The sequence below is a fragment of the Plecotus auritus genome, assembly GCF_963455305.1.
Source record: "Plecotus auritus genome assembly, chromosome: 3".
NCBI lineage: Eukaryota > Metazoa > Chordata > Mammalia > Chiroptera > Vespertilionidae > Plecotus > Plecotus auritus.
In genome coordinates, this window is record NC_137772.1 from 169824002 (window position 1) to 169945897 (window position 121896).

General features: G+C 44.0%; 4 protein-coding genes across 15 annotated transcripts in view; 3 read left to right on the forward strand and 1 right to left on the reverse strand.

Moving 5' to 3' along the window:
- Positions 1-2958, forward strand: part of PTGES3 (prostaglandin E synthase 3) — a 21369-nt gene extending 18411 nt beyond the window's left edge. Inside the window, exons 6-8 of the mRNA XM_080662342.1 lie at positions 179-241; positions 1740-1764; positions 2044-2958. Coding sequence (XP_080518468.1) covers positions 179-241; positions 1740-1764; positions 2044-2063 — 108 coding nt within the window. The 3' untranslated portion in view covers positions 2064-2958. The remainder of the gene's footprint in view (positions 1-178; positions 242-1739; positions 1765-2043) is intronic.
- Positions 2959-13296: 10338 nt separating this feature from the next.
- On the forward strand, positions 13297-20078 carry ATP5F1B (ATP synthase F1 subunit beta). The gene is made up of 10 exons (XM_080662325.1): positions 13297-13888; positions 14367-14549; positions 14791-14965; positions 15648-15769; positions 16015-16199; positions 17028-17186; positions 17352-17474; positions 18370-18582; positions 19017-19218; positions 19827-20078. The coding sequence occupies exons 1-10, from the start codon at positions 13711-13713 to the stop codon at positions 19922-19924; spliced, it is 1638 nt and encodes a 545-aa protein (XP_080518451.1). The 5' UTR covers positions 13297-13710; the 3' UTR covers positions 19925-20078.
- Positions 20079-21805: 1727 nt separating this feature from the next.
- Positions 21806-58355, forward strand: BAZ2A (bromodomain adjacent to zinc finger domain 2A). 4 transcript variants are annotated; one of them, XM_080662659.1, is made up of 30 exons: positions 21806-21991; positions 26956-27040; positions 39223-39360; positions 40917-41510; positions 42363-42548; positions 43162-43380; positions 43857-44333; positions 44476-44536; positions 45607-45715; positions 46135-46236; positions 46405-46615; positions 48905-49005; positions 49308-49373; positions 49556-49783; positions 49914-50168; positions 50545-50759; positions 51041-51115; positions 51308-51488; positions 53364-53423; positions 53822-53966; positions 54470-55119; positions 55281-55503; positions 55617-55772; positions 55882-56033; positions 56207-56496; positions 56582-56714; positions 56822-56968; positions 57360-57577; positions 57692-57835; positions 57921-58355. In XM_080662659.1, the coding sequence occupies exons 3-30, from the start codon at positions 39225-39227 to the stop codon at positions 58084-58086; spliced, it is 5700 nt and encodes a 1899-aa protein (XP_080518785.1). In that variant the 5' UTR covers positions 21806-21991; positions 26956-27040; positions 39223-39224; the 3' UTR covers positions 58087-58355. The 4 variants fall into 4 exon arrangements, with proteins under 4 accessions (XP_080518785.1, XP_080518783.1, XP_080518786.1 ...); XM_080662657.1 differs by lacking the exon at positions 26956-27040 and having other exon boundaries at positions 21814-21991; XM_080662660.1 differs by lacking the exons at positions 21806-21991; positions 26956-27040 and adding an exon at positions 23255-23304.
- Positions 58356-60586: 2231 nt separating this feature from the next.
- RBMS2 (RNA binding motif single stranded interacting protein 2) lies at positions 60587-120930 on the reverse strand. Of its 9 annotated transcripts, none has more exons than XM_080662665.1 (17): positions 120565-120930; positions 93971-94137; positions 89279-89337; positions 87430-87521; positions 85847-86004; positions 77595-77674; positions 77350-77459; positions 74435-74481; positions 74171-74264; positions 68295-68372; positions 67871-67981; positions 66975-67055; positions 66458-66543; positions 64925-66360; positions 64299-64512; positions 62686-62782; positions 60587-61241 (listed from the first exon to the last, which is right to left on the reverse strand). In XM_080662665.1, exons 2-13 carry the CDS (start codon positions 94111-94113, stop codon positions 66463-66465), a joined length of 1134 nt encoding a protein of 377 aa, XP_080518791.1. In that variant the 5' UTR covers positions 94114-94137; positions 120565-120930; the 3' UTR covers positions 60587-61241; positions 62686-62782; positions 64299-64512; positions 64925-66360; positions 66458-66462. The 9 variants fall into 9 exon arrangements, with proteins under 9 accessions (XP_080518791.1, XP_080518789.1, XP_080518792.1 ...); XM_080662663.1 differs by lacking the exon at positions 120565-120930 and adding an exon at positions 119281-119659; XM_080662662.1 differs by lacking the exons at positions 60587-61241; positions 62686-62782; positions 64299-64512 and adding an exon at positions 71666-71767 and having other exon boundaries at positions 65775-66360; positions 120565-120848.
- Positions 120931-121896: the final 966 nt, after the last annotated feature.

Genomic DNA, 121896 nt, shown 5'->3' on the forward strand with positions numbered 1-121896 from the left:
AGGATTTTATATACAATTACCTATAATCTTTCCAGAAAAAAAAGTACTTAATTTTTTTTTTTTGCTTTTTTTGTTGGTGGAAATCTATGGCAGACTTAAGGTTTATTCTGGAGTGTGCCACCTAATAATTAGGGCTTAATTTAACATCATTTTTAAAACTAATTTTTACTTCAAATAGATGATGAACAACATGGGTGGTGATGAGGATGTAGATTTACCAGAAGTAGATGGAGCAGATGATGTAAGTCTATAAATTCTTTTCTTTGTTACTAAAATAGTAAGAAACAATGTATTTATAGGTTGTTTGATATATAATCAAGATTTTTTTTTTTTGCTACTTTTTGATGTTTGTTTGGTTTTAATATTTTTATTGATTTCAGAGAGGAAGGGAGAAGGAGAGAGATAGAAACATCAATGATGATAACCATTGATCGGCTGCCTCTGCACTCCCCGCACTGGGGATCGAGCCCAAAACCTGGGCATGTGCCCAGGGACCCTTCAGTCCGCAGGCCAACGCTTTATCCACTGAACAAACCCAGCTAGGGCTTTGTTGTTGTTTTTTTAATACATTTTATTTATTTTTTTAGAGAGGAAGGGAGAGGGATAGAGAGTTAGAAACATCGATGAGAGAGAAACATCAATCATCTGCCTCCTGCACACTTCCTACTGAGTATGTGCCTGCAACCAAGGTACATGCCCTCGACCAGAATCGAACCCGGGACCCTTGAGTCCGCAGGCTGACGCTCTATCCACTGAGCCAAACCGGCTAGGGCGGGCTTTGTTTGTTTTTAATATAGGGTAAAGCAGTTTTTAAAATGTGCCCGTTTTTGAGGGATAGTTACCTACTAGCAAACTGGTATCTAATGGGCCATTCTTTTTTTTTTTTTTCCTTTTTTTTTTTTTTTAATGGGCCATTCTTAAAGAGACCAGATTTCAAAAGAATCAATGCATGGAGACATCATATGCCTTATTCAATTAAGAGTTAGTCTAGGGATTATTTTTACAAAGTTAAACAAGTTTATAAAAGTGAATTGGCCCTGGCAGGTTTTGCTCAGTGGATAGAGCATCGGCCTGTGGACTAAATGGTCCCAGGTTCGATTCTGGTCAAGGGCATGTACCTTGGTTGCGGGCATATCCCCAGTAGGAGGTGTGCAGGAGGCAGCTGATCGATGTTTCTAACTCTCTATCCCTCTCCCTTCCTCTCTGTAAAAAATCAATAAAATATATTTTATTTTTAAAAAGTGAATTGGTCAGAGATTAAGTAAACATATGGACATTGTGAATCTATAAGAGGATATACTGGGTTACTCTTCTCAACATTCCCCTCTGGCATTCTGTTAACATCGTTAAAAAATTTGTTCAATGCATTTAGGAAAATACTTAGACAATTCACCAGCTACAATTAGACTTCTATCAGTCCAGTGGTCTTTATATTGAGCCATTTTCTTTCGTTGAATGTCAGGAGAGAAGAGAAACCATTTTATACCAAGATTAAGCCTGGTTGACAGGGATTGAAAGGATGAACTCAATTCCTACCAAAAGGCACCCATCTTCCTCAGCTGTCCATCTATAAACCCATTCTTAAATCAGTTGATTAAATTAATAAGCTTGATATAATCACCTATCTTTTGCTACGTGAATGAAAACTACAATGCTGCAGCTTTTTAAGGCAAAATGTTCAGTTAGCAGAGGAATGTTTGATCAACTTGGTAACTTTTTTCTTTATTTCTCCTCTGCAGGATTCACAAGACAGTGATGATGAAAGTAAGTGTCTTTGTAAAAATGTTTTGCACAGTAGTATTTCACATCAAAGACCACAACTCTCAAAATAAAGAAATTAACTTCTTTATAATCTTAGAAAAATATTTATTATTTCTTTATGGCCCCTAATAAATAGCCAAAGCAGAAATTTTAATGATTTGAGATTCAAATTCAAAAAGTAGGCAACTTATTTAATTCTCTCTGGCTGCTTTCTCTATAAGACTTTGACGTTGATGGATTACTTCCTTATACTTCATACTAATCTTGTTAAAATCCTTTCAGAAATGCCAGATCTGGAATAAAGAATGTTGTCGTCCCTGGATTTTGAGAAAGAAAAATAACTTCTCTGCAAGATTTCATAATTGAGAGAATTCCTGAGTTGATAGCTCTAAAGGCAGATGCTGCATTTGCCTCCTTTAACCCATTTTTCAACCTGTTTGTTTTCTTAAAGGCTTCACTAAGGGTTGATATGTACCATTGTATGGGGCAATTTTAAGTCAGCTAAGGCAATAACCTTATGCATGAACATTTCCCAGACTTCCATGATGCTGTTGAGGTCCTAGACAATTGATACAGCAGTTGTGATAAATAAAAACATTTCACCTAAGTCTCCTTTACTTCATAACATAGATACTGACATGATAGGAAGCTCTTGGATTATGGAAAGATAACTAAGTTTTAGATTTTAGAACATGGACTCAACCTGGCTGAAACAAATTGACACCTTAAACTGGTAACCTATTGTTCCTCTGGTATATTCTTCAGGATTGTTCCACTGAAGTTTTATTTTTCAAAAATTTTACTTCACATTGTACATAAGTGATCACTTGTCAGTGTTCCAAATGTATCTTAGCTAAAACTAGTGAATGCCCTAACTTAGATGGTTTTTGAAGCCTGTACATTTGGTATTGTTTGACCCTTAAACTTTTACATCTCTTAGCATGGAGGACAAAGAAAGGCTGTACATTGTTGCTTGAGAGTCTGTACATTTAGACCAAATTTGTATTTGCACTGTCAGTATGGCAAATGAGTGAAAAAATGTTATTAATACACTATTGGAATTTTTATTTCTTTTTTCTTTTTTTTTTTCTTTTTTTGATCCAGCTTGTACCAGGGCTGAAAACCTCAATTTATGTTCATGACAGTGGGGATTTTTTTAAATGTCTACATTCTTTCTAATAAACTGTTGGAAGACTTCTTGGCTGTCCTTTTAAGTGTCTGGTTTACTGTAATTTTATGTATTATCATTTACTGGAATGGAGTTACTTTTACTTGAGGAAGAATTTGGGGATATTTCTCTGTTTGGAAAAAAAAGTCTTGCTATAAATGTCACAGGAAACCTTTTAAAAGTGGATCTGTAATAGCAAATTGTAGATGCACTTTGCAGCAGTTGGAAAAGAAAGTGTTGTGATTTGATTGAAATAAAACTAAATGTGTTGTCCTCCTCTAAATCTTTGAGCTTCTGCATTTTGGCAGTTTTTTATTCCCTCCAGCTTCTGTGTATTTGTCATAGCATAAAAATGCTTCATATTTCAGCACTTGTTTGTGTCAGACCTGTGTTGCAGGAAATGTTAAGTCCTGGGGATAAAAGATTAATCTTTCACGTGATTGCTGTGTTCAGAGCTCACAGGCTAGGTCGGGGGACAAATACTGGACAAAAACTTGGTAGATTGCAAGTGCAGTAATAGATACAGATATGTCATAAAACAACCTTCTTTCCTTCCCCTGTTACAGCTCTTCAAAATGATACTCAACACCATATTTTTGAAAGGCTACACTGAGAAAATCTTCCTACTTTTTAGGAGCCCTTGACATTCAACTCTGATACATTACAGGAGTAACTTGGGTTCTGATTCTACTAAGGGATTGTAATTCCCTCAGAGCTAGCTATAGGTTTTTCTGAATTGGGAGGTATGTTTGAAATTCTATACTTTAAAAAAAATTCTAACATGGTTTTCTTACTTTGGAGCATGCCAACAGTATCTGTATAACTGATAAGTCATGCAGTTCTTAGCTTCAGGGGTGGGCGACTTTAAAAAAAAAACAACAAAATCCTATTTTTAGTTTGATTCTCTTGAAAAACTATTTTTGAGGGTTGGGGATCAAACCATTTTTTATTGGGCTTCAGGGAAAGATTTAAAGGCTAGGATGACAATGAGGTCCGACATCCTCAGCCAGCTGGGATCTCCCCAGTTTCTTTATAATTGCCAAAAATTGAAAAACTTTGTGTGTGTCAGACATGGAAGTTAAAGAGTTTCATTAAGGATTCATTTGGCTTACTGCCAGTCATAGGCTATACAGCATTAAAGTATAGCTTGATGGATTTCTGATTCCGTCTGTCTGAAGGTTCTTTAAAAAACTGTTCAAATGTTTGAGTGATTTAAGTTTGAATGTGCGATAACATATTTTTGTGCATTTTGATGTGCAGTGATAAAGGTGCTATATTCAGCTTCCTAAGCTATTAAGTTACCTCCAGGGAAGGGGGAAAGACGATTAGTTGCTACAGTAGCACAAAGATTTTATTTACCAACTTAGTTTTTGGGCTAGTTTTAATTTCTGTTTAGCAGGAATCCTTTTGACAAGAAACAAGTGATAATGAACTGATTTTATATGCCAAAATCAAACAAAGCTGTTACCCATGGCTCACCCAGCATTGGACCAAGCTTGAGATCATAGGCTGGGATGGAGAGAGGAGGCAGGTACCTTGTCTACTGTAACCCCTGAATTATTTTAAACTGCCAGTCTTTGCTTTTTTTCCCTTTCCTTTTTTTTTTTTTTTTCCAATTGATTTCAGAGAGGAAGGGGGAGAGAGAAACATCAATGATGAGAGAGTCATCAATTGGCTGCTGCCTCCTGCACACCCCATACTGAGGATTGAGCCTGCAACCTTGGGCATGTGTTCTGACCTGGTTCATAGGTCAGCGTTCAAACACTGAACCACACCAGCTGGGCTTGCTTTGCTCTTAATACTTCTTAACAGTCTTTTCCAAAGTGAAAAACAAATCATGTCATTTGCTTTTAAGTTACATTGTCAACCTGGATAACTTCATTGTTTATGTAAAGAACCTATCTAAAACTCTGGCCTAAATTTCTTAGCCTTAAATCAGTGACCTTTACTTGCATACTATATTTAGCAGCGCATCTCCTTGGCTGTATTAATGATGATCCTAAAGTCAGGAGTGAGATAACTATAAAGCTGCTTTCCCTGCAAATAACTTCCGTGAGGAGTATACCTGTCCCTCAACCATTGTTCTTAACTAATTAGCCTCTTAGCTCTGGTTCCTTCCCTATCTCTAGCTCTCTGCCTCATCTTGAACCCAGTGGTTCTCAAACTGCCGAAATCTGATAATGTGGATTCCTAGGTCTCAACACAGGCTTTTGTAGGTGCATGTGGGGCCCAGAAATTTGCAATTTAACTGATACTTGAGATCAGTGAAGTGTGATCACCAGACTAGCAGCATCAGTCCCACCTACAAATTGGTTAGAAATGTAAATTCTGGACCCCCAAACAGACCTTTCAATGAGAAACTTGAAAGGGTCAAGTCCAGTAAGCTATCTTAAGCTATCTTAAGCCTTCTAGGTGATTCTGATTCAAAGTTGACAATCACTGTTTTAGGTAACTCCATCTAGCTAGTGATTACCAGATGTAGGTAGTTCCTGGTCCACTCATGGGGAAATAGTTCATTAAATCCTTTCCTAAACATTTGATTTTTACTTAAGAGTCATTGATTTTTAGAGAGAGTGTGAGAAAAACATCGATGTGAGAGTAAAACGTTACTGCCTCCTGCATGCCACCTATAGGTGATCCAGTTGGCAACCTTTTGGTGTTCAGGATGATGCCCAACCATCTGAGCCACACTGGCCAGGGCTTTATTGATTTGAAAGAGAGAAACATCAATTTGTTCCACTTACCCATGCACCTGCGGTTGATTTTTTTTTTTTTTTTAATTGAGAGGGAGAAAGGGAGAGGGATAGAGAGAAACATCAGTGAGAGAGGAACATCATCAATTGGCTGCCTCCTGCATGGCCCCTACTGAGGATTTAGCTTGCAACTGAGGTACATGCCCTTGACCAGAATCGAACCTGGGACCTTTCAGTCCGCAGGCTGATGCTCTATCAGGACAACCTTCCAACCAACAGAGCTACCCAGCCAGGGCCTCATTAATCAAATTCTTACCTAATGATAGGGGGAAATCCTTCTAAGCATGATACAGAAAATCTAGAAGGTACAAATAAAAGTTAACAAATCTAGCCGAGACCGGTTTGGCTCAGTTGGTAGAGCGTCGGCCTGCGGACTGAAGGGTCCCGGGTTCGATTCCGGTTGGAGGCATGTACCTTGGTTGCGGGCACATCCCCAGTGGGAGGTGTGCAGGAGGCAGCTGATCGATGTTTCTCTCTCATCGATGTTTCTAGCTCTCTATCCCTCTCCCTTCCTCTCTGTGAAATATCAATAAAATATATTTTTTAAAAAAAAGTTAACAAATCTAACATTAAAAATTACATAGGTTGCCCTGGTCGAGTAGCTCAGTTGGTTAGAGCATTTACCTGATGCTCCAAAGTTGTGGGTTTAGTTCCTGGTCAGGACACATACAAGACTCAACCAATGGCCCTAACCGGTTTGGCTCAGTGGATAGAGCATTGGCCTGCGGACTGAAGGGTCCCAGGTTCGATTCAGGTCAAGGGCATGTACCTTGGTTGCGGGCACATCCCCAGTAGGGGGTGTGCAGGAGGCAGCTGATTGATTGATGTTTCTAACTCTTCCTTCTCCCTTCCTCTTTGTAAAAAACCAATAAAATATATTTTTAAAAAAAAGAATCAACCAATGAATGCATAAATAAGTGGAACAAAAAATCAGTGTTTCTAAAAATTAATTTTAAAAAACTACATAAGTCAGAGATACCATTAAGTTAGAAGATAAGTGATGCTAGAAGAAAATAAGACATTTAACAAAGCACTTGAAGATCACAATCACTATGACAACGTAATAGGGAAAAAATGGGAATTCACTGAAGAAATAAATGACCAATAAACATGAAAATTCCAGGAATTGGCAATTTAACTGATTTGAGTTCATTAACTTGTGGAAATGCAAGTATAATAGAAGTAACTTTATTTTTAAAAATTCCTCACTAAGCCCTGACCGGTTTGGCTCGGTGGATAGAGCGTCTGCCTGCGGACTAAAGGGTCCCAGGTTCAATTCTGGTCAAGGGCATGTACCTTGGTTGCGGGCACATCCCCAGTAGGGGTTATGCAGGAGGCAGCTGATCGATGTTTCTCTCTCATCGATGTTTCTAACTCTCTATCCCTCTCCCTTCCTCTCTGTAAAAAATCAATAAAATATATATATTTTTAAAAATTCCTCACCCCAGGATATGTTTATTGATTTTTAGAGAGAGAGGAAGGGAAAGATTGATGTTGAGAGAGACAGACACGCCGATCAGTTGCTTCCTGTTTGTGCCCTGACTGGGGATCAAACCCATATCCTTTTGGTGTATGGGTCGACACTACAACTGACTGAGTCACCTGGCCAGGGCGTAATTCCATTCATTTAACAATAGCCACATTTAAAAAAGTTTTGGCAAGGAATCTAGGGACCTAGTAAATTAGCAAGATGGTTTTAGGAGGCCATTTGGCAGAAACTAATTTAAACGAACATAATTTTAAGCCAGCATTTTATTTCTAGGAATCTATATTAAGTAGTAGATGGCCAAAAATGTCAAACTCATGGCCATTGGGCCACACGCGAGTTTGACATGCTTGGTGTACACAATGACATGTGCAAGCTCTCTTTTCATTCTGTATTATATGTAATAGCCAAATTGACACAATTCAAATGACCATTAATGGAGCAAATTAAGTTACACATTCTTATGGCCTAATGTGTACTCATGATCAATAAAGTAAATGTATTGACTCAAAAAGTTCTCCAAAACAAAAATCAGAAGACTTTGTAAGTTTTCTGTAGTGTGCTTCCATTGAGGTTTTTACAAAACAGGAATGTATACATTATGTGTATGGAATGGATAGAAAGTGAATGGGACATACGTACAATGTTTTTTTAGTAGTTACTTCTGGGAAAGGGGGTGAAATTTTAGGGGTAGCAGTGAAAGGACTTATTTTAATCTTTTATACCTAGAGCATGTTTATGTATTGTGTAAAAAATACTTTGGTCTGAGAATATTGGATTTCTGAGGAAGAACTTTTTAGAGTGACAAAACTTGGGAATGACTGGGGAGTAGGATACTTAAGTGAAATGTGAAACTAATTGGAATTGAAAAGATTAAAGAATTCTGAAGCTGAATGGATTATTTTCATGGAATTTGAAATCATCCAAGATGATTGTCAAGAAATGTAGTAAAAAAGAAAGAAAGGTGGTAGAGCCTGGCTGGGGTGATTCAGTGGTTGAGCATCAACCTATGAACCAGGAGGTCACTTCAATTCCCGGTCAGGGCACATGCTTGGGTTTCGGGCTCGATCCCCAGTGGGGGGTGTGCAGGAGTCAGCCAATTGATGATTCTCTCTCATCATTAATGTTTCTCCCCCTCTCTGAAATCAATAAAAATATATTAAAAATAAATATATATATATATTTTTTAAAAAAGAAATGTAAAAATAGAAGACATTCTACCAATTACCAGAGTACTGGAAGAATCTGGAGCGTGACCATAGTGGAATGACAATAAAGTAAAGAATTAGAAAATGCAATTTTTACCTTAAGATAAAATTGAAATGGTTTTCAGCCATAAATTATGGGGTCAGTCATTTGGAATTAACTTCAGGTAAGAAATCAGATTAGTTCTTTGTGGTTCCTATTGTCCCGTCTAAAGTAACTTGTATTTTACATAAAATATTACCTGATATCTGGGAATCAAGAAATGTGAAGTAGAACTCCAGATGATATTATTTGTCCAGAAGGACTGTTGCCCATTGGTTGACCAGGAGTTCGGTCACTGGTTCCATTCCCAGTCAGGGCACATGTTTCTATCTCTCCCTCTCCCTTCCTCTCTTTGAAATAAATAAATACATTAAAAAAAAAAAGTGAACCCATAAAAAACAAAAAGCCTATTAAGGCCCATCTCAACCCAAGCTAGTCAAGTGTATTTACTCCTTTTTCACACAGTATTACTTACAAATTTAGCAGGTAATCTGATTTCAGAAGAGGACAAGAGATTGCTGAGGGCAAACATTGACAGCAAAGGAATTAGAAAAATAAAAAGTTCACAAACGAGGAGTAATGGCTCTATACAGGGTGTCCCAAAAAATACATACAGCCCTGGCCGGTTTGGCTCAGTGGATGGAGCGTTGGCCTGCGGACTCAAGGGTCCCGGGTTCGATTCCGGTCAGGGGCATGTGCCTTGGTTGTGGGCGCATCCCCAGTGGGGGGTGTGCGGGAGGCGGCTGATGGATGTTTCTCTCTCATTGATGTTTCTGACTCTCTGTCCCTCTCCCTTCCTCTCTGTAAAGAATCAATAAAATATATTAAAAAAAATACATACACACTTGGAATAATTATTGATTCCAATGGGTTAAAACTGAAAAACAACAATTAAGCTATCAGCTCTAAAGGGTATATACATTTGGGGACAACCTATATATCTGCTTCAGTAACATTTAAGCATTTAGCTTTGCAATATGATATAAAGATTTAATAGCTCAAATGTCAAATAAAAGGTTTAAATTACTTTATAATCTGCTAAGAGAACAGAAATGTTAGATAACTTAAAAAAAGTGGTGTTTCAGCCTTGGCAGGTATTGCTTGGTTGGGCGTCATTCCATGTACCAAGGAGGCAGCCCATGGATGTTCTGCTCTCATGCCGTCGATGTTTCTCTCTCCCTCTCTCTTCCTTTCTAAAAGTATTTTTGCCCAGCCAGTGTGGCTCAGCAGTTGAGTGTCGACCCAGGAACCAAGAGGTCACATGGTTCAATTCCTGGTCAGGACACATGCCCAGGTTTCAGGCTTAGTCCCCAGTAGGGGTCATGCAGGATGCAGCCAATTGATGATGTTTCTCTTTCATCAATGTTTCTATCTATCTCTCCCTTGCTCTCTAAAGTGATGATTTTAAAGTGATGAGTTTCAGTTACCTGCGAATTTATGTGAAAATCTTTACTTTGACACCAGGATTAAGTGAAGTGTCAGTTTAACTGTTTGGTGGTTAATCAAATTTTGGCCAAGACCAAAGGATCTTACCACTAAATCAATAGTAAGTAAAAATACTAGCTGAGCCCTCACCGGTTTGGCTCAGTGGATAGAGCGTCCACCTGTGGACTGAAGGGTTCCGGGTTCGAGTCCAGTCAAAAGCATGTACCTTGGCCGAAACCGGTTTGGCTCAGTGGATAGAGCATCGGCCTGCGGACTGAAGGGTCCCGGGTTCGGTTCCGGTCAAGGGCATGTACCTTGGTTGCGGGCACATCCCCAGTGGGAGGTGTGCAGGAGGCAGCTGGTCGATGTTTCTCTCTCATCGATGTTTTTGGCTTTCTATCCTCTCCCTTCCTCTCTGCAGAATATCAATAAAATATATTAAAAAAAAAAGCATGTACCTTGGTTGCGGGCATTTCCCCAGTGGAGGGGGTGTACAGGAAGCAGCTGATCATTGTCTCTCTCTCATCGATGTTTCTAACTCTCTCTCCCTCTCCCTTCCTCTCTGTAAAATAATCAATAAAATTAAAAAAAAAATACTAGCTGACAAATAGCGCTGTGTGCCAGGCATTGTTCTAAATCAAGCATGTCAAACTCGGTGGCCCTCGGGCCACTTGTGGTCCACGACGAATATTTTTGCGGCCCAGCCAATATAACGGTACAGCCCTAACTGGTTTGACTCAGTGGATAGAGCGTAGGCCTGCGGATTAAAGAGTTCCAGGTTCGATTCCGGTCAAGGGCATGTACCTTGGTTGCAGGCACATCCCCAGTAGGGGGTGTGCAGGAGGCAGCTGATCTATGTTTCTCTCTAATCAATGTTTCTAACTCTACCCTTCTCCCTTCCTCTCTGTGAAAAATCAATAAAATATATTTATATAAAAAAAAGAAAAGTGCATTTAAAAAAAATATAACGGTATGTAAGAAATGTTTAATAAAAATTTTAACTTAATTTTTACAATATCCTGTTATACATAATTATTAATAACGAACTACAATGTTCGCTAATAACTGATTATTATAATGTTGCATTCATTTCCCTTATGCACAGGCACACCATTTCTCTCCACTAATACTAGCAGTGAATATTTTAGCAGCCGATTGCCACATCATTAGTCCTGGACTGACTTTGGTGTGCGCAACAGGAAGTATTTTGCTTTCAGAGAACAAGAAAAATAGGTTTATTTGCGTTACACTTATTTGTGCAGTTATTCAGTGTCTGGTAAGTTAATGTTCAAGAAAAAATATTAATTTTTATTAAAATGTTCTATTTATGTTAACAATGATTTATTTCAGCCCTTTGTATTCAGCATATCTCTATAGAAATAAACCTATGTTTCTATGAAAATTGAAACTTTTTTTTTTGTGGCCCACATAAACTTAAACCTTGTTTATTTGGCCCATGTTAGCCTTTGAGTTTGACATGCTTGTTCTAAATGCTTCTTTCATGTATTAATCTACATAATTCTCAAAACAACCCTATGAGATTATTCCCATTTTATTATCTCTTTTATAGATGAGGACAGTGATGTACAGAGTTCTCACGTTATTGAGAGGACATTTATTAAAGCTGGGACAGTGAAACAAGGAAGGGCTTAGGACAGAGAAAGCAACAGGAGCGAGCCCAGGCGGAGCTGCTTTGGCTCACTGGAACGTCAGAGACAAGGGGAAACTGGGGACAGGCCTAGGACGAGCTGCAGTTGCCCATTGTTCTGCTGGTTGCAAGTTTCTTGAGGACCCTTAGAGTTTAGGCCAGTGGTTGGCAAACTCATTAGTCAACAGAGCCAAATATCAACAGTACAACGATGGAAATTTCTTTTGAGAGCCGAAAACCGACTTCTGCGCATGGGCCACGAAGTTTCAATCGCACGTGGTATTTTGTGGAAGAGCCACACTCAAGGAGCCAAAGAGCCGCATGTGGTTCGCGAGCTGCAGTTTGCCGGCCGACCACTGGTTTAGGAGATACTCTCTTTTTTTTTTTTTTTTTAATAGATTTTTATTGATTTTTTACAGAAAGGAAGGGAGAGGGATAGAGAGAAACATCGATGAGAGAGAAACATTGATCAGCTGCCTCCTGCACACCCCCCACTGGGGATGTGCCCGCAACCAAGGTACATGCCCTTGATGGGAACCGAACCTGGGACCCTTCAGTCCGTAGGCTGATGCTCTATCCACTGAGCCAAACCAGTTAGGGCTCTCCTTAATATTCTTTCCTTGATTTTTAACACCAATGTCCTTGGTCCTCTTATTCCTCTGCTGCTTCTTTGTGTGTTCATTTTTCTCTGCCTGCTCCATACAGGTTGCTGTTTTCCTTGGGTTCTAGCCCTCTTACTAGGCAAGATTACCGCAAGCACTTCAAATTTAACATTCCCTTCCTGTTTTCTCCTTTAAATCCGTCAATAGCTATCCCTACACTGCCAAAGAGAAAACTTTTTCACTATATGCAGAAAAATGAGAACTAATGTGAGCTGGTGGGAGAAAGTTTGGGGAAGATAGCTCCATGTCGAACTACTCCATATGGTCATGTTTGTTCTAACAGATTAAGAGTCTCTCCCATCCTGCCCCCAAAAAGCTCTGAATAAAATCAATACTTCAGAAAAGATTGCTCTTATTCTATGATTTTCCATACTCATGGAACACTTCCACATATCTACCACTCCCTAGCCTCCACTCTCATCCAAAGCTGAGACCTGGCTCCTGTTTCTCTTTTTATACTCATCTCTCTTTTTCTTTTTTTTTTTTTTAAATATTTTATCGATATTTTACAGAGAGGAAGGGAGAGGGATAGAGAGCTAGAAACATCGATGAGAGAGAAACATCGATCAGCTGCCTCCTGCACACTCCCCACTGGGGATGTGCCCGCAACCCAAGGTACATGCCCTTGACCGGAATCAAACCCGGGACCCTGGAGTCCGCAGGCCGAGGCTCTATCCACTGAGCCAAACCGGTTTCGGCATATACTCATCTCTGCTACTCTTTTCCCCTTCCTCACCTGTATTTCCACAAAAGGAACATGCTATTTTATGCAAAAGTGTGCTTGTAATATTCCTCTTTTTTATTTACCTAAGGAATTTCTACTGTTTCCCAACTATCAGCCCTCTCCACTCTGAGGCAATTCCCTACATCTCTAGGTGACCCAAATTTATCCCCTCCTTCTTCGTGCACCCACTTAACCAGGACTCATCACATTTTACTGCATTGTTTGCTCCTATGTCTTTCTTAAAAGGGAGCTCCTAGGTCTTATTTGTATCTCTTTAATGCCTAGCACACATCTGTTAAATATCTCATTGTACAGCTTTATGTGGTATCTGTCGGCATTGCTGACCTGCTGAGCTGCCTGTAAGCTTCCAATCTCACTACTGCAAAAGAAAAGTCGTGTTTTGACTCTTAGGGAAGGCCATGACTTCGCCAAGGTCACCATCAGTGGTGCTGAACTAAGATATCACTTCCCGAACCCCCGCCCCTGAGACTGTGAACCAGCTCAAGGTCCTATCTGAGGAGAGAGCCCAAGGACAGCCCTATGGCCCACACGTGCTTCCCGACAGGAACTCGGCCCCTTTTCTAAACGTAGTTCCGCCAAGTACTGTCTCTAACTGACGTCCCTGTCGTCCAATTAAGTTTTGAGGCTCTGAGGGTTGCACCTAGCCTGACAATGTCCAGTAAAAAAAAAAGAAATCCAGATTAGCACCAATTTTGACCAATGATTGAGAAGATGAAAGATTATTAACCTATAGGAGCAGCGCTGATGATGATGAGCAGCAAACTCATCCAATGGGGGTGCCTACTGTAGAGTAGGCCTCGCCCCAATTGCCGGGATGTTGGCGGCCGCTACTGGTGCTGCGTTCAGTCTCCACCCGGACTCCGCCATGTTGGGTCTTGTGGGTCGTGTGGCCGCGGTCTCGGCCTCCGGGGCCTTGCGGGGACTCAGCCCTTCATCGCCGTTACCCCAAGCTCAGCTCTTACTGCGGGCCGCCCCGGCAGTGCTCCAGCCTGGTAAGTGCCTTTTTGTAGTAGCTGGGTTTGTTTCTGCAGCCCCATGACCTTGAGCCGGGGACAGTTGTCGCTCGAGCCTAAGGTATCCGGTGCTAGAAGAACGCCATGGCCGCTCCCTGCCCTCTTAACGGATGGAGAACAAGAACGGTTCATACAGGGGAGCTTTCTTCGATCTAATTCCGCCTTATTTTGGAAAAGGGAGGTGCAGTGTGACGGAAAAGTGAGGTCAGGTGCAATGACCTTCCCGTGGAATGGGGACACTGAGCTCTCGAATAATGGGGTTTTGTGTACGAAGATAGAAAATGTGCAGGAGTTTTTTGGGTTCCTGCACGGCCCTCCCACTGGACACGCCTTCCCTGCAAGCGGAAGGAGGTCGGGCTTGGGCCGAGTTCTCCAGTCCCAGTGGGTTACGTCCGGGCTTCCAATGACCTTTTAACTGCCCTGACCCCGGCTCCTTCCAATCTTTTTTGTCTGTTAGCCAGAGACTATGCTGCCCAAACGTCTCCTTCGCCAAAGGCAGGCGTCGCCACTGGGCGTATCGTGGCCGTCATCGGTGCGGTGGTGGACGTCCAGTTCGATGAGGGACTACCACCCATCCTAAATGCCCTGGAAGTGCAAGGCAGGGAGACCAGGCTGGTTTTGGAGGTGGCCCAGCATTTGGGTAAGTAGAATTGTCAGGAATAGTAGAGTTTGGCTCAAATATGCCCCAATCCAGGCTGTCTTCCTTCTATGATGATTTTATCAAAATGACTTTCGTTCTTCTGAGTTTGCTGAAGCCACCTTTAGGTACTGAGAAGGAGTCTTGGTTGACTTACGTCTTCCATGCCACCTACGCTACATTAAATACCATGAAGCCATCTTGGTTTTATGTATCACCCTGCAGCAGTGCCTTTACCTGACAGGTGAAAGCACTGTAAGGACCATTGCCATGGATGGTACAGAAGGCTTGGTGAGAGGCCAGAAAGTCTTGGATTCTGGTGCACCAATCAGAATTCCCGTTGGTCCTGAGACCTTGGGCAGAATTATGAATGTCATTGGAGAACCTATTGATGAGAGAGGCCCCATCAAAACCAAACAGTAAGTATGCTCTTGCTGCATCTATACACAAAGGAACTGCTTTTTCTTGCAGTTTTATACATTAGGTGACGCTTTTTCCTACGGCAGAATTTTTCTGTGGAGAATACTTAAAATGCTGTCATATTCGATTATTAAAGCTATACAATGCAATTTCTTCTGAAGAAAATAAAGGATGCAGAAATTCTGACTGTAAAAAAAAACCCTGCTTAGGACCCAAGTTGATTATTTAAATGAGTTTTAATGCCGATGGCTTATGATGTGGGATTTCCAGAACTTGCATGATTGGTATGTGAAGAAGTGCTGTTAGGTTAGGACTCAGTAAAAGAAAAATCTTTTTATTTGAGAGAGAGAAAAACATTAATGATGAGAGAGAATCATCGAAGGGCTGCCTCCTTGCATGCCCCACCCGGATCCAGCCTGCAACCCGGGCATGTGTCCTGACTGGGAATCGAACTGTGACCTCCTAGTTCATAGGTCAATGCTCAACCAATGAGCCACGCTAGCCAGGCAAAGGAAATTTTTGTGACAGTTAAAGTTGGCAGGTGAAGGGATTATTGTTTCCCAAGGTAATGAAATTCCCGTTGGTAAGAGGAGATGAGACTAAGTAAAGGGTTAACTTGAGAATTGAGAGGAACCTTTCAACAAGATGAATAGACACTGGTCTTCTCTTCTGCCTTTGTAGATTTGCTGCTATTCATGCGGAGGCTCCTGAGTTCATTGAGATGAGTGTTGAGCAGGAAATTTTGGTTACTGGTATCAAGGTTGTGGATCTCCTGGCTCCCTATGCCAAGGGTGGCAAAATTGGTATGTTAGTGGTGGGTACATATTTTCCAAACAGTGTGGGAAGAAAAAAATCCTACCATGTTATGAGTGGGTACTGAGGATCTATTCCTTGCTGATGAATAGCTTCTGACTTTCGTTCTTCTGAGTTTGCTGAAGCCAGATGCCATTTCTGAGAGGGAAAAAGATGGAAAGAACCTTTTTTTTTTTAATTTGCTTCTTTAGGAACATAGACCTCTTAACTATTCTTTTTTCTCAACCTCTCCCAGGGCTCTTTGGTGGTGCAGGAGTTGGCAAGACTGTACTGATCATGGAGTTAATCAACAACGTTGCCAAAGCCCATGGTGGTTATTCTGTGTTTGCTGGTGTTGGTGAGAGAACCCGAGAGGGCAATGACTTATACCATGAAATGATTGAGTCTGGTGTTATCAACTTAAAAGATGCTACCTCCAAGGTGAGCACTGAACTGATTAATGTTCACATAGTAGGTGTGCTAGAAAATTACTGCAGTTGACTGCATTGCTAGCTGAAGCCATGGTTTTTGTTTTCATTTTAGTGTCCCAGGACCTTCAAAGGAAATTCCTATCAGTGTTTTCCCCCCAATTTGTAATACACTAGTGCACACTTGATTACATTTCCAGACTTTTTATGGTAGATAGACCCAACGTTTGAAAGCTAACTTGGGGGAGAGTTTATTTCCTTCCTACTACCTCAGTAATTTCCAGATTTACCTCAGTGATACAAGAAATTATCTTTTGTGTTTTGAACTGCAACTCTAAAAGGGAAACAAAATTTGTGAATAAAAACATTAACACCTTGCCCTAACTGGTTTGGCTCAGTGGATAGAGCATCGGCCTGCGGACTCAAAGGACCCAGGTTCGATTCCGGTCAAGGGCATGTACCTTGGTTGCGGGCACATCCCCAATGGGAGGTGTGCAGGAGGCAGCTGATTGATGTTTCTCTCCACAATGTTTCTAACTTTCCCTATCCCTTCCTTTCTGTAAAAAATCATTAAAATATATTTAAAAAAAAAAAAAACATTAACACCTTTGCAGAAGGAGAGTTTTTTTGTAGTTTAACTGATTTGGGGACCTTGGATATATGGCTTCCATACTCCTCTGTTGGATTTTCTTTTTGCTAGGGAAGAGTGCTAACACAATCCCCCACTACCACTAATTATGCAGTCGAGTTTCCTATATTTTGATAAGTCTGCCTTTGGAGCCCGCATAAGTGATCCCTGAGCTCCACATTCAAGTTTTCTTATTGTGTATGATTATTGCAGGTAGCACTGGTGTACGGTCAAATGAATGAACCACCTGGTGCTCGTGCCCGGGTAGCTCTGACTGGACTAACTGTGGCTGAATACTTCAGAGACCAAGAAGGTCAAGATGTACTGCTGTTTATTGATAACATCTTTCGCTTCACCCAGGCTGGCTCAGAGGTAAGAGAGAAAGCTTTAAGAAGACCTAGTTCATTTAACCTTTCTATGGATTGATGCAAATGAGGCTAAAGATACCCAAGGGGGTTGGGTTTAGAAACAACTGCTGTTCTAAAACAAGATATCTAAGACCTTTCATTCTTAGTCCTTTTTTTTTTTTTTTTTTAGGTGTCTGCTTTATTGGGCAGAATCCCTTCTGCTGTAGGCTACCAGCCTACCCTGGCCACTGATATGGGTACCATGCAGGAAAGAATCACCACTACCAAGAAGGGATCTATCACTTCCGTACAGGTAAGAACAATTAAGTAAATGAAGGTCTAATTTGTATAAAGGAATGTACAGAGAGGCATCAAACTTAGTTACTTACATCTCAAGAGGCTTTTAACTTGGTTCATGTGCTCTCTGAAATTAAGGGTAAAATTTTGTATGTTTATGTGAAAAATGCTAAAAGGTTAAACATTAATCTGAAATAGTTGAATAAATGTAGATCACAAAGTAGTGGTTTCCAGCCTGAGGGGGAGTCGAACTACATGGAAATGGAGCAGTAAATGTGTATTGCATTAATTGTGTATTACAAATTTTTAAATGTTTATATATGGTGTTTATAGTAAAATTATATAAAACTGTGTCTAAGTTGTGTGGTAACTTCCATGATTCATTTTTCTAGTGAATTGTGGTTCAAAGTTTTTTGGTTTTAATTCAGAAAGTGGGTATGACTATAATAGAATTAAAATGTAGGGTGAAAAACAAAAGGAATGGCCCAGCCGGTGTGCTCAGTAGTTGGACATTGACCCATGAACCAAGTGGTCGCTGGTTTGATTCCCGGACAGGGCATATGCCTGGGTTGCAGACTTCATCCCCAGTATGGGATGTGCAGGAGGCAGCCAATCGATACTTCTCTCTCATTGATGTTTCTATATCTTGGTCATTCTCCCTTCCTCTCTCAAAAATCAATAAACATTTTTAAAAAAATGAATGACAATAGAAATTCTTTCATTACGGCTTAGAGGGACCAGATAATCTATAAACTTAGCAGATATTAGAGGTGGTAAGAAGGTTCTTTTGAGGTGGACTCTTGAATGCTAAGATGGAGTGAGAATGAGGACAGGTTAGAAAAGGGATGGCTTAAGTAGAATTAGTTAGCTTTGGCTTCTGTTGTTCCTCATGGCTTTTTGACTCACTTTAGGCTATCTATGTGCCTGCTGATGACTTGACTGACCCTGCCCCTGCCACTACTTTTGCCCATTTGGATGCTACCACAGTGTTGTCCCGTGCTATTGCTGAACTGGGCATCTACCCAGCTGTGGATCCTCTGGACTCCACCTCTCGCATCATGGATCCCAACATTGTTGGCAATGAGCATTATGATGTTGCCCGTGGGGTGCAAAAAATCCTACAGGTGAGTATTATTGCAAGTGAGATTAGTGTCCATAAAATCATACAGAGTGAATTAGGGGACTGTATTAGGATCAGATCTTTCCTGGTGACTTGTATGCTTGGCTTTAGAGCAAGGAAAAATGAGACAGGCAGTTTCTAGTGCATGTTAATGGGATCTCTTAGGTTTCCAGGTACTGGTCTTTGGAATCCAATTTTATCTAACTACTGCTTTAGGAGTAGAAAGAACGAGACACTGATCTTAGCTGAGGGCCCTCTCATGACCACTACGATATGTAACTTTTCTTCCACTAACTTATTTCACTTACAAAGTGAGATAAAGTGCTAAAATGCTTTGTACAAAGCTCAGTGTGAATGTAAGGTGATATTAACCCTTTGGTTTTTGTCCAAATTAAAGGAATGTGACTACTTATTCCGGGCTCTCTTGTTTTCTCATAGGACTACAAATCCCTCCAGGATATCATTGCCATTCTGGGTATGGATGAACTTTCTGAGGAAGACAAGCTGACTGTGTCCCGTGCACGGAAAATACAGCGTTTCTTGTCTCAGCCATTCCAGGTCGCTGAGGTCTTTACAGGTCACATGGGGAAGTTGGTACCCCTAAAGGAGACCATCAAAGGATTCCAGCAGATTTTGGCAGGTGAGACTTCAAGTATAAACCTGAACATAAGTGGCAGAGAAACTGAAATCTCTTGAATGCTTTGCTGTGTTACGTTCCGATTGCAGCAGCTATCAATGTATAAATATATTGTGCCTAATTACATAATTTTTAAAAATAAAAAACAAGCTATTTCCCATTAATTTTCTTTGGAAATACTATATTCTGAGAGTGAGACATGTATTACTTTTCTTATCAGCCAACACTGAGTGCATTCAATGTTAGCTACTCTTCTAAGTGAATTATAAGATCCTTATGAGGAAGGCATTATCTTGTTTTACAAATTAGGGGACTTATAACACAGAAAGGTTTAAAATAACCAGTCCCAATATTGCAGCCAATGTATAGAGCAAGAATTGAGCCCAGAATATGTGGCTCCAGATCATTTGTTCTTAATCCATATTGTATCATGTCTTGTAAATTGGATTTGTGAGGGAAGCTTGCTAAGAAAAGATTTCTAGATGAATTCATTACATTCTGACTGGTAGCCTCAAGTGGTGATGTATATACACACTCACACTGCAGAAAGTTGATATCCCTCCACTTCTCACCAGTTGGGATGTTTTGTTTTTGTGTGTTTTTCTGTACAGGTGAATATGACCATCTCCCAGAACAGGCCTTCTATATGGTGGGACCCATTGAAGAAGCTGTGGCAAAGGCTGATAAGCTGGCTGAAGAGCATTCTTGAGAGGATCCCAGCACTCTTCCTCCAAGCTGTCCCACTCCTTGACCTTAATCCCAAAATTTCAGTTTTCTCTGTTAAGCCACATGAGAGCCTTGATTGAAGACATTGTGTTCTGTCTGAAGAGTAAGGTTTCCAATAAAATGTACATCTCTCTGAATCTGTTTTTCTTGATCCCAACAACACAGCCAACACTGAAGTTTTTTTTTTTTTTAAGTTGAGCAGCTTTTTTACATTTTAGTTTTTTATTGATTTTTTACAGAGAGGAAGGGAGAGCGTTAGTTAGAAACATCGATCAGCTGCCTCCTGCAGACCCCCTACTGGGGATGTGCCTGCAAGCCAGGTACATGCCCTTGACCAGAATCAAACCTGGGACCTTTCAGTCTACAGGCTGACGCTCTATCCACTGAGCCAAACCGGTTAGGGCAACACTGAAGTTTTTAACAGTAATTTTAGAGTTGCCACACGAAACCTCACAAAGTAGGCCATATGTTTAAAATGGGTTCCCCGCACACAAAAACCAGTCTTGGACTAATGGACAACTGTGGGTCTTGTTAGAAGTGCACATTGGTAAAGGGGCTTGGGTTTAGAAACAACTGTTCTAAAACAAAGGCAAGGGTTAACGGATGAATTTAATTTTTAGGAAATGGTGGTGCATGTTCCGAAGGGTTAATACTGATCTGTATAAAAATTGACTCAAAAGGGCTTCTTCCTCTACTATACCTAGGCCTTCATTTTTTTCCCCCAGAAAGTATTCTGCTTCCTGATTTATATTTTGGGCAAGCTTTGACTTGTATGTGATTGTTTGAGGCAATGCAGGGTGTATGCCATGAGGCCTATCTGTAGCTCTGCAAAGATTCCTTACTAAAGTTGGGGAATGTGTGTTACAGGAGAATATTAGTTTTCAGGGTTCCTAGTCTTGGGCTTCTGAACTGTAATGGAATTAGATAATTTCCCACTAAAAGGTTCAGGGTTAGAAGGAGTACTCAAAAGTACAGGCATTTGAGTTTGAAACAGGTGCCTGTTTAGTGCAAGGTCGGATTTGGTGCCCCTGGTTTCCTGGCCCGGACCCATCTACTTCCCTCTGGTGGCAGGACTGGAGACTGCAAGAACTGATCTCACCATTTTGAAATACTTGAAGGCCATTTGCTGAGATGTGGTTCTTAGCTAATGACTGTTTACAAACCAGAGCTTCAGTCCTGAGGAGGAGTCTACATCCATAAGCTCCACCCCTGAGGCTTTCAAGTTGGCCAGAAGAAGGGCGGGGACAAACATCCCAATTCAGAGGCCCTTGGGGGCTGAAGGTTGGGGAGGGGCTTTGGGAGAGGCGCCAGGGGTGGGGTAGGGTCCTCTAAGTTTACTCCCATCTGTCTTATGACATCCTTGGCACCACTCTCTTCTGTGTCATGTTTTGGACGGAAGGTGGAGCCCCTGAGCCACCTGTGCCCAGTAGTTTGTTTCCAGAAAAACCTAGATTTGGGGAAATGCTGAGTTATGGAGGTGGGGGCACTAGGGCCTTACTCTGGAGTGGGTAAGAAGCTGGTTCAGAGGCCCAAGGGTATGGGTAAGCCCTTTCTGCTTTGCTTTCCCATGTTACCCAGATGCAGACCTGGGAACTGTGATTCTAAAGGTCATTTGTATCCCTCAACTCCCGCCCCTCAGACGTTCACGTTTCTCAGCATTCATCGTGAACCTTCTCCCTCTTTCTAGATGCAACTATTTCCGTCTCCCTTTACCACTCTCTTTTCCTACCAAGGCCCTGGAGAGTCAACACAGATCTAACCTCCCTCCATATTTCTCCTGGTTCTGCCCTGTCCTCGCCGCCTCCTCCCTCTCCACCCAGAGAAAGCCCCGCCCTTCCCTCCTCCCTCTCCACCCCAGTCTGTCACACAGGGACATCACCCTACAGCAGTTCAGGCTGTGGTTTGCAGGAAGCATACATTCATTGGCTTTTCGATTCGTGCCAGTTCCCAGCTCAGTTTGGGAGGATCGCCAGCTTTCACGTGAAGGGGGAATCAAGGACAGCGAGGAGCTTGGTGGTCCCAGCCCTGGAGCCCTGCCTGCCTGACATGGGTAAGTTTGAGGACCAGCCCCCCAGGAAGGCCTGAGGGATGCCTGCCTCCCTCCCTGGCTGACTCAGCAGGGGTGGGGCCTAACCTTTGCTCTTTTAGGGGGTGAAGGAGGAGAAAAGGGACTATAGGGGCACAGAGCTCAGCCGGTGAGGCTGCCGACCAAAGGCTCATGAGCATTGGCAAGCTCCAGGTTCAAGGAAGAGCCTGAGACTCTGTACCTAAGGTCGCGCGGCTTTCCCTACCTCAGCTCACCCCCTCCCCCGACCTCCTATCCCCCTCCGCCTTGCTCCTTCCCATTTAAGCTGTTGAGATTCAAGTAATATTTTACAGTACTCACTGCTGGCCACCCCCCGCAAAAGTAAAGCCCACTTTTGGTAGCGTTGGAGGGTTTTTAAGGGATCTTTCCTCCCCCTATTTTCTCCCAGGCCTTTTAAGTTTCTGTTTTCTCTCCTCCCCCACCCTGACCCATCACAAGGTGGGGGCTGCACTGAGCAGCTGTTTCCTGTTGCCCCAGAGGTTGCTGCAAGGGTGGTGTGGTGGTTGGGAGAAAACTGAACCTGAATAAAGCCGATTCTCACGGTCCCACATTAGCCTCACTAGGCTGCTATTGGCGGCTCCCCAGGCTCCAGTCACTGAGAACACTAAGAGGCAAGATTGTGGTTAAAAAAACCTAGGAGGTCTTTGCCCTCGTGGCTTCCTGATTCCACAGGCTTTTAAACCTTGGGCAGTGCCGAGGGAAGGAGACTGTCAGGCCCTTTCTACAGCCATAGAGATGGGGCCTTGGGGAGCCGAAACACAGGGAACCTGTTCACGGAGTAGGGCCTCTGTGCGTTACCTCCAGCAGGATAGGCCTTGAGTTCCCTCTCCGGCATCTCCCATTCCTTCCTGGAGTCGTGACTCTCACTGCCTTCCCCGCCCTGCTTTGTGAAAAGATCTTTGCCGGTGCCCCAGGAGCGCAGGCGGAGCCCTCCCAAGTCCTCCTGTTAGGACCCACCGCCATTCCCCACGTCACCGCAGAAGTTTCTCTCTTCTTCCTGGGATCTGTTCTCTTCCTCCATCTGGGATCCTTCCTGGTTCTGGCCCCTAGGAGACGCCACCCGCCTCCCCCTCCCCCAGCGGATTCTTCGCGACAGCCCTACCCAAGGGCTCGTCCTTCCCCCAGTAGCTCCGGCCCCTTTAAGTGCTATCCTCCGCCCCCCCCGCCCCGCGCGCCTCCGCCGCCGCCGCCGCCGGCCCAGGGCTGGGGGAGGAGGCGCCGCCGCCGCCCGGCTCCGCCACCTGCGCCGCCGCTGCCGCCACCGGGCCCTGCTCCAGGTGAGGCCCGGCACCCACGTCCGGCCCCGGAGTCCCTAGTCGGGCCTCCCCTGCGGTCCCTCACCCCGGGATCCCCAACGTCCGGGACTCGGGACCTGACCATCCCTCTACGGAGCTGCCCTTCCTCTCCCCGCGCTGTCTACTTGCCCAGCTCTCCCCTGTCCTCTGCGGCCGGAGTCCCGAGGCCTCTCGCGCCTCTCGCCCAGCCTCTCCTGGGCATCCCTCCTGTTCTGGACCCAGGATCTCCCCCTCCCCCGCGCCTTTCTCGCCAGAAAAATCTCCCGCGGTCTGGGTTTCGCCTCCTCTTCTCTGGAAGCAGCGCTTTCCCACGCCATCCTAACCTCCAATGGGAGGGGGAATAACCGCCACCCCAACTCCTCGCCTCCGTAGTAAGGGTGTTGGGGATTTAGCGTAGACTACAGTCACTTTCTGGCCCTGCTCCGCTTGGTCCTTCAAGTTCAATTAAGTCACATCTAAAGCTTTTCTGTAGTTGTCACTCCATCCCACCACTCCTGGAATTTGGGGGTCCGACCTCAGCACCCGCCAACCAGACCAGGTTGGGAAAGGCCCTCTTCTTGGGCCAGTCCAGCCTAGGAACACTCCCATCCCAGAGTCAGGGAATTGGCGGGGGGGTGGGGTAGGGTGTGGGGGGTGGAGGGGGGGCGTGGGGGCGAGGGAGGGGCTGGTACTAAATCTCTGAGGGTATTGGGGTGGTGGAAAAGGCGAGGGAAGCCCAGGCTTTTCTATTTAGATGCAAAGAGAGTCCCCACCCCTAAGGAAATTAGGGCTTTCTTCATCCTCTCCTGAGAACATCATGGAGAAGCTCATTGCTGTGTTTGAAACACGATTGTGCGTGAATCTTTGGGGGCATATACCAACTTGGAGAGAAGGGGTTATAGTTCTTTTGTTGTGTTATAGGAGAATATAGCCTCCCCAAAATATAGAGGGAGGGGAGACTGCTTTGCAGTAACTTGGAGAGGAAGGGGGCCAAGTTAAAATGGTTGCAGAGTTGAGGGCCATCTCCCTACTAAACCCTACCAACATTATGAACCATTCAGCCGGTGAGGACAAGGGAGAGCTTTAATAATTACCTACCTCCATTGGGGAATTCTCCGTACTTCCAAATCCAGCTGGTCCCCCAACTCTGCCCCTTTTCATACTTTCACCACCACCACCCCCTCCAGAAATGAGAGGACAAGATATCTGGATTTGCTTCAGACTCTTCTGAGTCTTGTTCCATGGGCTGGGAGTAAGCTGGGTGTAAGAAAGGGTGGTCCGAAGTCGTGTTTGGGATTAAATTCCAGGAGTAACTGGAGGCGGAGAGGGAGGAAGGTAGAGGGATGCAAACAGGGATGCAGACAAATCCCCTTCTCTCTTTCTCTCTTCTTCCTCCCAGCCCAGCCATCTGACTCCAGAGTGGAGCCAGACATGGTGGCAACTGACCCCAGTATCAGGGTGCTACCGCAGGAACGCCAGGAGGGTGAGAAAAGGGGAGCAGGTGCTAATTTCTCCCTCCCCATTTAATTACCCGCCTACTGGCCTGGTTTGAGAGAGGTTCCTAGTAATCCCTAGGTACCCTTCTCACAAGTTGCTGAGAAAAATGATCATTTACCCTCTCCCCTTTTTAAGTAGCTTCCTAGAGGGAAATGGGGTGGGTGATTGGCCACTTCTGATGGGATTGAGGAATGTTTGGGGACATATGGGGTCAGTCTGCCCTCTGTCGTCTGGATGTGGGGAGAAGCACAGCTGCTGCCTGGGTTGTCTTTTGGCAAGAAGTAAACACCCAGGTATTAGGCATACTGACATCTTTCCCTCATCCTTTCTCAAAGAGCAAGGAAGATCTCTGATTAGATGGGATGAGGAGGGGTCTTATTCAGGAAGGAAGGTGATTGTAATCTTCCTGCACTAGATGGGAAGAATGCATCTTGCCCCACTTTCGGTTCTAATCTCAGGCGGCCCTCTCCTATCCAACACTCCTCTTCCCAGTCGCTCCTGGCTGGGATAGTGCTAGGGGTTGTCTTGGAGACTAGGCCCGGGGCTCGGAAGGGGTGGGAGCAGTCAAGTGGGGCACAGGAGTAACCGGCTCTTCCGGTGCGGAGCGGAGCCAGCCGGTGGGTGTGTGTGGGTGTGTGGTGGTGAGGGAAGGGGCGTGGCTACGTCCGTCTGACTGGCACAGGCTCCTCCTCTGCCTCCTGTCTCCGACCGGCCTGCCCTACGATTGGGGCGGGAGGTAGGCAGATTCTTCCTCATCCACCCTGGGTAAGGGAAGAGAGAAAAAAAAGGATACAGGTCTCTCCCCTGGCCCTTTAAGAAGCCAGTTACATGTCCTGAGCTCTCTTCTTCACCTGCCTTTACTTATTTTTATTTTGGGGGTTGGGGGGAGGGGGAGCATTCCTTAGAAATTTGCTGGATCCTTGCTTTCTTCAGAAGGAAGGACTTCTCTCCCCTGAGTGTGGCCCCTATGTACTCAGGGACTTGAGGTCAGCAGGCTGTTGGAGGGTCTTTATTTTTTCTCCAAGGTGACCTATACATCTGTTGCTTAGGGAGAGAGAAGGGTTTCTGTTTCCTCCTGTCTCCTGCTTCCCTCTGGTAATCTGCTGTCTCAGGAGGAGAGGAACCTCCTAGTCCTCTTAGCCTTCTCTCTTTCTGGCCCACACACACTGAGACTTTGCTGAAGCTCCATTCCTTCTTAGCCTATCTGAGCCGTTTGTAGTGGGGAGTGGAGTCTGGGGGAGCCCACTCCTCTGTGGGTAAGGAAATCCAATCCAATCTAGACTGATGTATTTGGCCATGCCCTGTCCACCCAGTGTTCAGAGCTCCTTCTCAGACCCCAGAGGAAAAGGTATTTGTTGACCCCCACCCCGCAACCTGCCAGTGTTTCATCATCATCACAATATCTGTTCTTTTTCCAGAATATTCAGCCTCAGTTTTGCACAATTTAGGCAATTGCTTGTAGAACTGAATTGCATTGAATTGAAGCCTGCAAAGCCTGTTGAGTTGCAAGAAAAGGAAAGCTGGTTTCTAGTCACATTTTTATCTCTTTGACCTTGAACAAGTTGATGATCCTCTCTGGCCTTAATTTATTTATCTGCCAAACAAGAGAAGGCTGAACTAGAAATTCTTTAAATTCTAACTTCATATAGGACACTATTCCCCATCCTGGGGCCCTACAATAGACATTTTAGATGATAGCCCATACTCTCGTCCTCTGCTAGACTTTTCTATCCTCATTAGGTTTCACACAGTTATATAGCCCTATCAAAAAAAAAGTACTGGATGCCTAACCGGTTTGGCTCAGTGGATAGAGCATTGGCCTGCGCACTGAAGGGTCCCAGGTTCGATTTCGGTCAAGGGCATGTACCTTGGTTGTGGGCACATCCCCATTGGGTGGCGTGCAGGAGGCAGCTGATCGATGTTTTTTTCTCATCGATGTTTCTAACTCTCTATCCCTCTCCCTTCCTCTCTGTAAAAAACCAATAAAATATATTTAAAAAAAAGTACTGGAGCTATAGAATAGGTGGACATTTGGGACATCTTAATTGCTTGTCACTTTTCCTGATCATCCCCTCCTACTCTGACCAGGTGTAGGCTAAACTTAGGTAGGTCTTCCCTGTCTGGCTCCAGAGCCGACCTTCCTTTTCCTACGCACAGGAATCTTCCTGACCCGCAGGGCCCTGCAGATGTCGCTGGGAAAGTGATGATCCAGGCAGGACCGGGCTGCCCCCACAGGACAGAGGTGAGTGGGCAGCAGGCGCAGCAGGCTCTTGCCTTTCTCCACCCCTTTACCAGGGCTGGACTTTGCTGACTAACCTTTCCGCTTCTACACTTCCACTTTTCCACTACCCAGCCTGGGAAATGACTGCCTACGAAATGCTCTCAACCCCACCCCCCATAGGGAAGTGGCGCATGCCTTGGTCCAAGAAATTTGGTCTTTTAGGTTAACCTTGGGACCATGGCACGCCTTTCAGTTTGTTCAGTGTGAAGCGGGACTGCCGGCCACAACGAGACGGTGTAGACTAGGGAGCTGCCGGATAGGCTGGGGAGGTGCGCCGGCGCTAGGACCCAGATCCGGATCCGGAAGACAGCTCCCGGCGCTAGGACCCGGTGGCACGGAGGACGGCTCTCCGTCTACCGCAGCTTCCCCGCCCCCTCCGGCTTCGACTCACTCCTCCCCCGCCGGCCATGTTGGCTCCGCTGGGGCCCCGCGGTTGAGCCGCGTCCCCCTCCCCCCTCCTGGACCCCAGGCCCCCCTCCCCCCAAACCCCCTCCCCTTCTCGCGCCCGGAGCGCGGCCATGTGAACCGCTCGTCCCCCGGGGAGAGACAGGCCCCAAGTCCGGCTGGACGCCGCCACCTCAGGTCTGTGGGGTCTGTGGCCGGGGGCCTGAGGGGAGGGAGTCTAGCTTTCATCCGCGACTTCGCTCTGCCGACTGAGGCTGTGGAGCTGCCCAGAGCCTCGCCTGGGGCGAGAGCTGACGCCGACTATTTCCAGTAGGACCCAGCCCCGGGCGGGGGTCGCCCTGCCCGAGAGGCTGGGAGGCGAAGGGGCCTGGCGGGTCTGCTGAACACCCGGGATGGGGCGGTGGGGGCGGGAGAACTGGTGGAGGCTCCCGGCGGTGGCAGCGAAGGTGTCGGTCGTCGACGAAGCAGGGAAGCCGCCTGGCTGGTGGAAATGACTTCTTGTGGGGAACTCGGGGTGGAATCCCCGGGAGGGGCTCCACCTCCTCGGGTGGGGGTGGGAATTTGTCCGGGTGCGAAGGGTGGGTGAGGGGGTTCCCAGGCGGATTAACCACCGTTTGTTGGGATGGGCCGTTTTGTCAGCGGTGAGTGGAGGTAGATGGGGTCTCCAGGGGTCTCAGGGGGTCTCCCTAGGGGGCGGGTGTGTGTGCATGACCAGCAGAAGAGGGCCTTTCTGGAGTGGTGCTGTGCTTGCCTTGGGGCCCTCGAGTCCCGAGAGAATCCCCCACTCTGGGACCGGGGTTGAAAGGGCTGATGCCGAAGCATCTGGGTTTGAGCTATGCTTAGGGACCGAAGGGAAGAATAAAGAGGGATTCCTTTCCAAGGGGGATCCCTCACTCAGGGGATCCCCATTTCCGTGGCAGAAAAAGATAATCCCGCATCACCCCTTTCTTTCCTGATGCTTCCAGTTTTCAGGGGAAGGCAATGCCAATAGCAGTCATCCTTTGTAGGCTTTATTGGAGTGAGAGATTTGCATCCTTGTAGGGAGGAGGGTGGCGATGGGCGGGGGGGGGGGGGGGGAGCTTCCACCTCCATCTGTACACAAACTGCCCCTCCCCCAAGCCTCCCGCAGGATGTGGCCGGGAAATGGCAGCTGTGCATTTGCTGCTGCGTCTCTTGTTTTGAAATGTCCATTTTAATCAGATTTGGTTTCATTTTCTGAGGCCTTCTGGGCAAGCTTGGATCCTGCCAACCATGTGGTGAGAAAGTCCTTTCGTTTGACTTTTTTTTTTTTTTAAACTTAATTTGTCAACTGGGAAGTAGTCACTGCAGTTGATCCACTGATCCCAATACCCACTCCAGAACATCTCTGTCTCCCTGTTTTGATTTTTTCTCCTTGAGCTGGAGGTCATAGAGGAGCAAACTCAGTCATCCACCAGCAGGGCTACACTTTCAGCACGAGTGATGCAAATTCCCTCAGCATAGAGAACTGCCAGGAGCACCTGGGATCTTTTGTGGCATGAGAGGAGTGGCTTTTTGGAATTCTGCTTAATATATTAAGTATGATAATTTATGTATTGCAGAGCACCTGAGTGAGTGAGCTTCTGAGGTGAAGGGTAGATTCTGAGAGGTAGAAAAAGAGGAGGGAATGAGGAAGATCTAGCTGTGAGTGGGATTTGTGTGTTGGGATAGAGACTGATTTAGAGTGAGGATGGTGGGCTTCTTCCTCACCGGTGATTCTAGCCCAAGGATAGTCTCTGTGGGAAGCCTGTTAGTTGACCGGGTGTTGGAGAGTTTACCTTTTCCAGAATCAACTAATTAGGGGAGTTAGCTGTCATATGACTTAGTCTTCAGTTCATAAAAGACATCTTCCCTTTATTAACCCTTGGAGAGTGGTAAACTTTTCCTCTGTTTTTGTGCGAAGTCATGTGTCCAGATTTTTTCTTGCTCCCACTTGATAACTCCAGGAGATTTCTATTATATAGCATATACTGATGGACTGTGTGTACTATCTCCACAGGCACTTTATTAGACACTGGGTTTGATTAGAGATGAGTAGGCCACAGGATTTTATATTTTGAGAGATGAGGTGTTGATTGGGATCATTTGGACTATACTGAAAACTGCTTAAGCTTGGCATTTAATAAACTTTTAATTATTTTCAGTCACAAACTTCTCACCTGAATTGTAGATTCCTAGAATAAAGGTCCAGGATATGAACAGATAGGCATATGATTATGTGATAGCAGCAGCATCACTTTTAAGATAGCATCATGCTTTTTCCACTGGGGCTGTTGGGGTTGAAACAATAAAACAAGTCCCATGTCATTGTCCTTTTTCTTGCCTCTCTGCTTACTGGTTGGTTTGAGTTGCTTTCTGATAGGGTTGATTTGACACTGACTTTAAGTTCCCCTTTCTTCAACCTTTGTTTATTTAAATTGGGACCTGACAGAATAGTACATTGATTTTCCCTGTTGGGGGGTTAAAAGAGTGAGGGAGAGAGATCACTTCTTTCTTTGGACTCTAAAAGAAATAGAAGTTGATTTTGAGAAAGTAGATACTGAGTTCATTTGATACGTGATTGATCAGAAAGCTGAATGAAACAAACCTTTCATGACCCTCTTGTAAAATGGATGCATTTTTCTATCAGAAATATATTTCTTAATATTGACATTCTCTCCCCCCTCCACCCTTTTCTCTCTCTAAAGGAAAAAATTGAGGTATAGATAGAACTAAGTGGGCTGACCTCAGAGCCAGTCAGAAATCTAGAATGCCCTGCGAGGTTCATCTTGCAGTCGTGTGGTTCTGGAATCAGGTGTTGCCAAGAGAGAAGAAAAGCTTGTTAGGATTACTCTGTCTTGCTGCTGTTGACCTTTTCATCACTTCACCTCTGAAGCGGTCTGCTATATTCTTTTACTGTTAAAATAGTGTGGAAGTTAGTCCAATAACTGATGTGATGTTTGACCTTGTGTGAGATGTGTTCAGTATTCAAAGTTTTTATGTCCTAGGACAGTGGTTGGCACACTGCCACTTGCGAGCCACATGTGGCTCACGAGCCGCGGTTTGCCGCTCTGTTGACTAATGAGTTTGCCGACCACTGTCCTAGGACATAGAGTGAAGTATAAAACTCTTGAGGTATTTCCTGGGGTAAATAATGTTCCTGATTTGTTTCTTGGGAGTTGGATGTCCTCATATACCTCATAGCTCAAGAGTAATACTTTATCCACATTGTTACACATGGGTCAGGAGGACCATTTTTCACCAGCTTGTTAGTCTGCATAATTTTGAAATTTATAAAATTCTGCAAAACAAAAAGCTTTAAAGAGCTTTGGAGTTTGTCTTTGGATTGAGCCACTGGCAATAAAAGTAGAATTGTGTTATTGTGTTACTGAGTCTTTTGTTTTTCTAGTGATAAAAAATAATTAAGAGGGTATTTTACAGACTAAAAGGATAATAAAACCTTAGCAAAAACGGAGGGTTTTTAAGATTGGATTGGGCTCTTCCAAATGGACTCTTTAACCTGCATGCTCAGCTCAGGTTTTGGAGGGGGGGTAGGAGGGGGGAAGATTGTCTTGTAGGAAAGGTGGAGTTCTTCACTGTTTGAGCTGAATTTCCTAAAATCAATCAGCTGAAATAGAGAAATAACCTTGTTACAACCTGTGGAGTGTGATATTTAGTGTCCTGCAATTCCCAGGCATTTCTAGTCCTTTGACAGTGACAGAGCTGTGACAGGACACCTAGCCTAGATTGTTAAATGGTTCCTTTATCTAGTCAACAAATATTTAAAAACTTATCTGTGCCTTGAGTATTAAGTTAAATCAAGTAGAACATTTTACTAATTTAGAGCTTAAATTTATTGCCTTTCACACACTCAATATTTCTGTTTTCTTGCCTTATTTTCTACAGGGGACAGCTGTCTAAAATGTCAGGATTTGGGGCCTTTCTTCCTCTAGAAATTATTATCTTTATGAAGAATGAAGCTGAATTTATTGGTTCTATGAGAATAGTAGGAGCAAAAATCACAACCTTAATTGGATGAGTAAGCTGGCAGAAAAGATCTTTTTATTTGTTCAATCTGTGGGTTCGACAGATATGTATTTCCTTTAGTTCTTTTATGTACTTAGCACTAAATTAGGTGCTGGAGACACAATGGTAGGATTTAGTATCTGACGGGTGTTGTAGAAACTGCATCGTTTAGAAGAAATCAGGATAGAAAACAGTCATCTTTGTGTTCTCCTGAGCAGCCTGGACATGGCAGTTGTCTTGGAGTAGCCCGCCTTGGTAAAATCCTCTTTCATCATCTTCCTCCTGCCTTGCTAGCCTGAATTGAAAAGGGGGTTAAGGAAAGGACATTTTTTGAGGGAATGAGCCTCATACAGTACATGCTATAGTCTGAGTCAGAGTTTGAAGGGACTATTTTTAAAAATATATATTTTTTATTGATTTTTTACAGAGAGGAAGGAAGAGGGATAGAGAGTTAGAAACATCGATGAGAGAGAAACATTGATCAGCTGCCTCCTGCACACCTCCTATTGGGGATGTGCCCGCAACCAAGGTACATGTCCTTGACAGGAATCAAACCTGGGACCCTGGAGTCCGCAGGCCGACGCCCTATCCACTGAGCCAAACTGGTTAGGGCAGTGGTCAGCAAACTGCGGTTTGTCGCTCTGACTAATGAGTTTGCCGACCACTGGGATAGGGGCTTAATCACAAGGAACAACAACAGCCTGTAATTATTGGAATCGAGAGTCTAGGTCAGTGGTCGGCAAACTCAGTCAACAGAGCGGCAAAGCCACATGTGGCTTGCGAGCCGCAGTTTGCTGACCACTGGGTTAGGGCAAAGGGACTATTTTTTACCTGAGCTGTCAGAATGGGCTTTACCTGAGCTGTTTGAATGGGGAAGAAGGCTTGTCAGTTTTGTGGCTTGGCACTTCGAACTCAGTTAACTTGGTATTAACTCAGCTTAGCTAGGGATGAGTTTTATTTTTAAATGTATCTATATTATTGATATTCAGAGAGAGGAAGGGAAAGGGAGAGAGATAGAAACATCAATGATGAGAGAGAATCATTGATTGGCTGCCTCCTGCACGCCCCCTACTGGGGATCAAGACTGCAACCAGGCAGGTGCCCTTGACCAGAATTGAACCTGGGGCCATTCAGTCTGCAGGCCTCTATTATCCACTGAGCAAAACCGGCTAGGGTTAGGGAAGGGTTTTTAGATATAAAAGTAAAACCATCCTTATTTGCAGCATCAGGAACTGAGAATAGTGAAAACTTTTGAAACTTCCCCAGGAGTGGGGAATAGGACAGCTTTTATATTAGAGCAGGATTTTTCAGCATTGGCTCTATTGGTATCTTGGGCCAGATGATTCTTTGTTGTGGGCTGTCTTGTGTATTGGCAGGGTCATTAGAAGCACCCCTCGTTTCTACTTACTAGATGCCAGTAACATATACCTTTTGTCATTACTGAATGTCCCCTCGGGGCAAAGTCATCCCTGGTTGGAAACTGCTGTATCAGAGTATGGTGGATGAATCCAGAGAAGTGTAGAATCTTCCTCCTATATAATAAAAGGCTAATATGTAAATCAACTGAATGGTGGAACAATTGGTCGCTATGGTGTGCACTGACCACCAGGGGGCAGACACGCAATGCAGGAGCTGAGGGAGTGCTGCTCAGCCAGAAGCCAGGCTCACGGCTGGTGAGCACAGTGGTGGTGGCGGGAGCCTCTCCCATCTCCGCAGCAGCGCTAAGGACCCCTTGGGGGGTGTCTGCCTGCCGGCTTAGGCCCGCTCCACAGCAGGCAGACACCCCTCAAGGGGTCCCAGGCAGTGAGAGGGCACAGGACGAGCTGAGGGATCCCCCCTTCCAGTCCTCAAATGTCGTGCACCAGGCCTCTAGTTGAGAAATAATCTTCATAACATTCACAGTTACAAAGCTAAAACATACTGGTGTGAGTTACATACTTACTAAACAGCAAAATTTGCTTTTGCTGTTTAATGATAAACATTTGAAATCTCCACCCCTTAAAAAAAAAGAATTAGAAACCTATGTGTGAAATTTTGGTATACTATATGGGAAGAACAAACCAAAGAGCTTTAGGGATTGCCAAAGTGTCTAGCTGGGTGGTGGTAATGTGTCTTGCCTATCTGTGGGTAGCCTCAGAGGTCTGAGTGTTAGGATTGGTCAGGGCACCTGCAACAGTGTTGAAATCTGTAATATTTATTTCAACACTTTGTGCATTGTCAGCTTTTTTTTGTTTAAACCATGTCACAGGTCCACAGAGTAGTAATTTGTCAGTTGCAACTGAGAGAAAAGCAGCCTATTTGGCCTTGTGTCAAGGACTTGACTACCTCAAGCTTAAGGGGTACCATCCCTTAACTCATATAAATGAAGTCTAGAGGTTCTTAAGAGATCCATTTACATACTACTGGGACTGGGCTGGATACTGGCCTGATTGTACTTCCTGGTCATGAGAGCTGTCTGCTATTCTGGGGATTGGGCACTAATTTCTTTTTTCATTTGGCTAAAATCCTATTAGTTCAAAGGGAGACGTTCTCCTTTGCTTTACTGATGATGCCCTTACTAGTTCTAGATAGGAAGGCATAATTTATTTTCAGGTTTTATTGGAACAATCATCTTGGGTAGGAAGGTTAAAATGAAATAACCCAGAGTTGATTGCTGAAAGGAGCTGTCCACATTTTCTTTGCATTCCCATACTGTGATCCCATATTTAAGTGACATCTGAAATCAAGTGTCAAGATGCCTATAGGGAAGTCTGGCTGGGTAACGGTTTAAATTATATTTATACTAGAGGCCCAGTGCATGAATTCGTGCACGGGTGGGGTCTAGCTGGCCTGGCCCCAATTGGGGCGGATCTGGGCCAGGCCTGTCTGGAGGAGGAGATGGCGGGAGGTTGGCCCTGCCCCTGATCCCTCTGATCGGAGTGTGGGGGCCTATCGGGGGGCAGAGCTTGCTGGGGGGAGGGGCCACAGGCAGTTGGTCAGTCGGCCCTGCCCCTGATCGGGGTAGGGGGCCAATCTGGGGTGGGGTCAGGCAGGTGGTGGGGCTGCAGGAGGTTGGCCGGCTGCCCCCCCCCCCCCCCCCAGATTGGGCCGGTTCTCTGGCCGCAATGGGCGTCATAGTGATTGGTTGTTCTGGTTGTTACAGCGTTCCGGTTGCTGGCTTTTTACATATATAAGTTATATTTTGACCTTTTGGCCATGATTATATATATTTTTTATATTTTTTTTATTGATATCAGAGAGGAAGTGAGAGGGAGAGAGATATAGAAACACCAATGATGAGAGGGAATAATCGATCAGCTGCCTTCTGCACGCACCCCACTAGGGATGGAGCCCACAACTCAGGCATGTGCCTTTGACTGGAATTGAACCTGGGACCCTTCAGTCTGTAGGCCACTGCTCTGTCCACTGAGCCAAGCCAACTAGGGCCATGATTATTTTTTACTCTTTTTGTCTAATAATAACAGCTAATATTTATTGAGTACTTCCTGGGTGACAGTGTGCTAGGTCCTTTATATAGATTTTCTCAGTCTTTACAAGCTCTGGAGATGAGTACTAAAGTTCTTACTTATGATGAAATTGATGCTTAGTAACGTTAAGTGATTTGTCCAAGGCCACATAGTTAGTAGTAGTAGAGCTGGGATTTGAACCTAGAGCCCACTGTGTTGTGCAGATCTCACTGCACAGCACAACGATATTTTGTTTCTAGGAGGCCTCTTGTAAATGAAGTGAATGTGGTCCTGATGACCCTTCAGTAGAGGCTAGTGGGGAAACAGACCTCAGACACTAGATAACTTCCCATTTCATTTACTTACCTGATCTGTGAGCCATCCATGTATTCTTATTAGTATGTAATTTATGAGACAGGAAATGCTGTGCTTTCCCAGAGTAGCAGAGAGGAGAAGGTCACTCACCAGTTTCTTCATGGATTCAAAAAGAAAATGGAAAAATGAAATGTGGCCCATCATTGAGTGGGAGGATATAGTCCAGTGCACATAGGAAAGAAGGTGTGTGTGTCACAGAAACACACCAGGGGTTGTGTGGCTGTGCATAAAACTGGGGGAGGGGAATGGTGGGGGTCAGATGAGATTGGCTCTCCACACATAGCATTTCTAGGACTTCTGAAATGAATGTCCTCTTTGGTCTGTGATGTAAGCTTTGTGACCTAGAGAATTAGGGAGTGAACTTTCCTTCTTGCTGTCTTTCATTTCAAAGGGATCATTAATCTCATGATGTTTCTTTTTCAGATCCCTTACTACTGAGGAGTGGCCTTTAACTATAGGGAAACCCTGGGGTATCCTAAGGCCTTTCCCTATAGAGACCCAGTTCCTTTTTTCCTTTCCTTTTCCTTTCTTTTTCCTTTTCCCTTTCCTTTCCTTTTCCCCTCTCCTCTCCTCTCCTCTCCTCTCCTCTCCTCTCCTCTCCTCTCCTCTCCTCTCCTCTCCTCTCCTCTCCTCTCCTCTCCTCCCCTCCCCTCCCCTCCCCTCCCCTCCCCTCCCCTCCCCTCCCCTCCCCTCCCCTCCCCTCCCCTCCTTTTCTTTTCTTTTCTTTTAATATATTTATATTGATTTCAGTGAGGAAGGGAGAGGGAGAGAGAGAGAAAAAAAAACATCAATGATGAGAGAATCATTGATTGGCCACCTCCTGCACATTCCCTACCAGGGATCAAGCCAGCAACCTGGACATGTGCCCTTGACTGGAAATGAACCTGAGACCCTACAGTTTGCAGTCCCATGCTCTATCCACTAAGCCAAACCAGCTAAGGCTCTTTCTTTTTTTAATATATTTTTATTGATTTCAGAGAGAGGAAGGGAGAGGTAAACATCAATGATGAGATAGAATCAATGATCATCTGCCTCCTGCACACCCCCTACTGGGGATTGAGCCTGCAACCTGGGCCTGTGCCCTGGCCAGTAATTGAACCAGGGACCCCTCAGTCTGCAGGCGGACTCTATCCACTGAGTCAAACCAGCTAGGGCTTTGCTGCTGCTTATTTTAGAGTGAAGATGGGGAAATAAGTCAATCCTAAAAACTTTTCCCCCTTAAATCAACAAAATACAAATCGCTTTTATTTTTTGAAATTTCAGTTAAGCCCAGCCAGTGTGGCTCAGTGGTTGAGTGTCGATCCATGAACTAGGACAGTGGTCGGCAAACTCATTAGTCAACAGAGCCAAATATCAACAGTGCAACGATTGAAATTTCTTTTGAGAGCCAAATTTTTTAAACTTAAACTTCTTCTAATGCCACTTCTTCAAAATAGACTTGCCCAGGCCGTGGTATTTTGTGGAAGAGCCACACTCAAGGGGCCAAAGAGCCGCATGTGGCTCGCGAGCCTCAGTTTGCCGACTACGGAACTAGGAGATCAGGGTTTGATCCCCAGTATCCAGGTTTCAGGCTTGATCCCTAGTAGGGGCATGCAGGAGGCAGCTGATTGATGTTTCTCCTCAATGTTTCCTTTCTCCTCCATTCTTCTCTCTCTAAAATCAGTATTTTTAAAAATTGTAGTTAAAATTGATGAAAGTAGAGCTAATTATGGTATTTAGCCTGGAAAACCTTATAGCTATCATGCCGTATTCTATACAGGGTTAATATTTCATGCTCAGAATTATATTAAATTCACATATTACCTAATGGTGTCTAATTTGCATCATCTAGCATATTCAGGAACATAACTCTTGCAAACCTTGGGCAGTAGTCATATATACTCTTAGCCAATTTCTTCTTTTTTTTTTTAAGTTTTGCTTCTGTGTTTTTCCTTTTTATTTGTCTTTATTGTTGAAAGTATTGCAGATGCCTCCTTTCCCCCATTAATCCGCTCCTTTCAGCCCCCTCCCACTTCTGGTTCGTTATAAAGAGGTTATTTAAAACATCACCTAGATCATCTTATTGCCTCATCTTAGGAGTTTGATAAATTTTTCTACCTGAATTCTCCTGCCCTTTAAAAAAAAACACCATAGTAACCCAAGGAACTACTTTTTCAGTATCAAGACAGATCATATCTCACATATCGAATTAGAATGCACTACCAGTACATCATAAGTATCTGATTGTCTTGTCAGACTACCAATAATTCTGGCTTCTGCTTCCTATCTTTCTCTTCTCTTTGCTCTATCAAAGAAAGATTTATTCTGATCAAGGGCTTCACTAGTAGCATATCTCATATTCAGGAGAGAATGAAAAGCTTTTTTAACTACTGCCTCCCAATGCGCCACTGTACTTTACAAATATAAATATCTAGCTGTATCCTTTTACATGTAAGCCACAAAACCGGAAGGTTATGAACCATAGTAGATATAACAGTAATATTCCTTGAGGCACCCTCTTATTTAACCTCTGACACTTTTCTGAGCTGAATTCTTGGAGAGCATGGTATTTCCCATGGAAAAAAAGAAGTGTTGCTGGATGATTTGAATTTTGTCATTATGATCACCTTTCCAGAAATGTATTCTCCTTTTCAAATCCCTTTACTAAGGTAACAATATTATCTTCTTCAGATATCTAGGACTCTGGATAGGATAACGTGGAAATTGTTTAACTTGAGCCCAACTGGTGTGGCTCAGTGGTTGAGTGTTGACCTATGAACTGGGAGGTCATGGTTTGATTCCCCTTCAGGGCACATGCCTGGGTTTCAGGCTAGATCCCTTGTAGGGGGTGTGCAGGAGGCAGCCAGGCAGTCAATGATTCTCTCTCATCGTTGATGTTTCTATCTCCCCATCTCTGTTCCTCTCTGAAATCAAGAAAAAAAATATTGAAAAACTGCTTAGAGTAAAGACTATAATTATAACAACACAAAGGATATATATCAAATATACCTTTCAGCCAATACCCCCATTTCTGTGGCTTCCTATAAAAAAGGTAGGTGGCTTTGAGCATCAACCCATGAACCAGGAGGTCAGGGGGTTCGATTTCTAGTCAGGGAATGCCCAGGTTGCAGACTCAATCCCCAGTATGGGGTGTGCAGGAGGCAGCAGATCAATGATTCTCTCTCATCATTAATGTTTCTATCTCTCCCTCTCCTTTTCTCTCTCTGAAATCAATTTAAAAAATCAATTAAAATATACTATAAAAAAAAATGATGGCTTTGAGAACCTGTGGGACTCTGGCCTTGCTTTGAAGGGAAAAAACCCAAAAGGATGGAGAAAGTTAAATGTTATAATAGGGGGCTAATATCTAACATAGAAGGGTAACTTGGACTGGGACTGAAGAGGGTAGGCCTAGACTGGCCAGTGTGGCTCAGTGCTTGAGCATTGACCTATGAACTGGAGGTCATTCAGTTCCCAGTCAGGGCACATGCTGGGTTTGTGGGCTCCATCCCCAGTGGGGGACATGCGGGAGGCAGCTGATTGGTGATTCTCTGATCATTGATGTTTCTTTCTCTCCTCCTTCCTTCCTCTCTGAAATCAATAAAAAATGTATATATTTTTAAAAGGGTAGGGCTAACACAGGGGGAAGACTCCTGCAGACTTGTGTCTTTGTTTTCCTCAGTAACTTTTTATCTCTACAGGGCCGACTTAAAAAGACTATTTCTGCATGGTCAATGTCCAGGTTAGGAGTATGTTTCTTCCTCTTTTATCTTCAGTCTCTACCTTCCCACTAGTACTTAGGTAGGAGAAGGGTAAGTAGGTAGAAGTAAGGATGGCAGTCCCTTTAGAGGATTCCAAGTGACATAACTTTGTTTAACCACCAATATTTTTCCCCCTCTCTCTCTCCTCCTACAGAAATGGAGGCCAACGACCATTTTAACTTTACTGGCCTTCCCCCTGCACCTGCTGCCTCAGGACTGAAACCCTCCCCCTCCTCGGGGGAGGGCCTCTACACTAACGGGTCTCCCATGAACTTCCCCCAGCAAGGGAAAAGTGAGTGTGAGGGCCACATGGCCTGGAATGGGAATGGGCATCTTTCCTTTAGAGCAGGTTAATAGGACAAGATTTGGATCCCCTCTGGGCTGGCTACCTCAGCTCTGTGCCAGGGGGAGAGGGAGGGAGGGAGGGAGGGAATCCTCAGAACTCTAGCTGCTGGAAGGAAATCAAGCTTCTAAGGACAAGTTCTAGGGGGTAATGGAAGCAATATTTTTAGTCTTGACTAAAGGTTGGAAGGGATTGAAAAAGATACTGACTTTTTCATCTTAGCCTGCTCTTCCTTGTTCCCTGGCTATGCCAGAGATTGGTGAGGTGGCTAAGGCTTCTGATAATCAGGTGGGACCCATGAGAGAGGTAAGGGGCCCGCTTTCTGAGAAGCTCTATTTAGAGGTTGGAGAAGCCACCCTGAGGATTGGGTGGGGGGTAAGGGTGGGGTTGAAGGTTGGTATGTGTTTCCCTATTAATTTGTGCAACAGAAAAGAGGGCAGAATGCTTGTGCCACCTCCTGTCCTTGAGGATGGAAGATAGGGACAGGGAGAGTTTTAATGCTTACTTACCTAGTTCCCCAGAGAGAAACATCTAATTCCAGCTGGACTTGTTATAGCTAGGATCAGGCCTTTTCCTGGATTTGGCTTATCATTTGCTCTGAACCATGGCTCTGCCAAGTACCTCTCTATAATCTTGCCTGGGTTTCAGGTACTTTATGCTTGGAAGCAGAGAGAAGCCCAATGCTTCACTTCTTCCTTACAGCAAAAAAATACTACCATAGGCGTATACTTCCCACCCGTCCCTCCTACCCTTCCTAAGGTTGCAGGTAGATATAAGTTCCTTTATTTTACTTGGAGGACCCCCTTTGCTCCAGCTTCCTTACATCTTGGTTCCTTTTTATTTGATTGAGTGTAGAGGTTGCCATTAGTGTTGAGAATTGAAATCTGCAGTACTGGTCATGCAGAGATCCCCCTCCATTCCACCCCAGTACCTATGGGGAGGGGCCAATCCAAGTCTTCTGAGCTGGGATCTTGCTGCTGTGGTGACTGCAAATTCTATTCTTAGCCCAGCACAAAGTGCTGGATCTGCATGTGCCAGTGAGGTGAAGGCTGTCCCTTCTGGTCCCTCTGTGGGGCCAAATAGGCACTGGGGAAAAGAGGGGCCAGGAGAATTCAGTCATGCCACTCCAGGGGAAAATTCCTCTAGGGAGTGAGGATGGGAAAGAATGCAAGTCACTGTAGGGAATCTGCAAATAGCTTCATTTAAACAAAATAAAAAGCCCTGAGCGTCAGTAGCAGCCAGCTCTCTGCTGTTCACTCCTGTGGTAGACCAGGAGAGCTCCCCAGGCCCCTACTCAGTAGCCTCAGCAGCAGTTGCTAAGCTTATATACAGGAGCATCTGTGTTGGGTGTTCCCTGGAGACCAAAAAGATATAAATATAGCAGAGGGGGAATCCCCTCCCCTTCACCTTCCCTTTTTCTAGTCAGTGTTATTCTTTTGCTTAGAATTGGTAGAGTTACTTGCACACGTATCTGTAACTGACCCTTTTCCCCCCTTTTCTGCCAGGTTTGAATGGGGATGTGAATGTTAATGGCTTATCTACTGTATCTCACACTACTACTTCAGGGATTTTGAACTCTGCTCCCCACTCCTCCAGCACCTCACACCTCCATCACCCCAACGTGGCCTACGACTGTCTCTGGAACTACTCACAGTACCAACCCTCCAATCCTGGCAGCAACCTCAAGGACCCACCCCTTCTCTCCCAGTTCTCGGGGGGACAATACCCACTCAATGGTATCCTTGGAGGCAGCCGACAACCTTCATCCCCAAGTCACAACACTAACCTTCGGGCTGGGAGCCAAGAGTTCTGGGCCAACGGTACCCAGAGTCCCATGGGGCTTAACTTCGACTCACAGGAACTGTATGATTCCTTTCCTGACCAGAATTTTGAGGTGATGCCCAATGGACCCCCTAGTTTTTTCACCTCCCCACAGACTTCTCCCATGTTGGGCTCCAGCATCCAGACTTTTGCGCCCTCCCAGGAGGTAGGCAGTGGTATTCATCCTGATGAGGAGGCAGAAAAGGAGCTGACTTCAGTTGTGGCAGAGAATGGCACTGGCTTGGTAGGCAGCCTGGAGCTGGAAGAAGAGCAGCCAGGTATAACTATGGGCCTGGGAGCTTGGTTGGGAATAGGAAAATGGGGCTATGGCGGGGGGGGGGGGGCAGTGGCTTTTTGAGGTGAGGAAAACTTGTCTTTCCAGCTCTCTGCACTGGAGGCTGATTTGCATGTTGGTGGTTAGCAGAGCCAAGTGGCTGGTGTTTTTGTGGCAGCAGCACCAGCTCGTGAGTGGGAGTGCAAATTATTTCAAGCTCATGCAGAGCTGCTGGCCTGAAGAGGGCAGGTGGGCGAGCCTGAAACAGCCCCAACAGACTGTATCAGAGCTTCTTCCAAAATATAGGAAGGGGTTGGGGCATTAGCAGGGAGCATTGAGGTCAATTTGACTTGACTATGGTCGGGCTAGACTGGCTGCTAAAGTGGCCTGAGCCCTAGTAGTGATTGGTACTTGAAAGGAGGGAAGGAAGCAGGTAGAGCATACCATTGCTTGTCTGCTCACAGTTTCCTTCTTTTTTTGTTGTTGGCATTGATACATGTGATCTTCCCTCTCAACTTTGCCCTCTAAATAGGTAAATGCTTAGTTTGCTATTGATTCCAAGAATAAGGGTGAGCACCCTATGAAATCACCTGTTTCCACTGAATGGGGGAAATAGCTGCCAACATGATGGGAGTTTTGTCTCATACCCCATTCCTGCTATAGGATTTTAATAGTACTCAGTAAATATTCTGCTTACTGAGAATATCTTGATATGAAAGGTATCTGACATAGAACTCGCACCTATAAATGTTGAAAGAATGAATATCCCTCTAGTGAAGATTGACTGCTTGATATGGCTAAAGGAACCAGATGAAAGCACTATTTTTCCCTTTTGCTCTTTCCTGGTATTTCCTAGAATTGAAGATGTGTGGCTACAATGGCTCCATCCCTTCTGTGGAATCATTACACCAAGAAGTCTCAGTCTTGGTCCCTGACCCCACAGTGAGCTGCTTAGATGATCCTTCACATCTTCCTGATCAACTGGAAGACACTCCAATCCTCAGTGAAGTCTCTCTGGAGCCCTTTAACACCCTGGCACCAGGTACGCTTGGAGGCTGGCTCCCTTCAACTTAACCATGCAGAAGGTTAGCCAGCTTCTGTCACCTGGGATAGATAGTAAACCAGGGAAAGGATTTGGGAATCTGGGGCATTGAGACCTCCAGATACTCCTGTGGCAGACTACAGTCTCATGCCACTAGCCTGACAGGGCCAACTGCACTCTGAGCTGAATTGGTTCATTTCCCAGGTTCTCTCCCAATGTTCCTTTTGGCCATGAGCCCTGGGCTTTAATAATTCACTGGATAGAGACTTATTACCACACAGTTGGGCTGTTTGGGTTCCTACTAAGTAGACATTTTCCAGTGAACAATTACCTTTTGCCCCACTGAAATATAAGAAAGGCCTATTTTGTGATAGATGCTAGAATTTTTTGCATTGGTCTGTGGGTTGTTAGAGGGCCTGTGCTTTTCCCTTCATTTCCACTTCAAGCTTTTATGATCCCTATAGCCTGGTGACTTTACTCTTTCATAAAAGAGGGCTATAACATTTCCCTAATTTATTATTAGAAAGAACCTTTACACTGTGGGGACTAGAATTAGATATATTTAGACAAGTATTTCTTAAATCTTGCTTTCTGATTTTTTCGCCCACTGAAGAGCCAGTAAGTGGAGGACTCTATGGTATAGACGATACGGAGCTGATGGATGCAGAGGACAAGCTGCCTCTTGAGGACAGCCCTGTGATCTCTGCCCTTGATTGTCCTTCCCTCAATAATGCCACTGCCTTCAGTCTCCTGGCAGATGACAGTCAAACTTCAGCCTCTATTTTTGACAGCCCCACCTCTCCACCCGTCCTTGGGGAGTCTGTCCTACAAGGTAAGTAAGGAGAGGTAGGACAAAGAAAGTCCTTGACCTGGGAAAAAGTGAGAGAACACTGTTGTTCCATAGTTAGGACCTTAGAAGTGGGATATCTGTCAAAGCATCTTGCTGGGATCTGAGGGGGCTATGGGATAGTGTGTGGTGGGAATTAAAAAGGCACAGGCTGCTCCACTCTCACTTCTGTCCTGTGCCCAAAAGGACGTGTGAGGTTTGGAGTTTGCAGGAAAAAGGAGGCCAGAGGCTTTACTGGCTCCAGGTAAAAGGTAATTCTTCACACAGTGACAGCAGCGGCAGCTTTGCCTTTTAACCTTCATGAATGGGGAGGACAGCCAGAGGCTAATCCTCTTTTACCAACTCTCAGGACAAGCCCTTGAAGTATCCCTGTTTATCTTAGTCCAGGTTTGACTGAGTAGATTTTCTTGTTTTATATGACACCATTTTTCCTTTACCCATCCTTTCCCTTTGGATTCTAGATAATGGCTTTGACCTGAATAATGGTAGTGATGCAGAACAAGAAATGGAGACTCAGGCGGCTTCAGACTTCCCACCACCTCTGACCCAGCCAGCCTCTGACCATTCATCCACTATTCAGCTACATCCAACAACCTCACCAGCAGTCTCACCAACAGCCTCCCCAGCAATCTCCCTGGCAGTTTGTCCAACAGCCTCCCCAGATATTTCTCCAGAAGTCTCCCCAGCAGCCTCCCCGGAAATCTCCCCAGCAGCCTTCCCAACAGTCTCTCCAGCTTCCTCACCAGCCTTCCCACCAATCTCCTCAGAAGTTTCCTTGCCTGCCTCACCAGTGACCTCCCCGAAAGCATCCACCGAAGCTTCCCCTGCAGCTGTCTTCCCAACAGCCTCCCCAGCAAATAAGGATGTGAGCAGCTTCCCTGAAACCACTGCTGACTTGGAAGAGGTCCCTGGAGAAGGAGTCACTACTTCTGCTGGTGGTGAGTGTCCAGATTCTGTTCGATCCCTAGCTGGTTCCAGGAAAAGTTCCTGTTCATGGGGTATTTATATAGCCCTTCCCTGCTGTCCTGTTTCATTATTTTGCTGAATTCTTATTTCAGTATCCGCTATTTTTCTCCCAAGGTGATGTTCTAAGGAGACGAATTGCTACCCCAGAAGAAGTTCGTCTTCCCCTCCAACATGGGTAAATGCTCTAGTTTGCTGCATGTGTTGACTTTGACAAATTTAATGAATGATTCTAGGAAGAAGGGAAGGGAGCTCCTCATCTGAGATGGGGAGGAATGGGCTAGACAAGAGTGGATTAAAGTACAGTTATCTACAATGATAATGTTTCTCATGAGGTTCCTAGGCTTTCCTTTCTCCCTCAGGGTCTGCCTCCCCTCACTTATTCTTTCCTCATCTTATGGCCACTCAGTTTTTTATTCAGAGGGCTACAGTTACTATCATTTCCAAACCCAGGTGGTGACCCTAGGGCTCAGATATTCAAATTAACTGACTTGTCCTATATGCTTAGAGAATGGCTAGCAGTGAATGGTGTGTGGCTTAGTCCCAATGAATTGGCTTCTTTTTTAAATGTTCTTCAGAGAGGTAAGGGCAAGAACAGTACGTGACCAAAATGAATAAGTCATTTGACACCAAGGGCCTTGTAAGAATCAGTGCCTTCCTGATCTTCCCCACCCCTGCCCCTCTAGGCTACTCGTCACCAAGTCTTGAGTTCTGCTTAAAGTTTTGAGAGAAAGATAAGGCTTAGGCTTAGAATAATCTGTTGCTCAGAACACAGGGTTCTTTACTAAACCATAGCCTTCGGAGTCATTTCATGGAGTCAGCAGTGAGTTTACTCTTCCTCTTCCCGCCCCCCCCCCCCCCCCCCCACACACACACACATCCTCTGTCGTTTCTGCCTTTATTCCCTTAGGTCTTTATCCTCTTTATTGGAAACCCGGTAATTTCTCTGAATGGCATCAGTGATGGGGGGGTTTCTGGCTGCTCGTATCACTGGCTTTGTAAAAGGAGGAGTGGAGGCCTTTCTGGGCTTGTGCAGTTTGGCCTGTTACTTTCCCCTGAGGCCCTGAGGGGTTTGTAGCACTCAGGCCTGCCATCTAGCCAAACTTGTATCTCAGGCTGCATTTGCATCTACATGCAGTTCTAGTGAGAGAAGTGGGAGGATCATTGCTCAGTGGGCTTGACTCCTGGGTGGCTTGAGAGTGGATAGGGGTGTGACCTGGCGGCAGGGCCCGTGTGCTTCTCTGGCAGGTGGCGGAGAGAGGTGCGAATCAAGAAGGGCAGCCACAGATGGCAGGGGGAGACCTGGTATTATGGTCCCTGTGGGAAGAGGATGAAACAGTTCCCAGAAGTGATCAAGGTAATGTAGCTTTCATGGGCTTTTAAGGGAAGTACAGATTCCTTTCTTGGGTCCAGTGGCAACAGGCTGCCATTGTCTGCTTTGGGGACTATTCTTGTGCTATTGCTGGCCAAAATTTTGGTAGGGTATGACTTCATTAATGCCATTTTTGTTTGTTGTTTGTTTGTTTGTCTCATTACTTGTTTTCTTAGCTATATTTTTATTGCTTTCAGAGAGGGATAGAGAGAGATAGAAACATCAGTGATGAGAGAGAATCATTGATCGGCTGCCTCCTGCATTCCCCACACTGGGGATCAAGGCTGCAACCCGGCATGTGCCCTGACCGGGAATCGAATCGTGACCTCCTGTTTCATAGGTTGACGCTCAACCACAGAGCCACACTGGCCGGGCATTAATGCCACTTTATCTCTTCCTTCTAGTACCTGAACCGCAACGTGGTACACAGTGTCCGCCGTGAGCACTTCAGCTTCAGTCCCCGTATGCCTGTTGGAGATTTCTTTGAAGAGAGAGACACACCAGAGGTACAGACCCAAGCGTTAAATATACTTTTGTCCCTGAGAAAGGGTTGGTAGATAAGCTGCAGCTTTCTTTTTGTGGGGTTTGGAGGTTCCGGGGCATTGAATGTTTCACAGCACCAGGAGGCTGGCACTGACTCCCTCCCATTGTAAAAGTGTTCCTCATTATCTTAGGGTTTGCGGTGGATACAGCTGTCAGCAGAGGAGATCCCTTCTAGGATTCAGGCAATTACTGGGAAACGGGGCCGACCTCGGAACACTGAGAATGCCAAGACCAAGGAAGTTCCCAAGGTGAAACGGGGCCGAGGTCGGCCACCCAAGGTCAAAATCACTGAGCTATTGAATAAGACAGACAACCGCCTCCTAAAGAAACTGGAGCCCCAAGGTACAGTGCTATTTCTCTTTTTTCTTTTCCAATTACGGTTAACATTCTCTCTATATATAAATATATTTTAATATATTTTTATTGATTTCAGAGAGGAAAGAAGAGGGAGAGATAGAAACATCAATGATGAGAGAGAATCATTGATCGGCTGCTTCCTGCACACCCCACATTGGGGATCAAGCCCACAATCTGGGCATTTGCCCTTGACTGGAAATCAAACCCAGGACCCTTCACTCTGCAGGCCCATGCTCTATCCACTGAGCCAAACCAGCTAGGGCTCAATATTTTTTTTGTTAAGTTTTAGGTGTCCAGCATAGTGGTTAGACAATTATATAATTTATGAAATAATTCTCCTGATAATTCTAGTACCCACCTGGCATTGTACATAGTTATTACAATATTATTGACTGTATTTCCCATGCCAGTGATTTTCAACCTTTTTTATCTCTTGGCACACATAAACTAATTACTAAAATTCTGTGGCACACCAAAAAATATATTTTTGGCTGATCTGATGAAAAAATAAGTGTAATTTTGATTCATTCACATCAGACTGCTATTGTTGTATTGGCTGTTGTCATTTTTTAATTTGACAATCTTAGGGGAAAGAGGTCAGTGCCCCTGATTAAATAGTCAGGTATTGCATGCTTTAAAAATTCTTACAGCACACCAGTTTAAAAAAGCTGCTCTTTGCTATACTTTACGTCCAAGTGAATATTTGTAACTGTTAGTGGTGTTTCTTACTTTGAGATTCTGCTTGCTCTGTGAGGTTTCTGAAATCTTGATGAATTGCTAATGGCTGAGTTTCCCAGCATGACTAACATTGTCGGACAGAATGCATCTGAATCCCCCTCCTTCTCCCTGGAAAGCAGCATCAGGGTCCCAGCTCTTTTATGGTATTTTTTTAACGGCTAGTTTCTTCTTGAGTTGCTCTTACTAGTGGAGCCTTGTGCAGTCCCCAAATGTTATGAGGGAAGAGGGCTTTCCTGTCCTTTTTACCATCTTTTCAGCTTCTTGTTTATCTTACTGGTTTGAGTTATATACTCTTACTTTACTATTGCCGCCATCACGGAGGTTCAGAATTCGTATCTGAATCCAAAAGATAATTGGTACTGTTTTAGTGGGATAGACAGGTAGAAAATGTCTAATATTTTAATAAATATAACATTTACCCTGATATAGTATGAAAAATTTGGAGACTTCTGACTCCTAACTCAAAAGTTCCAGCTCTGCCAGTTTCTGACTGTGTGACCTAGAGCCAGTCACTTATATTTTAATAGATAGAAGCCTATAGTGGTTCATCTGCAGATAGTATCTGTCCAACCTACAGGATTGTTGTACAGATGTGGTAGTGTTTCTTTGCCAGAATAGAATAGGTACTATCATATCAGAAACATCCATTCTAAAACACTCTGTTGTTTGCAGAATCACATTTAATATTCAGTTTTCCAAAGGGGAAGAAGTTCAGATCTTTCTATGGAGCAAGACATAGGAACTGAGCATAAACAACAGCTCTGTCAATATTGATCTGATTGCACTGAGATGTCCGTTACTCGGGCCCTTCTTTCTTGGTTAATCGTTACTTCCAAGTCTGGAGACCACTGTCTTTCCCTGGCAATTTGATTTTCTGTTTCCATTCTCCACTCTAAAATCATAGTCTGTGGGTTGCTGCCCTTGTCACATAGTATGGGAGAAGGTTAGGCTCTGAGGCTGCTCTGCTGTCGTGGCCTTTAGGACCCCTTCTTAAGCAATGCAGTCTGTTCCAGAGGCTGGTGCTTCTGGGCCAAAGATACCATTTGAGTTCTTTGTTCTACTCCCATAGCAGGTGCCTCTTCTACATCGGCCCCCCAATCCCAACATTTTATTTTGTATACTTAAAACAACAACAACAAAAAGCCCTTACCAGTGTGCCTCGGTTGGTTGGTGCATTGCTTCATGCACCAAAAGATTGCCTGTTCAATTCCCGCTCTGTACATGCCTGGGTTGTGGCCTCCATCCCCAGTACGGGTGTGCAGGAGGCAGCCGATCAACGTTTTGCTCTCATATCAATGTTCCCCCTCTTTTTCCCCTCTCTCCCTTCCTCTCTCCCTAAAAATAAGTTTTTAAATATCTTAAAAATAAATAAAGAAATAAAATAAAATATATCTTAAAAAAACACACACACAACACAACTTCTAGATTCTCTAGGGAGTTGCTTGGGAAGCCAGCTTTGTGATATGCATATATTGCTCTGAATGCTGGAGATTGGTTTGCCTGCTTCACTCTTTATTTTTCTGTCTGTGCTCACAGAAGCACTGAATGAGGACGATAAAGCAAAGATGAATAAAATCAAGAAGAAGATGAAGCAGAAGGTACAACGTGGAGAGTGTCAGACTACTACCCAAGGGCAGGTGAGAGACAGAGATTACACAATGGGTTAACATTTCCTGTTAACCAGTTCTTTCCTACATCTGGCAACCTCCATGTAGCAAGCACACCTTGATTACGTGGAATTTTGAGGGGGCTTGACTTAGAGAATTGGGCTTGCTCAAGATTAATGTGGGCATCTCCAGGGTGAGAGAAAGAATCCATTGCCAACCCTTTATCCCATCTCTCACCTCTCCTCCCCAGCATCCTTGTCTTTTTGGAATCCTAGCCCAAGCAGAGATGCTTTCAGAGTTTGAGGAGAAATGACTTCCCTTATGGTTTACAGGCCAGAAACAAGCGGAAACAAGAGACCAAGAGCTTAAAGCAGAAGGAAGCTAAGAAGAAATCCAAGGTAGGTGCATGTACACACAAGTATCACTTTGAAGTCACCAAACTGATTTTGCAAGACATGTATATGAGTTGGTCTTTTTTATAGTTGTTTCTGAGTTCTGGGGTGGGAGGAAGGGGAATAGGGAAGGGTGGTGACTGGAATTTTTATGGCACTGTTGATTCCTCTCTCCTTTGTGTGGATAGGCTGAGAAGGTAAAGACAAAGCAGGAAAAGCTGAAGGAAAAGGTCAAGAGGGAGAAGAAGGAGAAGGTAAAAACGAAGGAAAAGGAGGAGGTGGCCAAAGCCAAGCCAGCCTGTAAGGCAGATAAAACACAGGTCATGCAGAGGTGCTTGGAGGAGCGGCAGAGGCAGCAGATGATCTTGGAGGAGATGAAGAAGCCCACAGAGGATATGTGTCTGACTGACCACCAGGTAGTGAGGGGTCCTGGGTCCTGGAGGGGCCAGTTGTGAAGACACTTCGATTAAAGGAAGGACCTCCTGGATACCCAAAATGTTGTCTTCCAATCTTTGACAGAACCCCCTACCACTTTTATCCTTACAGCCTCTGCCTGACTTCTCACACATCCCTGGTCTGATCCTGCCTAGTGAGGCCTTCTCAGACTGCTTGACCATTGTGGAGTTCCTGCACAGCTTCGGCAAGGTGCTGGGCTTTGACCCTGTCAAAGATGTACCTAGTTTAGGGGTCCTGCAAGAGGGACTCCTGTATCAAGGCGACAGCGTGGGCGAGGTGCAAGATCTGCTGGTGCGGCTCCTGAAGGCTGCACTCTACGATCCTGGCTTGCCCTCCCACTGTCAGGTGAGGTCCTTTCCAAGGCAGCTGGGAGGGCCTGGGATCCCGTGCTCTTTCTCAGTCTTGCTTTCTCTTTGAGTTAAACATACGAAAGCCCCTCCCTAAAGTGATCAGGACAAATGAAGAGAGATATAATTTGTTTTCCTTGTATTCTTGTCTTCTGTTTCATTTTCCTTCCTGACCTCCCTCTGCTTATTTTGTTCATTTTTCTTTTACTGCTTTTCTTTTGCACCTTTCCTTTGTCCTCTCTCGTCTTGTCCTAGCAACTTTCATTCTTTCCTATCTTAACCCCAGTTCTCTCCTGTATTTTTCTCTTCCAGATTCATGCAACTTGAGTTGTTCTCTTTCTCTCTTAACTTCCATTATGTTCTCATCCAAACAGTCCTTAAAGATCTTGGGGGAAAAGGTGTCAGAGATTCCACTGACGAGAGACAATGTATCTGAGATCCTGCGCTGCTTCCTCATGGCATATGGAGTGGAGCCAGTCCTCTGTGACAGCCTACGCACCCAGCCTTTTCAGGCCCAGCCACCCCAACAGAAAGCTGCTGTTCTGGCCTTCCTTGTACATGAGCTCAATGGCTCTACCCTCATCATCAAGTGAGGAGCTGGGGTGGGGACGGTTATTGTATGCCTGGGTCAGAAATGGACAGGGAGGGGTTCAGCCATCTAGAGTCCTAGGTGATGTGTATCCACTGCCAGGCTCTGGAGGTGCTGGAGTGGCCTGGGACTGAATCTTAGTGCCTTCCCCAGAGTACCTGAGCCTTCCTCTGCCATTTGTTCAATCCAGGCTTTAGGCTGCAGCCCCCTTTCCCTTGAGCTTCCCTTTTATGTGCGTGCTGCCAGTTTACCTCAAAATCCCATTCCCTTTTCTCCTGCAGTGAGATTGACAAGACTCTGGAGAGTATGTCCAACTACAGGAAAAACAAGTGGATTGTGGAAGGCCGGCTCCGGAGGTAGGGAAAGGACAGAGGGGAGGGTCCAGAGAGAGAAAGGGGGAAGCTTAGCCAGGACTTTTGCCCAGAATTTGATGCTTCTTAGTCCCTCCCCTGAGGTTGGAACCTTACCCCAAGACTCAGGATTCCAGGTATTCCTTTTGTGGTAATATCACATTCCTCACCATAGTTTCCCTTAATCTCTATTTCAAGACTGAAAACAGCTCTGGCCAAGCGAACTGGGCGTACTGAAGTAGAGATGCAGGGGCTAGAGGAAGGCCTAGGGCGGAGGCGCAGCTCTCGGATCATGGAGGAGACTAGTGGCATGGAAGAGGAAGAAGAGGAGGAGAGTACAGCAGCTGTCCATGGCCGTAGGGGTCGAAGAGATGGAGAGGTACTAACCTCAGACCAAGGAATATTGGAGTTGGGAAATGGAATAAGGTTGACTCTTAAACAACATGGGTTTGCATTGTGCGGTTCCACTTACACGCGGATTTGGCTTAGTGGATAGAGCATCAGCCAGTGGACCAAGGGGTCACGGTTTGATTCCGGTCAAGGGCACATACTGTGGTTGCAAGCTCCTCCCTGGCCCAGGCCCTGGTCAGGGCTCGTGCAGGAAGCAACCAATTGATGTGTTTCCCTCACATCAATGTTTCTCTTTTCCTCTCTCTTCCTCTCTCCCTAAAAATCAATAGAAAAATATCCTCAGGTGAGGAGTAACAACAATAATAAAATAAATAAATAAACATACAGTCAGCCCTCCATATACATGGGTTTTATATCTACGGATTCAACCAACTTTGTTTTTTTTTTTTTTTTCCCCTTTATATATATTTTTATTAAGGTATTATATGTGTACATATCTTACCATTGCCCCCCCCCCCACCCCACTCCCATACATGCCCTCACCCCCCAATGTTTTGCATCTGTTGGTTACTCTTATATGCATGCATACAAGTCCTTCGGTTGATCTCTTATTTCCCCCACCTCTCCCTAACCTTCCTGCTGTAATTTGACAGTCTGTTTGATGCTTTACTGCCTCTGTATCTATCTTTTGGTTCATCAGTTTATAATGTTTTTCATTATCCCCAAATGAGTGAGATCATGTGGTATTTTTCTTTCATTGACTGGCTTATTTCACTTAGCATAATGTTCTCTAATTCCATCCAGGTGCCTACAAATGGTAGTAATTCCTTCTTTTTTATGGCAGCATAGTATTCCATTGTGTAGATGTACCATAGTTTTCTGATCCAGTCATCTGCTGATGGGCACCTAGGTCAACCAACTTTGGATTGGAAACTACATATTTTCAGTCCGCGGTTGGGAGTCTGAGTGTATGCATTATTTTACATGAGAGACTTGAGCATCTGTGGATTTTGATATCTGTAGGGCATCCTGAAAACAATCCCCTGCAGATACCAAGGAACAATTGTAGTTTAGTTTTGGGGGAGTAAAAAATCGTATGTGAATTTTTTTACTCTGGGGTGGGAGGGTGTCAACATTTTTGTTGTTGTTGTTAATCCTCACCTGAGGATATTTTTCCATTGATTTTTAGAGAGAGTGGAAGGGACAAGGAGAGAGAGAGACACATCAATTGGTTGCCTCCCACACGAGCCCTGACAAGGGCCAGGTACATGCAACCGAGGTACATGCCCTTGACTGGAATTGAACCTGGGACTCTTCAGTCCGTGGGCCGATGCTCTTTCCTCTGAGCCAAACCGGCTAGGTCTGGGTGTCAGCATTTTTTTTTTAATTTTTTTTTTTTTTATTAAGGTATTATATGTGTACATATCTTACCATTGCCCCCCCCACCCCACTCCCATACATGCCCTCACCCCCCAATGTTTTGCATCCATTGGTTACTCTTATATGCATGCATATAAGTCCTTCAGTTGATCTCTTATTTCCCCCACCTCTCCCTAACCTTACCGCTGTAATTTGACAGTCTGTTTGATGCTTTACTGCCTCTGTATCTATCTTTTTGTTCATCAGTTTATAATGTTTTTTATTATCCCCAAATGAGTGAGATCATGTGGTATTTTTCTTTCATTGACTGGCTTATTTCACTTAGCATAATGTTCTCTTAATTCCATCCAGGTGCCTACAAATGGTAAGAATTCCTTCTTTTTTTATGGCAGCATAGTATTCCATTGTGTAGATGTACCATGGGTGTCAGCATTTTTAACCTGTCATTATTCAAGGGTCAAATGCATTTCTCTTTTTAAAATCTGATCATTCTTTTTTTCTTGTCCACTTGTTTCTTCTCCAGGTTGATGTCACAGCATCTAGCATCCCAGAGCTAGAACGCCAGATAGAAAAACTCAACAAGGTATTATGCTTCTAACTTCCCAGGAGCTGGAGATAGAGGCTGGGCGAGGATTGATCACCTTATGAGTTGGGCCCAGATCAGCCGTGGGCAAACTATGGCCCGTGGACCGGATCTGGCTGTTCTATCCGGTTCTCTTGCTCTCCCCTCCGCTCCTTTTCTTTGAATTTATATTAGTTCACACAAACACTCCATCCATGCTTTTGTTCCAGCCCTCCAGTCCAGTTTAAGAACCCATTGTGGCCCTCGAGTCAAAAAGTTTGCCCACCCCTGGCCCAGATGGTATCAATTTTATAGGGAAGCTGAGAACTAGTGCTCTTTTCCCATATACTGAATAAAATCACCACTGTCACTCTGGAAATATGTTTTTTATTTATATTCCTTTTCCATTGTCTACCCAGCGTCAGCTCTTCTTTCGAAAAAAGCTGCTTCACTCATCCCAGATGCTTCGGGCATTCTCCTTGGGTCAGGACCGTTACAGACGCAGCTACTGGGTGTTGCCCTATTTGGCTGGTATCTTTGTGGAAGGAACAGAGGGGAGCTTAGGTAGGTGTGTCATGGGAGCCTGAATTGAGACCTATTGAACAAAAGTTCAGTAATTCCTTTGCCTAGTCACTTAGGTGTCTTTCATTTTATGAGAATTGGTATTCCATAGTGGTTAAGAGCATAGGCTGTGGAGGAAGACCGCCTGTGTACCTGCTCTGCCATTTACCAGCTGTGTACTTTAGTTTCCTAATTTATCAAATGGAGGTGATAATAGTATATATATTTCATAGGAGTATTTAGAGGTTTAAAATGAGTTAATGTTCTTAGATTAGAGCTTGACACATAGTTGGTTCTTCATAAATGTTAGCTTACAATTATACTGCTGCTGATTACTTGGGAGAATAGTATTTCCTTCCCAGATACTATGTTTATTGGCATATAAGTTCCAGTAGAATCTCATTAAGACCAAGAGAAAAAGAAAGTGTATATCCTGCATCCATACACCCTCTTTCTTTCCTCTTATATATCAGTGTATGTCTTAAGCTCTTTACTTTTCTTTACAGTTCCTGAGGATATGATAAAGCAGGAAACGGACTCCTTAAAAGTGGCTTCCCACTCAGCGCCCAGCCCAGCCCCCTTTTCTCTGAAGAGGGAATTAACTGGCTCCAGCACTTCTGCCAGTTCTCCTGCCCGGGCCCGAGGCCGACCTCGGAAAACTAAGCCTGAGTCTATGCAACCTAGGCACCTTAAATCTGTCAGCTGTCAGGCTTCAGAAGAGCCCCAAGTCCAACTTCAGCCCGAGACTCAACCCTACCCTCCACTTCAGGCTTATGCCCAACCCCAGCTTCAGTCCCAGCCTCTAACCCATAATGGGTTCCTGGAGCCAGAAGGCTCCCTTTTGTCTCTGGGTCAGAGCCAGCATGACCTCAGCCAGTCAGCCTTCCTGTCTTGGCTGAGCCAGACTCAGAGCCACGGCTCCCTGCTGAGCAGCTCAGTCCTCACACCTGATAGCAGCCCTGGAAAACTGGATCTGACCACATCACAGCCTCTGGAGGAGCCAGAGTCTGAAGAGGCAGAATCCAGCCCTGATTCTCAAGCCCCCTGGTGTAACTTCTCAGCCCAAATGCTCTGCAATGCTGCCCCTACACCACCCCCTGCAGTTTCTGAAGACCAGTCCACTCCCTCCCCTCAGCTACCTATCTCCTCCAAGCCAGTAAGTAGCCAGAATTAGTGGTGTGCATTTGACTTCCTCTTGCCACAGGCTCCATTGCCTGGCTGTGGACTGTTGCTAAGATTGGGGGAAGGGATAGGTAGCCATTAGGGTCCTATAAACATGAAAAAACCCTCATCCCCTATATTTCATCTTATGCACAGGTGAATAGACCCAGTGCTGCCAGCCCCTGTTCTCCAGTGCAGCGCTCTTCCACCCCCTTGCCTGGGATGGCTCCTAAGAGGCGAACAGGAGACCCTGGCGAAACACCACAGAGTCCCAAAGGGCTGGGACAACCAAAACGGAGAGGGAGACCTCCCAGCAAGTTCTTCAAACAGGTGGAGCAGCGTTACCTAAACCAGCTGACAGCCCAGCCTGTTCCTCCTGGTGAGCAACCTTGGGGTGCAATGGGGGTAATAGTGCAGGCAGGAGTGGCGTCAGATGTGGGCTGTGTGATTCATGCTGGTTCCCACCCCAACCCACATACATTCTGTCCACAGAGATGTGCTCAGGCTGGTGGTGGATCCGAGATCCTGAGACATTGGATGCCACGCTCAAGGCCCTGCACCCACGAGGCATCCGGGAGAAGGCCCTTCACAAACACCTCAATAAGCACAGGGACTTCTTGAAGGAAGTCTGCCTGCGGCCCTTAACTGGTAAGATGCATGGACGACCCAGACTGAGCTTCAGAGCCCAGGGCAAATGCTAAGTTGCTGCTGCGGACAATGTCCTGGTGGCCTTTCACTCTGTCTTCTGTCTTCTCAGATTCCATCTTTGAGCCCAGTCAGTTATCTGCTTTTCAAGAAGGGATTATGAGCTGGTCCCCCAAAGAGAAGACGTATGAGACAGACTTGGCTGTGTTGCAGGGGGTAGAGGAGCTGGAACAGCGGGTCATCCTATCTGACCTGCAGATTCGGGTACACGGGCTGGCACTGGGCAGGGGGTTGTCGAAGGGAGGGTGTTACTCTCTTGGGGAGAATCCATGGGTCTCTCCTTCATAAGTGATCTCCCGTGACCTTAATGGGTCACGTTTTTTTTATGCTTAATTTTCTTTACAAGGAGGAGTTTTATCCCTCTCTCCAACCTGCAGGGCTGGACATGTCCTAGCCCAGACTCTGTTCGCGAAGACTTGGCCTACTGTGAGCATCTACCTGACTCCCAGGAGGATATCACCTGGAGAGGTCGAGGCAGGGAAGGACTCGCGCCCCAGCGTAAAACCACCAACCCTCTGGACCTGGCTGTGATGCGACTGGCCGCCCTGGAGCAGAATGTGGAGCGGCGGTACCTACGGGAGCCCCTCTGGCCAGCTCATGAGGTTGTGCTAGAGAAGGCCCTGCTCAGCACACCCAGTGCTGCCCCTCAGGGCACCGCTGCAGAGATGTGAGTTACCCCCACCCCATTCTTGGTCTTGGGAAGAAGTTTAATGGATTCTACTCATCCAAAGATCACCACTCTCTCCCTCCAGATCATATGAGATCACCCCTCGCATTCGGGCCTGGCGCCAGACACTTGAGCGGTGTCGCAGTGCTGCGCAGGTGTGCTTGTGCCTGGGCCAGCTGGAGAGGTCCATTGCCTGGGAGAAGTCCGTCAACAAAGTGGTAAGAGGCTGGGAGAGCCTGGGAACTCTGGGGAGCCAGTCAGCACAAGTGGGTGGGGTCACCGGCAGAAGGAGGGCTCACCCTGCCTTCTCACAACCTTGGTCTAGACCTGTCTGGTATGCCGGAAAGGTGACAATGATGAGTTTCTTCTGCTTTGTGACGGGTGTGACCGTGGCTGCCACATATACTGCCATCGGCCCAAGATGGAAACTGTTCCAGAGGGAGATTGGTTCTGTGCTGTCTGTTTGGCCCAGGTAAGCCTTCTGCTCTCTCATTCCCACTCCTAAGCAGAAGTCAGAGATCTTCTTTCTCATCCTATTGACTACCAACCCTACAAATACCACTTTTCCCCACGCCGCAGTCTGTCGTTGGAAAGATCTTCCGACTAAGTGCTCCGAGACCTTGGGTTCTTGAGTTCTGTTCCTCCTTTGGACAAGCCACGTAGATTTTATAGCCTCACTTGCTTTCTTCTGTAAAGTGGAAGTGATTATCTACTGTATTGGGTCGTGTGAATAAATTCCCATGCTGCCTTATGTGTGAAAGTATTGGAAAGCTTCTTGATCACACTTAGACATGTAGGTGAACTCTGGAGGGCAAGCGAGTACATCTTCAGATGTTGCTGATCTCATCTTTTTCTACTCGTAGCAGGTAGAAGGAGAATTCGCTCAGAAGCCTGGCTTCCCAAAACGAGGCCAGAAGCGGAAAAGTACTTACGTGCTGAACTTCCCGGAGGGTGATGGCCGCCAACGCCGTGTACTGTCGAGGGGCCGAGAAAGCCCAGCAGTGCCTCGGTACTCGGAGGAAGGCCTGTCACCATCGAAGCGGCGCCGGCGGAACCATCACAGTGATCTCACATTTTGCGAGTGAGTTGGGTGAATTCTGGGGACAATTGGCTCTACCTTTACCAGAGTAAAAGGCTGGGAGGGTCAGTGTATTTGCTTCCTGAGATGCAGCCATCACTGTCTCTTTAATGGTAGGATTATCTTGATGGAGATGGAGTCCCATGATGCAGCCTGGCCTTTTCTGGAGCCTGTGAACCCACGTTTGGTGAGTGGGTACCGGCGCATTATTAAAAACCCCATGGATTTTTCCACCATGCGGGAGCGGCTGCTCCGAGGAGGGTGAGTAGACATCAGCACCTCTCCTGATTCCTCTGTTACTGCTCTAACTCCTACCCAACTCACAGCTTGGCCTCCCCCTGCGCAGGTACACCAGCTCGGAGGAGTTTGCGGCTGATGCGCTTCTGGTTTTTGACAACTGCCAGACCTTCAATGAGGATGACTCTGAAGTGGGAAAGGCTGGGCACATCATGCGACGCTTCTTTGAGAGCCGCTGGGAGGAGTTTTATCAGGGAAAACAGGCCAATCTGTGAGGCAAAGGTGGTGGGGAGTCACCTGTGGCATCTCCCCGCGCCCTCCAAACAAAAAACCTGCCATTTTCACCTGCTGATGCTGCCCTGGGTCTCGATTCAAATCTGAGATATATATATATATATATATATATATATATATACATGTCTCTGATATTTGATTCTACCTTTGGCAGCACCCTACATCCTCTTACCCTGCACCCCTTCTCCCTTTCCTCCTCTTGCTCCTCAAATAAGAGGGGCAGAAATGAGGTCCTTCTGGACTGAAAGCCAAAAAAAGAAAGAAAAAAATAGTTTTTCCTTTCTGTTTTATTTCCTAATTAAAAATGAGGAGGAGGAAAGAAGTCCCTACTTCCTCCCCCCATCTCCCTCTCCTTCCCTGTACACGCCCCAGCATTCTGGGGCTATTTAACAATAGCAATAGTTCTAGTGAATGTGTGAAACCGAGAAACACTCTGTACTGTGTGTGGACCCGCAGTGACGGCCAGTAAAGTGGACTTAATTCCCAAGTGTGTCGAGCCGGACACCGGGCCCTGAACATGCTGCTTCCATGTTCAGTCCCTTCCTTGCTTCTCACTTTCTCTGTTTTTCACCTTCCCTCCCATACCCCCTTTCAGATTTTCTGTCATCCAATAATGTAAAACTATCGTGTACGGGTTCCTTCATTCTTTTCCAAATCTTTTTTCCCTTCAAAGGAAAAAAAAAGTTCAGAGGTCCCTGTCTTTCTGTCCTCATTTTCGGCCAATAGCTATCCCCTCTCTAATGTGTTGGATGCTCCTCACATGCCGAGTTTCTAGCCTCTTCTGAAACTCAGTAGCTGAGAGAGGACAGGGAGGCACCCTGGACCCTGGGCCTTGCAGCCTCCTACCCCACCTCTTACCCAAACCTCCCTCTTGGGAACTCCTCAGGGACAACTACTGCTGAGTTTGGGCGCACCCCAAGATGGAGGCCAGGTAGCTATCTACTGGCCTGAGGTTGTGTGTGTGTGTGTGTGAGTGTGTGTGTGTGTGTGAGTGTGTGTGTGAGAGAGAAAGAGAGAGAGAAAGAGAGGACACTGTTAATTGTGCCCCTGTATTGTTTGAAGGCATCCATTCAATTTCCTCAACTATCTGTTTTTATTCCCATCTTTACCATTGTTTCAAACCATCATATTTTTGTCTTTGGGAAACCACAGGAACAGTTTTTCTGGGTACAAGGCTGTGGCTCTTCTCTCTTTCCCAGTCATTTCTGTTCCAGCCTCTAAACTGTGCAATCTTTCAGCAGGAACTCCCTCTCCTTTCAGTAGCGATGAGACTTAAGCTTTTGCAGGGAGAGGGGTAGAACTGGATTTTTCCTAATCCCGTGAGCTTCTGGGGGTTTAGTTGTGCTTTCCTTCCCTTATCTACTCCCTACCCCAGGACCCTTCCCTGCAGCAGAGAACCTGGAGCACAAAGCGTAGGAGGAGGGGTTTGGGGTCCACCACTGCCCTCCATGTGACTATGTTCAAGTTAAGTCCCAATGTGTGAGAGGAAAGCTGCGAGCTCCCAGCTGTAGCCATGGGGCCCAGCCCCCTGCTTTCCTGCTCAGCAGAGCCCCTCCCATCAGAAATTACGGGTACTTGCACTGGGGAGGTGGCTGCTGGCTGGCCCAAGCAGAGAGCTAAGGCACCCAGGAAATGTTCCATTGGGAGAGGGTGCCAGGTGGGGTGGAGCATTCCTTGTACTTCTGGCAGCACTGAATAGCCACGGGTGGTGGGGGGAGGGGGCGGTGTAGGTCCCGGGGCAGCCCTTTCTTATTCCTTTATGCCCCTTCTCCCCCATAGCCTATTTCTAAAGTCGCCTTTTCTGTCAGATAAACCTCAAAACCTTTAATTTTATTCGAGATTTTTTTTTTTTTGCTTTTAAATAAGAGGTGGATTGAAGAATATTTGAATTGACTTTATATTATGCATAAATATTTATATTTTATCTAAATAACTGTGCTGTAACAAAACTTTGTGTTAGTCAAACGTTTGAAACTGTTATAGTTGGGGCTCTTCTTTTTTCCCCATAGCAGTTTTCCCCCGGTATAAAATGTACTAGAGCAGTGGTCGGCAAACTGCGGCTCCGAGCCGTGGTTTGCCGCTCTGTTGACTAATGAGTTTGCCGACCACTGTACTAGAGTAATCTTACTGTTGGAGGCAAGGTGGACAGGGGAGTGAAACCTCAATTGTTCCTACTTTGTGTTCCTCTCCCAGCTCCATCTCTTTCCCTAGGGACCAGGCACTCTTAAGGTGGGGTGGAGTCCCAGCCTCAGTTTGAAGTGTGGGGGCTGTGGGGGGGGGGGGTAGGACATGATCAAAGGGGCCATTTCTCACTTTTCTTTCCTCCTCTTCACTGCCCCTTGAGCTAGGTGGATTTTCTCTTGATAAATAAGAGTATTTGGTAGGGAAGGCAGGTTAAAAAAAAAAAACTCACTCCCTACTCCTGTGTTTCCCCTCCCCCTATCAGTCTGGTAACAGGAAGAAACCACACCATCAACATCAACAAGTTCCCACGTTCCTTTTATATCAAAAGGGACTTGACTTTTTATATAACCAAATGTGGTGTTTTAGTGACTTTTTGATAATGTACAGTTTTTTGTGAATTTAAATTTATTTCTTTCTATATTTTTAGGACCAACCTCATTTTTAATAAGGGTTAAAAAAGAAAAAAAGTCTAGAGGAAAAAAAACTCCTGTTTTTGCCATGTGATGTTCCACAAGTGCAGCTGTAGAAAAGTGCTTGTCAGTTGAATAAAAACCACATTTGATAGAGATTCAAAAGACTGTGTGTATTTATCTTCCCTTCAGCATAGGTTCTCACGTTTGCCTGAAGGGGAGCACAAGGTGTTATGGTGCGTATGGCTGGTTTGGTGTAGGAGACAGCAGGCAGGACAGCGGTGTGCTCTTACTCTTCCAAGGTTCATCCCAAACCTCCAGGCTTGGCCCTTCCTGTACAAGAGGTAATCTCAGAGCAGAATTTCCGCTTCCGCTCCTGTGGTCGGAACCGGATCCTAGTGCCTCTGGCCAAGGTGCTGGAGCAACATGGGATTGGGTGTGCCTGGCTCCTGCCTTGGGAGACGTGGCTTTGGCCTCCGAAGCTGCCACCTATATTCCCGCAGTAGCAAGTACGGGCCCATCACCAACTTCCCAGCTTCCTCCTGTGGATAAGACACCTGGAGGTAGATGTTTGCGTTTTATGTTTTATTTAAAAACAAAGGTTGAAATGAGACAAAACGAAGCTCTACCAAATTGTAGGGAAGGAACATGAATACCAAAGGTCAGAAAAGGAAGAATAAGCTAAATGGGTGGCACAGGCATAGACATGGGAAGAGTATAAAACTACAAGCCTCTAGATAAAGACAAGGTGTGTTTGAGTAGAAATGAAGCTTTTTTCCTGTCCAGGGTGCTAAGTGCATACAGGAGAGCACTCACCACCCAAAAAGTGTGTGTTGGGGGACAGGACACCAGTAGTGGGGAGAAGACTTGCTTTACTCGGGCTGGAAAACCTTACCACCCTCCAGGCTACAGGTTTTATTTTGGTGAACCCTCTAAACTACATGGAATAAGATGGAGAACAGTCTTTTCACAAATGCCCTCTTTGGTGCTTGTTTACCTTCTCAGCTACATGGCAGCCACTGGCCAAGGCACCCGAGTTCTAAGCTCTGCTCTATGCAATATGTTCCTGGGCCAGGCTGTCATTACACTTTCCCCCTGGCCTACCACAGCAAGACCGAAGGGAGCGTTCACACTGTTCTAGGGTGACCAGAAACAACCAAAAGAAGGTTTGCACTTGGATCATGAACCAGCTTCCTAACCCTCACGAAGGTAAGAACAGAGTAGAGGAAAGCAGGTATTATGTCTTGGTTCCTCCTAAGGAAGGGAGGGGGAAAGCTGAGTAAATGTGAGGGTTCTGTTAACACTTGGAAGGACCTAAAATGTAGGTAAGCACAGAAATGGAGTAGTTGGCTTAAGAGGGAATTGGGAAGAATCGGTATGACAAGGTGCAAGATTTGGGTTGGCTTTCGTAACACCCACCCTTTTGCTCTGAAGCTAGTTCATCAGAGCCGGGGGCAAGTTTAGACCTGATTTCCCCATCCAAGTTTATTGCTCTTGGAAAAGGTCAAAGTGCAATGCTGCTGCTCTCCCAGAGGTGGAGCACATGTGTGAGAGCAGCAGTGACTTACTTTTTCTAGAAAACTAGATCTCTGTCCAGGACCCCACAGCATTCCATTCCAGCAAGGCCTTACAGCACCTTGGTGCTGCAGAGTACCAACCCACAAGGAGGCCCCAAAGGGCTGACCCTGAAGCAGCAGGGAGTGAGCATTGCAGGCACCGAGGGGGTGAAAGAGTTCACTGATCCATAAGATAGAAAAGGAAGAGAAATGAAACTGGCCCCACCCAGGGATGGCCCGTGGCGCAGGAAGGTCTAGTTTTCACCCTCAGTGCAAATTAATGTCTTCCTACAACCCCCACTTACTACAGAAGCTATTCCTGCTTCAGAGCCACCAGGCTTTCAGGTCTGGGCAGCTCTTCAAATTCTTTGGTTAAAAAATAACATTTCTCCCCATCATCATTCCCACATCTTCCCTAATCTCTACTCACCCTCCAGAAGTCCATACTCAGCCTGGGGTCTGTATCATCTCAGCATAAGAGGGGCAGTACTAACACTGGCATGAGATGGGACAGGCAGGCTTTGAGCCTAGTAAAGAACAAGATCATTTGAGGAAGTGTCTTGAGAATGTTCTATTTGAAAACAAAAATACAAGGTGTTAAAATATTTTAAGAATGTTATGAGCATCTGTAATGTGGGGATGAGATGTGACATGCAGAGAAACTATTATCTGGGCTCTATGAAGACAATTCAGAATCACTAGGCAGTAGTGTTTAAAGAGCCCAGGCCTAGGTTGTGAATTTGAAGGCTCCCCTACAATTCCCCTGCCACCAGTACGCTATTTCACACGAAAAAGTATCCCTTATTCCTCCCCTCTCCTTTATGCAATCACTCAACTATGTTTGAACTGTTCGAAATGAATTAACAGCCCTAGCCAGTTTGGCTCAGTGGATAGAGCATCAGCCTCAGGACTGAAGAATCCCAGGTTCGATTCCAGCCAAGGGCATGTACCTTGGTTGCAGGCTCCTCCCCAGCCCAGACCCTGGTCGGGGCCTGTGCTGGAGGCAACCAATCGATGTGTTTCTCTCACATCGATGTTTCTGTCTTTCCCTCTTCCACTCTCTCTAAAAATAAATGGGTGTGGGGAGGGGATGAACTAACAACTAGAAAAAAATATGAGGTAACCCAAAAACACCAAAAAGAAATTCCCACCTAGCCGGTTTGGCTTAGTGGATAGAGCATCAGCCTGTGGACTGAAGGGTCCTGGGTTCGATTCTGATCAAGGGCACATGCCTGGGTTGCAGGCTCATCCTCAGGGGGCATGCAGGAGACAGCCGATTGATGATTCTCTCATCATTGATGTCTATCTTTCCCTCTCCCTTCCTCTCTGAAATCAATAAAAATATGTTTTTAAAAATTCCATAGTGCCACTAACAACTACAAAAATAACTTCAGGCTCTCCATACTTCCCATGCCCAACCAAACCTGCCCAAACCAGAAACACTCAACAATTCATTGAGTAGATTCACATGAGAACACACAAAAGGTAATTTCAGAATTTAAAACAAAGTCACAGACATTTAAACTTTTTTTTAAAATCCAGAGAAAGTAGAATCAGGAGTTCTGGGAGGCAGAGGAGGGGCAGTAGAGACAGCAACTGTTCCCATGTGTGAAAGGTCCCCACTGCACTGAACCTCAGTAAGGCTTCTCCAAGCCGCTATCAAATGAGCAGGAGTCCAGGGTTGTTTTCCCTTTCTTCAGGACCACAGACAAGAAATCTGTAGTGTGCTTTCCTTAAGTAGGAAATGCCCAGCTAAGCCCTTCTAAAAGGTTATTGAACTCAGGCTGTTTTACATTGGATCAGCCCTTCCTGAGGTTGGAGCACCCATGAGAAAGAATTACTGGCAGTTTTGTCCTTTACACTTTATATCCCACCCATTGCCCCCGCTCCCCCACTTACCCCCAGGATGTACAAAAGGACAATCTAAGGGTAGGGAACATTTGGACTCCCAATTCTGGGATGGGTGGGAGTGGAAGGAAAGCTGGGCCCAATACAGCTTCTTCCCGCACCCCTCCTCCCCCATCATATCCTTCCTCTCCTTACGGCCAGCCTAATGAACACTCTCCATTCTCCGTCATTTGGCCTTCAGTCGATTATCTGGTGGAAAGGCGCCTGACCTTGAAGTGAAGGAGAGCAGAGCTTTCCTTTCAGGGCATAAGGGAGGGACTGGGGGAAGATGGGCGCAGGATTGTACTTCCTGGATGTGTAAATGTTTTCTCCTGTTTCCATGTGCGTAGGGTGAGGACTTGCAGAGGAGCTGGAGTTCAAGAGAAAATACAGGCTTTTTTTAAATACTCGTAAAAAAATAACACTCCCAGTATTGTAAATGATGAGATGGTATTTACTGTCCTTTCTATCCTACCTCCCTGTAGCCTTTCCACAAAAAGGAAAATTACTGTTCCCTGGCAAAGGGTCCCAAACACACCAGGTTGCCCTGGCCAGTGACTGACAGCTTTGTCCTCTCCCACCCCTGCACGGCACACACACCCAACAGCCCCCACCTTGATCCCTCTGGATGTGTGTGTGCATAACAGCACGGCCTTTCAAGGGTATGCAGAACTGTCAAAGGTCAAAGCCCAAGGAAACGTCAAGGACCCCATTTGTTACTTTCCACTAGTTGCCTGAGTGTCAAAAGGCAATGTGCGTCCCGGGTTGGAGTGGGGACTTACCAAATGCTCTGATCAGGAGGCAGGACTACACTGTCCCCATCAAGGTTTCTCATCAACCTTGGCTCTACTGACGTCTGAGCCAGATCGTCCTTTGTTGGGGTGTTGAGGCTGTCCTGTGCACTGTAGAATGGTTAGCAGCATCCCTGTGTCTAGCCACTAGGTGCCAGTAAGCACACAACCTCTACCCCCAGGCTGGACAGTGAGAAATGTCTCCAGGGAAGGCCAAATGGTCTCCTTTAAAACCACCAGCCTGGAGTGAAGCGAGGAATCTTCCACAGGGGAAGGAGCCCAGGTGGATCCAGCCAGGTCACAACTACAACGGCCCCCAGCAACAGCAATGTGCAATGGGGAAGAAAGGGACCCCTGAGACGCAGAGGAGAGAAGAACCTCCAGGAAGCAGAAAAGCTGTCTCTAGAGAAGACACTTCTTCAGAGGGTGTTAGCCTGGCAGTGAGAAGAATTAGAAGTCAGTTGAGCCCACCCTTCTATAACTGCAAGGGACGACCTAGTCTTCATCCACATTTGGCTAAAGCATGACTTTCAAGGCTGTGGGACTGTCTCCTTAACGAGCCTAGGTCGAATCTCTGCTCCCTGAAGACAAAGTCTCGTATTTTCTCACAGGATGTGGCAGGACAACAGGAAGAAAAACCACTTCCATTGCATGCTTAGTGTTCTACCTTGTCCCTTGCCCAGTCCCCCAACAATTCAATATGAAAATTTCATTCAAAAAAGAAATTCACAAAATTAAAAACTGTAAAAAAGTGAAATAGACAAGCTCTGCTGTAAGGAAAAGAGAAGAAAAATCTGGACGAGAGAAGCAAAGCACAAAATGAGTGAAAGAAAGACAGGATGTGTGAGTTACGAGCTTTATAAAACAAAATTTAAAAACTGCGTATTTTCTTAGACCAAAATAAGTCCATAACTAAACTCAGCAAGAAGGGCCCACAGTAGGATTCCTTCAATGTTTTAGCACCACTCCTTTCTTCTTTTTTTTAAGAGAAAAAAAAATAACAAAAGAAAAATTTAAAAGCCTTCTCAAATAAGTTCAACACATCAAAAAGTGTTTTTCATAAAGATAAGAAGTTCCAGGCACCATGTCTCTTTGGGATAGGGGAATTGCATATTGCAGTTTAAAAAAACCAAAACAACACATAAAACTTTATTTGCAAAAGAAAGAAAAAAAAAAAAAGGCTTTTTTGATTTCTTTGAATGTAGCGCACACACAGAGTGCCGGTTCCCCGGTTCCCCGAGGCTCCATCAGGAATGGAGGAAGAGCAGAGGTCTTTCTCAGGCCCAGGCCTGTGGAAAACGATGGCCACGTGGTAGGTCTTAGCAGGGCCCCCAGATGATCTGTATTCCTGGTTAGCCCTCTGGAGTCTGGGAGCATCAGCATCTCCAAGAATTCATTTGTATTCAACAAAGATGGGGAGGGGAGTCCTAAAGCCAGAGGGTAGGGAGGGGGAATGACAAGCATGAGACCCTGTCTGACTTCAAGCTGCTCGGCACACCCTACCCCTCAGCATGTGATTCTTACCACTGTTACTTGTTGAACTGGAAAGAATAGACCCCATGGTCTGAGGGAGCATCCATAGTCACCTGACTTTGCTGGCCGCTGTTCTCCTGTAACCACAGCCAAAGCAGGAGAGTCACCTGTGCATCCTTACCTCCCCTGCCACTAAAGCAGCCTACATAAAATCCACCCAGAGGCGAGGGCCTTCCCCGACCTTCCCACTCCCATACCAGTGTTAGTGCGCACACGTATCACCCACCCAGCATTACTTCCCCAGCATTTAGAGCAGCCTGTTCCCAAGAAACACTAGTAAATACAAGCCAGCATCCTGGCATTTACTATCTGGCCAAATGTCAGGAACGGCCTCATTCAAGGACACAAATGAAGTCTTTCCTTCCTACATTCTTCACATACCTACCAGCTATTTGTGAACACAGAATCAGCTTCATTGTGAGAGGGAGATAGATCCTGAATGGGAAAATCTGCCTCTTTCATTTTCATTTTCTTATCCTCAATCCAAAGAGATTATAAACGCTCTCACCTCAACTGAAACGTTGGAAGAAGGCACAGGGGTGTACTGGGAGATGTAAGCGCCTTGCATAGCGGCAGCTGTTGGCATATACTAGAATGAAAAACACCAATAGGCTGAGCGATTCTTGGCTACATTGAAAGCACCTGGGAAGCTTTAGAAACTACTGATGCCTTCGTTCCATCCCCAGAGATATTAAGTTAATTGTCTGATTTGCTTTGTAAAAATATGTTTTTATTGATTTTTAGAGAGAGAGGAAGTGGGGGAGAGAGAGAGAGAGAAACATCAATGTGAGAGAGAAACATCCATTGGCTGCCTCAGGCATACACCCTGACTGGGACTGAGCCCACAACCTGGGCATGTGCCCTGATCGGGAATCGAACTGGCCACCTTTAGGTGCACAGGATGACACTCAACCGAGCCACACCAGTGAGGGCTAATTGTCAAATTCAATTGTGCTTTTTAAAAGCACTTCAAGTGCTACGCTGGCTTAGAGAGACTTATACACACATGACTCTTTTTCTCCCCTTTCCTGCTTTCTGCTTTACCTCTCTGCCTGTAAGCCCTCCTGGGCAAATCAGAAGGCAGCAGGCCTATAAGAAACCTAATGCGCTTCATCCATTCTTCTTGTTATTATTTTGATAAGGATTTCTAGGAAATGTGAATAAATTCCTAGATAAACTAGTATGTAGACAGAAACACCATTTGCTTAGTTTCATGAGTAGGAATCAGTTAAAAGGAGAATAGCTATCCTAGCTCATGATTATCTTTTAAATTTAACTCCTACTCTGAGTGTGCCCTCAATGGTACTGAAGCGATTCTCATCATCATAAGTATTTATCCTGAAAAGTATTACACAAGTATTCCTTCCTCAGGAGGAGTTTATCATCAGAAACATTCTGCTTTACCGCGCCCGTGGTGCTGAGGGAGAGGTGGCCCAGTTGCTGGGTAAGAGGTCCCATCATGGAGGCAGGCTGGAGAGAAAGGGGGTGATCCATCCCTGGTGTCAGAACTGAACCCTGGAGGCAGTGACAAAGGACAGGGTTAGTTGGCAGCATTCTGTGAGGCCGCCTGCAGCAGTGACCCATGGCTACTGGGACCATTTAAAATTCCTGGAAAACGAGAGGTGAGCAGCCACCCAGTTATGCAACAGGAATAGGCACTCTGCCCATTAGTCTGGATGGATCCCTGCCTAAGAATAACAAACTCACAAAACTGGGTTGCATAAGGGCTTGAGCCAGAACTCAAACCCACATCCCCTCTCCTCAAATCCCAGTGTTTTTCTTTACATCAAATTGCCTCTTTGGCATTTGCCCGCTTCTGAACACTCACTGAAGGCTGTATGAGGTATGACTGGTGGTGCATCCACGATGGGTTAGGTACTTGTAGAGGAGATGTCTGAGTTACTCTCTAATGCAAGCAAAAATAAACAAGCAAAAATGTTAATTATCTAGAAACCATTGTTTTGCCCAATGATCTGACAATGTTCAGACAATCCCCCAAAAGCTGGAGATCCCCATCAGAAATAGAAACATTAATACAGAGAACAGACTGACAGCTGGCAGAGGGGAGGGAGAGGGGGGCTGGGTGAAAAAGGTGAAGACACAGACAACAGTATGGTGATTACCAGAGGGAAAGGCGGGTGGGGGGAATAGGAGAGGGCAAAGGGGGGTATATGGTGATGGAAGGAGACTTGACTTGGGGTAGTAAGCACACAATACAATATATAGATGATATATTATAGAATTGTACCCTTAAAACCTATAATTTATTAACCAATGTCACCCCAATAAATTCAATTAAAGAATATATATACATATTGCTTTGGCCCTGGCCAGGTAGCTCAGTTGGTTAGAGCATAGTCCTGATACATCAAGGTTGCAGGCTCGATCTCTGGTCAGAGCACATCCAAGATCAACCAATAAATGCAAAAAATAAAAATAAATATATATGTGTGTGTGTGTATATATATATATATGTGTGTGTGTGTGTGTGTGTGTGTGTGTGTATTTATGCTTTAAACATATAATAGAAACATTATGAGTAAACTTGTTTTTATAAAATTAGCAATCTTTACACCACAACAAATAACCCAATTTAAAAATGGGCATCCCGGAGGCTGAAGCCCTAACAGCTTAACCTTTGTAGGGGTTCAGAATGAGTCACCCCAAGATGTGCCTCTGTGAGATACAGATTATTTTGAGCTAAAGGCAACTGAGACTCTACAAGAGAAACTTCTGCCCCCCTCTTCCTTTAACTACTTAGAAGAACTTGAATCGGGCACCTTGCCCATAGTGAAAAATTATCAGAGATAACCGTTTCTGTCTACCTATTGGGCAGGGCAAACTACCAATTATTGAACACCTGCTCTTCTTCTCATCCTCACCCTCAAAGTGCCTTACCCCATCCTTAGCTCAGAATGCCATATACACCTCATTTTAACTTTCCGTCCCTGATTCTTTCATGTCTGTGAAGGTTTGACACTGATGTTGATGCTTCACCAGGGAAATCAGAACATAACCAATACTACTGTATTTTTAAAAATCTATTTTTATTGATTTCAAAGAGGAAGGGAGAGGTAGAGAGAGATAGAAATATCAATGATGAGAGAGAATCATTGATCAGCTGCCTCCTGCATGCCTTCCTACTGGGATCGAGCCCGCAACCCAGGCATGTGCCCTGACCAGGAATCGAACCATGACCTCCTGGTTCATAGGTCAACACTCAACCCCTGAGCCACACCAGCTGGGCATACTACTGTATTCTTTTTAAATTAAAAAACAAATTAAATAAAATAGTGCTTGATTTTATATAAAATTGAAAAAAATAAGAATAAAAATGGGCAAAGGATTTAAATAAATATTTCTTTAAGAACATATACAAATGGCCAATAAGCACATGAAAGAGGCACAAAATCATTAACCACTAGGGAAATGCCAATAAAAAACACAACGAGATACCACTTCACATCCACTAGGATGACTATAATTAAAAGGACAAAATAGTGCTGGCCAGTATGGCTCAGTTGGTTGGAGTGGTGATCATGGCTCTCAGGTTCGATTCTGGGCCAGAGTACATACCCTGGTTCAATCCCCGATCGGGGCTCATACAAAAGGCAGCCAATCAATATTCCTCTCTCAAATCACTGTCCCTCTCTCTCCTTCACTCTCTCTAAAATCAATTAAGGCCCTGGCAGGAGTGGCTCAGTAGGCTGAACATCATTCCATGCACTGAAAGGTTGCAGGTTTAATTCCCGGTCAGGGCACATGCCCAGGTGACGGCTTGATGCCCAGTCTGGGGTGCTGACAGGAGGCAGTCGATCGATATTTCTCTTTCACACCGATGTTTTTCCCTCTCCCTTCCTCTCTCTTTAAAACCAATAAAATTAAAATCAATTTTTAGAAAAGGACAATAAAAAATTTAAAAAGGACAATAGCAAGTATTATGTACTGTAGGTGGGAACGTAAAATGGTTCTGCAACTTTGGAAAACGGCTGGCAGTTCCTCAGCAGTTACTGGGTAACCCAGAAATTCTACACTCAGGTATATACTCAAGAAAAAGGAAAGCAAAAGTTGTACACAAATATTCATGGCAGCATCATTCATAATAGCCCATAGGTAGAAACAACTCAAATGGCCACCAACTGATAAATTAATAACAAAGTGAGGTATTACCATACAGTGGAATATGATCCAGTCATAAAAAAGAATGAAGTCCTAATACATGCTACAACATGGACAAACTTTGAAAACATGCTAGCTGAAAGAAGCCAGACACAAGTATATTGTATGCTTCCATTTATATGAAAGTGTAGAACAGGCAACTCTACAGGCATAGGAAGAACATTTGTGGCTGCCAGGGGTTGGATGGGAGGAAGAATAGGGAATGACTACTAATGGGGACAGAGTTTCTTTCTGAGGGGATACAAATGTTCTGGAATTAGATATTGGTGATAGTTGTATAACTTTGTAAATATACTACACACTACTGATTTGTACACTTTTTAAGAGGGTGACTTTTATGGTATGTATTATTATGATGCATTTCTAACTTCTCATTGTTAATTTTTTTTCATTTTAAAATATATAATATAAATGTGAATTATATCTCAATTTTAAAATGAAAAAATTAGCAATGAGAAGTTAGAAATGCATCATAATAAACAAGTAGAGTTTATTTCATAAATATAAGGATTATTCAAGATCAGAAGCACATTCAGTCCCAATAGAAGAAAAAAGCCATAGAATAATACTAGGTGCTTGAAAAGGCATTTGATAAAATTCAGCAGCTATTTTTTTTTTAATCACAAATAAAATAGGGACTAGAAAGAAACTACTTACATATATTAAATGTCATTGCCAAAAACTAGCTGCTGACATTAACCTAAACAAGGTCATACTAAAACCACTGTAAATATAGTAACATATCTTATAGTAAGGTTACATAAATGCAATTAGATAAGAGCACAATTGGCATAAAATTGGAAAGGAAGAGAAACTGTTATTTTGCACTGATGATATAATTGTATACCTGGAAACCTAAGAGACTCAAGTAAAAAAAAATGCTAGTAGTAACAAGAAAATTTGATAAGTTAGTTGCATACTAAATAGATGAACATAGCCCTAACCGGTATGGCTCAGTGGATAGAGCGTCGGCCTGCGGACTGAAGGGTCCCAGGTTCGATTCCGGTCAAGGGCATGTACCTGGGTTTCGAGCACATCCCCAGTAGGGGGCGTGCAGGAAGCAGCTGATCGATGTCTCTCTCTCATCGATGTTTCTAACTGTCTATCCCTCTCTCTTCCTCTCTGTAAAAAATCAATAAAATAAAATAAAAATAGATTAACATAAATTAGTAAGTTTTTTTCAAGTGTATCTAGAAATGCTTATAAAAATGATAGAATACTTAGGAATATATTTAACAAGAAAAGCATAAGGCCTACATAAACAAAACTAAAATCTTATTTAAGGACACAAAAAGATTTAAAAACATGAAAAGAAATACCATATGTTGAGTGAAAAGGTTAGTACTTTTAAAAATGTCAATTCTCCTGCCTTAGCAGATTTGGCTCAGTGGATAGAGCACTGGCCTGCGGACTGAAGGGTCCTGGGTTCCATTCCGGTCAAGGGCGCGAACTTTGGTTGCAGGCTCCATTGGGGCCCTGGTTGAGGAGTGTGTGGGAGGCAACCAACCCACGTGTCTCTCCCCCACCCTTCCACTCTCTCTAAAAATCAATGGGAAAATATCCTCGAGTGAGGATTAACAAAAACAAAACAAAAAAATAAATCAACTATTTTAGAGAGAGAGATTTAATGTAACTCCAATTAAAGTCCTCACAGATTTTAAAAATTAGATAACAGGACCATAAACTTTATACAGAAGAATAAATGACAAAAAATAGCAAAGTATGAAAAAGAATGGAGAAGATTTTGTCTTATTAAATATTAGAACATATTATGAAAGCCACTGCGATCAAATCCATACATTATTGGAATAGGAATGGAAACAATGATCACTGGGAGAGAATAAATTCCACTATTTATTATATGACAAAGGTGACATTTCGATTCAGTGGAAAAAGAATGGATTATTTAATAATTTGATGCTAGGACAGCTGGTTAACATTTTGAAAGAAAATATAATAGGACCCCTATTTTCTACCATATACAAAAATAAATTCCTGATGATTACACATTTACATATAAAACAATGAAATAAATCTTGGAGACCATATTCACAATATAGGACTAGGAAGAGCTTTTGAATTAAGGCAAGAAACTCAAAAGTTACAAGTGAAAAAGCAGGCATATTTAACTATATACAATTTTTAAACTGCTGTGTGGCAAAAACTGGTGAGTCCCAACGTGTGGTCCTTGGACCAGCAGCAGCGGCAGCAGCAGCATCTGGGAACTTGTTAGGAATACAAATTCTCACCTCCCACCCAGACTTACTGAATCAGAAAGTGTTGTTTGTGCCCAGGAACCTAGGTTTAACAAGCTCTTCAGGTGATTCTGATGCACAGCTAAAGTTTGAGGACCACAAAGTCAACGGACAAAATTAAATTTGGAAAAAAAACATTTGTAACAAACATAACATTCAGAGGATCAATACTTATAATATACAAATAGTTGTTATATGTTGATGAGAAAGGAATAACTAATCAAACAGAAAAATGGGTTAAGCATATAAGAGAACAGCAAATCAAAATATGACAAACATTAAAAATGCTTAAACTCAGCTGCAGTCAGGGAAGCGCAAATTAAAGGTTAATGCACTTTCCATCAAGACAGGAAAATGTTTAAAAGAGCAATGGCTGGAGGGAAACAGGTACTCTCATTCATCGCGACTGGAAGCATGAATTGATACAGCCTGTGTGAAAAGCAATCTGGGGACATTTATGAAACTGAAAGTCCATAAATTCAAACTAGCAATCGTACTGCTCAGACTCCAGCCCCTAGAAATAAAGGTACTCATGGGTAAAGATAGAGCACAAGGGTGTTTATTCACAAGGATGTTTATCGAAGCATTACTTGTACAAAAAAACAAACATTGAAATCCAAGTGAATGACCTTCACTGGGGTATAGATGAAGAATTCTGGTGTATCTCCAGCATGAAATATAATGCAGCTATTAGAAAAGGAAATAATTAGAACAGAGATATCATCATTAGCCGCATCAGAATCACCCAGACGGCTTCTGAGAATCACTCAGATTGCTGGGACCCATCACCAGTTTCTAATTCAGTAGATCTGGGGTAGAGTCCAGAATTTGTGTTTCTAAAAATTCCCAGGTGGTGCTGACACTGCTGGCCCAGGGACTGCACTTTGAGAATCACTGGTATAAGATACTGTTAAGTGAGAAGAGTAAAGTATGAAAAATATATTTAATATGGTCAATTTCTTTGTAAAATAAACAATGACTTCCAAAAACCATATACATATGTATATATGCCCATGAAGAAAAATGTAGAAAACATCAGGAAATTAACATGGATTTACTTGTGGGGTAGTAGACAGAGAGTAAGAGGATGCTTTTACACCAGTCTACATATATGGAGTGTGATCACGTGTTATGCTTTTGTGTAATGTTATTTGTGGCAATACATACAAAGGAAAAAGAAACAAAACAACAAATAGGTTCCAGCATTATATTCCTTTACCTAAAACACAAGGACAGGGAAAATCACTGCACCTTTTGGGCATGAACATACCTGATAGGAAGACACGGGAGACGGAAGATATGGGGAGAGTGCAGACTGAGTGAGCATCCTGTTGGGAGTGACGTTATAAGGAGCTGGGTAGAACCTGCAGGAAGGAACCTCATCAGGGAGGTACCACAGGCAATCAGGAAGAAAGGGCCCCCACTGATAGACACAGCCACTTCCCACTAAGTGCTGTTCAAAACTCAAGATGAAACATCTTGGACACAGGCTGTTGTCATTCTGAGTTGGCCTGAATATATAAAACACCCTTACCCATTCTGAAGAGCTGTGGAGGGGTCATAGGTCAAGGCCACACCACCCTATAAAGAAAGTACACAGCAGTCATATTGTAAGCTCTTGGATAAGAATAGGAGCAAAGGAGAAACCAAGATGGCGGCATAGGTAAACATCTGAACTTGCTGCCTCGCACAACCACTTCAAAACTACAACTAAAAGACAAAATGGACATCATCCAGAACCACAGGAAGGCTGTCTGAGTGGAAATTCTACAACTAGAAGGGAAGAGAAAAGCACAATGAGACTCAGAGGAGGTGCGGAAGTAAAGGCAGAGATATGGAGGCGCGCATGGAGAGGGCTGGCAACTGAGGACGCGGCTGGCTTTTTCAATCCACAGGGAAACACAGGCTCCCGACTGCTCTGAACTCCAGTTCCGGGTGAGACTCTGGGGACCCAGACTCATTTGGGGAGAAACTGGACTGTCTGGCTTTGGGCGGAACTTGAGGGCGGCTTTCTCTCAGAGGTGCTTGCAGCGATTACCGAGGGACACTGAGACCCGAGAGCCTCTTAGGGCAGGGCTGAGGATCAGCCATAGCTGTTTGCTCCACCTTGAGACCCTGCCCCATCTAAGCTGTGCTTCGAGGCTTTTGCATATGAATGGCCTGGCGCTTTGCAACCTAAAATTACCTAACAAACTGCAGCTGGGTCAGAGAGCACCAGAGCCACTGAAAGAAGGCCCAAGGCCCCACAGCAGCCTGCATTGCTTCACAGTTGGGCCTCATCTGGGCACCTCCAAACACCAAACAAAGAAGAGGAATCTGCAGATCTCTCTGTAGCTCCTGCTGGGTGGCCTCAGGCAGAGGCTAAATTTGCACCTCCTTGGAGATCCAAGAGCCAGTGTACCCAGGGGTCAGAGTGGACCATCCAGATTACAACTCCTCAGATCCATAAGGGACACACTCAGGGGGCAGACTCAGTGAGCACCAAAGCCCCACTGAAGCAAGTCTTGCCCCATAAGGGTGTCTCCAGCACAGAAGTTCTCCCATCATAGACACAGCTGATCCTCACAGCCAATTGGCCTGGAGGTCAATTCCTCCCAGTGATACCAACAACAATCAAGGCTTAACTGCAAGAAGACTGAGCACACAGCCCACAAAGGGGTGCACCAAGAGTGTTCACCTCAGGTAATTGGGGAGGCTGAGCCACTGGGCCATATAGGACACCTACCACACAAAGCCACTCTATCAACACAGGAAAGCAGCCATAATGCGGAGACAAAGAAACAGATCACAAATGACAGAAATGGAGGAAAGCAAACGACTGGATATAGAATTCAAAACCACGGTTATAAGGTTTTTTCAAGAATCTTCTAGAAACCTCTTATAAATTTAGTGAGACACTCGAGGATATGAAAAAGGACCAACTAGAAATTAAGCATACACTGACTGAAATAAAGAATAATATACAGAGATCCAACAGCAGACTAGAGGATCACAAGAATCAAGTCAAAGATTTGAAATACAAAGAAGCAAAAAACACCCAACCGGAAAAGCAAAAAGCAAAAAGAATCCAAAAATATGAAGATAGTGTAAGGAGCCTCTGGGACAACTTCAAGCGTACCAGCATCTGAATTATGGGGGTATCAGAAGAAGAGAGAGAGCAAGATATTGAAAACTTATTTGAAGAAATAATGACAGAAAACTTCCCCCACCTGAAAGTGAAGTGAAAGAAATAGACTTACAAGTCCAGGAAGCACAGAGAACCCCAAACAAAAGGAATCCAAAGAGGACCACACCAAGACACATCATAATTAAAATGCCAAGAGCAAAAGACAAAGAGAGAATATTAAAAGCAGCAAGAGAAAAACAGTTAGTTACCTACAAGGGAGTACCCATATGATTGTCAGCTGATTTCTCAACAGAAACTATGCAGGCCAGAAGGGAGTGGCAAGAACTATTCAAAGTGATGAATAGCAAGAACCTACAACCAAAATTACTCTACCCAGCAAAGCTATCATTCAGAATTGAAGGTCAGATAAAGAGCTTCACAGATAAGAAAAAGCTAAAGGAGTTCATCACCACCAAACCAGTATTATATGAAATGCTGAAAGGTATTCTTTAAGAAGAGGAAGAAGAAGAAAAAGGTAAAGATAAAAATTATGAACAACAAAGTGACAACAAATACAGATCTATCAACAAGTGAATCTAAAAATCAAGTGAATAAACTGTTGAATATAATAGAATCAGGGGCATAGAAAGGGAGTGGACTGACAATTCTCGGGGGGTGGGGGGGAAGGGGTGAGGGGGGTGCGGGAAGAGACTGGACAAAAATCATACACCTATGGATGAAGACAGTGGTGGGGGTGGTAAGGGCAGAGGGTGGGGTGGGAAATGGGTGGAGGGGAGCTATGGGGGGAAAAAAGAGGAACAATGGTAATAATCTGAACAATAAAGATTTATTAAAAAAAAAAAAAAAGAATAGGAGCAAGGCCAGAATGTCAAGGGTGGGAATGAGTAAAGTGAAGTCTGGACAGCCCACCCCATGTGGGTCAGCAGTTAAGCATCAACCCAGGAACCAAGAGGTCACCGGTTTGATTCCCAGTCAGGGCACATGCCCGGGGTTCAGGCTTAATCCCAGTAGGGAACATGCAGGAGGCAGCCAATCAATGAGGTTCCTCTCTCATCAATGTTTTTTTCTCTCTCTATCCCTCTCCATTCCTCTCTCTCTAAAAATAATAAAAATAAAAATTAAGTGAAGTCTGGACAAGCTGTTCTAGAGTTTTTCTGGTTGTGCAGGCTGCAAAATCCCACTCAAGACCCACACGGAAGAGCATCTTAGTAGCCAGCTTCTCTCAGTTACAAACTGTAGCTCTCAAGCTTGCCACCGAAGCTCACAGCAATCAGGCCACAGTAATTTCCATTCCATTTTAATATCCTCAGAGGTCCTCTTACCATGTCTCCATTCCTTGTCCAGGCCCGTCCATTTTGCACAAATTTTCCTGGGTTCTGTCGTTTCTTTGGACCACCGTCAGCAAATTTGCAAAGCAATGGATCTGATGGGGCTACCAAGAGAGAAAGCAGACAGGTAACTGAGTCCCACCTCACTTAGCCTCACTCACACTCATGCAAAACTCCTCCAAATCTTTACTGGAAGTAAAAACCTGTGGCCCTGTCAGCCTGATTCCCAGATGCCTCACCTGGTACTCCAGGGGGTGTCTTAATAAATTTTCCATTAAAGTGGGTGATGATGGCTTCACACTTCTCTGTGGATTCCATCCTGAGGAGCACAAGAGGGGTTAGGCTCTAGCTTCTCCAAGATCTGTGTGCTCCCTACATTAAAAAAGAATGCCCCAGTTCCCAGCCCCACAGATGCTCTAACGGTTGTGACTATAAAACACAGGTTTCCTCCACACAAATTCAAGATATCAAGAAGAGGTGCCCTAACTGGTTTGGCTCAGTGGATAGAGTGTTGGCCTGAGGACTCAAGGGTCCCAGGTTCGATTCCAGTCAAGGGCATGTACCTTGGTTGCAGGCACATCCCCAGTAGGGAGTGTGCAGGAGGCAGCTGATCGATGTTTCTAACTCTCTTTCCCTCTCCCTTCCTCTCTGTAAAAAAATCAATAAAATATATTTAAAAAAAGAAAAGAAAAAAAAGAAGAGGTAACCCCAGCTTCTAATGAAGTTTCTCTCATCTGGCTCCCGGAGGAGTCCTGAAAGGAACCATGGAGCTCTTTAAGCTATGAATACATGTTCCAAAGCAGATACTGACGGATGGGCCTACGATTGTGTCTGGTTCATAAATAAGAATACAATAAACAGAGGCTGTTACTATTACTTTTTTATTACAAATTCAGTGGAAATTGTTCCCTCACTCTCATAAAACTACACAAGCTAAGAATTTTCCACTATTTATTTTTGCTTCTGGTTACTTATCAAGGTCTAATTAGCTATTCATTAAGATTTCATGGAGAAACCAAGATGGCAGCATAGGTAAACACCTAAACTGCTGCCTCGCACAACAATTTCAAAACTACAACTAAAAGACAAAACGGACACCATCCAGAACCACAGGAAAGCTGGCTGAGTGGAAATTCTACAACTAGAAGGAAAGAGAAAAGCACACAAACTCAGAGGAGCTGCGAAAGGCTGAGGTATGGAGATGCGTGCGCGGAGAGGACTAGCAGCTGAGTGCGTGGCTGGCTTTCTCAAGCAGGAGGGAGACAGAAGCTCCCGACTGTGCTGAACTCCAGTTCTGGGCGAGACTCTGGGAACCCAGACTCATTCAGGGGGAATCTGGACTGTCAGGAAAAGAGAAAAGCACATCGAGACTCAGGGGAGCTGCGAAAGGCAGAGGTCCAGAGGCGCGCATGTACCGAGAGGACTGACTGCTGAGTGCGCGGCTGGCTTTCTCAAGTGGGAGGGAGACGGAAGCTCCTGACTGCGCTGAACTCCAGTTCCAGGTGAGAATCTGGGAACCCAGACTCATTCTGGGAGAAACTGGACTGTCTGGCAGAGGGTGGCTTTCTCTCAGAGGTGCTTACAGCAATTACCGAGGGACACTGAGACCCAGGGGCCTCATAGGGCAGGGCTGACGGGAAGCCAAGGCTGTCTGCTCAGCCCTGAGACTCCACCCCATCCAAGCTGAGCACAGAGGCTTTTGCAATTTTGCAAGTCTTGTCTCATAAGGCTGTCTCCAGCACAGAAGTTCTCCCAGCGTAGACACAGCTGATCCTCACAGCCAATTAGCCCAGAGGTCAATTCCTCCCAGTGATACCAACAACAATCAAGACTTAACTACAACAAGGCTGTACACACAGTCCACAAAGGGGTGCACCAAGAGTGTCCACCTCAGGTAACTGGGGAGGCTGAGCCACTGGGCCCTATAGGACACCTAGCACACAAAGCTACTCTACCAACTCAGGGAAGCAGAGAAAATGTGGAGACAAAGAAACAGATCACAAATGAAAGAAATGGAGGAAAGCAAACGACTGGATATAGAGTTCAAAACCACGGTTATAAGGTTTTTCAAGAATTTCCTGGAAAAGGCCGATAAATTTAGTGAGACCCTCGAGGATATGAAAAAAGACCAACTAGAAATTAAACATACACTGACTGAAATAAAAAAATATTATACAGAGACCTAATAGCAGACTAGAGGAACACAAGAATCACGTCAAAGATTTGAAATACAAAGAAGCAAAAAACACTCAACCGGAAAAGCAAAAAGAAAAAAGAATCCAAAAATTTGAAGATAGCATAAGGAGCCTCTGGGACAACCTTAAGCGTACCACCATCCGAATTATGGGGGTGCCAGAAGAAGAAAGAGAGCAAGATACTGAAAACCTATTTGAAGAAATAATAACCGAAAACTTCCCCCACCTGGTGAAAGAAATAGACTTACAAGTCCAGGAAGCGCACAGAACCCCAAACAAAAGGAATCCAAAGAGGACCACACCAAGACACATCATAATTAAAATGCCAAGGGCAAAAGACAAAGAGAGAATATTAAAAGCAGCAAGAGAAAAACAGTTTATTACCTACAAGGGAGCACCCATACGATTGTCAGCTGATTTCTCAACAGAAACTATGCAGGCCAGACGCGAGTGGCAAGAAATATTCAAAGTGATGAATAGCAAGAACCTACAACCAAGATTACTCTACCCAGCAAAGCTATCATTCAGAATTGAAGGTCAGATAAAGAGCTTCACAGATAAGAAAAAGCTAAAGGAGTTCATCACCGCCAAACCAGTATTATAGGAAATGCTGAAAGGTATTATTTAAGAAGAGGAAGAAGAAGAAAAAAGTAAAGATAAAAATTATGAACAACAAATACATATCTATCAACAAGTGAATCTAAAAATCAAGTGAATAAAAAATCTGATGAACAGAATAAACTGGTGAATATAATAGAATCAGGGGCATAGAAAGGGAGTGGACTGACAATTCTCGGGGGAAAGGGGTATGGGGGTTGTGGGAAGAGACTGGACAAAAATCGTACACCTATGGATAAGGACAGTGGCGGGGAGGTAAGGGCAGAGGGTGGGTTGGGAACCGGGTGGAGGGGAGCTATGGGGGGAAAAAAGAGGAACAACTGTAATAATCTGAACAATAAAAATGAGTCTGTAGGAGGAAACAATAATAAGACAGGTTTAGGGCCCATGGTGATAGAAAAAACAATGGGAACTATGTGAGTTGAAGTATCTTGCTGGGGAAAGAGGACAGAAAATCTAGACTCCAGCTCCTGTTCATCTCCCAAAGCTCTATGGGTTAGACAAGTGGTCGGCAAACTGTGGCTCACGAGCCACATGAGGCTCGCGAGCCGCGGTTTGCCGCTCTGTTGACTAATGAGTTTGCCGACCGCTGGTATAGATCAAATAAGATAATCTATCTAAATGTGTCTAAGAATTGTAAGGGCCCATATAATACAAGGTACAGTATCTTGCCCTCTTTTCATATTTAAAGTCTCACTATATTTTCCATGCCAATAGCCACTAAAAGTATAAACCATTCCTATGACGGTGTCACTATAAAAGGCCTCAGATGGAATGTTTTAGAGAAAACCACGTTAGGTATCCTAGAGCAGAAGTCTTCAGCTGGGTTACTCCTATTCCTTAAGCTTAAGATTTCAAGAGTCTGTAGGAGGAAACAGTAATAGACAGGGTTAGGGCCATAGTGATAGGAAAAGGGTGCGCAGGCATAGAGAGTTTCAAGAGAATCACTTTCAGAACCTCAACAGTCTCATAAACTCTTTCCTAAAACTGATCTGCCTGGGGGACTGGTCATGATCAGTAATGATCAAAGCTCAAGTCCCCTCTCACAGTCACTCCTCTCAATTTACTTCACACTCTCCCAAAACTCAAAACAAGGCAGTGGTAAATGAGTTACAAATTTTTTTTTTGTATGTCAGATGCTCCCAATTCTTCCTTCCATAAGCTGGAGGACTCCGTAAATTGTCAACTGACACATTAAAAAAAATCAAATTTGTTGATAAATTACCCTGGTTCTTGGCAAATGATTCAAAAGGAATTCAAAGAATCCCTATTTTAACAAAACTCTTCCCATCCCCGCCCTGGCTGGTGTGGCTCAGCTGTTTGGGTGTTGTCCCATGCACTAAAAGGCTGCTGGTTTGATTCTCTGTCAGGGCACATATCCAGGTTATGGGCTTGATCCCAGATAGGGGGCATGCAGGAGGCAGTCAATGGATGATTTGATTGATGTTTCTCTCTCCCTCTCTCTCTAAAAAATCAATTTTTAAATCTTAAAAAAAACCACACCACTCAAAAATCTCTTTCCATTCCCATTTACTTATTTGTATGAACAAAGTTTCTCAGCATGAAAACAAAACACAGGAACAGAATTGATATTAAACCTTGTCTTGTTACAGCAGTGAACAATATTCACTGATGGCTGCATGACCTAATTAGAAAAATCTAAACAAAATAAAACGTATTCATGTCATAGGAGAAGCATTTCCAATAAAATTTACTTCCTATAGAATAATTTTGTATCAACATTTAAATATACTTATGTTGTTTGGGGCAACTGGGAACTAAACATTATAAAAAGAATTTTTATCCTAGTCAGTTTGGCTCAGTGAATAGAGCGTCGGCCTCCAGACTGAAGGGTCCCAGGTTCGATTCTAGTCAAGGGCACATGCCTGGGTTGTGGGCTCAATCCCCAATAGGGGTGTGCAGGAGGCAGCCAATCAGTGATTCTCTCTCATCATTGATGTTTCTATCTCTTCTTCTCTGAAATTAATAAAAAATATATTTTAAAAAGAGAATTTTCTTATGGGTTCATACATATATAGCCTCAGGGCCACTGGAAAAATTTTTAATTTATATACATGTTTTTATTGCAGAGAAGTATGACAGAATGGTCCATAAAAAGACTTTCAACTATAAAAATGTTTTACACTAGAATACAACACAAATGGAATAAAAATGTAAGATAAAGAAGAAAAAATGGAATTTTTTAAAAATATATATTTTATTGATTTTTCACAGAGACCAAGGGAGAGGGATAGAGAGTTAGAAACATCAATGAGAGAAAAACATTGCTCAGCTGCCTCCTGCACACCCCCTACTGGGGATGTGCCCGCAACCAAGGTACATGCCCTTGACCGGAATCGAACCTGGGACCCTTGAGTCTGCAGGCCGACGCTCTATCCACTGAGCCAAACCGGATAGGGCAAAAAATGGAATGTTATAAGAAAGATGTAAGAGTTATAACTAATAAAAAAGAAATGCCCTATGTATTTTTAAATGGATGATTTTGTGTATCAAATTGCTATGACATTTAGATCTCATTTGGATACACTGAAAAATTATATAACAATATGATTTAGCCCTAACAGGTTTGGCTCAGTGGATAGAACATTGGTCTGCGGACTGAAGGGTCCCAGGTTCGATTCCGGTCAAGGGCATGTACCTTGGTTGCAGGCACATCCCCAGTAGGGGGTGTGCAGGAGGCAGCTGATCGATGTTTCTCTCTCATAGATGTTTCTAACTCTCAATCCCTCTCCCTTCTTCCTCTCTGTAAAAAAATCAATAAAATATATTAAAACAAAACAAAACAGTATGATTTAAAATATCAATGTTTACATTTTGCTGGAAATCATACTTAGCAAGAACCTAAATGTTTCAAGAACATTTGTAGTTATTAATGTAGAAACATGCAAGAGATTTCATAGTTTTTCAAGTCTTTAAAGCCACAGTTCCCAAACTGGGCTCTGAGACACCCTGGGTCATTGTGGTGTGCTCGCAGATCCACAGCAAGGAATATTTTAAATTTCTGAAGAAAATACAGCAACATCTGTTGGATACTGTGTGAGCAACTAACTCTAAATAGTTCACCATTGCAACAACAGATCACCCTACAATCCTTTTGATAATGTATTTTTGCAAAGCTGGTTTTTCAAAGGTTGCTATGACAAAAGCAAGCACCATAAGAAAATCAATGTATAACAGGAAATGAGGGTATAGTGTCCAATCTGATTCCAAGGTTTGACAACTTGTTCAGTTTCCAACAGGTACACATCCCATTAGTAAGTATAGTTATTTAACGTTGCAATATATTTCCTCTTTCAATGTATTTTCTCAAGTAGCTATAAAATTGCTAAGATATGAACAATTTTTAAAAATATATATATTTTATTGATTTCAAAGAGAGAGAGAGAGCTAGAAACATCATCAATGATGAGAATCATTGACCGGCTGCCTCCAGCAGGCCCCACACCAGGGATTGAGCCTGCAACCCAGGCATGTGCCCTAACCAGGAATCGAACTCAAACCTCCTGGTTCATTGTTTGATGCTCAATCACTGAGCCACACCAGCCAGGAGAGATATGAACACTTTTTGAGTTGTTTAGACCATTTAATTACCTAGTAAATTGAACTGTTAAGTGTGGGGTTTTTTTGGTCTTGGGGAAAAATTTAATAAGACAACTGCGGTGCCATGATCTGAAATGGGTTGGGAACCTCCGCTTTTAAAGAGTATGGGAACAAAAATGTTTGATGACCACAAGCCTCAGAACTCTCTTAGTTGTACTTGGGATTGCCAGCAGGTGGTACTACCAAGAGTGAGTTGGCTACAGAAGCCCTATTCCTAGTTCCCACGGTTTGAAACACTCCAGAGTAAAGGAGTGTTCTTGGAACAGACAAGATATAAAACAAAAAGGGACCTTAGTCCAGTAGTTTTCAAATTTAAAGAAAAAACAAACACCACAACAGAATCTTCTTTCAAACAAAATCTTAAGATAAATAAAAGCAGAGCCTAGCTGGTTTGGCTCAGGGCATAGAGTGTCGGCCTGCAGACTGAAGGGATTGAAGGGTCTTGGGTTCGATTCTGGTCAAGGGCACATGCCCTTGTTATGGGCTCGATTCCCAGTAGGGGGCATGCAGGAGGCAGCTGATCAATGAGTCTCTCTCTTCATTGATGTTTCTATCTTTCTCTCCCTCTCCCTTTCTCTCTGAAATCAATTTAAAAAAGAAGAAGGAAAAAAAAGCAGAACCATTTCTTAAGTAGGACAGGGGAAGCTGATGCCCTACAACAATGACACCTAAGCACCGAGGAAGGTACGCTAGAGAGCTCTGCAGCACTAGGGAACACCATAAGAAAATCACTCATCTAAATCAATCTCCACAGCCCAGCTGGCATGGCTCAGTGGTTGAGCGTTGACCTATGAACTAGGAGGTCATGGTTCAATTCCTGGTCAGGGCACATACCCAGGTTATGGCCTCCATCCCCAGTGGGGGGCGTGCAGGAGGCAGCCAATCAATGATTTTCTCTCATCATTGATGTTCTATCTCTCTCTCTCTCTCTTCTTTCCTCTCTGAAATCAATTAAAAAATATATTTAAAAATAATAAATCAATCTCCAGAGTCGACCAAGACTCATAAAGGTCTGCTATCACATGGACAGTTAGTGGCAGAGTTGGTTCCAGAATCTAAGTCTCTCAACAGATCTGAAGGTAGACCAGCTCTTCCACTTCATCCTAACTGACCTGGAAGCCAGAAGTATTAGGGCTCTGCTTCTAGCACCCACTCCTGGGACCCCAGGGACAAGTCACTTCATCTTGGGAACTTTGGTTTCCTTATCTATAACATGGAGAGTTAATATTTCACAGGGTTGTAGTGATGATTAAATGAGACAATAGGAAGATACAGAACACTTGCTTTATGGGCTTGTACAGTACCAGTGACATTAAATCTATTAGAAGATGCAGAATTATTTTATTCTGGTTGGATCTGGAGCAAAGGAATAAAGGCTAGAGTAGCAGAAAGTAGTGGGGAAAGGACAAGGATTTGGGGCACATGAACTTTTTAGTATTGTGACCTATAATTAAATAAACTTGATTTACTTTTGATAGGGAGGACCTATCATCTGATAGAGAGAGCACCTGAATTAATCTGAAAAATAATCATTATTTTAAATCTTAGAACACATATACTTATTAGTATGTGAATAGGGGGTTAAGTTTTTCTTAAGTTTCCTTTCAAGGCTTGTGCAAAGCGATTGAGGAGGTGACTCAGCTGTGAACCCAGCAAGCAGAACCGATAAGCATGGTCAGGCCAACCCACCAGGAGTCAAAACATCACCTCATCAACATCATCTCATTGCCTGATGACTAAAGGATAATAGCTGACGTCCATTCCTGGCTTCACCCTAGCCCCTTCCCCTATATAATCCTGTCCCCTGCACCTTGCTAGAATGCAAGATTTGCTGCTTGTAAGCACCCTGTCTTCTTGGTTGGCTAGCCTTTTCGATAAACGCCCAATAGGATTCACCCTTGCCTTCGTCATTGGACACAATGACAGGTAGCCGGAGCTTCCCCATGACACTATCAAGTACTTTTGGCCAATTGACCGGTCCCTTGTGGGAAAGGGGGGCACGGATTTTGTGACATTCTTTATTAAACACATCATTTCCCATTCTTGGCATCCCTCACCTTGCAAAGCCAACCCCTCTGCTGGTCCCACTGGTGTCTCGAAGGATCCGAGTGGAGATAACTTGGCCAAAGGGCTTCAGCATTCCCTCCAGTTCTTGCTCATCCATTGACAGTGGGAGGTTTGATATGTATAAATTTGTGGGGTCCTGCTCCTGTTGCTATGGAAATAAAAGAGAGAAAATGAAGCTCACATCTCAGCCTTCATCCACAAAATAATATCTCAGAAAAAAGATAACAGGAAGGGTCCCACATAAACAAAGAGAATCTTAACTATTTGTAACAAACCCCTAGTCCTACTACCATGGGTTGTATATTGAGCTCAGACCCTCCCCCCCCCAAAAAAAAAAAAAAAAAAGAGAGAGAGAGAAAGCAGATTTAATATCATCAGTACTGTACAAGCCCATAATACAAGTCATTGATAAAGTGTTGGCTGTCTCTTTAAGAACTAGGCAGAGCAGCTCTCCTACTCCCCCAGCAGCCGGGCGCAGAGGCTGGATTCTCTCGGACCGCCTTGTTCGCTGGCTGGATTGTTTTGAGTAATCCTCCCCCCCCCCCCCGCCCCCCTCTTCCGGCCACAGCAGACTCCTCTGAGTAGGAATGCCTGTTCACTCCCTGACGGAGGGAAAGCAGGAAGAGGGGAGAGGGGAGAAGGAGGACGGGAAGGCAATGGGCTGGGGCTGCACAGAGGGCCACATGCGTAGCTCCCTGGTCCCCATGGAGCGGAAAGCTCTGGTCTCATAGGAACTCTGCAGAGTCCTACATCCGCTGTCAGGCTTTTCTACAGAAGGAAGAGGTGGGAGGGCCCTGCCAGTAGGCAAAGCATACACAGTGGCTACCACGTCCCATAGCTGCCTTTTTAAGGATTTCAGCAGCCACTCTGCTCTAGATTGTGGGTCACAAGCAACTCAGTCCCTCTTCTGCCTTTCCCTTCAGGGCTTCCATTTTCTTTAATTATAGAAAAAGGTGGCTGGCAGCCCTGCCTCATCAGCGCCACATACTATTCACAAGGACTTCAGACAGGCAAGGGGGCAGTGCCACCTGAGAGCACGCGGGAGGGGAAAGCCTCTGGATTCCTAGTCGTCCAGATGGAAAGAACAGCTCAAGGCAGATCTGAGGAGGGACGTCTCCTTCCCGCTGGGAGGTCCCTCCCCCCACGCCACACCACAGAACCGCCCCACCCCAGGGAACAGTCCTGGGAGGTGGAACGCATTGTTCTGAACACTGAGATGCACAACTGGCTTCTTCAGAGAATGTTGCAAAACTCCCACAAGCTGTGTGGTAGGGAAGTGTGGAACCAGGGTGGGGATGGGGAGACAGCGGGAGGAAGGGAGCAAGCCTCTGGACCCTCCTTCCTGCTTATAATACTGGACAGAGCTACCTGCCTATCGTCTTCCTCCAGCAGCCAAGGGGTGCTAAACGGGTCCCTAGCCCAGACTGCCTTTGGCCACATAGAGTAACAAATCACTGCAGGGGGCCTTTGCCCATCAGCATCATGGTTCTCGAGTGATGGAAACCTTGGAAGTGAACCTTGTTGCTCACCACAACCCCTTGGAGGGAAAGACCTGGGCAGCACCCTTCCTTACCTTTGCCATCTGTGCCTGGACACCACTGGCTTTCAGTGCCGTTACGGCCTTCTGTGCAGCTGAAGGACTGTCAAAGTCCACAAAGCCATAGCCTGGAATGGAAACAGCATCAGTGGGCGGTGGGGGGATACGGGGGCAGGGGGGCGGTAGGAGGCCCAGGCTTTTCAGGAGACAGAGGAAGGGTTCTGATCCATGTAATAGAAGTGGTAGGGAGGTTTCAGGTGCATATCTACATGCTTCTCAAACCCTGTGAGATTTGGTCTATTTTTTAAAGAATATGTCTTTATTGATTTCAGAGAGGAAGGGAGAGGGAGTGAGAGAATCATCATCATGATTAGCTGCCTCCTACACACCCCCTACTGGAGATGGAGCCCCCAACCCGGGCATGTGCCCTGACTGGGAATGGAATCCATGACCTCTTGGTTCAAGGGTTGACACACAACCACTGAGCCACACATTGCTGGGCAGTTTCAGTTACTTTAAAGCTCAACGTGCCCAGGGCAATAAGGTCCTTGTGGTGTCCTTGCCTTTCTCCCTCCCTCAACAAAGATGAGGTTTCAGGAAGAAGGCTCTTCTAATAATCTACAGCACCCCCCACTCTGACTTCTTAAAGTAACAACCCTTCCTCTTTTCTAGCCACACCCCAGAATGCTAGGCATGGGAATACAGCCTCTTTTTTTTTTTAAAAAAAAATATATTTTATTGATTTTTTACAGAGAGGAAGGGTAAGGGATAGAGAGTCAGAAATATCGATGAGAGAGAAACATTGATGAGCTGCCTCCTGCACACCCCCTACTGGGGATGTGCCTGCAATTAAGGTACATGCCCTTGACCGGAATAGAACCTGGGGCCCTTCAGTCCACAGGCTGACGCTCTATCCACTGAGCCAAACCAGTTAGGGCAGAATACCACCTCTTTTTAAAATTATGTAGTTTTATTGATTTCAGAGAGAAAGGGAAAGGGAGAGAGAGAGAAACATCAATGATGAGAATGAGTCATTGATTGGCTGCTTCCTACACACCCCCTACTGGGGATCGAGCCCACAACCCAGACATGTGCCCTCACCGGGAATCGAACCGTGACCTCCTGGTTCATAGGCTGATGCTCAACCACAGAGCCACACTGGCCAGGTGGGAGTACAGCCTCTTCCTGGCAGATAACCAGCTACCTGCTGGAAGAAGTCATTCTCCACTTCAACCTACATACTTTGCCTCTCCTACAATTCTTACATCTCCACCTAAAACTGCTCAAAACCCAACAAAACTATTAATCCTCCCAAAATCATACCTACCAAGTCATCCACCCCACTACCACCAAAAAGCATTTACAATGCTTTGCTAAAGAGAAATAATCTCACTACCCATAAACACCATCCAATCCAGGGGAACATGAGATTCAAAGTAAGCCCAAGGGACCCCAAGACTCTTTTGTGCAGACTTCTAGCCTTAGGTCCCCAGAATAGCATATGCACCTCTAGCTATCTGGTCACCAGAGAGTCTAAATATCTGCTAGTCTTAAAACGTTGTTATTGATTGATTTTTAGAGAGAGAAAGTGGAAAGAGCGGGAGGAAGAGAGAAATACCGGTTTGTTGTTCCACTTATTTATGCATTCATTGGTTAACTCTTGTATGTGCCCTGACCGGGAATCAAACTGGCAACCTGGGCATATCAGGATGATGCTCTAACCAACTGAGCTACCTGGCCAGAGCTCTGCTGGTCTTTTAAGTCTGGACACCTCTGAGATTTCTCTCCGGCCTTGGGTACTAGGGACTTGCAGCAGTAAAGGGCAGAGACAAGGGATGGGCTCACTGACAGCTGCTCTCGATCACCAAGGACAGCTCTTTCTCACCTTTGCATTTGTTTGTGGTCTTGTCCAATATGGCCTTCGTGGAGACAATCTTGCCATATCTAAGGGGAAGAAAACGCAAAGTGACCATCTGGGGGCAGGTGTGTAGGAAAGGACAGAGAATGAGACATCTGGATGAACCCAAGTCCTTTCTCCACTCCCACTACGACAACTGATCCTACCCAAACCTTAATAACAGGCAAAGAGAAGATGAATTTAAAATATTAAGCTTATCATATAAACCTAATTGCCAAAAGAACCCACAAGAAATAAGGCAACTGTAGTCCAACACATTTCTCTCTTCTTCTCCAACTAAGACTCAGACACTAGAAAGAGATTACTGTCTTTTCAGGAGAGAAGCTTGGCGACATACACATCGCAGAATGTGCAAGGGCAGTGCTCAGGCAGGAATTCCTTAAGGACTAAAAACAATCCTTGATGTTACTTATCTTCTTTTGGACAAACACCATTCCTCCTATGAAAAACCTATAGACATTTATCTTCTCTGACACCCAGTTCCCTATCCCTCTACTGATTGAAGGTCAACCTGAACCAGATTTCTTATGCTCAAATCCTGGTTCTACCTCTTTGTAGCTATGTGTGATCTTGGACAAGTCATTTAACCTTTCTGTGCCTCAGTCTCACCATCTGTAAAATAGAAATAGGATTGTTTGGAACAGGAAATGAATATAAAGCACTAGTGTTTACCACATGGTAAACATGTAAAAACTCTTAATTACTATCACTGTTATTATATTCAAGTGACCTCAACTTTAATCTACTGCAAATGGCTCTCCTGCTTTACTGTATTCTAAAACTTCTATTTCTCATTGTCAGGATTTGAGTGTGTTAGGAGGGGAGTGGGCACACGACCAGGTAAGAAAATTATTCAGCCCTGGCCTGTTTGGCTCAGTGGAAAGAGCATTGGTTTATGGACTGAAGGGTCCCTGGGTTTGATTCTGGTCAAGGGCATGTACCTTGGTTGCAGGCTCGTTCCCCAGCCCTGGTAGGGGTGTGTGCACAGGCAACCAATCGATGTGTCTCTCACATTGATGTTTCTCTGTCTGTCTGTCTGTCTGTCTGTCTGTCTCTCTCTTTCCCTTCCATTCTTTCTAAAAATCAATAGAAAAATATCCTCAGGTGAGGATTAACAAAAAAAATTAAAAAAAAAAGGAAAGAAAATTATCCAAAACTTGATGACAAGGCAAAATGATGATTTCATATCCTTTCAACATCATTCTGGAATATTGGCCCACTCAAGCCCAGCCGCCATGGCTCAGTGGTTGAGCATCAACCTAAGAACCAGGAGAGCACAGGTTTGATTCCCAGTCAGGGCACATGCCCAGTTTTGTGGGCTCACTTTCCAGTGGAGGGTCGTGCAGGAAGCAGCCGATCAATGATTCTCTCTCATCACTAATGTTTCTATCTCTCTCCCTCTCCCTTCCTCTCTGAAATCAATAAAAATATATATTTAGCCCTAACCGGTTTGGCTCAGTGGATAGAGCGTCGGTCTGCGGACTCAAGGGTCCCAGGTTCGATTCCGGTCAAGGGCATGTACGTTGGTTGCGGGCACATACCCAGTAGGGGGTGTGCAGGAGGCAGCTGATCGATATTTCTCTCTCATCGATGTTTCTAACTCTCTAGCCCTCTCCCTTCCTCTCTGTAAAAAATCAATAAAAATATTAAAATATATATATATATATATATATATATATATATATATATATATTTAAATAAAATAAAATAAAATAAAATAAAAGCCCACTCAAGGTATATTTCATTATCTAGCGAGTTGTTTCATTTACTATTTACTACTGATTGGGGCCCAGGTTTAGTGAGGATACATACTAAATGTTGATGTTTACCCAGTAGAAATGCAAATAGTTTCTGTCCAGTAGGAAAGAAAGTCCCAAAGGTCACTGTTTTATTGTTCTCTGGGATATGAACCCATTTTGTATGTAACCCAGCAATCTTATTCCAACATTCTTTTTTCAGTACCTGTAAACACTCTGTCCCTCAAATGCTTTTTGAACTCATTTTACCATCCTGCTGGTTCCCTCACCAATGACTGGAATAAATCTTTGGCATGTGTCCACCTATATTTGTATGACAGTCATGTTTTCAACATTTTGAAAGAGCATACTTTGGCAGCAGAGCGGGGTGTCACACGTCGGGGATTAGATGAGAAGTGTTCCACTAACGAAAAGTCTCTCCATTCCACTCCAGGCGGGTGAAAATATTAAAGAGAGAACCGATAACACTGACAAAGATACAAGTACAAGATTTAACTAAAAACGCTTAGCAGGGACTGAATTTAAGACCAATATCCCAAAGAAGCATTTTCCTACCACTCTTCTCATCCCTAAAGCTCGTAGGACGGTTGATGTATTTGTTTCGCTCCTTGGCGACCTCTCACTGACTGTTTTAGTGGGGCTTCTTGGAACCAATGGATTAGAAAGAATAAACTAAGCAATGCCTTGGAGGCCGGGAAAAGAACACATTAAAATGGGGGGGGAGGGGTGATCCTAGTTCTTCAGGGCTACATACTTGGATTCTTTCCCAAATTTAGGCAAAGGAAGAGCTGCATGAGACTAGGTCAGAGGACACGCATGCTGCTATCCCTATGGAGGCCCCAGGGTGGAGCTTGCTGTGGTCTGAGCAGCCTGAGACTGAGCTCAGAATTTCCAGGCAGCTGGCAGCCGCTGAGCCCCTCCTGCCGCTTCCTCCTCAGACGGAGCCCCTCCAAGAGAACTGCGAGCTCCAGTCCCAGACTCCACGCTGCCTCTCCTTCCCACCCACCAGGGCTTAGGATCCAGCCACTTGTACTTCCCCTGCAACCCGGAGAGAGACCAACTGGGACAAAGGCAGGACGTCCTTCTACGCATAGGAAACACCCTTCCCAGAAAGGTTTAACTCCCAGCTCACAGCGTCCATGAGGGGTCTACTCACCTGCTCTTCTCAGCCTCCCTTTCATCATAACTCACCTAGAACCCACGCTTTCCCTGCCTCACTGCCACTTCTCCATAGTCCCCTTTCGGACTCCTCACTTCCATCCTACATGCTGACCCTGACTATTCTCATCCCTTCAGACACAGCAGAAGGTAGGGCAACTGCTGAAAGGGCAAGATGAAAAAGTACGTATAGTGAAGTTGAACTGAGCTTTTTCTCTGTCATGCGGAGTGAGGAGATTTCTGTAGCACAATATATCTAGGACAAGAAACACAAGGTGCAGAATGAAGGAACTAGACTGATAAGATATTCTTTTCCCTCTTAAGCCAACATTTCTGCCAGTTTCCATTCCCCCAAACATTACTAGTCCTCGACTAAGTGCCATTGAAATACCTTCCTAGCAAGGTAAGCTGAGTTAAAGGAACCCGTTTTATAGATACATCTAGCCTTTTAGGTTGAATTTGTGTAGTCTGGTGCTAACAAAAAAATCCATATGATTTGCAAACCACATCAGAAGAGTAAGGGATTTATAGAGTACATATGATGCCTCATACAACTATATTTTGCAGGCAGAATGTTCTGCTTCTCTAGGACTTGGAGCACTGGAACTTACATGCATAATTGTGGGAGTCTGAATTTCTGTAACCACTTCAGAAAACGGTTCAGCAATATCAACAGAAGCTGAACAGATGCACATCCTCCGAGTCAGCAGTTTTACTCGGCGGTATATACACAGCATAAAGGTGTACACACGTGCACCAAAAGGCATGTAAAGTTCAGAGCAGCACTGTTCATAGTGAGGTGATACCTTTGGGGCGGGAAGGAGATAGAAACGGAGAGGCAGGCTTTTGAAGAGTTGGCCGTGTTCTGTTTCTTGATCTGGTAACAATAAGGGTGTGTTCACCTTGTAAAAAGTCACTGTTGTAAATACACTTATGGTTTGTGTGTTTTTCTGTGCACTTGTTATACTTCCAAACAAAGTTTTTAAAAATGGTAAATTTACATAATCGAAGGTTCCGATTTTTCTCCTTCTACCATCCACTTACCAAAATTCCGCTTTCCTTCTCCCCATTAATGTTCCCATTTCATCTCCAGACTTTTTCTCCGTATTATTTGAAACATACACTTTTCTGCCTAAAGGAAATGAACTGGCATTTTTGCACACTTGCAATTTTCCCAGGATTCTTAACAAGGCTGATTCCATGACAGTTATCTCCACCTTATGACTCAGTCTACTCCGAAGAACCCCGAACGTCTTTAGAGGGAAGATGCAAAGTGACTGCCTCTTTCTCCACCTTCTTCTTTATCCACTGCTTTGAGGGCTTCTCGGGTTCACTGGGTATATCTCTAGCAGCAGAAACTCTTTGAAGTATATAATTCCATTGACTAGTCCCACTTTCTTATATCCCTCCCTGCCTTCTAATCAATACCTTTGGAGATACTGAATATTTCTGTTCAAGGTGTAAGGATAGGAATCTTTCCACCAGAAAAGATTTTACTTGCTAGAAACAGAGTCATACACTGGCTTTAAAAGCCAGCCTTGTCCTGGCTTTCCTCAGAGAAACACCAAGGTTTTATATATTAGTAGCAGGTAGCATTTCTTTCAGAGGGGCTGCTGAGAAACCTTGTGACTATGGAGTAGAAGGAAAATAATATTGTATTTCAGGATAAGAGTATCTGGCAACAAGCCAGCATCACCCAATCTATGCTGTCCCTGGAAGTCTACCCACACATACCCCAACTTACGACTGACACAACTTGACAAGGTCCTGGTCAGTAGTGCCTGGTTGCAAACCCCGGATGTAGAGGTTGGTTTTGCTCAGTTGGTCATTTCCATTGCTCCCACTGCTGCTGTTAGGTGTACTGTTGCTTGGACTAGGTGGTGCCATCTGCTGAGACAACGACACATATGGCTGCAAGGAGACATAAGGAACAGGAGGTCAAAAGGATTATACATGCAGATGTTAGAGAGTGAGGAAGATCCTGGCACCTTGGAAAGAATGATTTCGCCCTAGCTGGTTTGGCTCAGTGGATAGAGTGTCAGCCTGCGGACTGAAGGATCCTGGGTTCGATTCTGGTCAAGGGCACATGCCTGGGTTTCAGGCTCGATCCCCAGTAGAGGGTGTGCAGGAGGCAGTCAATTGATGATTCTGTCTCATCATTGATGTTTCTTTCTCTCTCTCCCTTTCCTTAATCTGTGTGTGTGTGCATATATATATATATATATATATATATATATATATATATATATACTAATAAAAGAGAAACATGCAAATTGACAGTACATCTGCTACACCCACAAGCCACGCCCACAAGCCAATCAGGAGCGAGTATGCAAATTAATCCAACCAAGATGGCTGCAGCCACAGAGCGAGCAGGAGGCTTGGGTTTCCCCAGCGATGGAGGAAGCCAAGCTTCCTGGCCAGCCCTGGCCTCCGCTCAAGGCTACAAAGTTTCAATTGTAGAAGATAAATAAATTCCAGATACCAGGGCCTCTGCTTGGGTCACTGGGGGGCGTGGCCGGCCTGCAAACCACCACAGGCTCCTCGCCCAGGCCAACCCACACCCCAAGGGAACCTCCACCCTGATTCGGGACATCCTTAAGGGCAAACAAGCTGGCCCCCACCCATGCACCAGGCCTCTATACTATCTAATAAAATAGTAATATGCAAATTGACTGTCACTCCAACACACAAGATGGCTGCCCCCATGTGGTCAAAGATGGCTGCCCCCATGTGGACACAAGATGGCCACCACAAGATGGCCAGCAGGGGAGGGCAGTTGGGGGTAATCAAGCCTGCAGGGGAGGGCAGTTAGGGGTGACCAGGCCTGCAGGGGAGAGCAGTTAGGGGGACCAGGCCTGCAGGGGAGGGCAGTTAGGGGCAAACAGGCTGGCAGGAGAGCAGTTAGGCATCAATCAGGCTGGCAGGGGAGTGGTTAGGAGGTGATCAGGATGGCAGGCAGAAGCGGTTAGGGGCAATCAGGAAGGCAGGCAAGTGAGCAGTTGGGAGCCAGCAGTCCTGGATTGTGAGAGGGATGTCTGACTGCCCGTTTAGGCCTGATTCTACCGGGTCGGGCCTAAATGGGCAGTCAGACATCCCTCCAGGGGTCTCAGATTGGAGAGGGTGCAGGCTGGGCTGAGGGACACACCCCCCGTGCACGAATTTCATGCACCGGGCCTCTAGTATATATATATTAAAGCAAAAAAAGGAAGAAAGAATGATTTCAAACTTTAATAGCAATTAACTTGATAAGAAAGTTTAAAAAAATACTAAATGAATTCCTGTCTGCCATAGAATAAATAAATACATAATTGTCTTACCTCTCAGAAATAATGAGGGTCAAAATAAGCTTGTTAAAGGTTTGAAAAAAGATACTTTGTTATAGTGAAATGTTTTTATCACACAGGTGCTAGAGAACACAATGTATGCCTCTTAAGTAAACCGTATCATTTAGATAAGACTAATAAAATCGAGGTTCCATTAAAAAAATGATAAAGAGGAAATAATAAAAACTTGCCAAATCATGAAGGTAAAAACAAGTTGACCATTTTTATGAACAAGATTTTTCATAAAACTGTAGAATAAGAACTGCAAAATACATGCAAGAGCTTGAAAACTATTGTAAATTTGGACAAATAAAATAAAATACTAATTACCATGTCGGGTAGTAAAAAATGAAATTTTTATAATGATATTAGGGGTTCAATCAAGTCTAAGGTCTTTACACGTTTTAAAAGTTTAAATAAATGAATAACGGATACATTATGGTCAAGCGATCTAGGATAGGGGTGAAACACCTCTCATTTTTCACTACTGATACACGATGATACCAGACTCTGCTAAACATTTTTAGGTACTTCTATTAGAGATGAAATACCAGGCTGGCTGGAACATGGACCCATTCCTTCATGGCATATTTTAGATCCTTATCCTCTGTGTTTACGTAAAATTCTAAATCTGCATAATTACCTATAATATAGTGCATTTTACTACATCACACTAATATTCCAGTTCTCCACTGGCTTAAAGCACTTGATAGAATAAATCTATTAGGAATTACTTTAAAATACTAGTTTCATCTCCAGGTTTCTCTCTCTCTTTTTCTCTCTTGTTTTGATGGTGGTGGTAGTGAGGAATTGGGTTAGTAACAGAAGAAAACAGAACCATAAATATCAAAGAGGGAAATCTTCCCCCAAGGAATAGCAATTAATGTAAAAGATGCCTTTTATATTTCATGCCTCTGACCTTTAGCAAACTTCAAAATTAAAGTCTTGCCCACTGGTGTGGCTCAGCAGTTGAGCATCGACCCATGAACAAGAGGTCGCTGGTCTGATTCCCAGTTAGGGCACATGCCCGGAGTTGTGGGCTGTGGGCTCTATCCCCGGCTGGGGAGGTGCAGGAGGCAGCAGGTCGATGTTGATGTTTCTCTCTCATTGATGTTTCTCTCTCTCTTTCCCTTCCTCTCTTTTTAAAAATCAATAAAAACATTTTTTAAAAATCTTTACTTAGGCTAAAATATGTTAAAACAGGTATTCCCCACCTTTATCAGGACAGGCATACCTTGGAGATACTGCAGGTTCGTTCGGTTCTAGACCACCACAATAAAGTGAGTACTGCAATAAAGCAAGTCGCACACATTTTTTGGTTTCCCAGTGCATGTAAAAGTTATGTTTTCACTATACTCTCGTTTATTAAGTATTCCTAGCATTATGTCTAAAAAATTATGTACTGTGCATACCTTAATGAGAAAATACTTTATTGCTGGAAAATGCTAAGCTTCATCTGAGCCCTCAGCGAGTCATAACCTTTTTGCTGGTGGAGGGTCTTGCCTCAGTGTTGATGGTTGCTGACTGATCAGGGTGGTGGCTGCTGAAGGCTGAGGTGGCTGTGCCAATTTCTTAAAATAAGGCAACAATGAAGTTCACCACATTGACTGACTTCCTTTCACAAATGATTTCTCTATAGCATGTGATGCTGTTTGATAGCATATTAACCACAGTAGAAGTTCTTGCAAAATTGGGGTCAATCCTCTCAAACCCTGCCACTGCATTATCAACTAAGATTATACAATATTCTAAATCCTTTGTGGTCATTTCAACAATCTTCCCAGCATCTTCACCAGGAGTAGATTCCATCTCAAAATACCCCTTTCTTTGCTCATCCGTAAGAAGTAACTCCTCGTATGTTTTATCATGAGATTGCAGCAATTCAGTCACATCTTCTGGCTCTACTAATTTTCTGGCTCTCTTTTCCCACCATCCCTGCAGTTACTTCCTCCACTGAAGTCCTGAACCCCTCAAAGTCATCACAAGTGTTGGAATCAACTTTTTCTGAACTCCTGTTAATGTTGATATTTTGACTCTTCCCATAAATCGCAATGTTCTTAATGGCATACAAAATGGTGAGTCCTTCGAGAGAAACCAAGATGGCAGCATAGGTAAGCACCTAAACTGCTGCCTTGCACAACAATTTCAAAACTACAACTAAAAGACAGAACGGACACCATCCAGAACCACAGGAAAGCTGTCTGAGTGAAAATTCTACAACTAGAAGGAAAGAGAAAAGCTCACAGAGAATTGGAGGTACGGCAAAGGGTCTTTGTGTGCGCAGAGAGGAAGGGCGGCTGAGAGCCTGGCTGACTTTCTCTGGCGGAAGGGGGAAGGAAGCCCCCGACCGCACTGAACCCCAGTTCCGGGCGAGCCCCTGGGGACCCACACTCTTACAGGGGGAGTCTGGACTCTCGGGCGGAGACTCGGGAGCCAGGGAAGGCGGAGGACTGAAAGCGCGCGCGTGCCAGTGCGCACAAAGGCTGTGGAGGTTGCCACAGGCTTTCCCTAGTGGAAGGGAGTCAGAGGCTCCTGAATGCACTGAGCCCCAGTTCTGACTGCAGTGAACCCCAGTTCCAGGCAAGCCCCTGGGGACCCACGCTCTTGTGGGGGTAGTCTGGACTCTCGGGCGGAGACTTGGGAGCCGGGGAAGGCGGAGGACTGAAAGCGCACGCGCGCCAGTGTGCACAAAGGCTGCGGAGGTTGCCACAGGCTTTCCCTAGTGGAAGGGAGTCAGAGGCCCCTGACTGCACTGAGCCCCAGTTCTGACTGCAGTGAACCCCAGTTCCAGGTGAGCCCCTGGGGACCCACGCTCTTGTGGGGGGAGTCTGGACTCTCAGGCGGAGACTCGGGAGCCGGGGAAGGTGGAGGACTGAAAGCACGTGCGCGCCAGTGCGCACAAAGGCTGCGGAGGTTGCCACAGGCTTTCCCTAGTGGAAGGGAGTCAGAGGCTCCTGACTGCACTGAGCCCCAGTTCTGACTGCAGTGAACCCCAGTTCCAGGCGAGCCCCTGGGGACCCACACTCTTGTGGGGGGAGTCTGGACTCTCGGGCGGAGACTTGGGAGCCGGGAAGGCAGAGGTCTGAAGGCACGCACGTGTGTGCAAGGGCAAGGCTGACGGGAAGCCAAGACTGAGACTCCACCCCATCCAAGCTGAGCACAGAGGCTATTGCAACTTGGCAAGTCTAATCCTATAAGGCTGTCTCCAGCACCGAACTTCTCCCAGCATAGACACAGCTGATCCTTACAGCCAACTGGCCTGGAGGTCAATTCTTCCCAGTGATACCAACAACAATCAAGACTTAATTACAACAAGGCTGTACACACAGTCCACAAAGGGGTGCACCAAGAGTGTCCACCTCAGGTTAACTGGGGAGGCAGACCCACTGGGCCATATTGGAAACCTAGCAAACAAATCTACCTTACCAACTCAGGGAAGCAGTGAAAATGCGGCGTCAAAGAATCAGATCACAAACGAAAGAAATGGAGGAAAACAAACGACTGGATATAGAATTCAAAACCACGGTTATAAGGCTTTTCAAGAATATCCTAGAAAAGGCCGATAAATATAACGAGACCCTCGAAGATATGAAAAAGGACCAACTAGAAATTAAACATACACTGACTGAAATAAAAAATATTATACAGAGACCCAAAAACAGACAAGAGGAACACAAAAATCAAGTCAAAGAATTGAATTACAAAGAAGCAAAAAACACTCAACCGAAAAAGCAAAAAGCAAAAAAAAAAAATCCAAAAAGTTGAAGATAATGTAAGAAGACTCTGGGACAACTTCAAGCGTACCAACATCAGAATTATGGGGGTGCCAGAAGAAGAGAGAGAGCAAGATACTGAAAACCTATTTGAAGAAATAATGACTGAAAACTTCCCCCACCTGGTGAAAGAAATAGACTTCCAAGTCCAGGAAGCCCACAGAACCCCAAACAAAAGGAATCCAAAGAGGACCACACCAAGACACATCATAATTAAAATGCCAAGAGCAAAAGACAAAGAGAGAATATTAAAAGCAGCAAGAGAAAAACAGTTAGTTACCTACAAGGGAGCACCCATACGACTGTCAGCTGACTTTTCAACAGAAACTATGCAGGCCAAACGAGAGTGGCAAGAAATTTTCAATGTGATGAATAGCAAGAACCTACAACCAAGATTACTCTACCCAGCAAAGCTATCATTCAGAATTGAAGGGCAGATAAAGAGTTTCACAGACAAGAAAAAGCTAAAGGAGTTCATCACCACCAAACCAGTATTATATGAAATGCTGAAAGGTATTCTTAAAGAAGAGGAAGAATAAAAAAGTAAAGATAAAAATTATGAACAACAAATACATATCTATCAACAAGTGAACCTAAAAATCAAGTGAATTAAAAACCTGAGTAACAGAATAATCTGGTGAATATAATAGAATCAGGGGCATAGAAAGGGAGTGGGCTGATAATTCTCCGGGGGAAAGGGGTATGGGGGTTCATGAAGAGATGACAAAAATCATACACCTATGGATGAGGACAGTGGAGGGGAGGTAAGGGCAGAAGGTGGGGTGGGAAATGGGTGGAGGGGAGCTATGGGGGGAAAAAGGAGAAATAATTGTAATAATCTGAATAAAGATTTATTTAAAAAAAAAATGGTGAGTCCTTTCCAGAAGGTTTTCAATTTACGTTGCCCAGATCCATCAGAGGAATCACTAACAATGGCAGCTATCGACTTATGAAATGTGTTTCTTTTTCTCAATAGATTTTTTTTTTTTTAGAGAGGAAGGGAGAGGGAGAGAGAGAGAGAAACATCAATGTGAGAGAGAAACATCGATCGGTTGCCTTCCGTACCCACCCCCGGACCCGGACCAAACCTGCAACCTGGGCATGTGCCCTGACAGAATCAAACTGGCAACCTTTCAGTGCACAGGATGATGCTTAACCAATTGAGCCACACTGGCCAAGCCTGAAATTTGTTTCTTAAATAATAAGACTTGAAAATCAAAATTACTCCTTGACTCATGAATATTGTGTTAGTAACCATGAATACATTAATCTCCATCAGAGCTCTTGGGTGTCCAGGTGCATTGTCAATGAACAGTAATATTTTGAAAGGAATCTTTTTTTCTGAGCAATAGCTCTCAATAGTGGGCTTAAAATATTTAATAAATCATGTTGTAATAGATATACTGTCATCCAGACATTGTTCCATGACAAGGCACAGACAGAGTACATTTGGCATAAATCTACTTAAGGGCTCTAGGATTTGGGGAATGGTAAATGATCATTGGCTTCAATTTAAAATCACCAGCTACATTAGCCCCTAATAAGAGAGTCTGCCTGCCATTTGAAGCTTTGAAACCAGGCATTGGCTTCTCTCTAGCCAGGGAAGTCCTAAATGGCATCTTCTTCCAATACAAGGCTGTTTAGTCTACATTGAAAATCCGCTGTTTAGTGTAGATACCTTTATTAATTATCTCAGCTAGATCTTCTGGATAACTTGCTGCAGCTTCTACATCAGCACTTGCTGCTGCACCTTGTACTTTCAAAATTATATATATATATATATTTATGCATATATATATGTTTTTATTGATTGTAGAGAGAGAGGAAGGGAGAGGGAGAGAGAAAAACATCGATGAGAGAGGAACATCATTGATTGGCTGCCTCCTGTACACCCCGCCCCCTATTGGGAATGGAGACCCCAGCCTGGGCATGCGCCCTGACCTGGAATCAAACGGGAGACTTCTCTTCTCGGTGCGTGGGACACTCAACCAACTGAGCCACATCAGCCAGAGCTGCGCCTTGCACTGTTATGTACGGAGACAGCTCCTTTCCTTAAATCTCATAAACCAACTTCTATCTTCAAACTTTCCTCCTGCAGCTTCCACCTCTCTCAGCCTCATGGTATTGAAGAAAGTGAGGGCCTTGCTCAGGATTAGGCTTTGGCTTAAGAGTGCTGTGGCTGGCCCTAACCGGTTTGGCTCAGTGGATAGAGCGTCCGCCTGCGGACTGAGGGGTCCCAGGTTCGATTCCGGTCAAGGGCATGTACCTTGGTTGTGGGCGCATCCCCAGTGGGGGTGTGTGCAGGAGGCAGCTGATTGATGTTTCTCTCTCTCATAGATGTTTCTGACTCTCTATCCTTCTCCCTTCCTCTCTGTAAAAAATCAATAAAATATATTTAAAAAAAAAAAAAAAGAGTGCTGTGGCTGGTTTGGTCTTCTATCCAGAACACAACGTTCTCCATATGAGCAAGAAGGCTGTTTCTCTGTCTTATCACTCATGTGTTCACTGAAGTAGCACCTTTAATTGCTGTCAGAAACTTTTCCTTTGTGCCCAAACTGGTGTTCTCAGTGGCTAGAGCATCAGCCCACACAACAATGCATCGCAGGTTCGAGTCCCAGTCAAGGGCATGTACCTGGGTTGCAGGTTTGATCCCCAGCCCCTGTAAGAATGACTTATTTTAAAAAACAAAAACAAGAAATAACTAATGCTGGCACAGATGTGCAGAAAAGGCAGTCCTGAAGCACTATTGGTGGGAATGTAGAATGAAAAACAGTCTGGACCTACACATCCACAAACACACATCCACACCCACAAAAATAAATAAAAATAAAAACAGTATGGAGCTTCCTCAAAAAATTAAAACTAGAACTTCATCAGTCCCAGCAATCCCACTTCTGGGTATATATCCTAAGGAGATGAAATCACTGTCTTAGGTGGTACCTGTACTCCCATGTTCATTGCAGTATTAGCCACAATAACTAAGACATGGAAACAACCTAAGTGCCATCAATGGATAAATAAGTAAAGAAAATGTGATATATATATATGATATTATTCAGACATAAAAAAAAAAAAGTAAAGCCCTAGCTGGTTTGGCTCAGTGGATAGAGCGTCGGCCTGGGGACTGAAGGGTCCTGGGTTTGATTCCTGCCAAGGACACATGTCCAGGTTGTGGGCTCGATCCCCAGTGGGGGTGTGTGTGTGCAGGAAGCAGCCAATCAATAATTCTCTCATCATGGATGTTTCTGTCTCTCTCCCTCTCCCTTCCTCTCTGAAATCAATAAAAATATTTTTTTAAAAAAAGAAGAAGTAAATTCTGCCATTTGCAACAACTTGGATGGACCTGGAGAGGGTTATGCTAAGCAAAATAAGCCAGTCAGAGAAAGACAAGAATCACATGCTCTCACTCATATGTGGAATCTAATGAACAAAATAAACTGTTAGAACAAAAGAGATCCAGAGACATAGAAGCATGAAACGGACTGTCAAATCTTAGAGGAAAGGCGGGAGGGAGAGGAGAGATAAACCTAAGATCTTATATGTATACTAGAGGCCCAGTGCACAAAATTCATGCATGGGGGGGGGGTGTCCCTCAGCCTGGCCTGAACCCTCTCCAATCCAGGACTCCTCGGGGGATGTCTGACTGCCTTTCACAATCTGGGACCGCTGGCTCCTAAGCACTCGCCTGCCTGCCTGCCTGCCTGATCGCCCCTAACCCCGTCTGCCTGCCTGCCTGATCGCCCCTAACCCCATCTGCCTGCCTGCCTGATTGCCCCTAACTGCTCCCCTGCTGGTCTGATCGCCCCTAATCACCTCTGCCTTGCCACGCACCTGGGACCCAGGATTCCCTCCTCCGGCTGGTTGCAGGCACCCAGGACCTGGGCTTCCCTCCCTCTGACTGGCCGCAGGCACCCAGGACCCAAGCCGGCTTTGCCTGGGCTGGCCGCAGCCACAGATGACTGTGGTGGGCGGCTTTGCCCGGGCCACAGCTGCAGGTGCTGGCACCCAGGACTGTGGGGCGGGTGGCTTATTTCTCTCCCAGGCCACAGCCTGGCTGGTTCCCATTCCTCTCCCACAAGTGTTGAGTGTCTGAGCTGTTATGGTGTTATGGCGTGAGGGCGTGACAACCATTTGCATATTAGCTCTTTATTATATAGGATATGCATAACCCATGGACACAGACAATATGGTGATAAAGGCCAGGGGGTGGGTAATGGAGGTGGGATAGAAGGGGTCAATGGGGGGAAAAGGGGACATATGTTATACTTTCAACAATAAAGATTTTTTAAAATCCTTTAAAAACAAACAAACAAAAACATTTAATAATTTTATACGCGGGGGACGGGGGGGGAAGAAAAAGAAACTAGAGGCACCAAGTACCTAAAAAGACTGGCGTGTTAGCCACGCAGTCAGGCTACCGCTGCCCACTTCTACCTCCTCTCCAGAAGGCAATTAGTTTACTCTTTGCAGAGGCTGCACCAAGGAACTCTGGATTTATAGCCACTACTCACAGCTGAGTGGGACACATACTAAACTGAAAACACCCACAGCCCTGTCTCCCCTCGCCCCTCCTAGGAGACTGGAGGGTTTCTCGCTGGGAAAACTGACCAGCCCAATCATAGAAAAGCTCTGTAAATGGCGGCTTCCAGGTCTGTCCCCATACAACAGCTTGGTCACCTGGGTGAGGCTTTCCCATCCCAGCTGGGCTTCCCTCTGTTTGGCCAATACCTTCCACTGAAGCAGCCACAAAGCATGAGACATTTAGGGAAAACCTTTGAAGTCAATGACCAAAACAAACAGAACTTCCCCCTATGCACCCCGCCCCCGGCCCCCCCCCCCCCCCGCCCCGCAAAGAAACTCAAAAGAAAAAGAGATAAAATAGAAGAAAAAAACTGAATAATAATTAAAAGTCTCAAAAATTTTAAACAAATATATTTTATTGATAAAGCAAAAAAAATTTTAAACAAAAAAAGGAACTTACAGAGACAAAAGTTCTTGGACATTAAAAATATGACAGCAGATATTTTTAAAATACCCATAGAAGGAGTAGGAGATCAACAGAAGATAAATACCCCAGAAAGTAAAAGATTAAAAAATAGAAAATATAGAAGTCCCCTCTTATCTGTGGGAGATATGTTCCAAGATGCCCGTGGATACCTAAAGCCATGGATACTACCAAACCCGATATATACTATGCTTTTTTCTGTACATACATACCTGTAATAAAGTTTAATTTATAAATTAGGCACAGTAAGAGATTAACAACAATAACCAATAAAATAGAATAATTATAGCAATATGCTGCAATAAAAGTTACGTGAATGTGGCCTCTCTCTCTCTCTCTCTCTCTAATAATTTTTATGTATTTCAGGCCAAACTTATTCCTAAATCTGTGTAACCATTCCTTGCATTAGATGGCTTAATGTCACTCATTTCAGGGGTCCCTTCCTATAGGCTCAATGCTTTCTGACACAACACGGGCCCATCAGTCAGAACACATTTTCTGTGTGGGTCTTCCAGCCATAAATTTAACTAAGCACTGAACATGCACTGTGGCTGTACTTTTGCAGCTTGAGGTGCAATAGCCAAACCAGCATAAGTTTCTTTTTTCCTTCTTCACAATTTCACAGACAGAAGGTTCATTCTTACTATAGATCTTAGCAACTTCAGCATACAAATTTTTAAATTTTTCTTATTAAGTTGATAACTTTCACCTTTTTACTGAAAGGAAGCACTTTACAAGTTCTCTTTGGCATACCCAAACTGCCAGTATACCCATTCTTGTACTTTTCGGCCATTATTGAGTAAAATACGGGTTACTTAAACACAAGCACTGCAATACCAGATCAGTCAATCTCCTAAGCAAGAGGCCTACTACGTGACTGGATACGCTGGACAAAGGGATGATTCATGTCCCAGGCGGGATGGAGCAGGAGGGTGTGAGATTTTAGCATGTTACTTAGGACAGCACGTTATTAAAAGCTTATGAATTGTTTATTTCCCCATTTGATGGGAGAAAAGTCTTTTCAACAAATGGAATTGGGAAAACTGCATATCCACCTGCAAAAGAATGAAGTTGGGCCCTGGCCAGGTAGCTCAGTTGGTTAGAGCATTGTCCCAATATGCCAAGGTTTTGGGTTCAACCCCCGGTCAGAGTACATACAATAATCAACCAATGAATGCATAAATAAGTGGAACAACAAACAAATCAACGATTCTCTCTCTCTCTTTTCTTCTCTCTAAAATCAATAAAATAAAAAATAAGAATTAAAAAATAATGAAGTTGGACCCTTACCTTACCCTGTGTACAAAAATTAAGCCAAAATGGATTAAAGACCTAAACATAAAAGCTAAAACTATAAAACTCTTGAAAGAAAATATAGGGGGAAAGCTTCATGAAACTGGATTTGACAATTTCTTAGATATGACACCAAAAACATAGGCAACAGAAGAAAAAAATGATAAATTAAACTATATCAAAATTAAAAACTATACTTCAAAGAACACAAGCATGAGTAAAAAGCAGCTTACAGAATGAAAAAAATATTCGCAAATCACATATCCGCTAAGAAGTTAATATTCACAATAGATAAAGAACAACAACTTAACAACAAAAAACAAACACGTCATTAAAAAATGGGCAAAGGACTTAAAAAGGCATTTCTCAAAATAAGATATACAAACTGCCAACAAGTACATGAAAAGATGCTCAACATCACTAATTATTAGAGACACGCAAATCAAAACTACGAGATACCATCTTACATCCATTAGAATAGCTACCATAAAAAAAAACTGAAGATAAGTGTTGGCAAGGAGTGGAAAAATCAGAAGAACCCTTGTGCACTGTTGATGGGAATGTGAAATGGTATAGCTGCTATGGAAAAAAATATGGTGATTCCTCAAAAAATTAAAAATAGAATTACCATATGATTCAGCAATTCCACCTCTGGGAATATACCCAAGGGAATTGAAAACAGAGTCTTAAAGAGATATTTGTACATCCATGTCCATAGCAACGTTATTCACAATAGCCAAAAGATGGAAGAAACCCAAGTGTCTCTCACAGATGAGTGGATCAACAAAATGTGGTATATACATACAACAAAATATTACTCAGCCTTAAAAAGCAAGGAAATTCTAGTCCTGGCTGGGCACGTTCAGTTGGTAGAGCATCATCTGCCACACCAAGGTTGTGGGTTCAATCCCCAGTCTGGGCACATACAAGAATCAACCAATGGCCGAAACCGGTTTGGCTCAGTGGATAGAGCGTCGGCCTGCGGACTGAAAGGTCCCGGGTTCGATTCCGGTCAAGGGCATGTACCTTGGTTGCGGGCACATCCCCAGTGGGAGGTGTGCAGGAGGCAACTGATCGATGTTTCTCTCTCATTGATGTTTCTAGCTCTCTATCCCTCTCCCTTCCTCTCTGTGAAATATCAATAAAATATATTAAAAAAAAAAAAAAGAATCAACCAATGAATGCATGGATAGGTAGAACAGTAGGTCTCTCTCTCTCTCTCTCTCTCTCTCTCAAATCAATCAATAAGTTAAAAAGCAACAAAATTTTTACATATATACCAATATGGATGAACCTTCAGGACATTATACTGAATGAAATGAGCCAACTACAAAAAGACAAATCTATATGATTCCATTTATATGAGGCATTTAGAGAATTCAGAGAGACAGAAAGTAGAACAGTGGTTGCCAGAGGCTTGGGGGAGTTGTTTAATAAGGGATGTTGGGTGAAAAGAGTTCTGGAGATTGGTTGCACAGCAATGTAAGTAAATGTACTTAACACTACCATACTGTACACTTAAAAATGGAAAAAATGAACATTATGCTAAGTGAAATAAGCCAGTCAAAGAAAGATAAGTACCATATGATTTCACTTATATGTGGAATCTAATGAACAAAATGAACTAACAGACAAAATAGAAACAGACTCACAGACAATAGACTGCTATCAGAGGGGAGAGGGGTGCGGGGCTCGGTGGAAAAGTGAAGGGATTAAGCACAGGCACACAAAATGCATAGACACAGACAACAGTATGGTTATTACCAGAGGAAAGGGGGTGAGGAGTAGAAGAGGGAATGGGGGCGGGGGTGGAAATGGTGATGAAAAGAGACTTGATTTGGGTGGTGAACACACAATACAATATACAGATGATATATTATAGAATTATATATCTGAAACCTATATAATTTTATTAACCAGTATTACCCCAATAAATTCAATAAAAAAGTTTTGTAAAAATGAAAAAAAAATGGTAAATTTCATGTAATGTACATTTTACCAAAATTACAAAATAAATACAAAATAAAATAAAACAAAAATACAGCCTGGCTGGGTGGCTCAGTTGGTTGAGTGTCATCCTGTACACCAAAAGAAAAAGGTTTCAGGTTCTATTCCTGGTCAATGAACATATCTAGGTTGCAGGTTTGATCCCTGATTTGGCGGGGCGGGCGGGGGGGCGGGGAAGCGGGGAGACGGCTTACAAGAGGCAACTGATCAATGTTTCCTTTACACATCAATGTTTCTCTCTCTCTCTATCTCCATAAAATCCTCAGGTGAGGATTGGAAAAAATAAAAAAATACTCTATAGGAACTACTCTTTCAAGAAGCTTGATCACAATAAATAAATAAATAAATTTACTCTTTGAAAAAATAAAGGATAGTAATGATTAAACAAAAAGAAGCTTGATCATGAAAAGGATCAGAAAAATGGGACAGTAACTGACAGGAGACATGAAATTAGAGCAGCTTTTTTTTTATTATTTTTTAAGATGACAGGCACTGTTGACTTCCTTATATGCCAAAAAGAATGAAGAGAATGGAATCATGTCTTCCATAGGTAATTTTCATTATAATTGCTCACCTTAATGATCATTAACTATGTATCAATAAAGTAGATACTAGTATTATGGGTAAGTCAAGGTTTTGGCCCGAGTACCAACAAGAAGGAAGTTACCCTTTACTGAGATGAAGAAGACAGTGGGGACAGTTTTGGCAGGGTGGAGAGGCAGAATGCAGGCAGCAGCTCTGTTTTAAACATGTTAAATTTCAAATGTCTAATAAATATCTAAATGGCAATGCCAACTGTGATATTAGATATATGAATCTGGGAAGCAGGAGGGCAGTCCAGGTTGGAAATATAATTTGAGAGTTATCAGCATACAGATTATATTTAAAGCTATGAGACTGAATAAAATGATAAAGGGAGAAGTGTGGACAGAAAAACTCAAGGAGTGAGTCCACAAGGTTTGGAGATCAGAAAAATTGCAAGAAGAAGAGAGGCTATAAATACTAGAGGAATAGGAGAGTGTGGTGTTCAGTCAAGAAAGTGTGCTTTTGTATGTTTGTTTTGAGGGGATTAATCCTCAGCAGAGGATATTTTTCCATTGATTTTTAGAGAGTGGAAGGGAAGGGGAGAGACAGAGAGAGAGAGAAACATCGATGTGAAAGAGACACATCTATTGGTTGCCTCCCGCATACAACCAAGGTATGTGCCCTTGACCAGAATCGAACCCGGAACCTTTCAGTCGACAGGCCAACGCTCTATCCACTGAGCCAAACCGGCTAGGGCAAGAACATGTTTTAAGGAACAGGGTGACCAAGGAACTGTGTCAAGTGTTGATAACAGGTTAAGTAAGATGAGGGTTAAGAACTGACCATTCAAGAATATGAAAGTCTGATTTCAACAATAAAGATTAAAAAAAGAAGAAGAAGAATATGAAGGTCTGGCACTGGCCGGTGTGGATCCGTAGTTAGAACACCAGCCCAAGCACCAAAGGGCCCCAGGTTCAATTCCTGGTCAAGGGCACATACCTGGGTTGCAGGTTAGATCCCCAGCTTGGTTGGTGTGTGTGCAGGAGTGTTTCTCTCTCTCTCCACCCCTCCCTCCCTCCTTCCACTCTCTCTAAAAATCAATGGAAATATACTTGGGTGGGGAGTAACAACAACAGAAAAAGAATATGAAAGTCTGCCCTGGCAGGTGTAGCGCAGTTGGTTAGTGTCGTCCCATGCCCCAAATGGTCATGGGTTTCATTCCCAGTCAGAGCACACACCTAGGTTGGAGGTTCAATCCCCATCAGGGTGCATAAGGGAGGCACCGATTGATGTTTCTCTCTCCCTCTCCCTTCCTCTCTCTCTAGAACCAATGAAAAACACATCCTCAGCCTTAAACACTGAAGGGTCCCAGGTTCGATTCCGGTCAAGGGCATGTACCTTGGTTTCGGGCACATCCCCAGAAGAGGGTGTGCAGGAGGCAGCTGATCGATGTTTCTCTCTCATCAATGTTTCTAACTCTCTCTCCCTCTCCCTTCCTCTCTGTAAAAAATCAATAAAATATATTAAAAAAATAAATAAATAAATAAACTCAGCTCTAAGTCCACATTTCACAATTTATATAGAATATAATACTGCCCTCTTTGCTTAATATTAATTTAATGCCTAACATTAACTGAATTACACTTACTAGGATATATTTTAATAGCCTTTTAATTTTTTTTATTGATTTTTAGAGAGAGAGGAAGGGAGAGGGAGAGAGAAATATCAATGTGAGAGTGAAACATCAATTGGCTGCCTCCTGCATGTCCCCCACTGGGGATGGAGCCTGAAGCCCAGGCATGTGCCCTGACTGGGAATCAAACTAGCAACCTTTCGGTGTCCGCGGAACACTGCCCAAACAACTGAGCCACACTGGCCAAGGCAGATGTATTTTTTTTTTTAAATATATTTTATTGATTTTTTACAGAGAGGAAGGAAGAGGGATAGAGAGCTAGAAACATCGATGAGAGAGAAACATCGATCAGCTGCCTCCTGCACACCTCCCACTGGGGATGTGTCCACAACCAAGTCACATGCCCTTGACCGGAATCGAACCCGGGACCCTTCAGTCCGCAGGCTGACGCTCTATCCACCGAGCCAAACCGGTTTTGGCAAGGCAGATGTATTTTTAAAATAACTACTACATAGGCTGAAGATGCTGTATCCGCTGTTCTGGATAACAATAAACTGAATAACCTTTACAGAGTACACACTCCAGCCATGAAGATAAATCACCTGAATGATTCTCATACAATGCAAAATTATATGAATACCTTAAAAGAAGTACAAAGTATTATGGAGACTCAGAGAAAGAGGCCCCCTTTGGGGCTGGGAGGTGGGGATTTTGGAGATGCTTTACAGAAAAGGTGACATTGCAGCTGAACTTAAAGAGATAGGCAGGATTTTGAAAGACAATTTTGACTGTGAGCTCTTAAAGGGCCACAACATTGCCTAACACTAACACGTTGTTAGCCCCAATGCCTAACACTGACATGATGCAGCTGTTTAATGAATGTGGGTGGAACGCATAAATGAACAAAAAGGCCATTCCAAAAGGAAGAAACAACAAGAGAATCAGAGGCTGAATACATAAGGCACATCAACAAAAGGATCAGAGAGTGGGAGGGATAGGAATATAGACATATATTTGGAAAATAAGTGGAACTTGTCATTATTCTTTTTATATTTTGGCTTCCATATATATCTCCCATCTTTTTTAAAGATTTTTTTTAAAATATGCTTTTATTGATTTTTTTAGAAAGAGATGAAAGGAGAAGGATGGAGAGATAGAAACATCGATGAGAGAGAAACATCATCAATTGGCTGCCTCCTGCAGGCCCCCTTCTGGGGATTGAGCCGTAACCTGGGCATGTGCCCTGACCAGGAATTGAACCAGTGACCTCCTGGTTCCTGGGTCAGTGCTCACCCACTAAACCACATCAGCCTTTATCTCCCATCTTTAAGGAAATTCTCTCAACACCATCCCCATCCTCTGGCAGCCTTTACCTCATTTCTCCCCATCTTTTAAAAGATAATTGTATTGATGTATAATTTATATTCCATGCAGTTATCCCATTTCAAGTATAAATCAATGGTATGTAGATCACAGAGTTGTGTAACCATTACCACAGTCAATTTTAGAACATTTTCGCCCTGGCCAGTGTGTCTCAGTAGTTGAGCATCATCCCACACACCAAGAGCTTGCCAGTTTGATTCCCAGTAGTGGGTATGCAGGAGGCAGCCAATTGATGTTTCTCTCTCTCTCCCCCCCTCTCTCTAAAATCAGTAAAAACATATATTTTTTTAAAAGTTAGAACATTTTCATTATCCTAAAAAGAAACCCATTACCCACCATTACCAGTCACTCCCCATTTCCCTCCAACCATCCCCCTTCCCAAAGACCTAGGCAACCGCTGATCTGCTCTCTGTGAATTTGCCTGTTCTGGATGTTTCACATAAGTGAAAATATAAAATATGTGTTTTTCTGTGAATGGCTTCTTTCACTGGCATAATGTTTTCAGGGTTACCCATTTTGTAGAATGTATCAGTACTCTATTCCTTTTTATTGCTGAATAAAATTAAAAATTCCATTGTATGGGTATATGCAACATTTTATTTATCCATTCATCAGTTGAGAAATATTTGGGTGGTTTCTACTTCTCGACTATTATAAACAATGCTGCTTTGAATATTGGTATACAGGTTTTTGTGTAGACATATTTTTAATTAATTAATTAATTGTACTAAGAGATAGCCAGTTTTATTCCAGTCTGGAACAAGTCTAGCTGTGAGTGAATATAAAAGGCTGTTTTGAAGAATTACAGGAATTATTCTTTGTGGTGCCTTCACCGTATATCCATATCTTTCAATATAGCCATTAAGTTTTCCAGCTTTATAAAATGGTATTGCCATCACCACCCAAATTTGGCTAAATATCCAGGCACAGGTGATGCAAGAATAGCTGGGTGTAAAAACAGCAATTGCCTGCACATCTTATTTGTGAACTCCTAATCTCAGGATTCGCCACCTCATTGCCCAGTGTTATCCCGACAGCACAGAGCTCCTGTAAACCCAGAAGTGCGATGAAGAACAGCGACTGCTGCCTAGAGTCACTCATACTTTCCAGTGGACTGAATGTCTCAGCAATCAGGTGGGCCCATCTCCTCAGCGACCTTCTCACTATTCTCTGGCGCCACTACCAGCATGTCCCTGCACATACACCTTAATTTCTCTTGGGTATATACCTAGAAATGTGTTTAACCTTCTAAGGAAATGCCAAACTGCTTTCCAAAGAAAATGAACCATTTTACATTCCCACCAGCAGTGTATGAAGAGTCCAATTCTTCTACATCACTACCTGTCTTTTTTATTACAGCCATCCTGGAGAGTGTGAAGTGATAGCTCATTGTGGTTTTGATTTGCATTTCTTCAATGGCTAATGATGCAGAGCATCTTTTCATGGCTACTTATAGTATAGATCTTCTTTGGAGAAATATCTATTCAGATCTTTAGCCCATTTTTAAATTGGGTTTTGCTCTCCATCTTAATCAAAGTTCTTAAAAGATTGGTCTGTACACACCCCATGTATACTTCCTTACCTTGTTTCACTCATCAACCCACTCTGACCTTGCTTTTTGCTCCCCACTCTCAAATTGTTTGTCAAAGTCACCAACCACCCCTACACTGACAAAATCAATGACTATTCTTCCATCTTCATCTTTCAGGATAAAATTATGGTTTGCACATTTGCATTTAATTCCAGCTGACCTCTTATTCTAATCTTTATTTTCCCTGTCTGATTTCTTACCTATATTTTTGTTTTACAGCATATTTTCTTATAGAATGAGAAATATAAACCAACAATCAAAGGATATAGCCAGAGAACTACAGGTAACACAACTGGCTAAACCAGAGTGAATATATGGAATCATGGAGAATGATGAAGATTATGACTGAGACTTAATGAACCTGATCATTTGGGAGGATCTGTGGAAGGAATTGGGCTTATGAGATGAGTTCTTGCATTCTATGGCATCAAGAGAACCAGGCCAGCGTGCAGGCTCAATCCCCAGTGTGGGATGTGCAGGAGGCAGCCGATTCATCATTGATGTGTCTATCTCTCTCTCCTTCTCCCTTCCTCTCTGAAATCAATAAAAATATATTTTAGAGAGAGAGAGAGAGAGAACCCTACAGGAAGAACTCTATGCTTAAATGAAACTCTACGGTTGTATCTGCCCCTCCCCTTAACTTCCTTTTTCCTCTCTATAAGTACCTCTCCATCGTGGCATACAGGGCAGTGTAGCTTGCCATGTCTGCATGTACTGGGTTGCAATTCTTTCTTTTCCCTGGTTTTTGTAGTTAATGGGGGTAGATGGGGAAGATGAGGAAAAGCTAGATCAATAGTGAGTACTAGGCTAAGGATTTGAACTTTGTTTAGCAGGTACTACTAGTATATAGTCATTAAAAGTTTTTATACAGCCCAGCTGTTATGGCTCAGTGGTTGAGCGCCTACCTATGAACCAGGAGGTCACAGTTCAATTCCCGGTCAGGGCACATGCCCGGGTTGCAGGGTAGATCTCCAGTGGCGGTGGGGGGCATGCAGGAGGCAGCTGATCAATGATTCTCATCATCGATGTTTCTATCTCTCTCTCCCTGTCCTTTCCTCTCTGAAATCAATAAAAAAAATTTTTTTAAAGGTTTTATACAAGAAATGCTCAGCACTACACTACTGGAATGTTGGAATGTTGGAATGTTGTTCTGGCAGCAGGTATAAAATCCTGGGGGCAAGGATTAGGGGCAAAGAAATAGGAGGTAAGGAGATCATGCTAGATGTTTATTATCAAAGTAAAGATAATCTGTAATGAGACCATAAATTTGTGTAATAGTGCAAAAACAGGAAAGGAGGATCAATGGAAAGACATTACCACTAAACTTTAACCAACTGAGTTAATTGTATTACTGATAACTGCCCCCAGTCAAAAAATGTTAAAACTAAAAGTTCTTAGTCCACAGTTTCACTAAATTTAATTTGATGGAAACTAGATGACAATGTAGTAAACAAAAGAAATTTCTATCTCCTTGTCTGAACTGTAAACAATTTATAGTAGTGCTTCTCATTTTCTTCTCTCTTGAGTAAACTCTGAAAATTTCAGGTAACTCAAGCTTCGAAAAGAGTAAAGATCTGGCAAAGCCCACCAGTCAGCCTTTTATCCTATATAATAAAAGGCTAATATGCAAATTGTCCCCTCAACTGGGAGTTTGACCCGGAGTTCAACCAGGGGGCAAGACCGCTTGCCAACTGCCTGAGGCCCCTCCCCCTGGCTGGCCCCGCCCCCAATCGGTCCCTCACCCCAACAGGGAGCAGGGCTGGCCAACCGCCCACGGCCCCTGCCCCCTGCCAGTCCGGCCCAATCGGCCCCAATCGGGGCAGGCTGGCCAGACCCTACCCATGCACAAATTCATGCACCAGGCCTCTACAAGAGGAAGAAAGAGGTAGAGAGAATTTCAAGGAGAAAGGAAGAGGTAGAGAAAGATAGAAACATCAGTGATGATTGATTGGCTGCCTCCTGCATGACCCCTACTGGGGATCAAGCCCACAACCCAGACATGTGCCTTTGACCAGAATCAAACCTGGGTCCCCTCCATCCACTGAGCCAAACTAAGCCAGGGCACTCACCAGTCAGTCTTACTCTCATCATTGCCTCCCACTCTCCATTGATTTTTCAATATAAGATCAAGAGAAAACAGAAATTTATGCAAAATAGGTTGGGAAAGGCAAATTATCCCAGTCCCTTTTATTTTTTTCCAAAGGAAATGATTGTTGATGCTCTGAGGAGTTAAAATATAATAACACATGCCAGGAAGATGATGTCAGGGAAGGCGTGGTTAAGCCCTTTACAAGTCTGAAATTCCTTTAGTCCCAAACATTTCCTCTTTCAGTCTCACCTACCTTCAAATCTCTACTGAGGCAACTCTTTCCAACACTGAAGAAACGGTGTTGAGACCCTAGAATACAGGTCTTTTTACTTCAGCCTTCTTTTTTTTAATGAACTAAGATTAACTGAAGACTATTAAAATAGATTTAATGTACCACATTATTGTACAGAAAATCTCTTTGAAATCCACATTCCCCCCTTCTGTGACTATTTTCATTCCAAAGAAAGGAATGGATATTCAGCACCACATCCTGCCCTAGCCGGTTTGGCTCAGCAGAAAGAGCATCAGGCCTGGGGACTGAAGGGTCCTGGGTTCAGGTGCAGTCGAGGGAATGTACCGAGGCTGCAGGCTCGATCCCCAATCGATGTGTCTTTCCCATCAATGTTTCTCTCTGTGTCTTCCTCTCTCCCTTCCGCTCTCTCTAAAAACCAATGGGAAAATATCCCCAGGTAAGGATTCAAACAAACAAATAAACAAAAATACTACATCCTGAGGGAAAAAATCTGCCTTTATTAGGAATTATACATGTGTTGTTTTGATTTGCATTCCCCTAATAATTAGTGGTGCTGAGCATCTTTTCATATGTCTGTTTGCCATCTGTATGTCTTGCTTGAAAAAATATCTAGTCAGATCCTCTGCCTGTTTTTTTATTCGGATTATTTATTTTTTGTTGTTGAGTTGTATGAGTTCTTTTTTGTTTTTTAGATATGGAATGCTTCATGAATTTGCGTGTCATCCTTGTGCAAGGGCCATGCTAATCTCTGTATCATTCCAATTTTAGTATATGTGCTGCCGAAGTGAGCAAGTTGTATGCGTTCTTTATATATTTTGGTATTAACCTCTAATTGGAAATATCAGCTCCAAAAAAAGAAAAAATCTTCTCCCATTTGGGTAGTTGCCTTTTTGTTTTGTTGATGGTTTCCTCTGCTGTGCAGAAGCTTTTTATTTGGATGGAGACCCATTTCATTTATTTTTGCTTTTGTTTCTTTTGCCTTTAGAGTCGAATTCAAAAAACACCACTGTGGACCATTGTCCAGAAGCTTAGTACTTACGTTTTCTTCTATGTATTTTATTGTTTCAGGTCTTACATTCAAGTCGTTAATCCATCTTGAGTTGATTTTTGTGTGTGTTATAAGATAGTGATCTAGTTTTATTCTTTTGCATGTGGCTGTCCAGTTTTCCCAACACCATTTAGTGTGTATTCTTGGCTCCTTTATCGTAAATTAATTGCCCATATATGTGTAGGTTTATTTCTGGGCTCTCAATTCCGTTCCATTGGTCTCTGTGTGTTTTTGTTTAAAGCAGACATTTTATAATTTGTACTTTTTCAGAAGTTTAGAGTTTGATTGTTCTTTCAATTTTTAAAACATTTTTGTCATGCCCAAGAACTTTATTACCTGGACTTGTTCTACTTGAGAAACTGAATTCTTTTTTTTAAAATATATTTTTATTGATTTCAGAGAGGAAGGGAGAGGGAAAGGGAGATAGAAACATCAATGGTGAGAGAGAATCATTGATCAGCTGCCTCCTGCATGCCTCACACTGGGGAAGGATCCCGCAACCCAGGCATGTGCCCTGACCAGGAATCGAACTGTGACCTCTTGGTTCATGATTGATGCTCAATTACTGAGCCACGCCAGCCAGGCAAGAAACTGAATTCTTTTTAAAAATATATATATATTTTATTGATTTTTTTACAGAGAGGAATAGAGAGGGATAGAGAGTTAGAAACATCGATGAGAGAGAAACATCGATCAGCTGCCTCCTGCACACCTCCTACTGGGGATGTGCCTGCAACCAAGGTACATTCCCTTGACAGGAATCGAACCCGGGACCCTTCAGTCCGAAGGCCGACGCTCTTTCCACTGAGCCAAACCGGTTAGGGCAAGAAACTGAATTCTTAATAGAAATGGCAAATAAGCCAACATAAAATTATAACTTTACCTTGTCATAGAAAGTCTGGTAGGATACATATACCAAACTGCTGCCAGTTATTTTCCTTGAGGGGTGAGATTTGGATAATAAACTTCAGGACATGAAGGGAGATCTTGACTTTTAATTTTATAAACCTCTTTATGCTTAAGTTTTTTAAAATTGGTATGTCTTATATTTACTACTAAAAATTAATAAGCCATTTTAAAAATTATACCTTGGGTATAAAAATGCACAAATTAGCCCTGGCTGGTGTGGGTCAGTGGTTAAAGCATCAGTGTGCATAAATGAAGGGTCAAGGGTTTGAGGATTCAATTCCCCGGTCAAGGGCACCCCCTCCTTCAGACTGTGAGGGAGGCAACCCGTCGATGTGTCTCTTTGTCTGTCTCACATCGATGTTTCTCTCTCTCTCTCTCCCCCCACCCTTCCACTCTCTCTGAAAAGCAATGGAAAAAATATCCTCATGTGAGGATTAACACACACACAAAAAATGCACAAATTACATGAGCAAATTCATCCAAAACACTCTCTCCAAAAGAGAAGTGAACACATTAAACCCTATTATTTCATCACAAAAACAAAGAACAATGTAGTAATGCTTTGGTCTAAATATATCAAATAGTCACAAACCTACACATACACACAAGGAATCATATATATAGTCACGAAGTGATATCATCATAACATTGACGTGTAAGAACCCAAAGAATTCTTGACAAATATATTAGTAAGTATGTATCTACCCCACCCCCTGCCAATGTTTCCTGAATTGCTTCTCAAGCCTTACAAGTTATCAAGAAGAGATATAAGATTTAAATAAAAACCCATAAGAATACCTCTTTGTCCCATACACTATCCTAGATTTAGAAGATGGTTAAATTTTTTTTTTTATACTATAAGTGGAGGAGGGAGTAGAGAGCTAAGAAAAGAGATTTAGATAGCATCAAATACATGAAACCCCTAGGAGGTAAAAAACTAATTCCTGTAATTCATTTTACTTTATTTTAATGGGTCTGTTTAACCGGAGAGACTTGGAGGGGAAAAATTAGGAAGGAAATTTTCATATAGTTCTATATAAGATATGAAAAGACTAAAGACAGATGAACTATCCCTCTATCAAAATCATATACAAGGTGTGTGTATGTGTTATAAATATGTGTGTATGTAAATAACCAACAACAGACCCATATTTTTTCAAGGATATAAACAGAATGAACATCATATAAACTAACACCCATAAACTAACGCTAAATGTCTTGGGTCTAAACATTTTACCCACTGCATTGATCACAGACTGTAAATCTGCCTGTAATAGTCTCTTTGGGTCTATGAGAAAGCAGCAGGAATCCTTCCCCACTTCCAACACTCCATCAGATGATCAAAAGATCCCTAAATGTCTACAGTATCTTTTTTCTTCAAAGAACAGCTACAACACTGAGAGAAAGGGTCTTTCTCTTACAGCGTGAAGTTCCTCCTAATCAGCATTGTATGCCCTGAAATGTCAAAAAACAAAACAAAAAAAAACCTGCCAAGGATATTCCTTGGCAAATGTTGGCATGATGTCCACCTCTCTCCAGAGGGCCTATGGCCCCAGCAAAGATAACTTTTTGGTGGCCTCTGGTTAATCCCAAAGACTCCAAGGATCCCTGCTGAGACTGGCTATCTACAGATCTCAAAGCACCAGCAAAACCCAAAGAATCACAGACCTTTCTGCCTTAACCCTAAAGTATGTCTTCTCTTAAGGCTCCTTCCCTTCAGGCTGGGTGGGGTAAGGTCTCGTCTAGAAAAGTATACCCAGTTCTTGATGAAACTGTTGTGATTTCACCAACTATATTTCTGCTACTTGATAATGCTGGTCAAATGGGTAGGAAGGAAGGTGGGGTGGGGAGAATAGAAAGAGTTAATCAAGAAAAAAATAATATTGGAGGGGCGGGGGGCTAGGGGCCAGGGTCTGAGATGACATATTATCCCTGTGGAGATTAGGTATATCAGCAGGAAGTCAAACTAACTTCATTTCTCAAAGATAAAAACTTGTTTTTAATTCCCCTGCCTTCTCAGGCCTCACTTACAAAGACTGCAAATTCCTGGAACTTCAGAACCAGGTGAGAAAAGATGCCAGAAAGTGGTAGAAAAGAGAGAGGTGCTGAGATGAGAAAAGGAATCCTTTTCCTGACTTAAGGAGAATGTTGAAGCCAAGAGCACTCCCGGATCCCCAGAAAAGGAAGTAGCTGAATTCCAAAAAAAGCACTTTCCCTACCTTTTTGTTGTTCTTGTTAAAGCCAAAAGTCGAAATCCCAGGTCTGGAAGTCACTGATAGCAGCATTTTCTCTTTAATATTAGGGAGCTAAGAGATGAGAGGGACAGGGAGGGAAGAGAGAGGGAGAGAGGGAGAGAGGGAAAGAGGGAGGGAGGGAGAGAGAGAGAGAGAGAGAGAGAGAGAGAGAGAGAGAGAGAGAGAGAGAGGGAAAGGAGAGAAAGGGAGAAGGGGAGAGGGAGAGGAAGGAAGAGAGAGGGAGGGAGGGAAGGAGAGGAAGGAGGGAGGGAGAGAGTAAAGTGAGGGGGAGGAGAAAGGGAGAGAAAAGGAGCAAGAGGGAGAAAAATGAGGGGGTGGGGGTAAAGAATGAGCTTGGGCTGCCTGTTGACGTCACTGGGAGAAGTTAACCCAGAGTCTGAATGAGGCACTACCACTGGGTCCTAATGCCCAAGATGTTATTTTTTAATTTTTCACAGGCTTAGTAGTTAAAGCAAAAAGAAAAGTTCTTAGGTCTGCCCTTTCCATTCCACCCCCTTTCCTCTATGAACAAGTTCTGATGCTCATGAAAAGACCATGAGGATTATTTCCCCTTAGATACCAGCTATAAGATCTCAAGCTTGTCCACGGGGACCTTACCTTGGAGAACGTGTGAAGAAAACCATACTAAGAACACGTGAGGCGAGCTCAGTCCCCCCCCCCCCCCCCACACACACACCCTTTATATTTACAGTGGCCTTAGTACATGAAGAAAAACAAACAGGAGGGCTCACCAAAGAACAGAGGAAAGCAAAACAGAATGTGGGAAATGACTCGCTTCATGTCCTTGGGCAGTTCTATTCCTCATGCTAATGAGCTGATGCCTCTCACTGCTTTTCAGATTCCTACAGGTCTGACTTCATACCTGGGAAGGAATTACCAAACCAGACTATGTCATAAAACTCAGTACCTCGTGTTTCTCCTTTCCCCGCTGGCTTTCCTGGGATATAATGCCTCGTGGTTTCTTCAACTATCTTATTTGACTGTTTATCGCACTGTTTCCTGGTCTCCACAGTCCCTGAAGCTGAAACAACTAGAGGTACTCACCAAACCTGGAATTTATGCCCAAACTGAAGTTCACAGAGATGTTTGCTTCAAGTTGTCTCTGAGCGGTAGGAAAAACAAACAAACAAACAAAAAACCCCAACTATTTAAAAAGCATATGCTTCCCAAAGAATAAAAATATAAAGTTCTTAGAAAGGAAGAACACATTTAGAGTCAAGAACCTAACACAGCTGCAGCAACACTCACCTCTAAGTTTCAAAGGAACGTCCTGTAGAATGTCCTTCACAAGAGAAGACACTTGTAGAAAACCAAAAATGTAAGAATGATACCCAGTAACTCCAACCAGTCCAACTGGAACAGGGATGTGGAATGAAGGCCTTCAAATCCCTTCTCCAGGCCACCTTGCTGCCATCATGGATATTCTCCTAAGACATAAATTAATCTGCCTGCTTTGCCACAACAACCATTAAGCCTAAACCCTCCCTTAAATGAAGTCCCAATCTCGGTTTTCCTGTCACTTTTTTTGCTATGATAATAGGACAGACAGTACTAACATTCTGCAGAGTAAATACACACATAGCACACCCCCAATCTCTAACTCTCATTTCCAATAGGACAGGAAGTGCCTGCTCCGCTCAAGGGACACAGGAAGGGTGGGAACAGCCTCAATGTGGGAAATGCAACAGAGATTGGGAGCACAACGGCCAATGCAGTAAATAAGTTAATAGAGGCATCTCTCAGTGATACCTTTTTAAAAAATCCCTTTTCTACCCTCAGAGATAATCATTCATTATGTACCAAGTTATCCTGGCTATTTAGGCCCTTGGTTAATGTTTTCTTCTGTAGCCTAAGATATTGTACAAAAACCTTAAACTTTAAGGCCTGATTTACAATGGGATTTATAATGGCAGTCAACCTAATATGATTTTTCAAAAATTCTAATATTCTCAATGCATCGTGTTCTCTTATTGCATTCTTTAATGCTTAATGGTATCTTAGAACTGAAAATAGTTAAAACCATGAGTTTTAGAGAGAAGTAGGCATGAGTTCAAATCCTGACACCCCTGTTTAGTCACCATTTATGTGACTTTACGCCAAGTTAGTTAACATCTCTAATTTACTCATTTGCAAAATAAAGATAATGCCCACATTAGTAGTGTTTGGAATAAAATCTAAGTTCTGGGTTAGTCCTGTTACTCACAAGCCGAGTGACACTGGGAGAATTATTTCACATGTCTGAACCTTGCGTTTTTCTATCTGTAAAACAAAGTAAATAAATAGTATCTAATTCCTAAAATTGCAGTGAAATGAAGTAAGGCAATACATATAAAAGTGCCGGGTTGCCCTGGCCCATTTGGCTCAGTGGACAGAGCATCGGCCCATGGACTGAAGGGTCCCAGGTTCCATTCTGGTCAAGGGCACATACCTGGGTTGCAGGCTCTATCCCCAGCCCAACAGGGGGCTGTGTGCAGGATGCAACCAATCAATGTCTCTCTTTCTCTCTCTCTTTCTCTCTCTCTCTCTCTCTCTCTCTCCCCCCCTCCCTTCCACTCTGTCTAAAAATCAATGGGAAAAATA

What these genes read in the sequence shown, in the direction of transcription:
- ATP5F1B (XM_080662325.1), top strand. Translation starts at nt 13,711, where the DNA reads ATGTTGGCGGCCGCTACTGGTGCTGCGTTCAGTCTCCACCCGGACTCC. An exon ending in CCCGGCAGTGCTCCAGCCTG is followed by an intron (nt 13,889 to 14,366) that starts GTAAGTGCCTTT and finishes TTTGTCTGTTAG; the next exon opens with CCAGAGACTATGCTGCCCAA. An exon ending in TCACCCAGGCTGGCTCAGAG is followed by an intron (nt 17,187 to 17,351) that starts GTAAGAGAGAAA and finishes TTTTTTTTTTAG; the next exon opens with GTGTCTGCTTTATTGGGCAG.
- BAZ2A (XM_080662657.1), top strand. An exon ending in AGACTACTACCCAAGGGCAG is followed by an intron (nt 49,006 to 49,307) that starts GTGAGAGACAGA and finishes TATGGTTTACAG; the next exon opens with GCCAGAAACAAGCGGAAACA. An exon ending in CAGGGCACCGCTGCAGAGAT is followed by an intron (nt 56,497 to 56,581) that starts GTGAGTTACCCC and finishes CTCTCCCTCCAG; the next exon opens with ATCATATGAGATCACCCCTC.
- RBMS2 (XM_080662661.1), bottom strand. Translation starts at nt 119,346, where the DNA reads ATGCTGCTATCAGTGACTTCCAGACCTGGGATTTCGACTTTTGGCTTT. An exon ending in CTTGTCAAGTTGTGTCAGTC is followed by an intron (nt 89,338 to 93,970) that starts GTAAGTTGGGGT and finishes TCTTCCCCTTAG; the next exon opens with ATATGGCAAGATTGTCTCCA. An exon ending in CTTCCAACGTTTCAGTTGAG is followed by an intron (nt 66,544 to 66,974) that starts GTGAGAGCGTTT and finishes CTGTGGTTACAG; the next exon opens with GAGAACAGCGGCCAGCAAAG.